We start from the raw sequence: 144,179 nt of genomic DNA, 5'->3' as shown, positions 1-144,179 counted from the left end.
TTGGTTTGGAAATCATCCCAATTTGAAAAGAAAAGAGTTAAGAATTTTTTAGGTTTACCAATCCAGCTCACCATTAGAGGAAAATAGCAGGAATTTGATGAAAGTCTAGTCAAGCTGGACCCTTCACTAGAATTGGATCTCATGGATGTTTTCAGATCTCCCTTTAAAAGAGGGATCGAAACAGAGACGGGCAGTGTGTAAAAAGTATGGATATAGGTTTGGTAGTGGATGGGTTTCACTTGACTTGAAGGTTTATGTACATACCACACTAAAGCAACATCCAACATGTTTATCCCGTGACTCAGTTTCCCAACCTACCCATCCATCCCATTCCTTATTTCAGTCCTTGCCCTACTTCCCTACACAGTTGTTGTTACTGTTGTCACCGCTTCTAAGCTCCTATTTCTCCTTGAAACACTGCAAGCCTGGTCTCTCTTGGTTACAGGTCTTTGAGTCTGGCTTTTGCATCTCTCTTTCAGCAACAGACAAAATAACCTGTGCAAAATGAGCGTCTGGATTCTCCCCTCTTCTCCCTTCTCAGCAATTCTCGAGATGACTTTTCTGGCCTTTTTATAATTGAAGGGAGACACACAAAAACACCATTTTGCACATGCAATCAAAGATTGCTTTCCTTTAAAACTGTACCCCTTTCATTATGCAACTAATGATGGCAGAAATTCAAACCTGGCTTTCAGCCCCCAAGAAAATAGAGAGAGCTCCGCACAGAGTTCACTGCAGAATTCCACACACTTTCATGAGATGTGGTCTGAAAGAATGTTACCTGAGCATATGGCTTCAAGAGGGATTGGCAAGTTTCCTGTGTGACGACAAGCTCTTGATACCACAGGCAGACAGCCGGGCCACACTGTGCCATATTGTTTATACCTACACGGCAGGCTGGGCAACAGCCAGTCAGGTCAAGGAGCCAAGCTGCCCACATCAAATTTCAAATGGAGCGAATGCTAACAGAGAAAGCCTGTTGCCCACAGCCAAGAATGCAAGGGCCTAAGAAGTGGAATGTGATGGTACCATCCCATTGTATTGATGGGGGACCTGAGCAGAGGCCAGGAGGCAGTCCCGCCCCCCTGGGAAGAAGGCACTGTCCACGTTCCTCCCTTCCCTGCTGGAGCTCTGAACTTGACAGCTCCACTGGAGAGAAGGGAGCTCAAAGAGTAAGAGCTGGGAGTCTGGAAATCCTATACCTGAGGAATAAATTCAGGCCACTGATCCAATGGTGATGCTCAGACAGATTCTTAGACCCATTTCTACACATTCTTTCTAACCTAGATGTTCCACCCTTCTAGGTATAAATACACTCCTTTATGGTCAAGAACCATCCAAGCTCTTTGTTCTGACTAAAAAGACAAAGGATAAATGGGATGGAGCTGGATTATCCATAACTATTAAAATGACTTAGATTTGTACTACTATTATTACAAAAGTCATACACAATCTTAATAGGGTTATATGCACAGTTATTTGGGTGTCACCATCTGAAAGCTGCTTTCTCTTTTTAAAAATATGAACCTAGTTGATTTCTCTTTTAAAAAATATGAACTTAAGCCTGTTACAGCATTTTATTGACCAAAATTGTGGAAATGTTGGCTTGCAACCCCTGCAGACAAGCCTGAGGGTGGCCTACCTCTAAAAGTGTTCAGACAATGCCTCACACAGATTTTGTTGTTCAATGTGTCCATCTAACACAGATAAGGTACTCAAATAGTTACCATGTGATTTTATAGGAAGGAATTTTTCTTCATAATTCTGAGGAGAAACATTTTTCCTTCCAAATAGGTATTTAGTGACAATATTGAGAACGTACAGTTTGAGATGTCCATTATCAACCTTGTCCCAGCACCACTACTAGTGTCTCGCCTCCTAACTGGTCATGCTGACTCGGATTTCTCCCCTCCCATCCATCCTCCAGACTACGGACAGGATGTTATTTCTGAAATGTAAATTTAATCTTATAGTTATTATAGTTAATCTTGCTTAAAGTAGTTTCATCCTCATCAAGAACAAAATCAAATCTATTAGTCTATACACAGGTTCTCAAGGATCCTTCCCTCACATTACTTTTTTTTTTCATTAAAGTGTGGTTGATGTACAATGTTGTGTTAGTTTCAGGTGTGGAGCAAAGCAATTCATATATAAATGACAGATTATTTTCCATTACAGGTTATTATAATCTATTGAATTATGTTCCCTCTGCTATATAATAGGTCTTTTTTATTTTATATATAGTAGTGTTTATCTGTTAATCCCAAACTCCTAATTTATCCCTTCCTCAACCCACAACTATCCCCTTTGGTAGCCATAAGTTTGTCTTCTATGTCTGCACTCACACTATTTTTGAGCCACACCAAACTACTGAGTTCAACATCTCTCAGTTTTGCACATGTTATTTGTCTGACCTGGGATACCTTCTTTCCGTTCATGTATGGTCAATACCTACCCTTCCTTTAAGGCTGCTGAAGCACCAGCTGTCCCCCGAAACAGTCTATGAACCCAGAAAGTTTTAACCACTGAAAGCACAGCCTTTGGTTCCTCTTCTCATGTATTAGATTGGCAGAGCACAGTTGTCAGGAAGGGAACGGGGAGGCCAAGCTGCCTGCAGTGGAATGCTGGTTACCACTTAATCTGTCGGCTGTGTGACACGTGGAGAAGGAAATGGCATCCCACTGCAGTGTTCTTGCCTGGAGAATCCCAGGGACGGGGGAGCCTGGTGGGCTGCCGTCTATGGGGTCGCACAGGGTCGGACACGACTGAAGTGACTTAGCAGCAGCAGCAGCAGCTGTGTGACACTGGGCAAGTTAGCAGAAGGCACAGTGTCTCAGTTTCCTCATTTATAAACTAAAGACAATATAATACCTACTTCAGAAGACAGTTGGGAGGGTTAATGAGTTAATATATGCAAAGTGTCTGGTAACTGATATGTTCAATAAATATTATTATTATTACTAAATAAAATTTATATTAAGGCATAACCTACTTAAAGTGTGCAAATCTTAAATATACAACTCCATTAGTTTTCTCATAGTGAAACACACCTGCACATCCACCCAGATCAAAAGTGAGAAACAGACCCTCATCAGCACTCCAAAAACCTCCTTCCTGGCCCCTCCCATACCCATCACTCCTACCTCCTGCAAAGTAACCACAATTCTGACTTCTGTCAACATTGATTGGTTTTCCTTGATTTTAATTCTATATAAATAGTATGATACAATGTGTAATTTTGTGTCTGGTTTCATTCATTGAACATGGTGATTGTGTGATCCATCCATCTTGATAGCATCAGTCTAGTATGCCATGTAGCAATAATTCATTCATTTTGATTACTATAATGTGTAATATTCTGTTATCTAAATGCAGTCTCAATTTAATTATTCATTCTACTGGGTTTTTTATTATGGTTAGGAAAAAACATGCAACATGAAATATACCTTCTAAAAATTTTAAGTAAGCAGTACATTACTGAAACTCTAACTCAACCTTGTACAGCAAATCTTTAGGACTTTTTCATTATATGTAACTGAAATTTCATACACATTGAACAACAACTCCGCACTTCCTCCAAACCCCAGTCCCTGGAAACCACCATTTACTTTCTGTTCCTAGACATATGATTACTTTAGGTACCTCATATACGTGGAATCATGTAGTATTTGTCCTTTTGTGACAGACTTATTTCACTTCGCTTATCTTGTATCTTCAAGTTTTATCCATGCTGTCACATGTAACAGGATTTCCTCCTTCTTTAAGGCTGAATATGTAATATTTCACTGTGTGCATTTATGTTTTCTTTATCCATTCATTCTTAATTCACATCTAGTTTGCTTCCCTGTCTTGGCTATTGTGAAAAATTCTACAAGAAACATGGGAGTGTAAATGTCTTTTCAAGATTCTGATTTCAGTTCTTTGGATAAATACTAAGAAGGTGAATTGCTGGACTATATAATAGTTCCATTTTTAATTTTGAAGAAATTACTTACTGTTTTCAATAGTGGCTGCACCACTTCACATTCTCACAAATACTGCACAAGGGTTCCAATTTCTCCACATTATCATCAACACTTGTAAATTTTTGTTTGTTTTTGACGATGACCATCCTAACAGGTGTGAGCTGATATCTTATTGTGGTTTTGACTTACATTTCCTGCTGGACTAGTGACACTGAGCACCTTTTTCATTGACCTGTTGGACAGTTGTATGTCTTCTGTGGAAGCATGTCTATTAGGATCCTTTCCTCATTTTTTAATTGGCTTATTTGCTTTTTATTACTGAGTTGTAGGGGTCTCTTATATGTTATGGATATTAGCCACTTAGCAGATATGTAGTTTGCAAATATTTTCTCCTGTTCAGTAGGTTGCTTTTTCATTTTGTTTGTTGTTTTCTTTGTTTTGCAGAAGCTTCTTAGTCTGATGTAATCTCACTCATCTACTTTTGCTTTTATGGCCTGTGCCTTGGTGTCATATCCAAGAAATCATTGACAAGACCAATGTCACGAAGATTTTTCTCTATGTTTCCTTCTAGTTGTTTTATATTTCAGGTCTTACATTTAAAATTTTAGTCCATTTTGAGCTGATTTTTATGAATGGTGTGGGGATAGGAATCCAATTTCATTCTTTTGCCTGTGTATATTCAGTTTTCCCAGAACCAGTTGAAGAGGCTCTCCTTTCCCCATTGTGTAGTTTTCATTCTACTACTGATGGACAAGTGACTAAGTTCGAGTTCTTGTTTTTGTTTTGTTATTGTTGTTGACTCTTAGCAAAAAATGCTTCTATTAACATTTTTGTTCAAGTCTTTCGGTAAACAAGTACACATTTCTCTCATTTAAGAGTAGTATTTCAGAGACTTTGAATAATGTATGATCCTTTAGTAACTAACTGCCAGTTTTCGAAACTGTTGGTATCATATCTTCACCAATACTTGATATTTTCTCCCCAAGGGCATGGAGATATTTTCCTATGTTATTTTTTAGAAGTTACTGCTTTTATTTTTGCATTTATCTATGATCCATCTAGAACTGATTTTTGAGTATGCTGCAAGGTGGAGGTCAGTAGACAGCTGATTAACCCGGTACCATTTTTTTAATTAAAAAAATCCTTCTCCCTATTATACTTCTATCATTATTATATCATAGTCACTATCATTATAATCATCATGACTATCATCAGCATTTATTTATAAGCCTGTCTTCTCCACTAAACAATTAGCATCTTTGGACAAAATTGTGCTTTGTTCACCATTTTCCTCTATACCTAATACAGCTATACCTATATTTCCTCTATACCTAATACCTAATACAGCTGCCAGTTAAGAGTTTGTTCAATCAACATTTATTTAATAATTATGCATGTCAATTTATAACACGGGTAGAGATATTGTAAGAAAGCACATGATTATTTTCAGAGTTCTGGCATCCTGCCTTAGTGTATTATATGGAAAGTCACTGACAGAATGTGGGAGGGCAGTGAATCACTATTGTGGATCTGCAGAGACCAGAGTATTGCTAGAAGACTGGCTATGGGCAAATATTTCACTTTTCACTATATTCTGGTGAGTTTGATGGGGACTCAAGAATACTCTCAAATGGACATTAAAGATGGAATAAAGGATTCTGGGAGCCAGTATCAGTTAACTCTAACCAAGTCATGCCAGACTAAACTTTTGTAACAGGTTTATCTTAGTAAAGTAGGAAAATGTAGTCTATGTAGTTTAGAAATATATTTGGTGTGCTCTCATGATTCCCTAGCAAATAAGGGGTATGACTCCTCTCTGTGACTCACAGAAACGATGACTTTTTAACTTTTTAACTATGCTTGACACCTCATACACTGTAACAGATCACAGTTAATGAATGATTTATAATAGAGTTAGATGAGTTCTTATACAGTAGTGTCTTGCAGCATGAACCTATACTCAGAATCTGCTATTGATGACCTAGTAGTCTATTTGTGTGTTTTGATGATGCACAGGTCTTTTCTTCTGGGGCTGAAATAGAATGGAGGAGTTTTAAAGCCTAAGAAGAAATGAGGTAAATACAGCTAAGGAAGACAGGGATTGCTTGAATCTATCTGTTTCTGGCTTCAGGTACTAGATTTTAGTGATAAGAGGGATTAAGGGCAGAAGGTTTAGGAAACCAATAAAGAAACAAAACAAAACAAACAAACAACAACAACAAAAAAGAAACATTGGAGGCTATGAGCACAAGTGTTACTGCTGGTCCTGGTGAACATTCCTCCCCAACTTTGCCAGGTATCACTGAGAGGCTTTGGCAGCCAGCCCATGGGCCCAAAGGAGCCACCTTAGACGTGACACTTAAAGAAGAACATTAGCCACTTTGTTCCAGGATACTAGTGACACAACTGGACATCCCAGAACTAACTAGGGGTAACTTTGACAGAGAACTGGAGATGTCCTTGAGTATCAAAATCAGAGGCTAAGTTCTATAATTTTGAAATTAATGTTAATGTGACTTCAACAGGCTGGTAAGAACTGGGGGAATTCTAGAACACCTAAGTACTAAATAACCATACACAAAATTGCAACTTAGGCTTCCTTGGTGGTCCAGTGGTTAAGAATCTGCCTGCCAATCCAGAGGACATGCGTTCTATCCCTGGTGCAGGAAGATCCCACATGCTTCAAGGCAACTAAGCCCATGTACCACAACCACTGAGCCCAAACCTAGAGCCCTGGAGCGGCAACTACTAGAACCTTCCACAACAAGAGAAGCCCCAGCAATGAAAAACCTGCATAGCACAACTAGAGAGTAGCCCCTGATCACCACAACTAGAGAAAGCTCTCACAGCAAGAAGACCCAGTGCAGCCAAAACTGAAAATAAAATTTTTTTTAAAAATTGCAACTTATTGAAATTCTAATTAATCTCATAATTTTTGTATACAATATTTTATTTCAACTTTTTTTATAACCCTACTATTTCCCAGGTGCCTCAGCGGTAAAGAATTTGCCTGCCAATGCAGGAGATGCTGGAGACAGGGTTCAATCCCTGGGTCAGGATGATCTCCTGGAGGAGGAAATGGCAACCCACTCCAGTATTCTTCTCAGGAAAATCCCACGGACAGAAGAGCCTGGTGGGCCACAGTCCATGGGGTCACAAAGAGTTGGACACAACTGAGTGACTGAGAATGCATGCATGCACTAACTTTCATTAGCAATAAATTCAGTTCTTTTTATCTAATTTTTTCAGATAAACCTTGGAAACATTTATAAAGTTTTTTATTTTTAATCCCATTTGAATTTTAATTATTTAGTTTACATACATATTTCTTTGAAAGAAAATAGCATTGTGATATTCTGTCTTCTCATAATTAGAGTACAGTATTTTTCTCCAAACATTCCAAAGGCTTGTTGTCTACATGTTTATAAAAAAAACAGTTTACTTGAAATAATAACTATAGTTCTTGATAAGGTTATTTCTAACTTAATTTGTGTATTTTGTTAATATTGTGAATGAGCTCTTATTGTATTTTCTAAATTAGAATTGCTGGAATAACACACAACTATTGTTAAGTGTTTTTCATGTATGCCATTTTGCTAAACTTTTTTATTATGGTATTTTTTTAGTTTAATCACATATATTTTCTAGATATATCTTCACATTTGCAAATAATAATATTGCCCTCAGTTTCCAAAAGGACGTACAACTTACTTCTATTTCAACCTTATTACATTAATTAGAACTTATAGAACATTGTTAAATGATAATATGATTATGAGCAGAATAACCTATTTTTATACCCTCCCATGTGGCAAAATGGAAATAATTTAAACACTTCCTGATTCAGTTAAATTGAAGACCAGAGGAGAAATAATCCTATGGGAAGGATGGAAGGTGAGAGGAAGACAAGCATATTCACAAATCTACATGGAGGAAACTGAAAATGAAGATACAAGAGGAAAAAAATGAGGTCTGATGACATTAGCCTGAATTAGTATTACCAGATCCTCCCCTGAAGGAAGACTTTGAGCTCACCTCCTCCCATAGATACAGCAAAATTAGAGGTAAATATAGAACAACTCTCTCAGAGAATGACCTAAAGCTAACAACAGGGCAGATTTTTCTAAAGAATATAAAAGAAAAAACTACATTGATATATAGGTAGGTGGGGCAGAGATGCAATGAGCCAGGACCAACAACTCTAGCAGGCAACCCAAGATAGGAAGAGGATATTACAAACTCAGAGGCGCTCCCTAAAGAGCAAACAGTTTGAGGTCCACATTGGGTATCCAAACCCTTGGGACTCACACCTGGAAGACAAACCCTGTCAATGGATTTTAAACCAATAGGGCTTACAACTGAGAGAGTCAAAGGACTGTAGGATACTGAGACTCCACTCTTAAAGTGTGCACCCACAAACTTACTCCCTCTGAGTCTCAATGCACAGGAAGCTGATTGAAAACCACCAGGCACTCTTTCTGGCCTGCCAAGACCACCCCAGCAAGCCCTCCAGCTCAAACTAGTTTCTGGCTCCAGCACCGCACTCCCAACTTTGACGAAGCAGTGGCCCTTGGTGTGCCCCAGGAAAATGCCAACCCACACCAGGCGCTAGCTCCAACACACCCCATCCTGTGCCACATTTGCCTTATAGGGTTCCTAGAAGGTAAGAGAGAGAATAGCAGAACACTTATTTGATAAAATAATGGCTGAAAACTTCACCAACCTAGGGAAGAAAATAGATATCCTGGTCTGGGAATCAAAGAGACTTCCAAAACAAGATGAACACAAAGAGAACCACATCTAGACATACCATAATTAAAATGGCAAAAGATAAACAGAGAATTTCTAAGGCAGTAAGAGAAAAGCAAAGAGTTACTTATAAGGAAATCTTCATAAGGTTATCAGCTGATTTTGCATCAGAAACTTAGCAGGTTAGAAGGGAGTGGCATTATATATTTGAAGTGCTGAAAGGGAAAACTCTATAAACAAGGACACTCTACCCAGAAAGGTTATCATTCAGAACTGAAGAAGAGATAAAGAGTTTTCTAGACAGGCAAAAACTAAGAGTTCATCACCACTAAACTGGTCTTTCAAGAAATGTTAAAGGGCCAGCTTTAAGCGAAAAAGTAAAGGCTACAACAAGAAATTTAAAAAAAAAAAACTCACTTGTAAAGACATATACAGTTGACCTTGAAAATAATGAGCTTGAATTGCATTTATCCACTTATATGTGGATTTTTTTCAACAGCAAATACTGCAGTACTACACAATCCATAATCCATGGTTGGTTTAATCTGTGGCTACAGAAGAGGAAATATGGAAGAATCACGTATTCAGATTTTTTACTGTCTGAAGGGTCAGAACTCTAGGCACCTTCATTGTCAAGAATCAACTGTATATAATAAAGACAGTGGATTAACCACTTAAAAAGTATCACTATTACAAGACAGAAGTCATAAAAATCAACTGTTATTACAATAAGTAATTAAGGGATACACAAAGGTATGAAATATGATGTTAAAACACCACAAGTGTTAAGGAGTGAAAATTTTGAGGTTTTAGAATGTGTTCAAACTTAAGTGACTAACAGTTTAAAACAAACAGTTATATACATAGGTCAATATATATGAACCTAATGCTAACCACAAACCAAAAACCTACAATAGGTACACACCCAACAAAGAGAAAGGAATCCAAACATACCACTAGACAATATCATCAAACCACAAGGGAAGAGAATAAAAAAGTAAAGAACAAAAAAGAGCTACAGAAACAGACAGAAAATAAGTAACAAGATGGCAATAAAGCATGCCTAATAATAATCACTTTAAATGTAAATGAACTAAATGCCTCAATCAAAAGACACAAGGTGGCTGAATGGATGAAAAACCAAGACCCATCAATATGCTGCCTACAAAAGCATATTGTAGGCAGAGTTAAGGATACATATGGACTGAAAGTGAGGGGATGGAAAAAATATTAAATGCAAATGGAAATCAAAAGAACACTGAGATAGCAATACTTATTTCAGGTGAAACAGACTTTAAATCAAAGACTATAACAGAAGACAAAGAAAAGCATTACATAATAAAAAAAGAAATCAACTCTAGAAAAGGATATAACAATTGTGTGTGTACCTGTATGTATGTATGTATGTATGTATTCAACACAGGAGCACTGAAATACATAAAGCAATTATTAACAGATATAAAGGAAAAAATTTACAGTAAGATAATAATCATAGGGGACTTTTAACACCCCACTTACATCAAAGGATAGACCATCCAGACAGATATAGGCAGTAAAGAAACACTAGCCTTAAATGACACAATAGACCAAAGAGGCATTTTTATATATTTTTATATACATACATACATACATATGTATATATATAGAGAGAGAGTTGTCGTTTACTCTCTAAGTCATGTCCAGCTCTTTGCAGCCCCGTGGACTGTAGCTTGCCAGGCACCTCTGTCCATGGGATTTCCCAGGCAAGAACAAGAATCCTGGAGTGGGTTGCCATTTTCTCCAGGGGATGTTCCCAACCCAGGGATCAAACCTGTGTTTCCTGCATTAGCAGGTGAATTTTTTACTGCTGAGCCACCATGTGGCTCATTCCATACAAAAGCAGCAAAATACACATTCAAGGGCACATGGAACATTTTCCGGGATAGATCACTGCTAGGTCACAAAATAAATCTCAGAAAATTCAAGAAATTATATCAAGCATCTTTTTGACCACAATTTTATGAAGAGAAATAAACTACAAGAAAAAACTGCAAAAAACCAAACACATATGCTTTTTGCTTAGTGGAAGCTAAACTATATGCTACTAAAAAATCAATGGGTCAATAAAAGAGTCAAAGAGGAATCCAAAAAAACAACTTGAGACAAATGAAAATAGAAACACAACTTTATAAAATCTATAGGATTGCAGCAAAAGCAGTTCTAAGAGAGAAATTCATAATATTACAGGCCTACCTCAAGAAACAGGAAAAGTCTCAAGTAAACAAACTAAATTTACACCTAAAGAAATTAGGAAAAGAACAAACAAAGCCCAAAGTTAGAAGAATAAATGAGAGTGGAAACAAAAGAAAGAGACTGAAAAAAAAAGAAAGAAAGAAAAAGAAAAGATCAATGAAACTAAGAGCTGGTTCTTTGAAAAGATAAACAAAATTAATAAACTTTTACCCAACTCATTAAGAAAGAAAAGGAAAGAGTCAAATAAATAAAATTAGAAATAAAAGATAAGTTACAACCTATATGACAGAAATATAAACAATCATAAGAGAATACTACAACAATTATATGACAACAAACTGGACAATCTAGAAGAAATGAATACTTTTCCATAAATATTCAATGTTCTAAGACTAAATCAAAGAAAAATAGAAAATATAAATAGACTAATTATTAGTAAGGAAATTGAATCATGGATATGAAAAACCCCAATAAACCAAAGTCCAGGATCAGATGGAATCACAAGTGAAATCTATCAAACATTTAAAGAAGATATAATAACTATTCAGGTCAAACTACTCCAAAAAGTTGAAGATAAAGGAATATATCCAATTCATTCTATAAGGTCAACATCACCCTGATACCAAAACCAGATATAGACACCACAAAGAAAGAAAATTATAGGCCAACATCCATGATAAACATAGACACAAGCATTATCAATAATATATTAGCAAACCTAATTCAACAATACATTAAAAAGACTATCCATCATGATCAAGTGGGATTTATTCCAAGGATGCAAAAATGATCCAGTATCTGCCAATCAATGTGATACACCAAATTAATAAAGCAAAGGATAAAAATCACATGATCATCCTAATAGATACAGAAAAAGTATTTGAAAAATTCAACATCCATTCATGATAAAAAGTCTCAACAAACTGGATATAGCAGGAACATACCTAAACATAATAAAGTCATTTATGACAGACCCACAGCTAACATCATACTGAATGATGAAAAACTTAAAGCTCTTCCTCTAAGGTCAGGAACAAGACAGGGTTGTCCACTCTTGTCACTTTTACTCATCATAGTGTTAGTAGTCCTAGCTGCAGCAATCAGATACATAAACAAATAAAAGCATCCAAATTGGAAAGGGAGAGGTGAAACTGTCATTATTACAGATGACATGATATTTTATGTAGAAAATATTCACCAAAAAAAGATTACACCAAAAAAAAATATTAGATCTTATAAATGAATCATTAAATTTGCAGGATAAAATTTGTTTTATTTCTATGTATTAATAATGCACTATCAGAAGGAAATTTTTTAAAATCCCATTTATAGTCACACCAAAAAGAATTAAGTACCTGAAAATAAAATTAACCAAGAAAGTGAAAGAACTATACTTTGAAAATTAAAAGACATTGATGGAAGAATTGAAGACAACACAAATAAATGGAAATATATACCACGCTCATGAACTGGAGGAATTAATATTATTAAAATTTACATACTACCCAAAGAAATCTACATATTCAATATAATCTCTATCAAAACACTGATAGCATTTTTCACAGAATTAGAACAAATGATTCTTAAAGTTATAGTAATCAAAAGAGTAAAGTACAGCCATAAAACCCAAAATATTGATCAATGGAAAAATAGAGAACTTATAAATAAATGTATACAAATATAGTCACTTAATCAAGGGAAAAGAAGGCAAGAATAAAAAGGGAAATAAAACTTCTGTAACAAGCAGTATTGGGAAAACTGGACAGCTACATGTAAAAAGAATGAAACTAGGCTATTTTCTTACACCATGTACAAAAATAAATTCAAAATAGTTTAAAGACTAAATGTAAGACCTAAAACCATAAAACTCCTAGAAGAAAACATTGGCAGTAAACTCTTTGACATCAATCTTAGCAATATTTTCTGGATCTGTCTCCTCAGGCAAGGGCAAAAAAAGCAAAAATAAACAAACAGGAATATATCAAACTAAAAAGATTTTGCACAATAAAGGAAATCACCAACAAAAAGGCAAATAACTGAATGAGCAAAGATACTTGCAAATTATATGTCTGATAAGGGATTAATATCAAAAATATGCAAAGAACTCATACAACTCAATATCAAAAAAAATCTGATTAAAAACTAGGCAGAGGACATGAATAGGCGTTTTTCCAAAGAAGAAATGCAGGCCAACAGGTACATGAAAAGATGCTCAACATCACTATGATTTAGAGAAATGCAAATCAAAACCACAAGATAGCACCTCATTGAGATATCACCAGTCAGAATGGCTATTATCAAAAAGACAATAAATAACAGGTGTTGGTGAGGATACAGAGAAAAAGTAACTGTTATGTACAGTTGAGGGAAACATTAATTGACATAACAACTATGAAAAACAGTATGGAGGGTCTTCAAATAATTAAAAACAGAACTATCATGTGACCCAGCAATTGCACTACTGGGTATATATCCAAAGAAAGTGAAAACACCAATTCAGAAAGTTACAGGCACCCCTGTATTCATGGAAGCATTATTTACAATATATATAACCTATAATGGAGAAGGAAATGGCAACCCACTCCAGCATTCTTGCTTGGAGAATCGCATGAACAGAGGAGCCTGGTGGGCTACTGAATCGGACATGACTAAGTGACTAAGCACATAACCTATAAAAATAGCAAATCATTGTTGTAAATCTGAAACTAATATAATATTTTAAGTCAACTATACTTCAATTAAAAACATGAAAGTAAGAAAATTCAGAAGATACCTTTCTGATATTAAAAAAAGAAGAAATAAGATTGCTAGATATAGTGTTATGAGGTGGATATAAATGCAAGGTGGCAATTGCTAAGAAAGAAGTGAGTGGACCATATAAAGGAAATTTTATCATTCTCATAATTTTACTTAGGCTCAAGCTTGAAAACACACACAACACATTATATGGTGCTAACTTTCAATGTTAGATAGAGCAACGAGTTCATGTATTTATTCTGTATTCCTATTTTGAATTCAGAACAAAATTTCATTGTCACTGCCTTAACCATGATCTATTTAATTCATTATGGGAATGGGAGGAACAGTTTTTCTAAAGAATTTGTGATGAGAATAAAGATGAGGTTTAGAGTCAAACCAACAAATAATTGAGTGAGATGCAATGAGGTTTTTCCACAAGGACAGTTTCAGTTTTTTAAATAGAAACAACGTATTGGCAGAATTTACTGGAAGAGAAGTGTTCATTAGAATTAACCACACAATCACATTGAGATATACTTTCATAATAGATGTCACATGGAACCTGTATCCGAGATTATTTTATAGACAGATTCAGGAGCATGCCCCCAACAATTGACAAGCCTTCAGCTGATGATGGAAACCTCTTCTTTACAGAAAAAAGCATCTTTCCCAGTCAGATGCTTTTCTTTCAGAGAATTAAATTTTAGGGAATAAGGGGTAAACTGTCAAAAGCAATAATGGGAAAAGAATGTCTTTTGGAAGCAAAATGTCAGCTTGAGTCATGGCCTACTTCTTATCACACTAAACAGTTTGGGCAAGTAACTTGAAATTCTGCGAACCTCAGTTTGCCTACCAGTAAAATGGAAATAAAACTATCTATATAAGAGGCTACAGTAAAGATTAAACAATATAAATTTCATGGCCTGAAACTGGCACCCTTAAAGGAAATTAAAAGTGTTAGTTCTTTATTGTTATTTATGTAGCATTTTGAAATATGTTATTGCTTTAATATTTGTACTTTTTAAAATCTTTTTTTATAAGTTTCTCTTTTTGAGCCAGAAGTTTCCATTACCTTAGAGAAATTTAGTATCTTTACAGCTTGGATGAAAGCATAAACAAAATATTTTTATTCATTTGTCAACTGCCAAAATAGGCACTAGAAACCCATCTTTGAAACAACAATCCTAAAATCCAGGCTTTTGATTATAACTTTTGGGCCTTTGTGATTTAAGGGAAAAAAAAGTGTTTTATGTCCCAAAGTCTTATCATTAAATATCAGGGAACAAACCTGACCTTCATAGCATAATGTCCTGTAAGCCACAGACCAGAAAGATGTGGCACAAGTGCCTACACTCTAGCAAAAGGAGATTTTAACAGCTGAACCACATGCATGTTGTATTCCAAGCACTTTAGACACATTAATTCACTCATCCTCATGACAACCTCCCGTACAGATAAGGAAATTGATACCCAGAGAGGTTAAGTAACTTATCCAAGCTGACGCAGCTTGCAAGGGATGGCTCTGGTATTTGATCCTGTGCAATCTGGCTATACTCTTTACTATGGCGCCATGGTGCTATAAAAGCAGATCCTGGGCTTGGGGGACGCTGCTTGGAGATTACTGGTAAGACAAATTTGAAATTCAAACACTTGGAGGAGGCAGATTAAAAAAAATCTCCAGTTATGTTTCAAAATTCAGAAACAAAGCAGGCTGTGTAAAGATAACCTCACAGAGGGTCTCCGTGCCCCATCTCCACCCCTACCCCTGCCACACACATCGATCCGGGAGCAGTAGGTACACGGGCATGGAGCATTTGTTCAGAAACAGGACTTGCAGTAGTGTGCCCTCTGCTTCACAAGTCCTACACGTCCCTGCATGCCAGTGGGGTACCCCGAATGTCACTGGGGCATTAAGTGCTCTTAGAACTCAGAAATGGGGTGAGGTGTGCTGAAATGCACATGCTTAGGAAACACAGGCCTGGAAGACAGCTGCGATCCGGACAACGCATAGGGGCCGGAGTCCAAGCCCGCCTCACACAGCAATGTCTACCGCTCAAAGGACATGAGAAAGCGGAATAGGGTTCATAGCGCATGAAGTTTACCTATAAGCTTTGGGGAGCCCTGTGAGGAAAAAAGAAAATAACATGATAAATGTAATGCTAAGAATGAAAGTAAATGTTTCTTTAAATATTTGAGAAAAGAAAAAAACAAATATATAAAAGCTAACAGATATATCATAAAATCTAGATAATAAAAATGGTTTTATAAATTTATTAAATTATAAATTAATTATAATTTAATTATAATTAGCAAATTATAAATTCTCTATAAAACATTTTTCATACATTTGTGGCTGCACACTTTTTGATCACTTTTTCATATGATAACTATTTTGTAATAGTTTCTACAGAGAGAAAGAAAAGGTAGATAATTGAGGCTTTCTCAAGGATCACTGACTTTTTTATAACTGGTAGTTGGAAGGTATAAATCATGTGGCCTCACATGTGGATGCACCTGCTCTCAGTGCCAGTACCTCACAAACACAGGAATTCTAAGTTCTACTTTGCATAATTTCTGTCAGAAAAAAATAGATGTAACATTTATAATTGCATATGCTGCATTATTGAATGTATTCCTGGCCTAAAAAGAAAAGTCTCTATGTCAAGCTGTCAATGAGTACTAAATTTTCTGCTTACGATATTACCCCTCTGGTAACTGGAAGAATCTTCCACAGGCTTTTTCCCAAGTTTTTTCTCCCCCACTCACCCACATACTTCTAATGCCAGGCATCGTAGGCGCTATATCCCCATATGACCCCAGCCTTCCATGGTTTTGAATTGGCACAAATATTTCTATTAGAGAAGCCATTTCTAGCCAAGATTGACCAGTCCATAACTTAACTATTCATGGAAGTGACTGTAAACCACATGAATCTATCACACTAAATACAAACTGAATGTACCCCATCTCAACTTCCCCATAAAACAGATCCCCCAAATTCTTACAGCTATCCCAAAGCTATTTTATAAAAGGTGAAGTTTTGGTGGAGTGAAAATCAAGTGGCAAACAACAGTGGTCTTAATCAGTTGCTATTAAAGTATTTAACTTCTGTAAAAGTTACAAAATCTATGACCATATGAACCCATCATTGCTGCCCCTTCCAAGGGTTCAGAAAAAGCCCTGAAGTTTAAGCTTCATTAAAAGTACAGTACATTCAACTCCAGGTATGAGATACTTTAGGCAAGACCAAGAAGGACAGGATGACACAGCAAGGACCAATGGCCTCTCCCGGAGACCTAGGGCTTACCCTGGGGGCAGGGTAGGGGGCAGAAACATTGACTTATTCTGGAAAATAAGATTTTTAAATTGAAAGTGACTAAGAAAACTTGAGTGAGCAATTTATAGTTCTTCCCCATTCCTGACCAGAGTTGGGGAGCTCATGGACCAGTTGAGTTCAGTTATAGAAAATAAATTATATCTCTCCATGTTTAAAGGGTGACTTGAAATATAAACCGCCCTACATATGAAAAGAAAATGACTGAAACACAAAAGTCAAGGAATTTAACCCTCTGTTCTCAAAAGACTGTGAGTTAATGTGAAATGCTAAAAAAAGGTACAGATAACAGTTTGGATAGCTTTAAATAGCTTTCTGTGGTAACCTCTAAATCCCCATGGTTCTGGATATTTTGACAGAGAATTGGACCCAGAATGGGTTTATCTTGCTTTGGTTTGAATGTTACACTGGTCATTCAGCCAGGTTTGGAAACACCAGGGGGTGATTGGCAATAAAGTTCACTGCTTTTTTAACCCTTCTCTCACCAAAAAGAGTAATGGATACAGCTGGAATAAACCACTCCATCAAAAGATAATGTAAAAAATAAATTTAGTTAGTCCTTGTTATAAACTGAATTGTATCCCCCAAGTTCACAAGTTGAAGACCCACTGCCAGAACCTTATAATGTGATTGCATTTGAAGACAGGGCCTTTACAGAGGTTGAAATGAAGGCATATGGGTGGGCCCTAATGTAATATGACTGGTGTCCTTAGACGAGAAGGACACAGACAACATAGACAGAGGGAAGAACACGTAAGGACACAGCGAGAAGGCCTCTATCTGTAAACCAAGGAAAAAGGCCTCAGGAGAAACCAACACTGCCAATACTTTGATTTGGGACTTCCAGACTCCAGAAATGTGAGGGAATAAAGTTCTATGAATTCAGTCACCTTGTCTGTGTTACAATGTTATGGCAGCCTTTGCAAACTAATACAACTCAAATTGGAGTCTTAGTAGGATGGAAGGTTCCTTTTATGCTCCTAAATGAACATGACATTCATGAAAAAGTTTTTTTAATAGCTTCACACCTATATCTACCACCTCTATGAATTTTTTCCTATATATGCCAATTCCTTCTGGGTACTGAAGAGGCTTTTTTAAGGGGAAATATATTAAAATTAATGTTTCACCCCTTAAGACCTCTGTTGGGTGTCTTAAGCATACATTGTGGATCCTGGGGACTCACAGCAATTTCTGTGTAAAATTTATTCTTTCCCTGTGATTTCTCTTCCTTTATCTGGCAATTGAATATTTCTCTGGGAATTTTTTTACCTTCGAACTAAATTGCTAAGCCTATATTTGATATGGGGTTTTCCTCTATTATTTTGTAAAAAATATCTCTCTGTGTGTGTGTCTGTTTGCTATATAAACTATCAACACTTCATTTTAGTGCCAAAAAAGAGTTGTCAGTTTTTGAGGATATGCACATGTTTTATGTTTCCCTGATGGCTCAAATAGTAAAGAATCTGCCTGCGATGCAGGAGACCCAAGTTTGATCCCTGATTCAGGAAGATCCCCTGGAGAAGGGAATGGCAACCCACTCCAGTATTCTCGCCTGGAGAATCCCATAGACAGAGGAGTCTGGAGGGCTACAGTCCATGGGTTCACAGAGAGTCAGACATGACTGAGCAACTAACACACACACATACACACACACATGTGTTTTACACACCAAAAACTGGGAAAAGAGTTTACTCATTTTTTGATATTTTGCAAGCTTTTGTGTAACATGAAGTCTCCTTTTCCAGTAGCAAGTCATCATCTAAACACAGAGAGAGATTCGGAAAGGCTACACTGCTGACGGTGAAGGTAGAGGAAAGGGCCAGTAGCCAAAGAACACAGCTGGGAAAGGCACGGAAGTGGATTTCCCTAGAGCCTCCAGGAGGAACGCAGTCCTGCTGACCATGTCAGACTTCTGACCTCCTGAACTTTCAGATGACAAATCTGTGTTGTTTGAAGCCACTAAACTTGTGGTGATCTGTTATAGCAGTTATGGGAAGCTAATACTCAATGTATACTGCAGTGTACCCTATAAGTCCAAGCCTTTCCTGGTCCTGAAAACCTCACGGGAAGGCCAGGAAAGGTATCAAAACTCTAAGTTCCACTCTCCACTGGAGCATGAAATAAATCGTGCCCTCAGTTTGACCCAACAAACAACTCACTCGGGAGCTAGGTGGTGATTTCATAGCCCTTGAATCCATATCACTTCCTGTCCACTCCTTCTTCCCTAATCTGTGTGGACCTGTTTTGGACACTGAGCTCCTATCTGGACCCTCACTGGTCCTATGTTGACTAAGGCCTCAGGTATTCAGAACCAGGGCTACTCATAATTGGTGTAAATCCAGCCGCACTGGGGATGAGGGACCCACACTGGCAAAGACCAGGGTCTCAGCAAAGCACAACAGAGAAGCAAAACCCTTTTACAAGAGAATCAACATCCTAAGCCACAAGTCTGAGAGCAACTTCTTAACTAGCAGAAGGACATAAATAATAGCTAACATTTCCTCGGTTTGTGCCAGGGACTTTACACGTATTATCTTATTTAATCCTGATGGCAGTGCCTACGAGGAGGTATTTTATTACCTTCATTTTACAAATGAGAAAACCTAGGATTCGCAAACATCATTACTTTGACTAATGTTACGCAGCTGGGGCTTGAGCCCAGGCAATCTGACTCAGAACACCTACAAAGACTTCTGGCCAGCAACGCAGTGAGGTCTTGGGCAATGTGTTTTCAAGCTACAAGTAAAGCCTGTCAGCAGCACCACTTCCTAAGGGAAGGAAGCTTTAAGAAGCTAAGTGGGGAGGGGGTGAGAATTTTAGGGTCCCAGGTAAAGGGAGTGGAATTCAGGACAGGGCTCCAATCTCAGAGATGCAAAGAACAAAAAGGCAGGAGAAACACCAGAAAGGCCACCCCCATCCCCAAGAGGACCTGGAGCAGAGTGAAGCCATGGCCTACCTGGGACTCAGATAACTAAGCTTCTCCAATGAGACTTGGGCAGGTAAGGAGATTAGGGGAGCAGCAAACTTTTTCAGACTTCACTGACAAGACAGAACAAGGTCCCATTCATCGTCAGTGCTGGTTTTCCTTGACTTGGGGCACAAAAGGAGCTGAAACTTTGGGTGTTTAGCCTTTCTGGCTGACTACGGGAAAGGGCTGGACTAGCGCAAGGTGGATAGTGAAGTAGGTCATATAGTGGTGAGGAGGTGGGCAGTGAGGCCCTCTGTCGGGGCTCACATCCACCCTGCTGTTCGCTAGCTGTAGACCTCCCGCAAGTTACTAGACCACATACAAATGAATGCACGCATACTCTGCATCTTGATTTCTAAACAAGTATCAACCAAGAAATTCTTAGTGAGCATCTAGTTGTAGACTCAGTACAGGGTTACTGGACAGATCAAGCAATGAATAAGAAACATCCCTTGCCATCATGGGATGGCAGAGAATCCTACTTATCAGTAGTAGTTAGCCCTCTATAAGAAAAAGGGGGTTGAGAAGAGAGATATATAGGTTCAAAAGCCTATCCACTTGGGCTAATTAAATGAAACTTGATTTAATGATGAGTAGCAAGGAAAGAACATCTTGGAAGGATGCAAATTTCATGTTGGCAGTGTTGCTAGTCTGACCTCACTTTGCCTTCGGTTTATGTTAAATTAAAGTTAACTTCAAACAGCATTGATATATTTAAAACTATTGGAGTTTTCCTTAGAGCTGAATCGATAAAGAGGCCTAATGGCTTTAAAAGAAATTGATCAAAATTTCATTTCAAGCCTGACATTTAAAGTAGAACATTACAAGCAGCTTACTTGCCCTCAAGGAAAACTTAGATATAGAAGTGCTATAATTTAAACTGTTCTTCAAACAGTGAGAAAGCTCGAGTTTACTGAAATAATGATAAGGATGATGATAACAATATCTGTCATCCATTAAGCATCACCCACCTACCAGACATGGTGGTAGGTCCTCCACATGTATTGTCTCTGTACGTGTATGCTAAGTCACTTCAGTCACGTCTGACTCTTTGTGACCTTATGGACTGTAGCCCTCCAAGTTCCCCTGTCCGTGGAATTCTACAGTCAAGAACACTGAAGTGGGTTACCATGCCCTTCTCCAGGGAATCTTCCCAACCCAGGGACTGAACCCGCATCTCTTACACCTTCTGCATTGGCAGGCAGGTTCTTTACCACTAGCACCACCTGGGAAGCCTGGTATTATCTCTAGTCCCTGCAACAACTTGGGAAACTAAGGACTATTACTTTTGTATATGAGAAAAATAAGATTGAGTAATGTGCTTAAAATCACACAGATAATATATGTAGGATGCACATAAATGTACCACATGTACATGCAAGATAAAAGTTGTTTTAATTTACTCACATATTTTGTATTGTGCATTATAGAAAGGCCACCTATTTCTGTTTTCTCTTACTCTTGCAACTTATATATGTACTTAAATCTCTATGTAGTATTTTCTTAAAATTCTGAGAAATAATGGTAGACATATGTTGTTTTTACTTAGTATTCACACCCCTTCAAATAATAGTACCTCTATCCACTTTCAATCCATGTGATTTCATGGGCCTGACCCCATCACCTGGCTCCAGAGCTAGGCATGTGAGTCATCTCTAGACAATCAAAGCACCAAATTACCCTAACTACAGGGTGTTTGCTTTTAAGGTGAATATGACAAAACAGGGTAAATGAAAATTATCTGCCAAATGTTTGTTGGAATTCTTGAAAAATAAAACCTTTCCTTTGACTGGTGTTGCTAGAACAATAAGTCAAAAACCCAGATACAAAGAAGCAACCTGCCTGAATTTAAAATTAGCACAGAGAAGTAGAGTGGCATGTGAGGAAGAAAGGCAAATTCCCGGATCAATCTGTGCCTGAAACTGCCTGAATTTATTCATTTAATAATGTAATGAATAACTCCCACCCCCCCATATTGATTTCTTACTTCAATCAAAGTCACCTAATGCAGAGCATGATTTCAGTTTGTGACTTTCCATCAAGTGTTAGTTATGTATTTTGGAAATACTAATACACCAAGAATTAATGAGCAGGTTCTGTGGTATGCAAAATAATGATAGCCACCCCCTGCCCAAGGATATTCACACCCTAATCCCCAGGATATTATCTTACAAGGAAAATTTTCTTTACAGATGTGATTGAGGATAAGGACCTTAAGATTAGATGGCCCAATCTAATCATGCAAGTTCTTAAAAGCAGATCTGGGAAGCAGAAGATAAGGTCAAGAAATGAGGTGGAAGAAGAATAAGGAAAGAACCTTAAAAAAAGAGGGACTCCTACCATTATTAGCTTGGAAGTTGGAGGAAGCAGGCCATGAGCAAAGAGTGTGGTGTCCTCTAGAAGCTGGAAATGACCCCCTGGAGGCAGCAAGAAAACACAAACCTCAGTCCTATAATTATAAGGAACTGAATTTTCCCAACAACCTAAATAAGTAGGAAACGTAATCTCCCCATGGCCTGCAGGCATCTTAATTTTAGTTTGATGGACACACACCAGGCTTCTGACCTACAAACTATAAGATAATAAATCTGTATTAAGTCACCACATTTGTGGTCATTTGTTACAGCAGGAGTAGAAAACTAATACAGATTCTGTTCACTGTATTTGCCTTGGAGAGTGGGAAATCAGACCATAACACCAAAAATTCTATTGGCAGAACCTCCTGGGCTTGAGGGGAAGAAACTTGGGGCTTAATCTTAGCACAGCCACACAAGACGAGGAGTAGGAGGAGAGGCTGCAGAAAGAGAACATGAGAGAAGGCAGAAATCTTAGACTGATAAAATGTGTGCCTCAGTTTGTGTTACTCAGCAACCACTGAGGAGAAGTATATTTGCTGTGCTAACCTAGGGCTTTGGTAATCATATCCAAAATTCCTAACAGGGTATTAGTAAATAAAAAGCAGCCAGGTGGAGCCTTGGAAGACTAGAAAGCATCTACCAGTGATAAAGGAACTTGTCTCCATCATTGTTGGGACTGATGTCAGAAGTCTCGACAAGGGAAAGTAGAATTAGGACGAGAAAGCAACAAGAGTGTTGAATGGGAGTAGCAACAGCAGCAACACTGACAGGGTGGGCATTACCTAGGCCGTGGCAGCAGCAAAGTTGTAGCAGCCACTGAGAAAGAATATGAAGTCCCCAGAACCCTGCAGGTGAGAGAGGAAAGGAAAGCAAGGGTGGGGGTTCCCATGAGAATTCTGGGGATGGGGCAGGGAAATCAAGGAAACACAACTGCAATTATTGTACAAAACCTCAGTGACCCCAGGGCCCCACAGATTGGCATCACATGGGTTACCATGGTCACAAGTTTATATTTCAAAATCTTCTCAGAATATTCTAAATGAGCTTATGACTGCATTTTCAAGAATGGTGCTGTCTTTGGGATGGTGCCTTGGAGGCTCTCTCAAGGCCATCATTCAAGGTTCACTAGTCTGTTTGTAGTGATTTTACACCACTGTGGCAAAGCACAGAGGCTCCAGACTTATGACTCTCTTGAGCTGATGTGACACAATGAAGAGAAGGCCTAGGTACTTAAAGCAGGATGATTTTTCCACTTTCCAGTTTACCTGCCTCCTGATGTCTTCTGAAGGGAATTAATCAGAGAGCTCCTTAGTCATAAATCTCTGGAGATAGTACTCAAGAGGGAAAAAAAAAAGAAAGAAAGCTTAGAAAGTGAAGATCTTAGGTAACATATTCTTTTCTCCAGTCAAGGAAAGTAGCATTTATAACTAAAGCATCAAAGCCAGCTTTTTCTCTTTCACACATCACTATTTTATTTTCTCTCTTTTTTGTGGCACTAGGATTATACTCTTAAAATACAATGTTATGTCATATGAAAAAATTTACCTATATTAAAAAAAAACTAAATCTTCTAATTATTTAATTTTTCAAAAATGCCCAAGCATTATTTAAATACACATTTAGCTATTTGGATATTTGATAGTACATTGGTCAAGAAATAAAGGAAATAATAGTAATAGCAAGAATTCATTAAGCTCTATGCTTACTTTGTACTGAGGAATCAAGGAATAAATACTGTATTTTTTAAAGTTGCAACTAGAAGTTTTATCTATGTATTCTTTCACTTCCTCACTCATACATAGCTACAAAGCCTGATTCATTAATGACAATTTTTTTTTATCCTAGCTGATCTGTAAAATGGGGGCCACAGACTTATGAACATACACAACCTGGAAGAAAAGATTCTAGTTCATATTTCTTATAGTCATCTGAGCTTGGGAAATTTTAAAGAAGACAACCAGAAAGAATTTTTCCTGCAACACTATATTTAGTCTTATTTGTTTATCTTTCTTGTTGCTTAATTGAAATGTAAACATAAAATAATCTGATTTCTGGTTTACCAATCTACAACTGCTGAGCAGTAAATAATGGCATGTCCTGTCTAACCTCCAGAAATCTCAGAGTTGGGAAGGGCAATTAATTGCCATAATAGAAGTTAACCAGTGGTGAAGAGCAATGCACTGCCTTTCTTTGATCATTAAGATTAATTGTTCTTTATAATTCTCAGAAATGGCAATCTGTAAGGTTAAGAATATAGAATGGCACAATGTAGATTTTCCTGCCCTTTGTTTTTCTTAACAAATAAGGGCAAGAGTTTAATATTAAGCAATTATCACTCATTAACTCACTCTTTTAACACAAACAAAAAACAGTTTCGTGAAATTGTTTTTGTAAAAATTTTTTTGTCCCTGGGTTTATAAGAAGTCCTTCTATGTATCAGGAGACTGGATTTTAAAATTATTTTTAAGAATTGCTTTCTTCTCCTTACTGGTCAGTCTTTCTACCTGCCAAAAAGAGAAAACTAACATAACAAAACCCAGGAATTTAGATAAGACTCCTCTAATTTCAGCTTTGCTTGAGTAATGGTGGACAAAGTGTCTAAGATGGAATCTAAGAGGTGGAAAGACCCTTGACCTCACCCGCTCCATGTTCTCTTTCCCATACCCACAACTCTGGTCTCTGGGCAAGAAATATGCCTGGTTTATTCTTCACTGAACCCCATTACAGAAGAGGAAGTTGAGGTCCAGAAAGTGGTGACTGTTCTCACTCCACCAGTCATCAAGGGAGCAGGGCTCCTAATTTCCTGTCCAACTTTTATTTCCTGCATCCAGGATCCCTGGAGGATGAGAAAGTTCAGAACAGTAATCAAAATAATGATGTTGATATGATATTAGAGCTAAAGGAATGTAGTCATCTAGTCCAATTCCCATATTTTCTAGATGAAAAATACAAGACCCAGATAGATTATAATTTGTCTGAGGTCATATGCTTTGTCAGAGGAAAAGCAGAACCCAATGATGTTGCTGCATGGCCCCCGTTACCATCAGAAATCAACAAGTTCCTTGTAGTGGGACCTGGAAGAGAGAGGCCAATTCCTGGAATTTGATAGCTCTTTCATGTCTTTGTTTCTCATAGATAAGTCCTATATAGGTGACTTTCTCCAAATCGGGCACATAAAACTACTTCAGAGGCCAAAATGATGAAGGTCCTCAAGACTTTCTTAAATTTCTCGGGTTAATGATGTCATACAACTGGCCTTTGAAAGGAAACACATTAACTTGCCTCCTCTCGTCTTGTTGTACATCAAGAACAGAGCCATCTTCTGCCCTAATTTGGGGCTGAACATCATAATGACATTCTAAACACTCCCAATAGTAAATGGAAGTTCCCAGGTGCCATTGGAGCATAGATCCAATATGTCACGTTTTAGCTTAAAGAGAAAACATGTCTTAGGGGAGGGGTAGTGTTTAATGGATGGAAGGAAGACTATTGCTTTTAACTGTACTTTTTACTTAACCTATCTCAATGCTCTGAATATTTGTTTCCCCTCATGATGCATATGGCGAAATGCTAACCCACAACGCCATGGTATTAATAAATGGTGCCTTTAGAAACTATTTGGTTGAAACACACACATTACGATATGTAAAATAGAAAGCCAGTGCAAATGTGCTGTATGGCTCGGAATTCAACCCAGTGCCCTGACAATCCAGAGGGGTGGGCTGGCGTCGTGGGGGAGGGTCAAGAGGGAGGGGACATAAGGACACCTATGGCTGATTCATGTTGATGGTAGAAACCAACACAACATTGTAAAGCTATTATCCTCCAATGAAAAGTAAAAAACAATGCAAAAAAAGAGAAAATATTTGGGTCATGGGGGTAGATCCTCGTGAATGGGGTATACAAGGGACCCGAGAGAGCTCTCTTGCCCCCTTTCCATCATGTGAAGATATGACAAAGATGACTGTGAGCCAGGAAGTAGGATCTCACTAGACATCAAATAGGCTGTAATCCTTAATCTTGGACTTCCCAGCCTCAGAACAATGAGAAAGAAATGCTTGTTGTCTATGGGAGTCTTAGATATGGTACAAACCTTCTTCCACTTATGATGGAGTTGAAAATATCACAATTCAAAAACGAATTTAATACACTTAGTGTACAGAACACCATAGCTTACCTAAACTGGGCTCAGAACACTTACATGAATGAGCCTACTTTGGAGCGAAGTAATCTAATACAAAGCCTATTTTATAATAAGCTGTTGAACATCTCATGCAATTTATTGCATTCTATACTGAAAAATGAAGAACAGAATGGTTGTAAGTGTATTGGTTGTTCACCCTCATAATCTCGTGACTGGCTGAGAGTTGTGGTTCGCTGCCACTGACAAGCATTATGCGAGTATCATGCTGCATAATGCTAGCCTGGGCAAGGTCAACATTCAACATTCAGAGAATAGTTTCTAATGAATTCATATTACTTTCACACCATCATCAAGTCAAAAAATTCTAATTTGAACTATTTAAAGTCAGGGACAGGCTGTATTTTTGTTACAACAGCCCAAATTAAGATACTTATAGCCTACATTTTCAATAGGAAGAACAGTGAAATCTACCTTACTAGACCCTCAGACTTGGCAAGTCATTGGGGTCTTGGTGAGGAAAGCATTGAGTGGGTTTATGAGGGATGGCTTTCTAAGACAAGATTTGAAGACAATTCTTGTAACAATCAAGTCCTTTTGATTCCCTCTCACATTTATCTGATATTCCTTATCAGATAAGGATGTGTTTGCCACCATGGCTCCGAAAATCTCAACTCATTCCTAATTTATTTACAAGTCCTGCTCTCCCTGGAGTAAAGACTAGTAACAAAAGCTGCCATTAAATGAGTTCCTCTTATGTGTAGGTATTGTGCTTTAAATACATTATGCTCATTCTCATGATAAACTGCTAGACCTTAAGAAGCTCCTTTTATAGATGCTATGTTTGAGAAGTCCAGAATTTGCCCCACAGGTAAGTTAAGGATAGAGATTACTTCCACTTGTGACTCAACTGATTCAGGTGTTCTTTACAGATTTGTCTTCTCCTCTAACATAATTCTAGTTTAGAGTCCTCATGCTCTAGCTAAACTGAAGGGTTGGAAATGACGCCCCGCCTTGGAGAAACTGCCCCTGCTCCAGCTAGCTTGCCTTCGGTTTTTAGGGTCTCAATAGCAAAGCAGAACTGGGGAAGCTCAAAACAAGACTGTTGTTTTCAGTTGCAATTTTTATTTAACCTATAGTCTACATTTTCAACAGGAAGAACAGTGAAATCCACATTACTAGACTTTAACTCAGCGGGGCACTCGGGGACCCTGGTGAGGTAAGATTTGAGTGGGTTTAAGGAGATGTTTGAGCAAAGGAAAATTTGGAGATTGAAGCTTGACACTTCTTAATCAGAATAATATTCAAATCCAAGAAGTGGAGCAAAAATAAGTACTAACTATGGTATAGAGTGGGAGAAGGAAACAATAAGATTAAAAAACGTTTTAGAAATACTAAGTATGATAGAGGGAATGTAGGAGGTGATGAGGGTGATAGTGTGGTTGGCAGGGGTGGAGTTTTGGCATAATTTTCTGTGTATACCTAATAAGATTTAAACGTGAGCTGTCAGAGGAGTAGTTTCTAGGTTAGAACAAGGTATATACAAAGACATGAAGGATCAGAGGTTTATTACTGTCTTGAAACTTTTGTAAAATATTACATAATTATGTTGACTCCACCAGCAATAAAAATTGACCTACTCTTCACATAGAAGTTAAATCTCGTCCAGGGTTATTCAATAATCTTGTAATATCTAGATATGGCCCAAGAGGACTTAGGCTTTATGTTTGCAGTAAGACTAATGATTGAGTTGGTTTATATACTAAATTTGTGCAAAACTAATTTTCCTGAATCCAGCAGCTTTCTCCTATCCTAGTGATAAATGAGTCACTCATCTGTACCCTAGTGGTGGCCTAGTCACTAAGTCGTGTCCAACTCTTGCGATCCCATGGACTGGAGCCCACCAGGATCCTCTGTCCATGGGATTCTCCAGGCGAGAATCCAGGGCTGCCAGCCCCTTCTCCCCGTACCCTAGTAAGAGTGGCGTTTTTACTCTCAAAGGCAGTAGTGGACCACACACAAGTAAAGCTAGAGAGTATCTGACTGTAACCCATAAGTAAAAAACGTATTAGCTCTGTTTCCTAGGACTCAGCTATTAAGCAACATATGAAAGAGGAAATCTTATTACTATTCACCCTAATTTATACAGGTCTTATTGCTACTGTAGTTATATTGCCAACAATTGTCTGAGCAATAGATAGAGGTAGGTAGTTAGGCAAAAAGATAGATAGAGACAAAGAAATGCATATGTCTGTGTCTCTATGTAATGTGTGTATACTTAATTATTTTTATCAGATTTGGTTAACTGAAATATTTCTAGGCTTCAGAATTTTTAAATGCACATTACTAAACTCAAATATGCCTTTCGGGCCTTTGAGTTTCTTGTCATTAGAATGTGTTATAAATTACAGAATTAGCCTACGGTGCCACAACCAGAGAAAAAAATACAAAAAAAAAAAAAAAGAAAACAAATACCCTTGCCCCATAGCCTTCCTTTCCCAGAGACCATCCCTACCCTAGGGTAAACATCATCTTTTCACCTCTTTATGAGGCAGCAAGCTCAGGTTTGGGGTGAACCCATTTATCTCAATGTATCTGAGATGCTATTTTATACTATTCTGTAGCCACTGGGAGACAGAAAGGTGTGCCACATGTACCCAGGTTTATGTTTACATGTGTGTGTGTGTGTTTTGTCATTCAGTCGTGTCTGACTCTTTGTGACCCCATGGACTGTAGCCCGCCAGGCTCCTCTGTCCATGGGATTCTCTAAGCAAGAATACTGCAGTGGATTGCCACGCCCTCCTCCAGGGGATATTCCTAACCCAGGGATCAAACTCAGGTCTCCTGCGTTGCAGGTGGATACTTTACCATCTGAGCCACCAAGAAAGCCCAAGAATACTAGACTGGGTAGCCTATCCCTTCTCCAGAGGATCTTCCTGACCCAGGAATTGAATCCAGGTTTCCTGCATTGCAGGCAGATTCTTTACCAGCTGAGCTACTAGGGAAGCCCATGTATATGCATAAAGTTCTGAAATTTAACATAAAAGAATTCCCTTTACACTTCAGGAAGGCCTATGAAAGCTCAGATTTCTCTGTCATGAGATCAGTGGAGTATCTGAGGAAATAGGTTAATCAGTTTCAAGTATTCCTTCAACAACATTCTAGAGGTTGAGGTGTCCGATCCTTCCCATGGCTAGAATTTGAGGAGACTCCTAAAAAGAAACATTCTTAAATGTTTGATCTCATCCATCTCACATCTCAAACTCTATTAGTCAGTAATGTCACTCAACCAGTCCAGATTAAGACATGTCTTTCTCACCATTACTAAGTAAAGTTGTTTTGTACCCACTTCTACATTACTGGTTTATATATATTTAATATTTTAGATAAAAGATGGAACATAAAGTGCCACTTCATGCTATGTAGATCTTCCTTTTCTTATTATTGATTATTTTGTGGCTAGACAATATACTCTAAAATCATTAAAGTTCAGTTCAGTTCAGTCGCTCAGTTGTGTCCGACTCTTTGCGACCCCATGAATCGCAGCACTCCAGGCCTCCCTGTCCATCACCAACTCCCAGAGCTTACTCAAACTCATGCCCATCAAGTCAGTGATGCCATCCAGCCATCTCATCCTCTGTCGTCCCCTTCTCCTCCTGCCCCCAATCCCTCCCAGCATCAGGGTCTTTTCCAATGAGTCAACTCTTCGCATGAGGTGGCCAAAGTACTAGAGTTTCAGCTTCAGCATCAGTCCTTCCAATGAACACCCAGGACTGATCTCCTTTAGGATGGACTGGTTGAATTTCCTTGCAGTCCAAGGGAGTCTCCAGAGTCTTCTCCAATACCACAGTTCAAAAGCATCAATTTTTCGGTGCTCAGCTTTCTTCACAGTCCAACTCTCACATCCATACATGACCACTGGAAAAACCATAGCCTTGACTAGACAGACCTTTGTTGGCAAAGTAATGTCTCTGCTTTTTAATATGCTATCTAGGTTGGTCATAACTTTCCTTCCAAGGAGTAAGCGTCTTTTAATTTCATGGCTGCAGTCAAATCATTATAAGTGCTGTAGAAAATCAGTGGGTATTTTATTCTTATCTCTTTGCATACTTCTGTGTTTCACATGATGCCATTTCTGGGCTTTTTGCCCACTCTGAAGACTCTCCTTTAATTAGCTCTGAAGCATCTACTTGAGCAGAAGATGCAGTTAAGATACAGGTAAATATATTTTTAAAAAGCCCTTATGTTCTACATAATATACCTACAACAAAGTCTAGAGATGATCATAAACAGTAAGATATTTGCTCAGATATTTGGAGAAGAACACACTCACATAAGCAATAGTTACTGAGCTCAATCAAGGATGCAGGAAAAATGTGATGCAATTCCTGCCCTCCAGAGGTCACATCTATTATTCTTACTTCACAAAGAGTTTAACAAGGTGGACCTCAGTGTAAGCGGAGATTAAGAATGAGCTGTGGGAAAATCAGGGAGAAAAGTCCATATGTAAGAAAGCAATGTGGACAGAAATCTTTTCCATCCCAAGAGAGAACTTGGCAGGGGCATCAACTAAGTCAACAGTTGGCAAACACTGCAAAGGCCAAGATGGCAAATATATCAGACTTCATGGTCCACACAGTCTTTCACAGCTACTTAACTCTGCCATGTTCCTGTTAAACTTTCAATTTACAAAAATAGGTGGCGGCCAGACTTGGCTTTAGGGCCATAGTTTTCTGACCCCTGATATAAATAATCACAGTTTCAAATTGGTATCATTAATAGAGAAGGAAATAGAAGGCAAAGTAGGTTACATGAGGAAAAAAAAATATGAGATTGGCATTAATAAACATTTGATTGAATATGACAAATATTTCCTGAGCACTTACTATATTCTAGATATGGTATTAGGTATTAGAGTAGGAAATGGCTACCCACTCCAGTATTCTTGCCTGGAGAATCCCAGGGACAGAGGATACTGGAGGGCTACAGTCTACAGAGTTGCAAAGAGTTGGACACGACTGAGCATAGATTAAGGTATTAGCTACAAGGGGTAAAAGAAATGGACAAAAATAATCATACAATGTGATAAGATCATATCATGGAGCCACAACTTTCTGTGTCCTGAAGTAAGCAAGCCATGCACATGGGCTCAACAAAGGCCCTCCATTCAAATTACTTCAGTCTCCAAAACATGCTCATGGCTCCGTAAACTGGGCTAAAATGGGCAAGTTGAAGAAGCTGCCAGTGAGTGTTGGCAAAGTGAAGACAGGACATTTGATGACTTTTGAATCAAGTGGATGGAAATGAAATTTAAAACTTCAGACAGACAAAGGCTAAATTGTTACTGGCAGCTGAAGTCATGCTTATTCCTTTAAGAGGAATAGTGGAAGTTGAAATGGAAGATGATAAAATATGGATATCATAAAGATACTGACTTGTGATAGGTAAGCATATCAACTACCTTAAACTGGATGTGCTCTATGTACCAGAAACCACCATTATAAAAAGAAAACAAACAAACAAAAGAATAAAACATGCATCACTGATGTTACCACACACTATGAGTATTCACTCAGAAGATTTGCCTATAGGTCAAGTTTGTGGTTATGATGGGGGAAGGGAATGAACCAATCCCACTCCTGGAGAAATTGAAAGAAAAAAGGGAAATACCATTATGATTATCTAGTACAATGATTTTTAGTATTTGACAAGTTTATAGACCCTTAGAAAATGTAATGAAAAATAGATATAAGATTTCCCACACACAAAAACATGTATTTATACATATAAACAAAATCTTGCATGTAGATACAGAGGATCAAAGATTCACTGAATCCTATCTGTGGAGCCTCTGCAAGCCTGTGTACCAGAAGTTGAGAAACACTGCCTACAGTAAGCCAGACACTTTTCATGTTTATCTCAGGTGATCCACAGACAAAGAGAACAACAATTGACAAAGATCCTTTTAATATTATCACCATTTTACAGAGATAAAGGAATAAGGATCACAGCGGCTGAGGAATTTGCCCAAGATCAAGCTAGAAAATGGCAGAACCGAGTCTGTGAACACCCTGCTTACTAGTGAAATGGAACTCACATGTGCCTTGTTGTAGCATTCTACTTGCAAACTAGGAGAAAGTAAATGAAATCGTTCTTTTATAAAAACAACTTCTACGACACCCCAACAGAAGCACTCCCCAAAGAGAAATAAGTTCTTTGTTCTTAAATATTGAAAAAGTGTTATAGGGTGAAAACTTGCTCCCCACCTGACCCCCCCCACCCCTGAAGATATTCACACCCTAGTCCCCAGAACCTGTGAATATGGTACCTTACATGGCAAAAGGAACTTTGCAGATATGATTACACAAATGATCTGGTGATGGTGAGATTACGATGGATAATGCTTGTAGGCCCAATAAAATATAATAAAAAGTGTTCTAATAAAGGACATGGGCAGGTCAGACAAAGGAGAAGCCTGTGATGATCGAAGCAGAGGGTGGAGTGATTTGGCCACAAGCCAAGGAATGCCAGCAACCCCTAAAAGCTGGAAGAGACAAGAAGACAGATTCTCCCCTAGAGCTTCCAGAGAGAACCAAGCCTGCCAACATCTTGCTTTTAGCCCAGTGCAGTCTTTTTGCAGACCTCTGACCTGCAGAACTTGAAGAGGATGAATTTCTGTGGTTTCAAGCCACTAAATTTGTGGAACTTTCTTACCATGGAAACTGGAAACCAATACCAAAAGTAAAACCAAGTTATTTATAATCAAATTTCATTTTTTTTTCCTGAGCTCCATGAGAGCAGGGAGTTTTATATCCTAGCACCTAAAACAGTGCCAAAAACAGTATATGCCCAATAAAAAACACAATGAACCAGTGAATGTTCATTGTGGTACCATGACATTTTATAAATGTAGGAGAATTAAAAGTGAACCTAGAGGCACATTCCTACAGGGAGAAAAAAAAAATGCTTTAAAATGCTATATATATTAATAGATATAGAGTATAAAGACAACTATATCTTTGTCATGTGTTTACACCCCACAGATGCAAATACAAGAGAATTATTAAATAAATGTTAAGGTGAATTGATTGATTATTCAGTCAGATTCTCTAATACACTAGTCCTTTCCTCATATAATCTTTTGTTATTTATGAATGAGGTGGTCCAAACTCAATTCTGCTTAGTAAATGACTATATTTTTCTTTTTCCTCACTTCTGATCACTCCTGCTATTCTTCTTGGAACTGGGCAGGGAAAGAGTTAAGGAATAATGAATCATTTAGAGGTTGCTGTGGGGAAGAGGCTGAAGCTGATGACTCCTACAAACTGTGAAGTTCATGTCCATACCTCACAGCATCACTAAGACAAAAGATGACTATCCCCCTTCTCTTTAAAACAAAAGGCTTCAAACTGATCTTCTATGGCCACTTTGCTTATATAAGGTTTTCCCTCCCAAGGGAAGCTGATGGGATGATGTTTAGGGTAAAGGATTAAGAAAAGAAAAAGAACTCAAGTACCAAATTCAACAGATGCCTCTTTTCAAGTCCCACCTACTAAAAGCTTTATTAGTCAGGGTCAATGATTGCTGCGGAAGAGGAAATGGCACCCCACTCCAGAGCTCTTGCCTGGAAAACCCCAGGGACGGAGGAGCCTGGTAGGCTGTGGTCCATGGGGTCGCTAAGAGTCGGACACGGCTGAGCGACTTCACTTTCCCTTTTCACTTTCATGCTCTGGAGAAGGAAATGGCAACCCACTCCAGTGTTCTTGCCTGGAGAATCCCAGGGACAGGGGAGCCTGGTGGGTTGCCGTCTATGGGGTCACACAGAGTCGGACACGACTGAAGCGACTTAGCAGCAGCAGCAGCAGTGATTGCTGATGATGCCTGGAATTACAGCCATCAGAGGCAGCACCATTAGATAGATACAATAAGTGTGAAAGATGTCCAAGGACAAGAGAGAAGAGGACGGGAGAGAAGGAGTCTAAATCTTGTGGCTTAGCATAGTTGACTGTATTTTGTTAAAGCAAATATTCCTAGTCAGTGAACAGGAATGTGCTTAGTTAGAGACCAGGACTGCCCAAGGTCTGAGTCCTCCATGAGGTGGGAAATCAAAGAGATGAGGGAATTACACAGAACATTTACTTGAATAAGACTGGGAGTAATATACAGCACTTATACCACATTCCAGGGGTCAGATCCCATCACTTTATGGCAAAGAGATGGGGAAACAATGGAAACAGTGAGAGACTAATTTTTGGGCTCCAAGATCACTGAAGATGGTGACTGCAGTCATGAAATTAAAAGACGCTTGCTCCTTGGAAGAAGAGCTATGACCAACCTAGACAGCATATTAAAAAGCAGAGACATTACTTTGCCAACAAAGGTCCGTCTAGTCAAAGCTATGGTTTTTCCGGTAGTCATGTATGGATGTGAAGGTTGGACCATAAAGAAAGCTGAGGGCCAAAGAATTGATGCTTTTGAACTGTGGTATTGGAGAAGACTCTCGAGAGTCCCTTGGACTGCAAGGAGATCCAACCAGTCCATCCTAAAGGAAATCAGTCCTGAATATTCATTTAAAGGACTGATGCTAAAAAAAATAAAAATAAAGGACTGATGCTGAAGCTGAAACTCCAATACTTTGGCCACCTGATGAGAAGAACTCACTCATTGGAAAAAACCCTGATGTTGGGAAAGATTGAAGGCAGGAGGAGGAGGGGACGACAGAGGATGAGATGGTTGGTTGGCATCACTGACTTGATGGACATGAGTTCAAGCAAACTCCGAGAGTTGGTGATGGACGGGGAAGCCTGACATGCTGCAGTCCATGGGGCTGCAAACAGTCAGACATGACTGAGTAACTGAACTGAACTGAGGGGTCAGAACTCTTTCATATGGCTACACACTCCCACCTGCAAAGAATTCCAGACAATACAGTATGGCTTCGAAACTAGGAAGCAGAGAAAACAACTTCGGTAAAGATAAGTATTCCACATGCCCTGGCCTCTGGCCACCTCCATCAACTCATTTCCTATTGTTCTTCCCCTCATTTACTATGTTCCAGCCATTTTGGCCTCTTTGTTTATTTTTAAACCTATTAAACCAAAGTCCTATCTCAGAATCTTTGTACAGGCTGCTCCTAACAACCTAAATGCCGTTCCCGCTAGATATTCACATGACTTGCCCTCTAATTTCATTCTACTTAAAACCACTTCTTCAGGGAGGAGTTCCCTGACCCCACCTCCATCTAAAATCAGTACCCTGTCACCCTCTTGTCCCTCACTCTGATTTTTCGTTTCCCTTTATGTAATTCATCACTATTTGATATTATGCATGCATGTGTGCTCAGTGTGTGACCCCATGGACTGTAGCTCTCCAGGCTCCTCTGTCCATGGAATTTTCCATGAAAGAATGCTGGAGTGGGTTGCCATTTCCTATTCCAAGAGATCTTCCCAATCCGGGGATCAAACCCATGTCTCTTGCATCTCCCACACTGCCAAGCACACTCTTTACCACCGCACCATCTGGGAAGACCATCTGGCATTATAACATCTATCTGTTCATTCCATTTTTATGTTTTTCTCACTAAAATGTAGACTCCTAAACGTCAGAAACTTTAGTCTGTTTTCTTAATTGCTGTACTTGCAGCATCTAGAACATTGCCCCAAATATGATAAAACACTCAGGAAGCATTTTATTGAGTGGAAGATGTTTCTTAATAAAGACTTCAAATATATAAGTACTGCAATGACTCTATTTCCTAATGACCCATTTTGAGCACAGCCCAGGTCACCCTCTTTCACAAATATCTCTTATTCATTCCACTTCATCGCACTAACTCCTATCCATCTTGAATTTAAGTCGTCTCAAGGATCCTCTCTTTTCCCAAAACTCCGGCTGCTCTGTGCTCCGTGGTACTTCACACAGAACTCCTTCCTGCATGGAAGTCAACTGCTGATGTGTCTGTCTCCCCCACAGTCCAATTAATTCCTCCTGGGCAGGGCTGTGTATTCTTTAACTTTGTGTCCTTATTGCTTAGTATAATATCTGACATATGGTAGAATCTTAACAAATATCTGTTCATCAGAACTGTTCAATAAGTTTGAAGACTTCTTCCTGCAGCAAAACTTATCAAGAGAAAAAAAATCAACCACTCAGATTTCCCTGAGCAGATTTAATAAGAATATGGCAAAACATGATTCCTCCCAGCTCCTTCCAAATTGTAAGAATACAAACAAAATTGTTCCTTGAATCATATATAATTAATGCAATGGTTATTAGAGCTGGATTATTTGTTTTAAATATGTCATTATGATGCAGTTAAGTGGTAATAGTTTAGTGTTATAGATGTAATTTGTACATTGAGATCCATGAATAATTGATGCACACATCCTATTTATGCCATTTTATAAAATTTGGAACATAATCTTATTTTAAATGACTGTAGAGATTTTAGTATTTGTTAGTTTTTAACTCTGGATCATTTTGCTGTTGAATTCATGATCAGAGAAGCCAGGCCTAATGGTAACATTATTGCTAAATGAAAAAAAAAATCCATTTCACATTGATATGCTTTATGGTATAACTTACAGCAATGTCTTATAAAGAAATGTGGAGATTCCTTATAGGAAATGGATAATTGGAGAGACAAGTTAATCCTGGAACTAACAAGCAGAGGGCTTCCTTCCCAGGTTGCTAAGTGGGAAAGAACCCACTTGCCAATGCAGGAGATGCAGAAGACATGGGTTTGGTCCCTGCTCTGGCCCCTCCCCTGGAGGAGGAAATTTCAAACCACTTCAGTATTCTTGCCGGGAAAATGCTATGGAAAGAGGAGGCTGGTAGGCCCCAGTCCATGGGGTTGCAGAGTCAGACATGACTGAGCACACACACACAAGTAGATATAATAACCCATTAGGTGATTAGTAAAATCAAGTATTTTTTCTTAACTAGAGAAGTCTATTGCATTCATTTTCCATGTGTATAAAAGGTTTCCAGAAAATATGATAACATTTGGACAAATGTAACTCTTGTCAGAGACACCTTCAATCTGTAAAAGATAAAACATATTATCTGTGTATCTAGACTTTGTGTATCCCCTATGTACATGTATATATCCTGTGATAGAGACATATATTTATGTGTCTATATTTATGCATAAGGCATTTTCTTTCTCTCTATATATATAGGTGTACATGTGTGTGTGTGTATTTAGTATGGTTAATAACCATGCCTCCCAGGGTAGGGAATCATGACGTTTAGAAACCCTGTTCCACTGTGTCACTTACATTTCAGGAACTGACTAGGCGTTTGGTTCTGTCTTCACCAGGCCAAAAGAACAGGCTTAAGACACAGCAGCCAAACCAGATGTGAGTTTACAAAATGCATTTGTTCAATTTCTATTTGGATCTTCACCTAAAAACCAATAATGTCTCAGCCACCACCTCATGGTGAAGTCCACCAGAGAAAACTGAGCCAACTGGATATAATCATATTAACACAGATATCAATGCGTATGAGTCTGTTAAGATCACTAAAACCAAATATAGCTTAAATTTCTCTGGGATCTTGAGTAGGCATCAATCCCATTGACTCATCAATAATGAGTGCTGCAGTGACTTCAGACTTCAGAAAGTAAAGTGAGATACCTGGTACAATTCTACGTTTGGGTGAAGGAAGAGAAAAGATAGGTTATAAAGAAACAATTTTTCTTTGAGGGGCCAGGTTTTCCTACCATTCTATCAAATAAATCAGATTTTCTATTTTGTTCAAATTTGGAAAACACCATGTATATAGAATGCAAGTTGAGTTGTGCAATTCCATGATAATTAGATAAACTTAATCCATCTGGGGCAAATGAGGTACATTCATCAGTCTACAAACAATATGCTTAGATATGAGTTTATTCGTTCATTAGTTCAGTTCTTATTGATTACTGATGTGGTAGTGATGCTGAAGGCCAAATCACTGTTCCTTCTTGCCATGGCTTCACATCTGTTACAAAAGACAAGATCAGTAACTATATATTATTTTCATTTATATTTGGTTTAGTTTTCTTCTGTGATGTGATACTCCACATTTCCAACAGGGGTCTTTATAGTTTTGCATTGAAAAATAATATTCCATCTAATTTAATGTAGCTTAGACCTGTCAAGAAGAAAGAGCAAGAGGTCAACCTGCTGACTAATAATTTTAGGCAGGGTCTCTTGGGGATTCAGCATCTGTATGTGGCTAATACAGGCCAGACATTTAGCTTTGCAGTTTGCTAAAATCAATTCCATCAGTTCATCTCAAGTGTGATCAAACTCTGGGGGAATTATTTGGACTGGAAAAACCACAAGAGATGGGTGGGCATGCAAACCAGAGTATCAACTTATTTGTGTGGTTGATGTACTTGGCAGAGTAAGCATCATTGATCAGGGTAATGCACTAGGGAAACTGAATTAGAGATGAAAAACAGTTGCTCACATGCTCAGCCTCAGAATTATGGAAATTAAGGATTCTCAAAAAGTATTCCATCCAGCTAAATTAATTGTTAACATAATATTTTTAAACAGCTTTACTGAGATATAGGCTTCCCTAAGAGTTCAGTTGGTAAAGAATCCACCTTTAACATAGGAGATTCCTGGGTTGGGAAGATCCCTTGGAGAAGGGATAGGCTACCTACTCTAGTATTCGGGCCTGGAGAGTCCAGAATGTATAGTCCATGTGGTTGCAAAGAGTCGGACAAGACTGAGTGACTTTCACTTTCACTTACTGAGATATAATTCACATGTCATACAATTCATCCTTTTAAAGTGTACAACTGAATATTTTTACTGTGTTCACCTCTAATTTTAGAACATTTCCAGCACCTCAGAAAGAAATCCTATACCCGTTACCAGTCATTACCCATTCCCTCTTCCCCCCAGTCCTACACCTCGAGGCTACAACTAATCTACTTTCTGTTTCTATTGATTTGTGTATCCTGGACATTTTATATCAGTGGCATCCTGCAATATGTGTTTCTTTGTGACTGGCTTCTTCACTTAGCATGTTTTCTTGGTTTTCCTATGGTGTATCATATATCAATACTTTGTTACTTTTTATTTCTGAATAAAATCATATTTTATGAATATACTAAATTTTATTTATCTGTTCTTGGCTGATGTATATTTGGGTTAATACTAATTTTGGGCCACCATGAATAATGCTGCTATGAACACTCACATACAAGCTCTTGGGTAAACATATGTTTTAATTTCTCTTGGGTATATACTTAGGATGGAATTGCTGGTTCATAGGATAACTCTGGGCTTTCCTGGTAGCTCAGATGGTAAAGAATCTGCCTGCAATAAAGGAAACCCCGGTTTGATTCTTGGGTAGGGAAGTTCCTCTGGAGAAGGGCATGGCAACCCAATCCAGTATTCTTACCTAGAGAATCCCCATGGACAGAGGAGCCTGGCAGGCTATAGTCCATGTGGTCACAAAGAGCCAGACACGACTGAGCGACTAAGCACAGCACAGCACAGGTTAACTTTATGTTTAAATTTTGGGGGGCCTACCAAACTCTTTTTCAAAGGAATTGCACCATACTTAATTCCCATCAGCATTAATAAGCATTCCAATTTCTCCACATCCTCACCAGCACTTGTTAGTTTCTATTGTTTGTTAGTAGATATCCTAATGGGTGTGAGGTAGTATCTCATTGTGGTTTTCATTTGTATTTCTCTAATAATTAATGATAGTGAACATTCTTTCATGTCTATTGACCATTTGTAGACCTCCTCAACATTCAGAAAACTAAGATCATGGCACCTGGTCCCATCACTTCATGGCAAATAGATGGGGAAACAGTGGAAACAGTGACAGACTTTATTTATCTGGGCTCCAAAATCACTGCAGATGGTGATTGCAGCTGTGAAATTAAAAGACGCTTACTCCTTGGAAGGAAAGTTATGACAAACCTGGACAGCATATTGAAAAGCAGAGACATTACTTTGCCAACAAAGGTCCGTCTAGTCAAGGCTATGGTTTTTCCAGTGTCATGTATGGATGTGAGAGAAAGCTGAGCACTGAAGAATTGATGTTTCTTAGCTATGGTGTTGGAGAAGACTCTTGAGAGTCCCTTGGACTGCAAGGAGATCCAACCAGTCCATCCTAAAGGAAATCAGTCCTGAATATTCATTGGAAGGACTGATGCTGAACCTGATACTCCAATGCTTTGGCCACCTGATGTGAAGAGCTGACTCATTTGAAAAGGCCCTGATGCTGGGAAAGATTGAGGGCAGGAGGAGAAGGGGACGACAGAGGATGAGATGGTTGGATGGCATCACCAACTCAATGAACATGGGTTTGGGTGGACTCCAGGAGTTGGTGATGGACAGGGAGGCCTGGCATGCTGCAGTTCATGGGGTCACAAAGAGTCGGACACGACTGAGCAACTAAACTGAACTTTGGAGCTATTCAGATCTTTCATCCACTTTTTAATTGGAGCGTGTATTAACATTTCATTTGTTTTATTGACAAGCAATGTTATATTGTACAGATATACCACATTTTATGTGTTCATTTACCAGTTGACAGATATTGTGGAATAATGTTTGTATTTCTATGGAGAATGTTGGTGATGTCAACAGGATGGAGAACCAGGGGAAGTGTATACTATGGAAATTAATTTGGTTTATGGGCCTAACTCTGAAAGAAGTAATAGTGCCTGCAAGAACCCAGAAAATTTTGTAATATACAGCTAACATATTTAAAGTAGGGGGAAGATGAAGCAGTCTTAGAAGTCTCTGCTCTCCTACGAAGGTGAAGCCATCTTAGGCAAGGCAGCCAGCCCCTAGTAGCAGTTATACTTGAAGCCATGTATTAGTTGCACTCTTTCCGGCTGCGTGCATGCTTAGTTGCTTCAGTTGTGTATGACTCTTTGTGAACTCATGGCCTATAGACTGCCAGGCTCATCTGTTCATGGGGTTTTCCCAACAAGAATACTGGAGTGGGTTGCCAAGCCCTCCTCCAGAGGATCTTCCAGGAGGTCCATCTAATTTAAAGCTGAACTTTACCCAATTACTAGAGAATCAGCACCAAGGTACAATTAGCCCATCACCCTTGGAGAAAAAGGACTGGCAAGCAAAAAGAAGGGTCAGGGTCTTTAGCAAGCAAGGTGAAATGCCAGCAGATGGAGCATTACTGAGAAATCAGGCAGAAGTGGGACCACATGAACCAGCAAAAAATGGTAGAGAACAGAGATGAAGGTGGATCATCATTGTAGGGACAGTAGCCCAGAGCCCACCTCAGTCATTTTACATTCAATGCAGAAATTTAGTGATATTATTTCTGTATTATACCAGCTAGAGGGTGAAAGTCCACTACCTGTCTTCGTCAGACTTGGCTTTGGATCTGAAGTCTTGAGCATACATGGTAAAATGTCTATATTAATAGCAACATGGAACAAGAGAAAAGCAGTAACTTCCAAACCTCTGTAATCAAAAGATACGATCAACACTAGTTCATCTATCTGTCTGTCAGTCTGTCAATCATCCATCAATTCTTCTCATTAGAAGAAAGTGGTAGCTCCTCTTTTGAATGCTTTCTTTCAGCACTGGAACAGATTTCTGACCCTTTGGTCCAATACCAAAGCAAGTGGTTGATAGTGTTTAGATGCCATATTTTATGGGGAGGGGGGCGGGAAATGGACCTTTAAACATCAAAATCATCCCCATTCTGTTAAGAAGATGCTACTATGAGAGCCTTACTGAGGGAATAGCAGGTTTTCGGCTCTTATCAAATGCTAATCCCTGGTCAGATGCTAAATGGTAGAATGTCATGCCCAAATCCCATATAAATTGTTATTGCTGTATTTCTTTTACCATCCCTCTCCAATACTATATATTTATATTTACATAAGTTAAATGGGCATATAAACTTTCAACTCACTCTACAGTTTTCTTTATATAAGCTGTATTTCAGTCCTTTTCCTGATGTTACACCTTGAATATGTTGAGTGAACTAACTATAGAGACCCCTTGCTGTTTTGGTCAATGGTATTTCTGATAGAGACTTGGCATACACCCTAATCTCACTGTTAATTATTTTATTCAATAGTTAACCAAAATTATTTTTTATCTGTATTGTGCTTGATATAAGTCAAGAAAAAAAATCCTGTCCTCAAAGAAATTACAGTCTAGGAGTGGTAGTGAAGAGATGGACAAATAAATAGACAGTGAAATGCCAAGTGATGAACAGGTAGATGCTTTAGAAACACAAACAAGTACTTAACCCAATTCCAGAGTCTCAGATAGCTTTTGTAAAGGAAATGGATTTCCCTGAGACTTGAAAAATGCATAGGCATTAGCCACAAAGAGGGGGGGATCCCTGGCGGAAGAAAGCGTGCCAAAGGGAACAACCTGTAAAAAAGCACTTCATACATTTAAGGGACAGTATCAAATAGCCAATCAGATTCTCTTTCTTGGGAAGTTTGAATGCAGGTTGTGCAGAGAAAAATAATTCAAAGAATTGTGGTGTAAGCAGAGAAATGAAAGAAACACAGTTACAAGGTCATTTGCAGGCTTCAGAAAAAGAAGCAATAGCAGATGGCTGCTTCTAAAAGAGCAGTGTGACCAAGTCACCAGAGACCTTCTTATTGGACCATAAGCGTCATTGCCAAACACAGGTGTGCTGCTCTATTCTGAGGGACATACGAAGTCTCTCTGCGCATCTGTTCTAAGAGCCTACAAGAACGCTTTCCTTGCTGGAGGCAAACCCACCTCGGAAATGACTGAGCAATGAAAATTTCAATAGCAGAACTTGAATGAACGTGGTGGTTTAAATGATATCACTGATATCATCTCTTTCTCTTCATCTGCCAGCCCTGCTTTCCTTTCCTTTGTCTTTATGTTTCCCTCATGCAAACTTCCTCCAAGTGGCCCCCACTAGTAGCCTCAGTTTTACATTTTACTAGCCAGGGGACCCCATTCTCCCAAGAGTTCCAGCAATAGCTTGGGTCTTGCACCTATCTGTGAACTGACCACTGTGGCCAGGGACAGGTAAACCTTCTATTGGTCTATCCTAGGTCTTATGTTCACCTTAGATCAAGGTCAGACCCACCTACTCACATGGACTGAAGTGTGGTTCCTCAGTGGAAAATTGAGACACAGTCATCAGAAAGGGGTAAACAGAAGCTTAGAAGACAGAAACAGCAGCTCTCTTCCATAAACTGTCCTTGTGTGTCCTTCCCTCCTTGTATCTTTCAAACAAGTCTGCAGTAGCTGATGTCAACTCAGCACATTTTTGTGGGGTTATTTGTGGTTTTTTATTTTTTATTAATTGTTTGCTCCTCATAGCCTAAAAATTCCTGGAAGAAAAACAATCATTTGAATAATGGTCCTGTATAAAATAGATTTTTACATGTATGACATGCAGTTTGTAAATAGAAGTGATGATTATTACTCTTAAGCACATATGGCTAAATTAGCAAAGTGTAAACCAAACACTGCCACACTGCATACCTATGAAGACAGCGTAGGCACAACCAGTTTTCAGAGCCTAAGGTAATCTAGTCTATTAGAGGAGAAAAACAAATAAAAATACAAAATTATAGTACAATTTTTAACTACAACAAAGACTGGTACCAGGTGTGTCTACAGAGGAAGAAGTAATTAAATATGGGAATGGGTGGTCTGGGCAAGGATTCCAGGAGGAGGGATCGCTAAGCTAGATTTTGCCAGATAGATTCGGTAAGTGGCTCTGAGAAAAGGGCACTCAGGAGGTGGGCTGAGGGGGGCACAGATCAAAACAAAGCCATTGCTGGGGAACAGTATGCTCGTGTGTTACAAACTACTGGGGCGGGAATGGAAAATACGAGTTCAGGGAGCAGCAAAAGATGACACCATATGACTAGCAGTTACTTGAGTGTCTCTTATCCAATCAGTTGAACAAGCCTATTGTAAGAATATTTCTGATGGTGAGAATCTAAATATTTGACAACAGGGCACTGATCAAATATACAGTAGAATACTAAATAAGACTAAAAACGATGCTGCAGAAAGCCATTTAGTATTAGAGGAGGGGAGAGGGAAGGAGAAAGGGAGAAGGAAGGAAGGATTGAAGGAAGAACTGAAGGAAGGAAGGAGGGAGAGAGGGAGTGAAGGAGAAAAGGAAAGAAAAGAAAAGAAGAATGAGAAAGGGGAGAGGAAGGAAGCGGTAGAGAGAGAAGGAGAAAGGGAGGAAAATAGGTAGGAGCCTGACTTAACATGACTTGCCAGAAATCAAAAGGCAGTCAAGCAACATCAAAATGGACCTTACAGTGAGTCTTTAGTTAATTTCTATATGATTTCTCTGTGAAAGAAACTGCTAAGGGCTGATCCTAGAGCCTACCTTCTTTCTCTCTTAATAAAAGAACCTCAGTTTCACTTGGAGCACCGGGACATCTAGCCTAGAAAAACCAAAGCAAGCTTGTTCTCCCTGGCTACGTGCTCACTTTCACAAACTCCTTGGGTGATCTGGTGACTGGATTCTGGTCAATGACTTGGAAATAGGAGAGTGGGTTCTGGAAAATATTTTTTCCTCCATAAAAAGATGTTCCCTTTTCCAATGGAATCCTTTTCTTTCTATTATAAAGGAGAGAAAAAGCTTTTTTCCCTCTATCCTCCTAGGGTCTCTAACTGAGGCCCTGCATATTAGACAGTGAAAATACATATTAATAAGAGAAAAAGAAATAGAGTTTATTAATATGTATGTACATCAGGCATAGATGCAGAAGAAACTCAGTGATGAGTAACTCAAAGGAGCAGTTAGAACTTGGGCTTATAGAGCATTTTCACAAAAACAATAAACTTGTATAGAAATGACAAGACAAAGGAAAATTTGGGGGGTTTAGGCTTTTAGGGGCAGCAAACTGTGGGAAGGCAAATATTAGGGGGAAACCTAATGAAAGGGAAGAATTACTTTAGTAAGATTTGTTTGCAGACTTATCATGGTGCAAGGTTTCTGTCCTCTTCATGGCCTTACACTATCCCAAGAGAGGGGATTTAGGGTAATCCTCACTTCTCTAAATTTCTGCTTTTAGTCTGCATCTGTTGGTTCTCATTTTCCTCTGGTTCAAAATAATTCTTATGCCAAAGTGGCATATTTTGCGGTGGCATATTTGAATCTCCTACACTGTCTTGAACGTGGTTTGTAAGGATATGGTTTTTAAGGCAACGGCAGCCATTTTGTAACCATGCAGTGATAAAATCTATTTAGAGTCCAGTACTGGGCAGAATGGGCTTCCCTAGAGGGTCAGTGGTAAAGAATCCGCCTGCCAACACAGGAGACATGGGGGTTTGATCCTTGGGTCGGGAAGATCCCCTGGAGAAGGAAATGGCAACCCACTCCAATATTCTTGCCGGGGAAATCCCATGGACAGAGGAGCCTGGTGAGCTACAATCCATGGGGTTGCAAAAGAATTGGACACAATTTAGCAACTAAAGAATAACAACTGGGCAGAATGCATGGATATAAAAAAAAAAGTTATAGTCCCTGAGCCAAAAAGTGTAATACAAAGTGTCAAGACACACACATATGAATTAACCAAAGAACAATTACAAAACATCTTACAGTATGATTCAGGGCCAACTAACGCAGCACTGATGGGAGTCCTCAAGAATCGACCGTTGCTAACTTCCTCCTGTCGATACTTCTAGCCAATCCAGCTAAGATGATGAAGTTTTTAGGCAAGATGTGACATTTAGAGAAGATTCTCATCTCAAATTCTTATGCTTTTAAAATATAGTACTGCCCCTGTTTAAATGTCCCTAAGACCTTTCACTCAGAAAGGAAACAGACTATCAAAAAAGCATTGGGCTGGTCCCTGGGCTTTAGTCTTGGTAAAGGCTCTGAACAGCTGTGGAACATCACAAAGTTTATTTAAATATCTGGCATTTTGATTCCTGATTTATAAATTAGAGTAATGATTCATTCAATTTATCCAGCCCTTAAAAAATGAGTGTAGTTTTAGGTGACAGAGATTTAGCAGTGAAAGAGGCGAAGTCCCTGCCCTCAAAAACAGTAGAGAGACAATAAACAAATATATACTCTATCAGAATGCAGTAGGAAGTCTGCTGGAAACACATAAAGCGGGCTAGAGGGGACAGGAAGAATGACAGGTAAGGGGGGAGGGAGCTGCTATTGCAATACAGAGTGGATGAGAACACATCTTTGATAGGAAGGCTGTATTTCTTTCTCCTTGTGGTGTGAAGTGTATATGTGTTTGTGTGTTTGTGAACACATTGGCCTGCTTCTCCAGGGTCAGAGGAGAAGAAGTCAAATAACTGAAAATATGTAAAAAGTGCTTGGTAAATTACTCGGCATTATGTGGACATAAGGTATTGTTATTGTCATTATAATTTCAGGTTAAGTCTAAACTCCATAACTTGACATTTAAGATGCTTTACAAAACAATTTTCAAATCTACGTTTCTAGCTTTATCTCCACTCCCCTGTATAAACCTAACTTCCAAATAAAATGTTCACTTTAATTCACTTGGCAATTAATCATGTACCGACTCACATTGCTTCTCCTATTGTTTCTTCTGTTCAAATCCTTTATTATTTTCATTTCCCACAAACCCTGTGTTCCTAGTGATATTTTAAACTTGTGTATGTCAGTCTTTCTATAAATTCCTTGAGGTATTCAATAATATGATTTGGCTTTGCTTCATGTACTGTCATACTATTTATCATCACTCTGATAGTTATTATGCTTTGGAATTTGGTGTTATACTGAATTTTGTATGGGTTTTGAGAAGCAGAATTTTTTTAAAAAGTATTCTGTATTGCTAAACTGAGCGTATCACTGTAGTTAGGACTTGCCTTAAGGATTACCTCAGTTCCATTCAGACAATTAAGCACCTCCTAATCCTGTGTGTCCACTTCATGACAACAATCCTAGCCATCCTCTTGGCTTTTTCATGGCTTTGGGATTTCTCTTGCCAGTATACATGTGATATTGTCTCTTGAATGACTTTCAAGTAAATTTTTGCATTGAAAGAACTTCCCAGCAGTCTGAGAAATCAAGTAGAAGAGATAGATGAGTAAAATATAGTAGAAACTATAGGATAAGTACTAAGTGAAGCTTTGGTAGACATAATGATCCTACCAAAATAGCTAATCCCTGGAACCTCTGACTATGTTACCTTGCATCACAAAAGGGCCTTTGCAGATATGAATAAATTAAGGATTTTGAGATGGGATATTACTCTGGGTTACCTGGATTAACCCAAAATAATCACAAGAGACTTTATAGAAGAGGGATGCAGGATAATCAGAGTCAGGGTAGAGGATAAAAGAGGTCTGAGTGATGTGGTCACAAGCCAAGAAAGGCAGATGCCTCTAGAAACTGAGCAAAGAACAGTAAGGAACAGATTCTCCCCTTAGAGCTTTCAGAAGGAATGCAGAGCCCTGATGAACCTTTGATTTTAGCCCCATAAAACCAATTTTCAGGCTTTGTACCTCAAAAACTATAAAATAATAAATTTGTGTTGTATTAAGCCACCAAATTTGTGGTACTCTGTTATAGCAACAGAAGAAAACTACTGCAGGAGATCTGGGTTTGATCCCTGGATTGGGAAGACCCCTTGGAGAAGGGAACAGGAACCAACTCCAGTATTCTTGCCTGGAGAATCCATGGACAGAGGACGCTGGCAGACTATACAGTTCACGGGGTCACAAAGAGTCAGACATGACTAAGCGACTAACAGGAAACTAATACAGTAGTTTAATAATTTTTTTAAAAAGCCCTGAGCTAGGGATCTATCACAATTTAGCCCCATCACATGTTTTTAGTTGTGTAATATCGAGAAAGTTGCTCTACCTCAGTTTCCTTTCCTGTAAAGTAAAATTATACCTGCCTTACAGAGTCATTATGAAGACAGACGAAATTATTCATATGAGCATTTTGTAAAGTGTTTTGTGTTATGTAAACGTGAAGTGTAAAACTTTAACTTAAGGCTTTCTTAACAAGGGTTGGGTGTGGAATGAAGACATCCATCCTTACATGTTACACCATGATCATTCTCAATAACCAGCATGTTATTTTAGAAGTTGTAGAAGTGGCCTGCTGGGATACTTGCCACAAACTTCCCTCCATTAACCAAACTGGACATGGCTAGTGGGCTTCCCTGGTGTCTCAGATGGTAAAGAATCTGCCTGTGAAGCAGGGGACCTGGGTTTGATCCCTGGGTTGGGAAGATCCCCTGGAGAAAGGAATGGCTACCCACTCCAGTATTCTTGCCTGGAGAACTCCATGGAGGAGCCCAACAGGCTACAGTCCATGGGGTCACAAAGAGCCAGATATAACTGAGCAACTAACAGACACACAATGGACTGCAACATTCTTTGTGCAAGAGCTAAGACACAGCCTTAGAATCCTTCTTAACCTACCTTCAGGAAGTTGCAATCAATCATCTAGAGCTGGCATAAAAGAAGAAATTTATTAAAATCCCTGACTTGGTGGTTTAGAAAGTTTGGTCCCTTGGCCAGCAGCACAAACACCCCCTGTGAACTTGTTAGTAACCACAGATCCACAGGTCCACCCCAGGCCTACTGAGTCAGAACCTACATTTTAACAAGATCCCCAGGTGATTCCCCATGAGTGAGAGGATCTCTTTTGCAGTGTTAAATTCTTGTTTCGCAGTTACTACTATGTGACCTGAAGCAGTGTCTAAATCACTGAAGCTTTAGTTTTCTCATCAGTTCAGTGGAGAATTTCACTCACTTCATTGGGTCATTAAGAGAATTACAGAAGCTGCATATAAGGCATTTTGCACAGTGCCTGCTAACAAATAGTTGGTGAACGTTACCTCTTCTCAGTTTCATTTGCACCATCTGCAGCTGCTAACCATACTACACATCCATTCAGTGTTGCTGGAGCCACTCTGAGTGGACGCTTTCCAAAACCATCCACGTCCAGGAGACGGGAGTTGGGGCGGTAGGGGGCAGGGGGCAGGAACTGTCAGCAATGCCATCTCCAAATACGCGGGGTATCATACTTTTTGCAACACCGAAAAAACCTTGGATGGTCTCCTTGGTTTCAGATCTCTGCACTCGGCTCTTCTGGAAACTGTGTGCTGGAGTCAAGACACAGCCATGGAGTCTGGTGACCTGTGGGTGGGAGCGAGGGCCAGAATTCCTGCGGAGCTGCTCTGGGCCCCAGCCCTCTATCTTAATCTCCTTCTGAACTTTCCACCTGCAGCCGGTCTCCTCGCAGCATACCGCAACCCGCCAGCGGGTGCCCGGTTGCCCCCTGGCCCGCAGCAGCCGCCGCCACAACCCCTTCCCGCGGGACGGAAGGCTGGGCGGGGGCGCGGCGGGGGCGGAGCTCGGCGTCCTGCTGCTGCTGCCGCCGCCGCCGCCGCCGGTGCAGCCGGTGCAGCCGGTGCTTCGGCCGCCGCTGCCTGCGCTCCTGCCGCCTCTTCCTCGGATGTTCCGGCAGGGCAGCGCTCCCCGGCGAGGACAGATGGGCGCAGCCCGGGCCTGACGGACGAGCAGTCGGGCACGTGAACTCCCACCTCCAATTTGGCTCAGTGCCGGGCGGCGGCGGCTGCAGTCCCGGAGTGGGGGGTGGCCCCCGCGGTCTCCGCCCGGCTCCTGCTCGCCGCCTCTGCTCTTTGCATAGTAATTTCAGTTCCTGCCGGCACCCGGCTCCCTCCCGGAACAGGTCTGAAAAGGACCGCCACTCCCGAGCCCGCTGAGGCATCGGTGGGGCGCCGGGAGCCGCTGCGTGTGATATGCGACGGGAAGCCCTCGCCAAAGCGCAGGCAGCGGCCCCGCCACGCCGGAGAGAGCCGGGCAACAGCAGGTAGGTGACCGGCGGCCGCGGGAGGAGACGCCCCCCGCGCCACCTCTGCCCATCTTGCAACCCTGGGAGACCACAGCTTTGCGGTGTGCTCGGTACTGATGGGGGATGGATTCGGTCCCACATTTTGCTAGGTGATCCTTTTTGCCTGTTGCTCTCGTTTCCATCCCGTCCTGAGCTCCAGGAGGGGCAGCCTTTCTCGCAGGTGATGAATTTCTCGGCAAGGTCATTGCTACCTTAAGCTTTGGCTTTGAAGGTAAACCGGCGAAGACGCCTGTTGTTCTTGTTCTTGGGAGAGGGGGGTTTGCAATCAGGTCTGCATACTGTGAATATCCAAATAGGGGTGTGTGCGTGCATGTGTGTGTGTGTGTGGCAATACTACACAGGCATTTTTCTCATTTTCCTACACTTACTCCGTTTAAGGTCAGCATACTATCGTTATATATAATATACATGCGTTTGTATGCGTGTGTATACACACATTACATATATAGTTTTTCTTGAGATAGGCAGAGAGAGAAGGGCAGACAGAGGTTGATAAAGGGAAATCATTGTAGAGACCTGTTCAGTATCTAGAGGTGAACTTTGGAACCACATTAAATCCGGGTAGACTAGAGGCTATAAACAGCTCTTTGGAGATGGATTTTAGAAAAGAAATCACTGAAAAACACTGTCAACCAATACACTCAAAAGATCCCTACGCCATCCAGGCAGATCGAAAAGATACAGGCAAAATTTCAGACGCAACAATGGACAGTGAAAGAGTGGGGGGAAAAAAGACGGGGGAAGAATTTAGACACTGGAAAGTGATTTTGGCTGGTAGGAAGGCAGCAAAGTCTGGTCAGGTTTAAAGTGCTTTTTAGAGGGGCCTTGGGAGAAATCTTGGCTTGGGGTGTAGGTAGTTCAAGGTTAAGATGATGTAAATGTCCTGAGAGCAGCATAGGTAGTGGGGAAAAGGTTTGGAGGGGGAGGGGAGAAAGGAAGCTCTGAAAGTCATCAAGAAGCAACCACCTTTATTAAGGTATCCTCTTCTTCCTGTTAAGGCAATACCTTGGATATGCTCTATCTATTAATAAATATTTTTCACACCACATTTGTTAAAGATCCATTGGATCATGTTTTCATTTTGTTTTTGCAAAGAATCTGGGTCATGGTGGGACTGGAGGAAACTGAAGTGTTTACAACACCAGCAAGATTTAGAGAGAGAGTTGATTAAGGCTTTAGCTTCATGAAATATTTACACATCTCTTGCGTGGGCTTTTGTTTGCTCTTGTTGGTACTGCTGCATATTTTACTTTGATAATGCTTTGAGTGTACTTCTTCTGAATGTGCTTATTTTCCAGTTATAAACTCTTCTTTCTTTTCCATTGTGTTCACCACTGGCCTGCCCTAAGTAGCAGCTGTGGGAATAAAGATACATGAGTCACAGCATAAAGAAGAAAATCTTCTCTGTTGCTATCTGGGAATGGCAGGAGTTTGTATTAGGGAATATTCTTTTCAAATAGGATTGCAAAGAACATTTTTCAAGAGCTTTCCTGCTTTTAGTTTGTTGGCAGGGCGGGGGGTAGGTTGTTGATTCATAAGCAGAAAAAAATTAGTAATTGCTATGGCAAGCCTAGATATTATATCACTGGAATTTATTCTGGAAATAGTGCAAAGGAACTTATAAAGATCCATGCAGAATGTATGTGTGAGACTTCACCTAATCACTAACTAGACTAATGAAACTGATGAGGACAAAATCGCAAGTGCATAGCTTCATGTGGGAAATGGAGATCTGAGGCATGGTCAGAACCCCCAGGGTGGGTTCCAACCAGCAGTTTTAAAATCTGAGTGATTTTTTAAAATTGCCTCAGTACACTTGCCCAATATACTAAATTATTTGTCCCTTCCAAATACCATTGTTTGTGCCCTAAATAAAGTTGAAAGAATATATTAGACACAGCTATCCTTCACTTTATGAATTTCCAGTCACAAAATCTGTACCCTTCAGGGAAACACTAAAATCATGGTCATAGAATCATAAAGTCATGAATGATTGGCCTTGGAGGGTTAAGACATACAATTCCAGTCCCAGATCACACTCAAGCTTTTTCGTGGCCGTTCTTTATGCGGTCACTTGTTGATTCATTTATGCCTTCTCCATATTTTTATCCTGAATTCAACATGGCCCTAGATTGTAGAATAGAAGAGTCTCAGCCTGTAAAACTCAGGAGGGAGGGAGGAAGAGCTAGTTCAGTGCTTGATGGGGAGAGCACAGGGTGCTATGAAAGTCACATTGTGGGAGAGGAGAGGAGTAAGGACAGTTCCCAGGGATTTGAAGGATGAGGAACTAGCCTGGTAAAGAGGACAAAGAAGGGCAATCCTTGTATACGGACCAAAATATACAGAGGCTGAAGAAGAACAAGTAGTTCTAGGTGGCTGAAAAACTGAGGAGATGAAGATGGAAAGATGGGGATAGAGAAGGAAGTGGATACATCTTCAAACTGAAGTCCAGAAGAGCTGTTAAGTCATTTGATCCAGACGAGTTAGGTAAATACATTCATACTGAGGCTCTGTGTTGTTCACATTACCCAAGTTTATCTCCTTTAAATGTCTAGAAACCATATTTACCTGAATTTATAACAGCCTGATTAAAAGAGAGAGATGTCATTGAGAAAGTCAGAATTCTCTGTGCCTAAATTTCTTCATCCACGAAATGTCTACCACCTACTGTGCATATTGTGAAAATAAAAGAGAATGAGGAAATGGAGATTTGAGTTTTACAGAAACTCAGGGAATCTTATCTTTTGACCAGCAGTGCTCAGGGCAAAAGAATGGAAAATACTATATATTCCAAGCATTTAATTGTCCCAGATGACTCCAAAAGGCAAAAAAAAAAAAAGAAATGTAATGCTAGAAAAGTCAGAGGCCAATGGCGACAGATAATTGTAATTTTTTTTTTTTAAGTAAAGGAAATATATATAGCAGTCCCAGAGTAATCAACTGGTCACAACCCACAGTGAGGTCAGTTTACTGGGTCTGATAGCATTTTTATTTTCAAAGTACAAAATAGAATAAAACAATAGAAGGGTGAATAAATATTGCTCTTGTAACAGCATATGTGGACTATGGTAAAATGGATATCATATCATGCATCGTTTTAAAAAGTCTGAAAGCTGCTGCTTTAAGTGATACAAAGAAGAGATGCTTCCAGTTTGCAAGTCACCTAGAGATCTACTACACAAGCATTTACACCATATTCTGAATAGCAATCAGAATATAGGGCTTCCCTTGTAGCTCAGTCAGTAAAGAATCTGCCTGCAATGCAGGAGCCCTGGGTTTGATCCCTGGGTTGGGTAGATCCTCTAGAGAAGGAAATGGCAACCTACTCCGGTATTGTTGCCTGGAGAATCCCATGGACAGAGGAGCCTGGTGGACTACAGTCCATGGGATTGCAAGAGTCAGACCCAGCTTAGTGACTAAACCACTGAAGAGCAAACTTGTCTTGAGAAAGGCAAGTCATCATAATTTACCAGTAAACTCATGGCAGTGAAGTCAGAAGACAGGGAGATCCTTGGGAACTGAATTAATTTAGAAAAGTTCAAAGTGGAGGTAAAACTTAAGGTAGTCTATGAAAGATGGATGGATCCAGGTGGGCAGTGAGGAAGAGATGGTGATATAGGAGGAGGAAGTAAAGAAGGAGGTGGGGATATGTGAGATTTATTTAAAAATCATTTAAAAAAGAAAAAAAAAAGAGTTATCAAGATGGGGGCCGAAAATAACAGCAGAATGTCTGTTTAGACTAAAATACGACTCGAAAATTGTTATTTTCTATCTAAGGTTTCTTTTCTCAGTCCTACTACTTTAAGAAAGCTAGGCAGAAAGGCCATAACGTCAGTCACTTATCTGTTATTTTCTGCCATATTTTTTATTTCTTCTGCAATAATTTACTGGCTAAGCCTTGCTTCAAATGAATTTAATAATTGAACTGCTGAAATTATATGGCACACCATAATACAGCGTGATTATTTCATTTCTCAGAACACAAGTACAGTCTTTGGCACAGAGGGCCGTGGGTCATCAAGTGACTGTCTCACATGAAGCAAACCCTGCTTCTGCTGTCCGCACTCTCTCCTGAGTGCCTTATAGGTGTAGCCGCCCATGCTCGGTACTGGCAGCTCTGTGAGGATGGATCAGACCACCTGAGACTCAGAATCCCAAAAGGAAGGGCAGAAACTGCCAGACTTTCTTTTCCAGTTGCTCTGTGACTTGTCCATCATTTTCATTAAATCTCTAAATATATCTGTATGCATTTTGAGAAATTAACATCTACTGTAGCGAAACAGTTATTTTACAAAGATAAAATCAGAGAAGAAAGTGCGTTATGTGTGTTTCTGAAAACTTTTGGTGGGCTTCTCTCAGCTCTTGCTGTCCTTCCTAAGCAATAAAACGATCTTAGGAGTTTGATATCCTCTTGAATAAACCTGTACATTTAACCAAAAGAACCACTGCCAGTTAAAAATAGAGCCTCATGTGCTTCAATTAGTTGACTTGGAAGGCAATCAAATATGGAAATTCACTTTTTATAAATATGTCTCAGACTTCTCTTCATCTTTCTCCACTTCAGAATGTTTACATTAGTGATAATCTAAGGTTTTTTGCATGAGTCAAGTCTGAGATAATAAAAACGTGTAGAGGCTGCATGTGAGTTGAAAAGGCATTTGTTAAATTTCATGGAGGAAGACATAAATACATACATATATATACATACTGTTACAATTCAAAGTACTGTCTTGAATGCCAGTGAGAAAAATTTTCACAGCTTTTGATCTGGGCATGTTACAGTTGGCAATACAATAGCAGCTTTCTAATTGTACATGCCTGTAATTAGACTGACAGCTTTATTTTGAAGCTAGCAGCATAACTGAGGGCCTAAATTATAATTTCCAGTCAGTAATAACTGACCCTTAGCTGGAGGGTTAGATGCTGTGACCTATGGAATCTGAATCTGTAGGTAGGGCTTAGAGATCTGTATTCTATAATAGTTAACAAAGGATTTCAATAACCAGTTGTGGACACTCCTGTTTGTGTCCAGCCTTTACTTATAAGGAAGAGGAAAGATTACAGATGAGTCCCAGAGAAGTTAATAAATTGTCCTAAACCAATGGGGCAAAACAACCTAGACCTCCGCTTTCTAGTTCACTGATCCTCTGCAGAGGGGAGGAGGAGCAGGACCTGAAGTAAGGGTCTGAAGGGCTCCTGAGTGGTAGGGGGAGGGAAATCCAATTACTCCTGCCTCTTTCTTCCTGGACTGTGAGTCACTACAGTGATCTCTGTCTCAAGGGTCTAATGAGGCAGAAAAATTTTGAGGATCTACTGTGTGATCTGAGACCAGTCACTTTCTTGGCCTCACAAATCAGATTCAATTTTAAAATGTTAATTCTTGGGTCCTAAACCTCGTAGATCCCCAAGCCATCCCTAGGGAGATTGCTTTAGTCAGTAGTCACAGCCTGTGACACTAGCAGAACTGAGCAAATCCTGAAAAAACTCAAGACTAGAGAGTGAAAATCTATAAAGTCACAAGCACCTTGAGGGACCTCAGGACTGTTGCTAATTCAGTAATGGAAAGCTGGACAGAGACCTCCAGAGCTCCTTAAAAAATCACATTTGCATCTACTAATTTTCTGGAGGGAAAGGAGTTAGAGAGAACACCTTTTTTTTTTTTCTTAAGCCTTAATTGCAAATGGTTCAACAAAGTAAGAGATCTAGTTTAGGGGGTATTAATCAAGATGGCTTATGTGAATAGATTCTTGATTTTTTTTTTTTTTTCAGAATATTGACTTCTAAACAGACTCAAATTAAGCTAACCATATTGTGTCTATGGGAGATTCTTTCTTTATAACATAAAACTTGGAGTAAATAAAATGCTTGAAGGAGTTAACTGTGTTCAGTATATTTTCTGAGTAATAACAGCATCTTTTTGTTTGAATTCTTGTTGAAATTTTTTCTGAAATCTAATACTCTATGCTTGTGTGTCTGCCTTAACAAAGACCATGTGGCAAATATTATCAGGATTCAGAATTTTGCATCACCTCTGGGTTTTTATTCTGAATTATATCTGTGTAGGACAGGGCTCCTGAATATAACATAGGATTTGTGAACTGTTTTTTATTCATTCTGATGTAAGTGTGTTTTCTCATGATGTACTTTAAAAATTTTTGTTGTTCAAAAATGCAAAAGATATTTGATTCATTGTGGGTTTTACTTTGTTGGACTTTGGTCTTTGCTTTTGCTGTTACATCATTTTGGAATGCTTATTTCTTCATCTGAAATTAGTTTCTCAATCCCCTCAAAACATGGTTTAAAGCTCAATTCAACAAACTCACCATGCTTCTTTAGACCTGTTTCTAACTACTATTTTATACATGAATTTGTAATTTATCCTTACTTGTGTTATTCTCTAAGCATGCCTTCCTTTGAATCCTGTAAATGATTTCTCCTTGAAATAGGCAAGCAAAAAATGAAGTGACTAGAATTTTAATGCTAAAGAGAACTTTAATCAGAGCTAAGGTTAATAAATCGATGTACATTTCCCCATGCATCCTTGAATGAGTAAAAATTGCTTATGACAGATGGGTGTGGAAGACTGGCCTTGTTTTTGTGTTGAACAAGTTCTGAAAGCAGTCAGAGAACAGAAAGAAATCTGTCAGGGTCAGGGTCAGGGGCTAAGCTCTGGCTGAGTGAAAATGCCTCTGCCTTTTCCTTTCACTTGGGGGATGATTTCTTGTCTGCATATGTAGATTCTCAGAGCAGGAGATTCTTTGTCAGGAGCATCTGAGGGGGCTGGTGTGCTCCACTTAAAGCTCTCAGACAGGCTTGAGGATGTGTGTGTGTGCTGTGTATGTGTGTGCTAAGTTGCTTCAGTCAGATTCTTTAGTGTTGAGCCTCCACGGAAGCCTGAGAATGTAGGTACTCGATCAGAAACTGAAAACTGGCCAGCAGGAAGATCATGTTCTATCTGATCTGCAGGTATTTCTTTTTAATTAAGCCAATATCTAAAAATAAGAAGATCTATTATAAAAATGAAACACCAACCCACACTCTCTAAGCCAGAATTGAGCAACAGTATGTGCCTTTATTACACTTCAGACTTTATTACACTTCAGACCCCACTGCTCCCTATTGTCTCCCTGACACAAACTGCGTATAATCCTTTGTACTCAACAGCTTCCCTTAATTGTGTGAGCTATAGATACTGGGTTCTCAAAGCCTGAACTAGATGTTTTCTGAGTACCACTGAGCTCTCCAGTGCTCTGAGTGAGTTCATGAAATTGGTGGGACTCTACAGAGTAGAGAGATTATTGTGCAGTGTATAGTTAATTCCTATACACTCTTATGAGAATCTAAACAGTTCTCATCATCAAAATATGTAGATTCTGTAAAACGGTAATGAATGCAAACTGAGTTGACCTGGTCTGTTAAGAACAGACTAACGGAAATTTTTGTTTGCTTGCATGCTTTTTATGGTACCACACTGCACAATACAAAACAAAGAAACAAAAAGTTTGATCAGTTATCAGTTTTACATTGGATTGCTTTATGTATTGAAGTACAGTTGAATTATAATATTGTGTTAGTTTAAGGTATACAGTAAAGTGATTCAGTTATGTGTGTGTGTGTGTATTCCTTTTCAGATTCTTTCTCCTTCTAAGCTATTACAAAATATTCAGAATAATTCCCTGTACTATATAGTAGGTCCTTGTTGGTTAGCTTTATATATTTTTAATGCACCATATCTTTGTTTTATATACAACTCTTTCCGTAGACACTACACATGTGTAGCCTCCTGAAAGCCCAAAGCATATCTCAAGCTTTCAGTGGATGGTGTATTCTGTTTGGTAGACTGGGCAGTTGAGAATAAACTGTCAGGGGTGGATTGACTTGTATCCCAGTTTGTGACTGCGTCTGTGCAACTGAGGAAGGGTCATCTAATGATGGTGGTTGGTGATGATTCCAACCCATGGCTACAGTGGCCCGAATCCCTGTGCAGTCTGACCACTACACTGTGCGGAACTGTTCTGTTAATATGGCTGAAAATGAAGTGACCCCTGTCAGTGTTGATTTATTCATGTTGCAAGTAAAAGCAGTTGCCCTTTGGAGACAACAGGCAGAAGACAAACGCAAGCAGATCCCTGAAGTAGAGAAAGCTCTTCCCAGCTCTCTGACATCTCTCCTACTTTCTCAACTTCAGCTGCCACTCTCCCTCCTCGTGCACACTTCATGCCTGCCACCCCCACATCGTGCCTCCCACTTTACTTCTAAAAACATCCTCGCACCTAATTATTAATCCCAAAGTGTCGGTGCTTCAGCAGCTTCTCTCCAAGAAGACAGTGCTGAGAATAGTATCAATGGAAGCCAGCAGAGGACACGGTACCACATCAACTGTATGCTTCCTTGGGACAGAGTGTATTTCCTTCTAGAATACTGTCTAAGTCTTTAAGTAATAGGCATCATATCCCCTGAAGTGTACTGATAATATATAAAACCAGAGGTGTCCAGTGACTTAAATTGACTTACACTAAAACTTTTATGGTCTCTTATGAAACTATCCTCCTTTTCCCCTGGTGGTGATTTTGATGTTTAAAATTGCAGCGATGGGCTTTTAAAGATCATCCCTCTGGGGTTTGTGGCTTTTGAGTGCTGGGTCCAGGTCTCAGGAGGGATGATAAGAGTTAGTAATCTGAATTGGACTGGGTTGAGGGTACATCAGTACTTCCGTCTGGTAAATCAAATAAAAACATGCCTCAAACTGGAAATAGGAATTCATTTAGGAGATGAAGTACAGAATGTGAGAAGGGATTGGCAGAAGGCCCTGATTTAAGGAAGACAGATGTTTGGATCATTTAGTAAGTTGGATGTTGAATAAAGTAGGACCCTGTGCTATATGCTAGGGATTCAGAGTTGGATAAAACACAGTCTGAATTCTCAAATAATTCCCAGACTACTGGATTAGATAAATTTATTGATAAATGTGGCTCAGCAAAGTGACAGTGGACTCTTTTCCTGGTCAGGATCTCCAGGAATTCCCCCAGTAGCCTAACAACCAGGCTCCTTTCTCAGTCCCAATCACACACACCCCCGTGCCTCCCTCTTCCTTACTTAGGCCCTAGTGATTCAGATCACTTTCCGTCCATCTTCACAGCTTCACTACTTGTTCATCACACCTGGGTTCCTTTTTTCCCCAGCCAGGTCAACATGAAAACTGGAAGTCTTTCCCCCCACTGTACTTCCCTTCATGAATTTGAAAATAAAAATGCAGACACATGTATTTTCAACTTTATCTTACTAAAAACAACTAAGAAACAGAGGATCACAAGAGTGACCAAGATGGGGTAGATAGAAGATCAAGAAATCTTCTGAGTTTCTACTGGTGGCTAGTCTGAATACTGTAGGGACTTTCCTCCCCATGAGTACGTAAGAAACTCTGTGTAACTCCATCCCCTCTCTTTTTTTTCTGTTCAGGAAAATATCTACAAATGCAAGTGAGGTGAATGAGAGTAACATTATTATAGAAGTGACTTTATTATTGAGATCAGCATAGTTGACATTAGAGAGAACTGCTTTAATTATTCTTTTAATAAATCATTTACTGTCATTGATACTTTATCTTTGCTCATAAACTGTTTGTGATACACTAGTGAATTATTAGATGGTTTAAAGGTCATGGTTTTAGAGTATTGCTTAGATTCTCAGGGATTACGTCCCCCCTGGGGGGATGACTTTGAGTTAGATCATTACTGGGTTGTGTACCCACTTCAGGGTACTGAAAATACCTGGCTGTTTTCATAGTTGCTTGGCAAAATGCCTCATACCCTCATGCTGTCTTTTGTTTCTAAGGTGGTGCTCATCACTTTCCCCTGGTTTTCCTCTTCAGAGATAGGACCCTGGAAGTTCAGATAATAATCCATGTCTCTGCAAAGCCCTGGTGAATGAGCCCATCTCTGTGCATTTGCCCCTACTTACAGAACTTCCTAGCCTTGTTGCCTAGAAGGCAGTAGTGCAGGGAGAAGAGGGACGGTACCTGGATTACAGAACTAATGATGAGTGGAGAGAACAAAAGGCCAGCCAGACACAAGAGAGAAGAGGAATCTAAGTGGGATAAATAGGAGCAAGAGACCAAAGGACCCACTCAGGCCACTTTGTCATCTTGGTTCCGGCGCATGAGAGGATGGAATACATTTCTTTTTCTCTATTTGCTTTCCACTGTAAGGAAACTAAACATGAGCAGGTGGTCCTGTGCGTAGCCTCTCAGTTGTGTCCTACTCTTCGCGTCCCCATGGACTGTAGCCTGCCAGACTCATCTGTCTAAGGGGATTCTCCAGGAAAGAATACTGGAGTGGGTTACCATGCCCTCCTCCAGGGTATCGTCCCAACCCAGGGATTGAACCCAGGACTCCCACATGGCAGGTGGATTCTTTACCGTCTGAACCACCAGGGAAGATTATAGGTTGGTATAATTAATGACCTCCAACTCTTTCAAAACTTCATTCTTCAGGCTTGTCTGCCAATGGCATCTGCTAAACTCATTTTTCATTTGAACAAATCTATGAGGTCGGACTTCCCTGGTGGCTCGGTGGTAAAGAATCCACCTGCCCTTGCAGGAGATGTGAGTTTAATCCTCGGGTCAGGAATCCTCTGGAGAAGGAAATGGCAACCATTCCAGTATTCTTGCCTGGGAAATCCCACAGACAAAGAGCCTGGCAGGTTATAGTTCATGGGTTCACAAAGAGTTGGACATGACTGGGCAGCTACACAACAACAACATGAGGTTTGTATAATACTATTATCTCCCCCATTTTGGGGAGGAGGAAACAGATTAAACAACATGCCCAAAGTCCCTCAGATACTAAATGATGGAGCTTAGAATCCAGAGTTGTCTAACTTCAAAGGCTACACCCTTTAGCACTACGCTATATTCCTTGCAGTATATTAATATGAATGTTATTAATACTGTGGGTCAAAATGTGAGGAATGAACAGGATTTTATAGACTGCTTTTTCCCAGCTCAGATTTCATTTTGTGTTATTTAAAAAGAAAACGTGAAAGCTTCTAGATCAGTGATAAGTCATTCTTTTAGCAAACAGCGTGAGCTCAAGGACAAACATTTTAAGTTAAAACTTCATAAATAATAGTATAGGCAGAAAAATTGCAGAACAAAATGTCTTATCAGAATATCCAGGTGACACATATGTCGTACAGACAACATGTCTTTGTTTCTTGAAAGAAAAGCCAAATATATTCTACACAGTCACATTTACACATGTGCACATACACACATATAACAGGAAAGAAAACCAGGCAAGTCTGTGTTTAGCTTTACCTCTGGACTTTGGACCTAGAAACTATTTATAGAACTAGTGTTTCCATGACTGATGTTTTAATCACAGACAGTCATTTACCTATGAAAGTGAGCAATTCCTTATTATAGCTTGCCGCTAAGTGTTCTAATTGCAGACTGAAGGATGAACAAAAGGTAATCTATGCACAGGAGGCCCATTTGAGACAAGTTTCTTCTTAAAACTCTATTTCTAATAAACTAATAGTGCTTGACAGGAGGATGAGTATACATAGATTTGTCTGTTTTGAACATGAAAATTCACTCATTGGTTTAAAGTCATGATTTCTGCTTTAATTTTTTAAGTATTAATAATAAGCAATTAATTTTTTTCTAGTTAAAAATAAAAACAAAACAGAAGTCCCCTACAGGCACTAGGCTTATTGCTGGACTCTTACATCAATCTGGAATGTCTTTACCACTTGGTGTTGTTTCAAAACCCAAACTCTTTGTTCCAGAGTGTGGCACAGTAGAATGCATTGCTTTTCAAAGTGCAAGAGATTTCTACCAGTGATGTGTGAAATGATCTTAGGTAGTATACATATTTACTTTGTATTGAATAGCTACGAATTTATCTTAGTAGAAAAATACTTAGAATAAATTTTAAAGTATATATTTTTAAATATGCTATATGAAAAATATATAACTGACACAACAAACCTGTGACTTTACAGGTACCACTTCCTAAGGCTTAGCTAGTATTTTTAACTAGTGCACCAGTTACATTCAATTGAATGAAAAATATTAAGTAAAAAAATAATTTAGATAAGAGGGCTTCCCTGGTAGCTCAGTTGGTAAAGAATATGCCTGCAATGCAGGAGACCCTGGTTTGATTCCTGGGTTGGGAAGATCCACTGGAGAAGGGATAGGCTACCTATTCCAGTTTTCTTGGGCTTCCCTTGTGGCTCAGCTGGTAAAGAATCTGTCTGCAATGCGGGAGCCCTGGGTTTGATCCCTGAGTTGGGAAGATTCCCTGGAGAAGAGAAAGGCTACCCACTCCAGTATTCTGGCCTGAAGAATTCCATGGGGTCACAAAGAAAACTATTAAGTAAAATATTTTTTAAATGAAAATATTAAGTGAAAAATCATTTAGATAAGAAGTACATAAGGGAGAATTCATGAGAGAGGTACACAAATGTCACAATCTGTGCAGGTGTTATATGAAACCATGTCATTGCCCAAGGCATCTCAGATTCGCTCTAGAAATGAGAAGGTTGGTTCGGAAATCCCTAAGATCAACTCTAGCTCTAAAGCCCAATTATTTTTAACAGGCTTGCATTTTTTTCTTTATCCTTGGGCCCACTTACTGAATTTTCAGTCTTTCAGCCTTTTCTGGATCTTAAAGATATCCTTATCTGCCCCCCTCCTCTGTCAGCACCAAGTGCTCATGTATGCATTAATTTATGCCAGGTACTCCTGAAACAAATATTCTATGGAGAACTTACATACTAGGTAATGTGGGCAAACAGAAAGCTATGCAATTCTATATCCTTGACTTCATTCTTAAATGAGTATACCTGTCTGTGGTTCCCACTAAAGTTAAAACCCCCAGAAATGCTGGACTTCTGTCATAATCTTTTCTTTGTACTTCCTGAATGACTAAGAGATCCTCAGTGGAAAGTCCCTTCATTGATAAAAGCACATTATCAAGGCTCATATTACAAATTTAAAACATGTGATGTGTAAATCCTGAGTAAGATTATATATGAGAATAGACAAAAAGGACTTTCTATATTTCATAACTAGAATGGTCTAATGCTTGGGCCATTTTGAACATGAAGGGAAAAATACAGTACTTTTTCTATTGAGAGTAATACAGTTGGTTGTCTAGACATTTTTACAGATCTGAGTGGAATGAGGAGTTTTAACAGGTGTTTAACATCAGGTGTTTTTTAATTCAGTGATATAGAGGGAGGAATTGAGTTTCAGCAGTGTTTACTGTTTTTCTGTATAATTTACCTCCAAATACATGATGCTTAGTCACTTATCGTGTCTGACTCTACGACCGCATGGACTGTAACTCTCCATGCTGCTCTGTCCATGGAATTTTCCAGGTAAGAATACTGGAGTGGGTTGCCACTTCCTACTCTAGGGGCTCTTTTCAACCCAGGGATTGAACCTGTGTCTCCTGCATTGATGGGTGGATTCTTCACCACTGAGCCACCTGGGAAGCCCAAACACAGAGTTATGGTGTAACTATTATTATCACTATTTTTCTTTGGGAATTTGTCCTTGAAAAACATTTGAGAAAGTGTAAAGCACCTGAGTGTGGTGAGTATAAATTGTCACAAACATCTGTGTGATGTCAGTAGAGTTCTTTTATGCTTGCCAGCAATTCATAAGATTTTCCTATACTGGTAAAAAGGATATAGCTGTGGTTTCCTGCTGGGGTTTCTATATAATAGTGAGAAAAGCATCAGAGGATCAGTTCGTTGTGGTCGTTCATGCACTGCTGCTCTTTTCTCTTTTGCAAAAAACAGGAAGTTGAAGTTTACTCTTTACTCAGTTCAAGTATGTTTAATAAGGACTTATCCATGTCCTCCTCTATAGGAGGATATAAAGATGAAAAATGCCTTTAAAGACCATAAACTCTTAATATTAAGAAAAAGTAAAGAGGTTGATGCACATACATTGTGATTAAAAACTGTGAAATTGTTTTCAAAATTTTAATGTTTATGTTTTATCTTAGCATATGTAAGATTCCAAGTGTCACATTGAAACATATTTTGAAGACACAGCTAGTTAAAAACAGGTGGTTTTTAATGCTAGTAATTACACCAAAGTTCAAATTATAATAGTTTCTTAGTTCTTCTGTATTCCCTAGTGATAGCCCAAAATCTTGATTTCCTAGCCCAATAATTTAGAGGGGAATTGGGCAGAAGAAAATAGTCCAAGTCCTTTTCTCAAAGACAAAGTAAAATGATATACTTAGATTTAATAAATCAGTATGATTGCACTTAACACTATTATACATTTTAAAAGAAAGAAAGCCATGCACAAAAAGAATATTTGCAACCAAATATGTATTCTGACTGGAGAAGGAAATAGCAACCCACTCCATATTCTTGCCTGGAAAATTCCATGGACGGAGAAGCCTGGTAGGCTACAGTCCATGGGGTCGCAAAGAGTCGGACACGACTGAGCGACTTCACTTCACTTCACTTCATGTATTCTGAATGGAGCTTCCCAGGTGGCTCAGTGGTAAAGAATTCGCCTTCCAATGCAGAAGAGGCAGGAAATGTGGGTTCGATCCCTGGGGTTGGGAAGATCACCTGGAGGAGGCAATGGCAACCCACTCCAGTATTCTTGCCTGGAGAATCCCATGGACAGAGAAAGCCTAATGGGCTACAGTCCATAGGGTTGCAAAGAGTCAGACATGACTGAGCAACTGAGTGTGCATGTGCAAGTATTCTGAATAAAAATGATTTAATGGAAACTGTATCAGTTAGGAAAGCAGTACTATATGGTACTGAGCAATGAAGAATTGATGCTTTTGAACTGTGGTGTTGGAGAAGACTCTTGACAGTCCCTTGGACTGCAAGGAGATCCAACCAGTCCATCCTAAAGGAAATCAGTCCTGAATATTCATTGGAAGGACTGATGCTGAAGCTGAAACTCCAATACTTTGGCCACATGATGCGAAAAACTGACTCATTCGAAAAAGACCCTGATGCTGGGAAAGATTGAAGGCAGGAGGAGAAGGGGAGGACAGAGGATGAGATGGTTGGATGGCATCACCAACTCAATGGACATGAGTTTGAGTAAACTCCAGGAGTTGACGATGGACAGGGAGGCCTGGCATGCTGCAGTCCATGCGGTTGCCAAGAGTCGTGAAGAGTAGCAAAGAGACATGAGTGAGCAACTGAACTGACTGACCACAATGGTGATATGGAATAACAGATTTATTATAAATTTTAGACCTTGCACAATTGTGGGAGCTTATAGAAAAGTTTATGAGAAGTAGTTGCTTTTGCATCTGGTATTGGGTCTGAAGTCATCATAGGTTAACAGAGCTGGTGTGTTTTGTGTGTTAGTCAGTCATGTCTGACTCTGTGACTCTGTGGATTGTAGCCCGCCAGGCTCCTCTGTCCACAGAATTCTCCAGGCAAGAATACTGGAGTGGGTAGCCATTTCCTTCTCCAGGGGATGTTCCTGATCCAGGGATGGAATCCAGGTCTCCTGAATTGCAGGCAGATGCTTTGCCATCTGAGCTACTAGGGAAGCCCTAACAGAGCTGGTAGTAGGAAGAAAAGCTGGATGTTAAGTGAGGACGGGCAAAGGCAGACTGGAAGCTATGTCAGACAACTGTCCCATCCAGCCCCAGTGATCTGGGAGAACTGTGGAAGGAGCTGGCACTCTGCATTGCAGAGCTGTTTGTGCACCTGACCCAGAAGGTGAAGATGGGGATCTGTGTGCTCAGTCATGTCCAACTCTTTGCGACCCCGTGGACCGTAGTCTGCTAGGCTCCTCTCCCCATGGGATTTTCCAGGCAAGAATACTTGAGCGGGTTGCCATTTCCTTCTTCATGGGATGTGGATTTGGTGGGAGGCAGAGAACCACAACCTGGCTGCTACTTGACTTCACCAAGGTGAACTGGAAGATCTGTGCCCAGCACCTGCCCTTCTGAGAGCAGTAACCCTACTGCTTCACTTCTGCCTTCCAAAGCTCACCTAGATTTTCCTTGTAGCCAAGTGTGATGAAGAAACATTTAGAGAAGAGAATTCTGGAAATGGGTTTCCATCTAAGCTAAATTGGCAGCTGGTACAAAACCATCACGGAAACTAGTCAATAAATAGAAAGAGAAATGTCTAAGGTCAGAGGGCCCCTTGTTTTTGAGTTCTGTGAGAATCCTTTAAACTAAAAGACTCAGGTTCCAGTCTGCTCATGGATTATGTTTAAGACGTTTTCTTCTATTTATACAAATTTTCTTCCACATGCAACTATGAGTTGTTGGTTTACTTACACTCAAAGACTAAAGCTTCAAAAGTAGTATCTATAAAAAAAAAAGTTCCTGGATTCATGTCATTTAAGCCACTGAGCTCATCACTTCAAAATATATATCATCTTGCAATGCAGAAGTTAATGAGATTAACTCAGCACATGGCTGAATGATGTAATGATGAACATATTTTCTGCCACAATAGATTCCAAACTCCATTTTTAGATTTCCGTAGGTGCTATAGAAGGTTCATATAATATAATGTTACAGAAAAGAAAAGGCTCATTTAGAGATAAGCTGCCTTCTCCACCTCTTTGCAACCCCATGGACTGTAGCCCACCTGGCTCTTCTGTCCGTGGAATTTTCCAGGCAAGAATAATGGAGTGGATAGCCATTCCCTTCTCCAGGGGATCTTCCCAACCCAGGGATCAAACCTGGGTCTCCTGATTGCAAGCAGATTACCATCTGAACCACCAGGGAAGCCCAATGTAGCATGTGTTGTTTGCCTATTGTTGCAGATCTCTGCACTTGGGTTAGGGTGCCAGTGTACTGTATATACAGAGGTAGCTAAGATTTACTCCTTGTGCATGCTCAGTCGCTTCAGTCATGTCTGACTCTTTGAGACCCTGTGGACTGTAGCATGCCAGGTTCCTCTGTCCATGAGAGTCTCCAGGCAAGAATACTGGAGTGAGTTGCCATGCCCTCCTCCAGAGGATCTTCACAATCCAGGGGTCAGACCTACGTCTCCTGCATCTTCTGCACTGCAAGCAGATTCTTTACTGCTGAGCCACTGGGGAAGCCCAAGATTTACTTCTTACCAAGAATAAATCTGTAATCTAGTGAGAGAGATAATACAGAGATTCAAGTGAGGGAGAGGAGCAAGTGTTTAATGTGGGCTTAATATGGAAGTGGAAATATTCTGGTTCTAAAAAGATGAAGTTGTAAAATCCTGTCCCACACTATGCATCTAGAATGACGAGGACAAAACAAAGACTTGACAATACCAAGTGCTGGCAAAGATGTGGTATAACTGGAACTCTCACATGTCACCAGTGGGAATATACAACGGTACAGTGACTATGGAACATATTTTGGCAGTTGCTTATAGAGTTAAACATTCAGTTACCCCATGATCTGGCACCTCCACTCCTATTAACTGAAGTGAAATTAAAACCTACAGTAACCCAAAGATCTATTTCTAGTGGCTTTATTCATAATTGCCAAAACAAGACATACTGAAAACATAGCTCAATTAGAGAATGTCTAACCAAACACTGGCACACTTGTGCAGTGGAATACTATCCAGCAGTGGAAAGGAAGAAATTACCGATACAACCAACAGCACAGATGAATTTCAAATATATTATGCCAGATAAAGAAGCCAGTCTGAAATAGCTCTGTACTTTTACTGTTATGTGACAATCTGGAAAAAGCAAAGTCAGAAGTGGAAAACAAATGAGTGGTTAAGAGTGGGGGAGAATTTGACTACAAATGAATGGTCAGTAGTCAAGGACTTTCTTTGGGGAATGATAGGATAGTTTTGTATCTTGACTGTGGTGGTGGTTATACAGCATTTATCAAAACTCATAGAATTGTACCCCCAAAAAGTAAATATTACTGTACATATATTTTTTTTAATTCTTAAAAAGTAAATTCAGCTTTGAATCATGGTCTAGAGTTTAGCATCCTCTTTGTTCTGAGATTAGAAAATCAGGCCATATGGAGAAGATGCTAATCCTATTCTCTGTTTATTGACATAGAAAAATGTGCAGACTGAATAGATTTGTGCTCTGATGTCCAGAAATCTTGGGTTAGTTTAGATCTCAAAACTCTCTTTAAATGGATGAAGAGAGGGATCATGGGGCCTGAATATCAGCTAAGAATTCTGTTGCCAAAAATTCTGTTATGTTAACCATATGGTGGATGTAGGTGAGGGTATTGTGCGCTTGCTGTGTCTTCTACTGGCTGTGTGTGAATGGGCTACGGCCCTTCTCTCACCAGTCTCACATTCACAGACCCTGAAGGTGATTGTTCACCCTAATCTTATTTATTAAGGTCTTATAATATGGGAAGTGCTATACTACATGCTGTGAGCACTAATACCAAGCTACTTAGAGCCTGTATCAAACATGGAGCTTACAACCTAGGGTGAGAGATAAGACATGATAAATCCTGTAATAAAGGTCTTCTCACTGGACTGTAGCTGTTGAGAAATGGAAGTCACCACTTCCTGCCAGGAGTATCAGAAAGGTTTACTTTGAGGAGAGGATGGTGTTTGTCCTGAACTTTGAGATTCTTAGTTCCTAAGGTCTTTGAGAAATGGGTCTTTTCTATCTTATTTACTAGTTTCTTCCATATTTCATCCAGTCCCTGATACATTTTGTTTTATTGATACATCAATGTTTTATAATTAATAAATGAAATAAAAGACAGAGGTGGAGAACACACACTAAGGGGACATGGGGTGAGCACAGAAATTCAGGCAAATGCTTGAGAAATGCATGTTTGAGAAACTGAGAGTTGGTCCGTCTGGCTGGAGTATAGGGGGCTTGTGGAAACCGATGTGGTGAAATCAAAATGGTGTTAAAATCAAACTGGAGGTATTCTTCAGTGCATGTTAAATAATATGAACATGTTTCAGTATAGGAAGCCTCTGAAGGATTCTGAGCTGAAAGTGAAGTGATCAGTCTTTTAAGATAATGTCATTAAACAGTGATTATAAGACAGTGACTATTACTGATTATATAAGATGTATTGAAGCAAAACAAAAAAACCATACCTGAGGCACCTATACCAGCTCAAGCATGACTTGGAGAGCTCAAGGATTGGAAGATCGAAACTGGAAAACAAGAGTCAGAAGCCCTGGGATCAAGTCCTAACTCTGCTTCTAAGCTATGGTATAAATCACAGAAGTTCCTGAAGCCTCAGTCTTTTTAATCTGTAAGGTTAATGTGGAAATTATAAGAAAGAATATCTATGGGAGCTTTGTATATCCGAAAGAGCTATATAAATGTGAGAAGTATTGTTATTTGAGTCTTGGTTATAGGAAGGAAAGTTGCATATATTTCTGGCAGAGCTGTGACAGGAGTTGGGGACTGCGTAATTATAGGGGATGAGGGATCTGAAGCTGTCAAAACCATTCCAGGATTTTAAGCCAGACCTGACTGGGTGACCACTGGTGCTGTTAATGGGAAGAGAGATGTCAAGAGGGAAAGTTCATTTTGGCAGAATGATGTCGAATATGGGATAGCCAAATTCACCATCCAGTCGCTGCACCATGTTGAGTCTGGGATACTGGCATGACATGCAGGTCCACAGTTATAAAATGTAGGAGGATGGGAACGTGGGGGAAAGTGGTGCCTGTTACAGCTATTAGATCAGCACCATTAGATACCCTGTGTGTGAAAGAGACTTCCAAGGACAGGGAAGAAGAGGACTAAAGAGGAAAATTCCTGATAAAATCCATGTTTAAGGGTCAGAAAAGGAAACAGTTTGATCTACGGCTACAAAGGGGCTGTCCAAAAGTGGAAAGGAAAGTCAGCTAGAAAGAGTGTCAGAGAGAAGGGCTCAGTGGTGAACACCATGCCCGAGTTCTCGGCAGATAAGGAATAAAATTCAGCTTCCTTATTTTAAAATTGATAAAATAATACTTTCCTTGCTGGCTTGTTGTGGAAAATAAATAAGACTTAGAACAATATCTTATATACAATAGTCTTAAAATAGGAGCTATTATTACAGCATTTCTATTGCTGTTAGAAATGAAGTCTCATTTTCAATATCTTTTAGGAATTAAAAAATATTAATTATACAGGCCTTGTGAGTTTTGTGTGTGTCATGTTCCTTTCTAAAACATAAATCTTAGGCTAAATTTGCAGCATAATTAACATCGACCAACCTTTAAAGCATAAAACCTAGCTCCACAATCATTTAAGAAGAGCTCCATACTGTCCTGACAAAAGCATACTATTTTTCAGTGACTCATGAAGGTGTCCTGCTTGAAAAAAATTTCTCCCATCCCTGCCAAACTTAAAGCAAAGCAAAGATACACAGGTTAAGAACTTGCCTGTCTGTTTCCTGCTGCTGCCCTAATGTGAAATGTATCATTTATATGGAATTAATGCTACATTTCAATCCTGAAGGTGGAAATATAAACTTAGTTAACTCAGAAAATCACTAATGAAGGGGAGAAAAATTAAAAGAATATCAGTTTGATATATACACTTTTACACTGTCTTATGTATGAGTGACCAGACAGCATAGAACAATCATAAAATCTTTTTGTACCACGCTGATTATTTTTTAGATTTTTATCTAAGGGACTGAGCATCTCTGCTTTGATCCAGGTAAAAACGAGTTTACTTTTAAAACAGGGAAAAAAATCTTTCAGGATCACATCTTGTGTCTCATCTCAAAACAGCCACCTTGAAAATGTACGCTATTAAAGAAACAGTGAGAAAGCACAAAAGGCTTGGGGACATCAGCAGTTACTCTAGGGAACACCATCCAAGGCAAGGCGCAGGATACTGTATCTTTTAAGATCCTCAGGGCTCTGAAATTCACTGGCACATGGAACATAAGTCCCTTGGTTTTCAAAGCCAGATGTTCTGGGGCTTGTTTTCCTGGTGTAGGACCACAAGCTCAGCCCTTTGTAGGCTTGGACCCTTTGCTCCTTGGGGAGGACCTCTGTGATTGTGACATTCCTTCCATTCATGGCTCACCAGTCCAGGGAGATGAGTCCTGAGTACACTGTGTGTCTGCTCCTCCTACTCATATTGCTGTGATTTCTCCTTTGTGTCTTTAGTTGTGGAAAGTCTTTTCTGCACGTCTTCAGGTTGTTCTCATGGATAGTTGCTCTGTGAGTAGCTGTAAGTTTGGTGTGTCTGTGTGAGGAGGTGAGCTCAGAGTCTTCCTACTCTGCCATCTTAGCCACTTTCCCTCTACAATTTTTGATTAATCATTTAAACACATGGAGTAATGTGCCATTGAATTTCAGAGCCATGAGGATCTTGAAAGATCACAGCATAATAGCCCCTTATCAGCTTCTCTCTGAGTCCTGGCACAGGCAGCAGTTTGAAAGAAGCCAGGGTCAAACCTACTTGATGATCTTGGAGAGCCTCCTGGAAAAACAGGAGGCAACTGGGACTCCCCCTGGGAGCCTTCTTTGGGAACTTATTCTACCAAGATAACATCAGCATTGGCAATCACTATTTTGGAATTCTCTCGATAACCTATTAGTGTTGGGACACAGCCTTGCCCACCAGTAGGCCGTGCCAGCCCCCAAAAGACTGTGTAGCACTTTATTTATAACGAAAAGAATCTGTATATAAGTGGACCTGAGCAGCTCAAAACCACATTGTTCAAGAGTCAACTGAATACACGATGGAATATTAGTCAGCCATAAAAATGAAAGCTTATTATTTTTGACCATGTTGATGGATCTAGAGGTTATTGTGAAAAAAGTGAAAAAAGTTGATAAAAAAGCAAATACTGTATATCACTTATATGTGAGAATCTAAAAAATGAAACAAAATGAAATGAAACTAGACAAATAAACAGAAAAAAAAATGGGTGATTGCTAGAGGGAAGGGATGCAGGGGGCAAAATAGGTTAAGGAGATTAAGAGGTTCAAATCTCCAGTTTTAAATAAGCCACTGGGATGTAATATACAGCATAACAAAGATGGTCAGTAACATTGTAATGACTTTGTATAGTGACAGATGTTTACTAACTTGTGATCATTGTATGGTATATGCAAATGTTGAATTACTATGTAGTATAATTCCGAAACTAACATAATATTGTAGGTCAACTATATGTCAATTAAAAAAACTATGGGACCTCCCAAAGAAATTGATAACACCTTTTTGTCATCATTTGATATAAGTTGCTGCCCCAACACTGAAACCAGGCACATTTTCTTCTATATAGCAATCAGTAAAAATCAATCCTACCATGGAACCAGCTCATCAATATTTCTCTTCTTTTCTCTTTTTCATTTTTTAAATTATGAAAGTATGATAACACATTTACAAGAGACTTGGAAAGTACAGAACGAAGTTACATATAGTCCCACTATATATTACAATTATTTTTAAGTAGATAAATGAAGATCATCAATCTTTCTTAACTTTAGGATTTATTATGATTTGTTGAATTTTTAGAAACATCTTTAAATATACACATTTCTTTCTGTACTTTCATCTTTCATTCTACATTTTAGTTAGTGATTTATTTTTTACTTATTTCAAAGTATAGGGCTTTGAAATAATTTCTAGAATAAAATTCAATTTCTTAACTTGGCACTTAAGTCTATTCATAATAGACTTGGGCCGAGAGCCATATTTCCCAATGAATATCCCAACCCATACCCCATTTTCACACAACTCCCAGCTTTCCTCCATTATATACTCTTGAGTTCCAGGCATAATGGACCACAGTAAGTCTATAATTTCCCATCATTGAATCCTTCCTTAGGCTGTTTCCTCACTCCCAAAGCTCAACTTTAAAACCTCAAGTAACATCTTTACCATGTGCTATGAAATAGCACACCGTCCAGTTTAGTCGGTTCAAATGTGTAAGCCACAGTAGACTAATTTCTAATAACATATAACCCCAAAATGTCAAGGCTTAAGGAAATAACATTATATGTATTTAAGATCTTTACCAGCACTTGCAAAAAGCCTTTGAATTTGACTCTAGTGTCAACTGAACATTTGCCCTCTGTACTCTCCTAGCACTTTCTTTTACAAGCCTAGTACGATAGTTGTTCTCAGAGGTATATCCTCCTTAAAATGTTCAGTTCTGGAGCCTACCAGCCAGCTTTTCTGGCATAGCCCACCCCCCAAACTTAACATAATGCCTTAAACATAGGACTCCTCAATAAATGTTTACTTAGTTCAGTTTTCCATTGAGTTCAGTGTTGAAATTCTCCGGGAATTTGAGACTAGCATAGTAGGGTAAAAAATAATAATAATTTGCTTTATAAGTATTTTTGTGGTACTTCTAAATCCTTATAAAATTGTTTTTTAAGTGGCTTTATTGTATCTAAGACATCATATTTAAAGTATCTTTAATGTAGTGAAATAAAGCATATATTTCCCAGTCAATACTTGGTGACTTTTCTTCCTTGAGGTTTTTGTTTTCTACTCATTCTGAAAGTCAAAAAACTCCTGGAACCAATGATAAGAGATAAAATAAAAATAGGAATGTATTCATAATGTATAAGAGGAGATGTACATAGAAAATGCAAATACATTGAAGCTGGAGTCACATTTTTAAAATGAAAAAAGGACAAAGGATCTATAGTATTTTTTTAAAGTAAGCTTTCCAATTATGCGGTAGATTCTTAGATGAAAAGAACCTTTATCTGATGTGATAAAGACAGAATACAGGAAAGCACCAATGAAAGGTGAGTTTGGCTGGAAGAGAAATATCAAAGCTGGTCTGAAGTCAGTCCCAGCCAGAGTATGAGGAATCAAAAAGCTGAGGACAAGATTTCTGGGTCATCATGATAGAATGGTTATAATGAGCACCACCTACCGTGATACTGTTATCTATATAACTTTAACAAGATGATCAACAAAAACCACAATTTTGTTGAAGCAGTTCAGCTTTTGAAATGAACATTTTTGTGTTTTGCAAACCAGTATCCCTCACTTTTATTGATAATTCCTTTTACCATTTTTGTTAAAACATTTAGAGAACATGACAACTACTTAAATATTGTGTCCTCTTAATTTTTATGTGTAATTACCTGAGGAAAATATATTCCTTCTATTAAAAAAAAAGGTGAGTGTGATTGAGCAACCTCTATGAAAAGGAAAATGTCTATAAGTTAAAGAAAAAGATATATCGATATTTTGCAAAAGAAAAAGGGAAAGAGCTGAAAAGATAAGCAACTGATGAAGTCAAGCTAGCAAATGATGTATCTAAGTAGAAAACTAGTGTATGACTTCCTTGTCCACTGAGGATAGATTAAGCAGCTGGAGTAGCAGAGTTAGAGATTTAGGCAGAGTGGATGTTCTAATGAGCTCCTTGCTCATAGTGATTCCCTCCCAAACACCCAGTTTCTCTACCAGTTCTTGGATGCTGAATTACTTTATGTGCCTTTTCCCCAATCCATGTCAATTCCATTTTGTATAAAAGGTGAATCTTGATGATTTCTTTTGGGAATAATTATGCAGAAAGGAGATAGTAAGATTTGAGAAAAGCAAAAAGAAGTGCATTGGAGGACAGAGTCAAGAATTGAGATCTTTTCAGTGCAGTCTAAGGTTCCAAAATATTTTCAGAATTAAAATGTCAAGTTATGGACCATGATCTTTGGTTGTTCTGTGATTATGGAGTGGATGGAGTAAGGGAAGGGAGGTGGGGAAGGGGCAGTGGACTTGGAAGGTTACCTGGCAGTGAGTTTACTAGTAAGAAACAAGTAGTTGTACTGTGACTAACACTACATACTTTGCTGCTGCTGCTAGCCAACCCTGTGTGCAAAGCCTTCTTCCAAGAGCTCACAACAACCCCATGAGGTAGATGCTACTTCCATCCCTGTGTTATAAGCTCTAGGCACCAAAGAGTTAAATCATTTACTCAGGGCCACACAGTTCATAAGTGGCAAGCTAGGTGTGAATCCAAATCATCAGATTCTAGAAAATTCTTAACAATCTTGCTAATGGAGCCTCTCCCACAGAGAAATGTGTCTCAAAGATAAGGGCCACAGTAACTCTAAACTGCTAGTCGTTCTCTAACGCATTGTGTTCATTCTCCTGACCCTGCTCACGCTGTTTTCTTTGCCTTGAGTGACCTCCTTCCTTCCACCCTTTCCTTCACGTGGCTAACCCTTCTCCCTTCAGGTCTCAGTTCAGGGGTCATCCTGCTCAGCAAAGCTTTCCAGAACCCTCCTGAAGGCGGTGGGGTCCCTTCCCTCACAGACTTATATGGCGTCTTACGAGCACCTTCATCACAGCACTTACCTGTTATTGTACTGCCTCATCTTGACCTCCTGGATAGCCCAGCTAACTCATCCTTCACATCCAGTCAGTCATGGTGCAGACTTCATGGCTTCAGTATTTCTAGACCCCTCCCTTCCTCTCTGTTCCTGTGACCATACCCTGGTTCTCTCAGTACCTCCTGCAGTCACCGTCTGAGAGGTCCTTTTACCTCCAGTCTCCACACACCTGCCCCCGGAAGCCCTCAGTGACCGCCTGTTAGCAAGGGGGAAAGCCCAGCGCAGTCTCACTTTGTTGCTCCCTTTAGTCTCATCTCTTGACAGATGGATGCTTTGCACTATCAGCCCTGATCTGGAGCTCCAGCAATGCTCAAATATACACTGTTCCAACGCCACCCCACCCTTGACCACTCCTGCCAACAAGCTGTCTCTCTCTTCTAACATCTGTCCATGAGTTGTTCTCAATGTGCACATGAAATGCCCTCTCCCCTTCGCTGACAACTCCTGCTCAACTTTCTTTTTTTAAAATTGAGATATAGTTGATTTACAGTATTATGTTAGTCTCAGATATACAGCATAGTGATTCAGTATTTTTACAGATTATCTCCATTAGACTTATTATAAGTTATTATAAGACAGTGGCTATAATTCCCTAAAATATAATCTGTTTTATACTTAGTTTGTATCTGTTAATCTCATGCCCATAATTTGTACTCCCTCCCCTCTCCCCATTGGTAACCACTAGTTTGCTTTCTGAATCTATGAGTCTTTTCTGTTTTGCTACTTACATTTATTTTATTTTTTAGATTCTACATCTAAGTAATATCATATAGTATTTGTATATTTCTCTAACTTATTTCACTAATCATAATATTCTCTAGGTCCATTATATTGCTCCAAATGACATTATTTCATTCTTTTTTATGAATGAGTAATATTCCATTATCTATTTTTACCACATCTTCTTTATTCATCTGTTGATGGATGTTTGAGTTGCTTCCATATCTTACCTATTGTAAATAGTGTGCTCTGAACATTGAGGTGGATGTATCTTTTCTAATTAGTGTTTTTTTTTCTTTTTCTGGATATACCCAAAGTGAAACTGCAGGATCATATGGTAGTTCTATTTTTAGTTTTTTGAGGAAACTGCATACCAGTTTCCATAGTGGCTGCACCAATTTATATTCCCACCCACAGTGTACACAAGTTCCCTTTTCTCTACACCCTCACCAGTATTTATTATTTGTAGTCTTTTTAATACTAGCCAGTCTGACTGGTGTGGTCATGTTGACATATGTTCCCTCTATATTCACTTTGATGAGAGTCTTTATCGTGAATTTTGTCAGATGCCTTTTCTGTGTCTATCAAGATGCTTGTGTGATTTTTATCCTTCCCTTTATTAATATGGTGTGTCACATTGATTGATTTGCACATACTGAACCATCCTTGTGTCTCTGGCACAAGTCCACCTTAATCACGATGTATGATCTCTTTTGTATATTGTTGGATTCGGTTTGTTAATATGCTGTTGAGGATTCCTGCTTGACTTTCAAGGCAGCTTTGCTGTCACTTACACTCAGATTCCCTAGGTGGGCCCTCACTCAGTTTCACCAACAGTGTGATCTCCTACTGCCCTGTATTTCATTCTTTCATGAAGCTCATTATATTATATTCCAATCATCCATTTTTGTTTCCTCCTTCCCCCCTAGGGAGGAACATCCTGAAGGTGAGAACTGGTATATTTATCATGATACTGTCAGTGCCTGGGATGTAGCAAAAGCCAGATAATGTTTGATGAATGAATTAATGAGTTAATGTACATGTTTAAATGTCACATATATAAATACATATAAATAACATTATTTCCACCTTCCGTGCCTGATGCCTTACCATTTCTCCTTCCCCCTTACTCCTAATTAAACTTGGAGCTGTTCTCGAAGTCCACTTTGTGTGTACCATGATCTGTGTGGCTATTTCCACTGATTGCACAGATTGGAATGAGTCCTTTTCCTCTTGTGTCCCTGCTGAAATCTCTGGCACTTAAATTGCCTCTGTCCCCAGCAGATGTGAACCCCTATAGGCCGGAATGAAGTTTTGCTCATTTCTGTGTCTCTCTAGTACCTACCACAGGCCCAGCACTAGTGTATGTTAAAAAATTTTGAAATAGCTAAAAAAAGTAATATGTCTCATGTTTGGTACTTCAGGCCCTTTATTTAACTGTATAAGAGTTGAGTGGATACAAAAATAATTACTCCAAAGGCCCTGCTTTCATCTCATCTTATAGCCTTCAGTTAAGCAAGAGATTTTACAAAGCTACATGCTAAGGCCCTTGGCAAGCTTTGTTAATCTTAATAACATGTGGTCTTCTTAGGCTTAAGCAGATGTAGGTGATGTTCTTATCACTTTTAGAAAAAAATGGCCTCCATTACCATCTGATAGTAATATAATTGCATGTATGACAAATTGTCATATTAATGAATTCTTAAAAGCAAACAAATCCAGCTCGTTATAACTTTATTAGGTGAATTTCCACAGATTTGTGAGATTTCTGACATAAATTCATAATCCCCATGATAATCAAGTGGAAATAGCCCACTAAGCCACTTCAGGCCACAAAGAGGTCATTTTTAATGAAAAGCACCAACACATCTGCAAAGTAAGTTCTCAGGCTAGCGCTTTCTCGGGCTAGCGCCTACACATTTTGGATTGATCCTTTCTTAATGAATTCTTCTAAACCATGGGTTTATCCCAATAAAGGATGTGCATTGCTGAAGCAAGAGAGAGAACACAACTGCTCGTGGTCAGGCTGACAGGGCATGATGAAACTTTCCTGGATTCCATTTATTTTATTGTTTAAAAAGGATACAGAATATTTATTTTTGTTAAAAACTGCTAGTCAAAGCAGTGAATAAAAATGCAAACAATTACAAAAAAAATGCAAACAGTTCATGAGTTGAGATGGCATGGACATGATTCTTGTCACAACTAGTGAATAAAACTAACGTCAATAATAGAAACAGCTCTTGCTTTATATTAAAGTGATTTTGTTGGCAATACATTGCACATTATTGGTCTAATGTGAGATCTTATTTTCCCATTAACTTACGTCCACTCTACTTGATGATTTATAACTTTCTATTTGAAGGAAATAAAAGCACACTCCTTTTGAGGCATGTTAAACTTTTACCAGTGTTAACTGCACGCTTTTTTTTTTTCCTTGCCAGTGCCAGGGAGGATAGCAGGGCTGCCAGGTAGTCACTCTCTTTACCCTCTTAGACCTAACTGCTTAACAAATAAAAACAAAGGAACAAAAAGCAATGTTTGACAGCAAAGCAATACCTTATAAAGGGGCTATGCACCTGCACCAGTGCAATGAGAACAGAGGGGAGGTATCTAAATCAGGGGTTGGGAAAGGCTTAGAGTGGGAGAGGCCTAAAAAGGTTCCCAGAGGAGGAGATGCTGACCTGAACTGAGGTTCACAAGGGAATAAAGAGTTAGGAAGAGTGTATTAGTTTCCTAGATCTGTCATAGCAAAATGCCACAAACTGGGTGGCTTGAAACAACAGGGATTTGTTCTGTCACTGTTCTGCAGGCTAGAATCTGAGACCAAGGTGTCAGCGGAGTTGGTTCCTTCTGGTGGCTCTAGGAATCTGTTCCATATCCCTCTCCTAGCTTCTGGTGGTTGCCCACAGTGCTCAGATTGTAAACATCACTCCAGGCTCTGCTCCTATCTCTTCACAGGAGCGTCTCCCCAGTATTTGTGTCTATGTCCATTTTCCCCTCTTCTTAATGAACTAGTCATACTGGATTTAGGACTTAACCTAACCCCATATGACCTCGTCCTAACTTGATTATATCTACAAAGACGCTAGTTGTGGGTTAAGCTCACATTCACAGGTTGTGGGTGGACCTGAATTTTAGCGACAGTATTGACAGTACAGAGGGCATTCAAGAAACAGGAAGCAGCATGGATGCTTGTCTACGGTTGGATTAAAAGGTTCTGGAGATCCTAGCAAGTTATGAGGCTTAGAGGCCACAGGAGCTTCATCACAAAGAGTTTTGTGTGCCAAGCTTAGGAATTTGAATTTCCTCATGGAATGTGTGGGTGTCACAGAAGGATTTTAATTCTGGAAGTTACATGATTATATTTGCATTTTAGAAAAATCTTTCTGGCAGCAGTGCAGAGAATAGAAGAAGGTACAGACTGGAGATAGAGAGATTATATAGGAAGTCCTTGAAATAATTCTGGCAAGAAGTGATAAGTGCCTACATCACATCAGTAAATAGGGAGACTAGAGACAAAGTGGTTGATAGAGGAGATATTTAAAAAGAAAGAGCTCTAAGACATGGTGGCTAGTTGGGTGTGAGGGAGAACAGAGAGACAAGAGTGGCTTTGAAGTTTCTGGCTGTATGTGAGGAAACGGAGGTGACATTCACTCAGCTAGTTGAGAAGAAGGAACATGATTAGAGATCAAGGCGTGTTAGCATTTGGACCTACTAGAGGTACCAATAATACTTCTAAGTGGAGCTGCTGTTTTGGAGATTGACTGACAATTCTGGCTTGAGATTTGAGATTCATGAACATATAAGTAATAGTGCCCCTCAAGTTGAAAGTAAAAAGTGAGACGAGCAGAAGTTCTGGGAAATGCCAACATTTAGGAAATTAACTGAGGGGAAAAAAAAGCCAAAGAATGCATTGTGAAGGAGACTTCTATAGAAAAGAGAGGAAAACCCAAGGAGAACATATCGCAGATAAGAGAGCTTCCAGAAGGACACCGTGTTCAGACTGTCAATGCTGCTGAGAAGTCTACAGAGATAAGGAGAGAAAAGTGTTTGTTTTGGCAAAATACAATCATTGTTGGTTTTAGCAAGAGCAGTGTCAGTGGAATGACAGAGGAAGAAAAAAGTCCATGGTGATCTGGAAGTGACTGTACAGGAAAGGAGGTATGTAGGGATCATGGACTGTCATTTCAAGATGGTGGATTGTGAGGAATCAGAGCTCTAGAGGAATCAGTAGCTCCATGGGGTTAGGGAAGAGTTTTCCCCTGATGGAGATTTAAACATGCTGTGATTCAATTCAAGTGGGAGAATTTGAGGTCTACAGAGTGGCCTTGGGGTAGAGGTGGAAGGTGGGAAACGAGTAGGGACATCTCTCCCAAATAAAGAAGTTTATGAGGACGTGTTCTTAAGGCAGTTGTGGATCTCTCACAGAGCTGCTATGTGGTCATCGTGTTATATGAATAAAAAGTTTTCATTCTCCATGAAATGGGCATGTTTTGCTGGCTACCTTTCCCAAACCTTAGAACAATCACGTGAGGGGACCTATTCTCCCCCAGGCAAGGTCAATTATGCCTCTCTCCTTGGGCTTTGCATCTGGAGCATTTAATTGATGCAGACAGGGGTTTGGGGGATGGCAGTGGGGGTGATTAGAAATAACTTATCCCAGTGACAGTTCTTTAGCATACCCTGGTTTCTTCCCTCTTCTGCCCTGCTTCTGTAGCCTTCTCTTCCATTCTACGACTGTGTCCTTTGGTAGGCTATAGTGCCAAACTCTGGGAACCCATGGCTTGGGTTCAAATCCAGACGCCACACTCTAACTGTGTGATTTGGAGCAAGTTACCATTTAACTTCTCTGTGCCTTGGTTTCCACATCTGTGAGACCAGTGATGATGCCTATATACAGGGTTCTCTAGGAATTTATGATTTTAATGCTTAGAATGGTATCTACTCAAAGGAGGTGCTCTAGTTGTTTGTTATTACTTCTCTGATAAATTCCCCTTCTCTGTAAGCTAGTCAGGATCATCTGTTTCTATGTGCCACCAAGGAATCTTTATGGATACCCCCTTCATTCCAAATGAGTAACATTATACTGATGTACTAAACTTGAATGTCTCATGTAATTAATACTTTCATAGGGATTGACCACTACAATGGTTTAGAGAGAGATGAACGTTCTCATTTAAGTATCAGATAAAGAAGGTTAGCAAGAGACATTAATGGTATATTTGTACAGAATTTTACAGAACAAATATGGGTGAATTTTTAAAAATTATTTTGAAATGTGACAACTCCACATTGTCTATTGATAGAAATGAGATGGATATGATAGCTCCTTTCTAAGTTCATAATACAGTAGAAAATGCAGTGACCAGAGCATCAGATTTGGAGGCTTATGTCACTTACGTTCCCTATAAGAAGGTAGTATTTCTCCCTGAATCTCAATTTCCTCAGGCAGAAAATGCTTACGGCTATCTGACATTGAATTCTAGGGTAGTTTGTTAAACAGCAATATTGCAGCAAAGATAAGGAGGCTGAAAAGCGATGGGATTAAGATCTCCTTTAAAGGAAAATAGGGGATAGTGAAAAAAGCCAAGGAGTAAATCTAACAAACTCTGGCAGTTAGAACTAAGGAGAAAAAGCTACCCAAGGCGGTCTGGACCAAAATATAGAAGAAAACCAAATAAACTATGAGTCATAGAGGCTAAAAGAGACACACATTTCAAAGAAGAAACATTCATGTGTTGAACCTGGCTAAGAGGTCAACTAAGATGAAGCCAGAAAGTGTTTTGGATTCACATATATCAGGGTCACCAGTGATGACAGTATGAGGCTGGGTAGAATGCAGGGATGAAGGCTGGACTTATGAGTCAAATCATGAGCAACTAGTGACAAGAAAATATTGTATATCCAGGAATCTCAGAACCCAAGGACAGAGGATGGAAAAAAGGAGTTTGGAATGACTAAGGCCCAGCAGATGGCCCGGCAGACAAACATGACAATTTTTCCTTGTCTGATTACTGCAGACAAGTTATCGGAAGGTCACCATTGTGGACTGACTCTCCAAGGTCCCATGATAAAAAGGGAAAAGCCAAGTTGAAGATCTGACAGGTAGAGCAGTGATGGGCAGGCAGCCACATAGAAAAATATCTGCACAAGAAAGCACAGTGGTTCAGAAGCAGAAGAGTTCAGCCTGTGTTCCCTGGGGTTCCTCGCCTCTCTCCTGGAATGCACAGTGTGTAGACTGCAGACTGTCCCTTAGGGACAGATGTTCTGCTTTTGCAGGTCTCTCATGCCTTTCCCTGGGATCATCTTGCCTCCCACCTAGACACAGACCTCACAAGGGCAGAATCTGCCACTTCTGAGAGGTTAGCCCACAAAAAGAGGAAACAGTGGCCACTTTCTTCACCATTTGGGCTGGAATCTAAAATTCCTAAAACATTTTGAGAATTCAGCTGTGATCTCAAAAGCCACTGTGATGAAGAATGGACACTTCTGAGGTCAAAACACTCCCCAACTTTAAAGGTTCTGGGAGAAAAATTCTTTGTTTGGGCTGAAGGCCCTTCCCAAAATGTGAGAGCAGCTTATGAATCAGAATGAACTGTTGGAAAGAAAAAAAGATATTAAAAAAGTGTTATGTTTCCCAGTTCCCAGTGTTATGTTCAGGTCTGCCCAAACAAGCATGTGTGTGTGTGTGCACTTAGTCACTCAATCATGTCCGACTCTCTGCGACCCCGTGGACAAGAGCCTACCAGGCTTCTCAGTCCATGGAAGGGGATGTCATGTCCTTCTCCAGGGGATCTTCCCCACCCAGGGATCCAACTCAGGTCTCCAGCATTGCAGGTGGATTCTTTACCATCTGAGCCACCAGGGAAGCACTAGAATACTGGAGTGAGTAGCCTATCCCTTCCCCAGGGGATCTTCCCGACCCAGGAATTGAACCAGGGCCTCCTGCATTGCTGGGGAAGGAAATGGCAACCCACTCCAGTACGCCTGCCTGGAAAATCCCATGGACAGAGGAGCCTGGTAGGCTACAATCCATGGGGTCTCGAAGAGTCAGACACCACTGAGCGACTTCACTTTCACTTTCATGTATTGGAGAAGGAAATGGCAGCCCACTCCAGTATTCTTGCATGGAGAATCCCAGGGACAGAGGAGCCTGGTGGGCTGCCGTCTATGTGATCGCACAGAGTCGGACGCGACTGAAGTGACTTAGCAGCAGCAGCAGCTCCTGCATTACAGGTGGATTCTTTACCAGCTAAGCTACCAGGGAAGCCCCCAAATAAGCATATTTGACACATACATTTTTTTCTTTTTTAAAAAATGATTCAGTTATACATATATACATATATGTATTCTTTTTTAGATTTCTTTCCATTATAGATTATTACATGATATGGAATATATTTCCCTGTGCGATACAGTATCCTTCTTCTTCATCTACTTTACATATAACAGTGTGTATCTGTCAATCCCAAACTCCTAATTTATCCCTCCCTGCCCCCCTTTTCTCTTTGATTACTGTAAGTTTGTTTTCTTTGTCTGTGAATCTATTTCTATTCTGTAAATAAGTTTATTTGTATCATCTTTTTAAATTTCACATATAAGTGATATCATATGATATTTGTCTTTCTCTGTCTGATTTATTGCACTTAGTATGATAACCTCTAGGTCCCTCCATATTGTTGCAAGTGGCATATATTGCACTTTGGCACATATTGCAAATTAGCCAGAAGGTTTGTTTGGGTTTTTCTTGGGGCGGGGGGTGGGGGAACAACAGTGTGATACATATATATATATATATCACATCACTATATATGTATATACACCACATCTTTGTCCATTTATCTGTTGATAACACAGGCTGCTTCTATGTCTCGACTATTGTAAACAGTGCTGCTGTGAACACTTGAGTACATGTATCTTTTTGAATTAGTTTTTTTTTTTTTTTTGGATACATGCCCAGGAGTGGGATTCCTGGATTATACGGCAACTCTATTTTTAGCTTCTCAAGGAAGCTCCAGACTGTCCTGCATAGTAGCAGCACCAATTTACATTCCCACCAACAGTGTAGGATGGTTCCCTTTTCTCCACACCCTCTCCAGCATTTATTATATGTAGATATTTTGATGATGGCCATTCTGAGTGGCGTGAAGTGATATCTCATGAAGTTTTGATTTGTGTTGCTCTAATAATCAGCAATGTTGAGAACCTTTTCATGTGACTGTTTGACATTGTGTGTCTTCTTTGGAGAAATGTCTGTTGAAATCTGTCCATTGTTTTATTGGGTTGTTTGTTTTTTTGATATGGAGCTATATGAGTTGCTTGTATGTTTTGGAAATGAATCCCTTGTCAATCACATCAATTGCAAATATTTTTTCCCATTCTGTAGGTTGTCCTGTTTTGTTTATGGTTTCCTTTCCATGCAAAAGCTTTTATGTTTGATTAGGTCGTATTTGTTTATTTTTGCTTTTATTTCTATTACTCTGACTTCAGTTCAGTCGCTCAGTCATGTCCAACTCTTTGCGACTCCATGAACCATAGCACACCAGGCCTCCCTGTCCATCACCAACTCCCGGAGTTTACTCAAACCCATGTCCATCTAGTCGGTGATGCCATCCAACCATCTCATCCTCTGTCGTCCCCTTCTCCTCCAGCCCTCAATCTTTCCCAGCATCAGGGTCTTTTCAAATGAGTCAGCTCTTTGCATCAGGTAGCCAAAGTATTGGAGTTTCAGCTTCAACATCAGTCCTTCCAATGAACACCCAGGACCAATCTCCTTTAGGATGGACTGGTTGGATCTCCTTGTAGTCCAAGGGACTCTCAAGAGTCTTCTCCAACACCACAGTTCAAAGGCATCAATTCTTCGGCACTCAGCTTTCTTTATAGTCAACTCTCACATCCATACATGACTACTGGAAAAACCATAGCCTTGACTAGATGGACCTTTGTTGACAAAGTAATGTCTCTGCTTTTTAATATGCTGTCTAGGTTGGACATAACTTTCCTTCCAAGGAGTAAGCACCTTTTAATTTCATGGCTGCAGTCACCATCTGCAGTGATTTTGGAGCCCAAAAAAAATAAAGTCTGACACTGTTTCCACTCTTTCCCCATCTATTTCCCATGAAGTGATGGGACCGGATGCCATGATCTTAGCTTTCTGAATGTTGAGCTTTAAGCCAACTTTTTCACTCTCCTCTTTCACTTTCATCAAGAGGCTCTTTAGTTCTTCTTCACTTTCTGCCATAAGTGTGGTGTCATCTGCATATCTGAGGTTATTGATATTTCTCCCAGCAATCTTGATTCCAGCTTGTGCTTCCTCCAGCCCAGCATTTCTCATGATGTACTCTGCATATAAGTTAAATAAGCAGGGTGACAATATACAGCCTTGACATACTTCTTTTCCTATTTGGAACCAGTCAGTCTGTTGTTTCATGTCCAGTTCTAACTGTTGCTTCCTGGCCTGCATATAGGTTTCTCAAGAGGCAGGTCAGGTGGTCTGGTATTCTCATGTCCTTCAGAATTTTCCACAGTTTATTGTGATCCAGACAGCCAAAGGCTTTGGCATAGTCAACAAAGCAGAAATAGATGTTTTTTCTGAAACTCTCTTGCTTTTTTGATGACCCAGCAGATGTTGGCAATTTGATCTCTGGTTCCTCTGCCTTTTCTAAAACCAGCTTGAACATCTGGAAGTTCATGTTTCACATATTGTTGAAGCCTGGCTTGGAGAATTTTGAGCATTACTTTACTAGTGTGTGAGCTGAGTGCAATTGTGCAGTAGTGTGAGCATTCTTTTCATTGCCTTTCTTGGGGATTGAAATGAAAACGGACCTTTTCCAGTCCTGTGGCCACTGCTGAGTTTTCCAGATTTGCTGACATATTGAGTGCAGCACTTTCACAGCATCATCTTTCAGGGTTTGAAATAGCTCAACTGGAATTCCATCACCTCCACTAGCTTTGTTTGTAGTGATAGATGAATCCAAAAACAATTATTGCTGCAGTTTATGTCAAAAAATGTTCTGCCTATGTTTTCTGTAGGAGTCTCATAGTATCTGGTCTTATATTATCATATCCAGCCTTACTTTTGGCATGTATTCTTATATGCTATCATTTTATGAGTATATCTTCCCTCTACCCAGTATGGGAATATTAAGTATATGTTCAAACCGAAGCTGCGGGAGCACAGCTCCTGCTGCTGGATTCTTGGCAGGCAGAGCATCGCCCAGCCAACATAAGCACCGTACAGTGAAGGTGGGAGAAATGACCCACCAGCTTTGACTTCCTATCGTAGGGGCAGCGGAGAAGAGGCTAGGAAGCAATGACAGTTCGCCTGACAACAACAACAATAATAATAATAATAACCGTGACTGGTCTTCCCCATTCTTTACAAATTACGAAGAATTCACCTTATTTTCTAGTACATGTATGTTTCTTCTCTTTCACTTTAAGAGGCTTTGGGGTGAGTGAGGGCAAGATATACTTCTCATGTATAGCAGATTACTTGTTATTTCTATAGAGAAACATAAGAGCGATGTCTAGTTTATCAAAAGAAACTAACTACCATTTATATTAGCCTCCCCCAAATGAAATACTTGAGTATAAATTTAACAACATATGTAGAAACTCTATGAGGAAAGCTATAAGACTCTGGTCAATGAAATCAAATGAAGAGATATTTCCATGTTCAAGGATAGGAAGATTCAAAACTGGCAAAATGCCAGTTCTTCCCAACTTGATTTATAAATTTAATGCAACACCAATTGAAATCTCAGCAAGTTATTTTGTGATTTTGACTAACTGATTCTAAAGTTTATGTGGAGAGGCAAAATACCTAGAATAGCCAACACAATATTAAAGAAGAACAAAATTGAAGGACTGATGCTACCAAACTTCATGGCTTACTATAAAGGTACAATAATCAAGGCAGTCTGATCTTGGTGAAAGAACAGACAAATCAATCAATGGAGTAATGAAATGTCATCAGTTCAGATTTTGGCCCATGTAAATATAGTCAACTGATCATCAATAAAAGAGCAAACGTAAGCAAAATTTAGCCCAGATACAGACTTTGCACCCTTCAAAAAAACTAATTAAAAATGGTGGATCATAGACCTAAATGCAAAATGTGAAACTATTAACCTCCTAGAAAATCACAGAGAAAACTCAGATGACCTTGGGTATGGTGATGACCTTTTAGATACGACACTAAAGGCACAATCCATGAAAGAAAGAATTGATAAACTGAACTTCATTTAAACTTATGCTCTAGGAAAGAAGATGCCAAGAGAATGAGAAGACCAACTATAGATTGGGAGGAAATATTTTAAAAAGACATATCTGAAAAATGACTGTTAACTCAAAATATACAAAGAACTCTTAACATTCAATGAGGAAACAAACAATCTGATTTTTAAATGGGCCAAAAATCTTTAACAGACACTTCACCAGAGAAAATGTACAGAGAGCAGATAAGTGTGTGAGAAGCTGCTGCACATCATACTTCATTAGAGAAATGCAAATTAAAACAATAACCAAATACCATTACACATCATTTAGAATGACTAAAATCCAAAAAAGCAAAATAACACCAAATGCTGGTGAGGATGTGGAATAAGAACTCTCATTCATTGCTGGGGGAATGCAAAAAGGTACAACCATTTTGGAAGATAGTTTGGCAATTTCTTACAAAATTAAACACACTCCTTACATACAATCCAGCAGTTGACTCTTTGGTATTTACTCAAATAAGCTGAAAACTCATAGCTACACAAAAACCTCTACATGGATGCTTATAGCAGCTTTGTTCATAATTACCCAAACTTGGAAGCAATCAACACATCTTTCAGTAGGTGAATGTAATGGTTTATCTGGACAATGGAATATTATTCAGTGCTAAGAAGAAATGAAAATACATGGAAGAACCTTAAAATACATATTGCTAAATGAAAGAAGCCAATCTGAAAAATCTACATACTATAAAATTCCAACTATTATATGACATTCTGGAAAAGGCAAAAACTATGGAGATACTAAAAAGATGAGTGTTTTCCAGGGGCTAGAAGGACAGGGAGGGTGCTTGCTTCTGCAGCACATATACTGAAAAAGAAGGGCAGGGAAGGGAAGAGTGAATAGATGGAACACAGAGTGAAACAGAACACTGAAACTACTCTGTGTGGTTCCCCTTATGAGAGAAACATGTCGATACACATTTGTACAAACCCACAGAATATACAACACCAAGAATGAGCCCTAATGTAAACTATAGACATTGGATGATGTGTCCATGTAGGTTCATTGATTATAACAAATATGCCACTCCACTCTGGTGGGGAATGTTGATGGTGGGGGACATTATGCATGCATGGGGACAGAGGTATATATAAAAAAAAATCTCTATATATTCTTATCAATTTGCTGTAAACCTTAAACTGCTCTTAAAAAAATCTGAATTTTAAAAAATTTAATAGTATTTCTGAAGATTAAAAAATTTTCTTCTTTAAATATTATATATTCTAAAATTTAGTTACAGTTATTAGTGATGGTTGAATTAATCTTAGCTCTTAACTCAGTTTATGAGCATTGGTCTTTAAAGGACTCTGTATTGTTAGTTAATCAAGTAATTAATTTCTCTTTTTCCTTCTACCCCACTTCTGTCCTTTTCCTCATTGTTCACCATAGCCCATCATTCCATTTTTACATGTTTTTATAAAAAGGATATTATATCAATAGATCTATTTCTATTGCATAAAATTTTTTAAAAGAAACTACCTACTGAGGGTATCATTTTCAGCTAGTCTTTCTTCATGTATAAATAATAAGGAAAAGGAAAATCCAAATTCTAAGCAATAACAGAAGTGTAAGTGCAACAGTAATTAATGAAATGAATCTCTAATTAAGACAGGTTACATTAAAATGTGAATTAGAATATCATTAGCAAACCTATAATAATTTAATTAAAATAAATATTCTGAAAGGAACCTAAATATCAGTGTATATTTTAATTTATATGTGGAATCTAAAAGATTAAACAAATATAAGAAAACAGAAACAGATGAATAGAACAAACTGGTGGTTGCTCCCTGAGGCTAAAGGGGCCAGAGGATGGGCAAAATAGGTGAAGGGAATTAAGAGGTACAAACTACCAGTTCTAAAATAAAAAAAGTCATGGGGATTTAATGTGCAGCACAGGGGATATAGTCAGTAATATCACAGTAACTTTGTATGGTGTATAAGCTATAAAAATAATTGAATCACTATGTCATATACCTGAATCTAATAAAATGTTGTAAGTCAATTACACCTCAATAAAATGTTTTAAATCAATTTTTAAAAGATCAGTGCATAGATGATAGAATAAATATGAGTAAAAATTGTATAAAGTATAATTATACATGATTATACCTAGTATATAGTAGGTGATCAATAAATATGAGAGAATGGTTACTAAATTCATTGTTAATATCAAAAATATTCTGTATTATTTGCTATATGGTAGAGGGACAAAATAGCTCTGAGCTCTGAGACAGGTAATTCTGTTTTTAAGCAAGAATTTCCTGGAATTCAAGCCCCTTGAGACAGGTAAGTCTCAGAGAAACTTCCTTTAAAATTAAGTCTGCCTGGCCTAGGTTAATTGTAGACATTACGAAACTGAGAGCTCCACATGAAACTGACCCACTGTTAAGATCAGTTAAGTAGCTGGGGTTTTTATTTTCTCTTTTTTTTATGAAATGTGTTGGCAAATATTAACTACTCTGATTAGGACCCAGATTGCATTACGGTGACAGCATTACAGTTTGTTATTCCTGTTGACATGGACTAGGAGATAAACAAAGGTCTATTTCATTAAGGAAGAAATAAACAGTCAAGGAAGGGGTTGCACAATTACTTTTCCTAGAGCTCTTTGCAGGGCTGGCAGGAAATGAGTGAGGAGGGAAGGAGGGCTGCTTTCTGCTCCTCCTCCAAGGATGGACACAGTTATCATGTCAGCAGGGCACAGGACTGCCAGAGCAGATCTAGTCCAACTGTTGGGGAATCCAAATCTGCTCTCAAGAAGGAAGAAGAAAGCTATCCTATTGTCTTTTATCTTTGATTTGATTCCTTTTTTCCTACTGATACCAAAATTACTCAAATACAACCAGGATCAAAGAATGTGCTGACTCAGTCTGGCATTGAGTGGCTGCTGGCTCTAGGCAGGATGCTGCTATTTTATTATGATTAGACTGTCTTGAATAATAAAATGTAGACATCCTTGGTAAAGCTTTAAAATTAGAGATCCAGCATTTGTTCTGTTTTTCAGTCACAGGGCCAAACCTGTCTTCTATTTAAGTTCTCGTCTCAGACAAAGGCACTGCTTTACTCTAAAGTTGCTTTCATCCCCCCCACACCCATGTGTGATTGTACACACACACACACACACACACACACACACACATACACACACAGAGGTTGCCTGGCCCCATCCTGGAAGATGTAGAAGTCACCATGACACAGTGCTTGCCATAGCAACTGAAGCTCCTCTGGCTACATCTATCACTCCTATTGCCTGTCCATGAACTTCAGACAGTTTTAAACTCCCAATTTGTTGTGGTTGTTAGATTAATGCTACAGTTGGGATTGTCTGGAACTTGGGGACAAATTTACTAAGTTTGCAGATGGCATAAACTGAGATAGTCATGCAATGAATTTACCAAATCTTTTTTAAGAAAAATGGAAGATCTACCCAAATGATGTGATTCCTTCCCTCTTTCCTATTTGCAACATTTCTGAAGCTTTACATGTTAGATTCTGTGTGGGCACCAGAGGCCCAAGCTGACCACATGGTTACCTCTTATTTGAAGCTCTCAGTTAAGCTGTCTGTTTTTCAATCTTTGGGTCACTATAAATATAAATTTGATGGATTTTAGTCAACACTTTTTAAAATTTTATTTTATTGACACATAGTTGATTTATAACATTATGGTTTTGGTATATGATTTAGTTTTATATATATAATATAAAATATTATTTATATATAGGCTTAAAATTCAACACTCAAAAAACTAAGATCATGGCATCCAGTCCTATCACTTCATGGAAAATAGATAGGGAAAATGTGGAAACAGTATCAAATTTCATTTTCTTGAGCTCCAAAATCAATGCAGATGGTGACTACAGCCACAAAATTAAAAGATGCTTGCCCCTTGGAAGAATAGCTATGTCAAACCTAGACAGTGTTTTAAAAAGCAGAGACATCACTTTGCCAACAAAGGTCCATATAATAAAAGCTATGTTTTTTTCAGTAGTCATGTATGGATGTGAGAGTTGTACCATAAAGAAGGCTGAGCACCAAAGAATTGACACTTTCAAACTGTGGTGTTGGAGAAGACTCTTGAGAGTCCTTTGGACAGCAAGGAGATCAAACCAGTCAACTCTAAAGGAAATCAACCCTGAATACTCATTGGAAAGACTGATGTGAAGCTGAAGCGCCAATACTTTGGCCACCTGATGCAAAGAGTTGACTCACTGGAAAAGACCCTGATGCTGGAAAAAGTTGAGGGCAAGAGGAGAAGGGGGCAACAGAGGATAAGATGGTTGGATGGCATCACCGACTCAATGGACACAAGTTTGAGGAAACTCTGGGAGATAGTGATGGACAGAGAAGCCTCGTGTGCGGCAATTCATGGAGTCGCAGAGTTGGATAGGACTTAGTAACTGAACAACACGACAACAATATAAGAATATATATGTATATACATATGTGTATATATATGTGTGTATGTACATACATATACTTTTTCATATTCTTTTCCATTATGGTTTATTATAGGATATTGAATATAGTTCCTGTGCTATACAGTATGCTCTTCTTGTTTACACAATCTGTATATGAGTCTGCGTCTAGTCAGCATTTTTAAATGGGATGGAATATCATTTATCTGAAATATCAGAAGTATTGTTTTAATACTGTTTTATTTTAGTGGGCTAAACAATTGGATAAAAATGTGTGCACTTGATTGTGGGGTAATTTTTTAAAGAAATATTGTGTCAAAAAAAAGCTCGAAATCCACTAGTATAGCTAATATATTGACAGAAAAATTTGTGATATCCTAACTATTCCATTGAAGCAAAAATCCCATTAATGGCAGTTGTTTTCACACAATTAGAAACACGCCATCAGGAAATCAGTGGAAATGAAAGTTTGAATTGAATGGCCAAAGAGTGACTGAAAATATGAAAAGAAAATATTATTTTTATAAATCATAAAATAGTAAGTGCTAAGATAATTTTGACTGCCATAGTGATATGACCAACCGTAAAACTCTGAAAGGAAATTCCTTATGGGATTGGCAGAGCCCCGTTTGGTGTGGTACAGCGTGACTTGTCTCGGTACTCAACATCAGCAGTTCCATTTTGTGACTCTATTGCCTCCCCCTCTCTACCCACTCCCTCTAGTCTTATATTAAAAACCTAATTTTTACAGCCTTCTCACCAACACGTAGGCCCAGTTTCCAGTTTTTGCCATTATTCTCTCTAACTAGTTAGAATTCAAGTCCTGGTAATTCTTCCTTGAAAAGATGTATCACATCCATGTCCTTCCTCTTTCCACTCCCCTTCTCACTGTTAGTCCAGACTATTGTTTTAACCACCTGTCCACTGCCTCACTTCCCAGGTGGCCCAGCGGTAAATAATCCATCTGCCAATGCAGGAGACTCAAGAGTCAGGGGTTTAATAATCTCTGGATAGGGAAGATCCCCTGGAGTAGGAAATGGCAAACCACTCCAGTATTCTTGCCTGGAGAATCCCATGGACAGAGGAGCCTGACGGGCTACAGTCCATGGGGTCACAAATAGTCAGACATAACTTAGCCACTAAATAACAACAAAAAGGGTTATTGTGGGTTTTAAATGAGATAAAGCTTATGAAATCTTTAGGACATGAGAACGCCTGGAACATAGCACATGCTCAATAAATACGTTTCCATATCATAATACATTGCTAACCTATATGATGGAGTGTACATGCTTCCAAACAATACTCATCTTTCCTTAGTGTGACATGCTAAATTTGTATTGTCAAATCCTCCTGATTCACAGACTTGCCACTGTAGCTGTCCTTAAGCATGGCAGCCTCTGAGATGTTTGCCTTCTCCCTCAATTGCCACTTTTCCCATGCACTCTAATCCTTCTCTGCTGAGCCACATTCCAACTTCTGCATCATTCTACACCTTGTTTTCTGCCATCATTTGGCCTTTAGCAATATGTGTGATGAGGTATTATTTCTTCTATGTGTATCTCTAAGCATAAGATTTATAGGAGAGGTGCCAAAGGTAAAAATGCCAAATATGATGCAATATACATAAGAAAAAATATGTTTGAAAGAGTAACAAACAGATGAACCATTTGTATTTCCAAACACAGTGAGGTCTACATTTGTCTGGCAACTTTGATAAGCTAATTTGATTCTAGTTAACTGAACTTTGTTTTCTCAGCATCAGAGCAGATTGCAGGGAGACCAACTTAGTCACCGGATTTGATATAGGCCCCAGAGGTTATCAATATGAAGCCACCTTCTTCACCCCTGAGAAACTGTACTAAGACCAGCAGATAAAGTGAAGCCTTTTATCTCTCTTTTTTCCCCACTCCTTTTGTCCATCAATTTACCACATCCCTTTCCTCACTTCCTTTATACTTTTTCATGTCACTATGTATTCTGCTTTGATAATTTTAAAATAGTAATTAATCAATAGGTCTCGTAATGTTTTCCCCCCACAGAAGTAACAATACTCAAGCTAAGAATAAATACTCAAGCTTTACATGCTATTCAGTTCAGTTCAGTTCAGTTGCTCAGTCGTGTCCGACTCTTTGCAACCCCATGAATCGCAGCATGCCAGGCCCCCCTGTCCATCACCAACTCCCGGAGTTTACTCAAACTCATGTCCATCGAGTCGGTGATGCCATCTAGCCATCTCATCCTCTGTCGTCCCCTTCTCCTCCTGCCCCCAATCCCTCCCAGCATCAGGGTCTTTTCCAATGAGTCAACTCTTCACATGAGATGGCCAAAGTATTGGGAGTTTCAGCTTCAGCATCAGTCCTTCCAATGAACACCCAGGACTGATCTTTAGGAAGGACTGGTTGGATCTCCTTGCAGTCCAAGGGACTCTCAAGAGTCTTCTCTAACACTATAGTTCAAAAGCATCAGTTTTTCAGCACTCAGCTTTCTTCACAGTCCAGCTCTCATATCCATATATGACCACTGGAAAAACCATAGCCTTGACTAGACGAACCTTTGTTCACAAAGTAATGTCTCTGCTTTTTAATATGCTATCTAGGTTGGTCATAACTTTCCTTCCAAGGAGTAAACGTCTTTTAATTTCATGGCTGCAATCACCATCTACGGTGATTTTGGAGCCCAAAAAAATAAAGTCTGACATTGCTTCCACTGTTTCCCCATCTATTTCCCTTGAAGTGATGGGACCAGATGCCATGATCTTAGTTTTATGAATGTTGAGCTTTAAGCCAACTTTTTCACTCTCCTCTTTCACTTTCATCAAGAGGCTTTTTAGGTCTTCTTCACTTTCTGCCATAAGGGTGGTGTCATCTGCATGTTTGAGGTTATTGATATTTCTCTTAGTTAAATTAACCTGACAGTTATACAATAGAATTTTAAATGAAAGGGACATGTATTGCCTTAGTTCCTTAAATATTTGATTTAAAGCTTAGTGCAATGAGAACTCTACTGCTACAGAAAAATATGCTGTCACTCCACAAATATTTTTGAGCATCAATTATGTATTAAACCACAGAACAAGAGGTTGGATTCTCTGATAACGCCTAATCATTTTCTTGGGGCTCCCCAGGTAGCTCAGCTGGTAAAGAATCCACCTGCAATGCAGGAGACCCCAGTTCGATTCCTGGGTCGGGAAGATCCCCTGGAAATGGGACAGGCTACCCACTCCAGTATTCTTGGGCTTCCCTGGTGGCTCAGATGGTAAAGAATCCACCTGTAATGCAGGAGACCTGGGTTAGATTCCTGGGTTGGGAAGATCCCCTGGGGGAGGGCATGGCAACCTACTCTAGTATTCTTGCCTGGAGAATCCCATGGACAGAAGAGCCTGGTGGGCTACAGTCCATAGCGTCACAAAGAGTCGAACATGGCTGAGTGACTCAGCACAACACAGCCTAGCTATCGTTGTCTTGAAAATTACATGGGAATCTCTGTCACTCAATCTATAGTTTTTTCTAATACTTGAGGAGGCTTGCAGAACTGTATTTTTGTCCTGTATGGGAGAATATGGTTCTAAATAATGGGGATCTTAACCTTAATCCAACCAAAATGTCATTTAGGCATAATAATCTATTGTATCCTGCCTGCTCTGGTTAAGAATTTCTGTAATAAATTTCACAGTTGAGGGATTAAGCCTTAGAAATAATTCATTATGAAATGAGTGAATACAAACTACATTAGCTTTTCGTAGGAGGGAGGAGAAAAACCAGGCAGATGGGGTTGTAGAGGGATGGGGTAGATGTTTTAACACAGACCTAGTCCCAGAAAGGTGCCCTAAAAGAGAAGTTTAGTAATATACCTTTGAGATGAATTGCTATCTTTTAAAATAACTGTTTTACATATTGGGCTTCCCTGGTAGCTCAGACATTAAGAATCTGCCTGTAATGCAGGAGACTCAGGTTCGATCCCTGGGTCAGGAAGATCCCCTGGAGAAGGAAATGGCTACCCATTCTTGCTTGGAGAATTCTATGGACAGAGGAGCCCGGCAGGCTATAGTCCATGGGGTCACAAAGAATCAGACACGACTGAGTGACTAACACTCACATACTAAGCATGCTAGCCTATTGAAGAAAAGTCATTATTGCACAGTTGAATAATTCACCAGACTTTTAGAGGAAATTTAGCAGGATCACTGCTACAGGAAGGATAAGAAGCAGGAATTGCCTACAGTGGTCATCTTTGAAAAATATATTTATGCCAGAGTATTAAATATTGTCTTAAAAACCAAAAGAAGTTTTTCCTTCAAGGAAACAATAGCTAACTTAGAAATATTTAAAAATTCCTTCTAAGTGGGAATAAATTCTGCCATCCCACCTTGCCTGAACCTTGATAGCAGGTATATCAAGCATAGCTCAAAACTATATGCTTCCCCCTTTTCTCCTTCCAACTGATATTCTTAAATGTTGCCTGACAGTCATTCAAGAGCATGTATAAAATTTTACTCTTTTTCTTGCTTTCATAGCCAATTTCTCAAGAGAGGTATAAATATTTAATAACTGGCTCTCTAGGAGAAAAACAGCCCTCTGTTTATAGTTTGGCAGTTTCTGTGTTGCCAGTTTTACAGTATTCTGTAAATACTCCCACCATGGGTTGCATATTAAGTGCACTGTTTTTATTGGGTTATATGTTTATTTGGAGTTAAGAGGCACAGACAGACAGCAGTGGAAGAGCAGCTAAGAGGAGTAACCCCATTCATGCCATTTGCCAACTTTCACACAGACACCCATTAAAAGTCTTCCAGTCCAGCTTTGGTCCATGTTAAGTTTTTTTGTTTGTTTGTTTGTTTTCAGGTTAGAGCTTCTTTATTTTTTTAAAACTTTTATTTACACTAGAATGTAGTTGATTAACAATGCTGTCATAGTTTCAGATGTACAGCAAAGTGACTCAGTTATACATGTACCTATTCTTTTTCAAATTCTTTTCTCATTTAGGTTGTTACATAATATTGAGCGGAGTTCCCTGTATTATACAGTAGGTTCCTGTTGGTTATCCATTTTAAATATAGCTGTATGTACATGTGGTTCCCTATTCTTTAATCATCTTGTCAACCTTCCCAACATCCTCTCAGTCGCTCTGATTTGAAATCTTGGAATCATCTTTGATTCCTCCCTAGCCTTGCTTCCCTCCCACATGACACCTCTGCCATAGTTTTCGTATCTCTTTTCTCTTTATATTCTTTATATTAACAACATTGATGGACTCCCCCTACCTTTTTAGGTGGCAGTAGCCTTGTAACTGATCTCCCTCACTGGATTCTTTTCTACCAGTCAGTGTAATTTGAAATCCACTTCATTTGTAAACTTTCTAATTGTCTCACTGGCCTGTTGGAAAAGCTCTAGTAGCTTCCTACTGCCCACTGAAGAAACCCAAATTTGTTAACAAAGCCAATAAAGGCTTTCCAGTCTCACCTGATCTATGGTATCAGCTTTTAGCTCCCCATAGCCATTTTTATGTAATTACATACCAGTATTGGTTGTTTTATACATAGCCTTGCATCTGATAAGTCAGACACACATAGGCGTGTACTAACTGGTAAACATTTTTAGTGATACTCCTGCATATGACTACACTATATTTGAATTTTCAGGACAACCTACTCTTCCTTGAACAACTAGTATATTTTCCCCATGTCTGTGTTTTCTTTTTGTGGATTCTTCTGAATTCCTCCCCACTACAGTTGAAATCTTCTCTTATCATTCAAGGGCAGACACAAATTCATGTAGAACTTAAAGATATTAACAAACAAAAAGAGGACATAATATGTCTTAAAACAAGCAGTAAGAGAGAGAAATGACTGTGCCTTTTCAATGGCTTAAACCAGAAGCCAGAGACTGACTGGAGCCCAGAAAGGAAAGAATGCCAAGGGCTGATGAGGAGCAGTGATAAGTAACTCCTAGAAAAGGCATGTTAATGCTGTTGAACCAGAAACATCAGGGTGATTATAAACCTTCTAAGGCAGCAACTACCTCAATGAGGCAGGTTTAACCCCAGATTTCTTCTCAGGTATCCAGTGGAGTCTCATTGTATACTTAGGACTAGAGGGCAGAACTGATTTAGTTAGACAAAGTAAAGAGCTGGTGTAATATCTGAAAATCCAAAGTGAATCGAGAGAAAATAAGATCTGAAAGTGCCATGTTAGAGAAAAACATCCTTCTTACTGATACTCTTAGCAATGAGGAACCCAGAGTTTTAACCTGGGTTATAAAATAGGAAACCTCAGGGTTCTGGAGTTTGATTTGGCAGTAATAATATTTCTTCATTCTTATTCTTCTTTACATTTTTTACTAAGTTTTACACAGTGGAAATAAGACTACAGGGTTTTAAAAGTACAAAAGAATAAAATTTTTAAAATCACCCATAAAACTACCATATATCAACACACTAATATTTTCTATATTTCCTTCTAATATTTTTTCTGCATATGTGTTTTCTCTACATATTATACTAGATATAAATTTCTTAGAGCCTATAGCATCACAACTTACTGATATAATTGATCAAAACTAGAGAAAATAAGAAATTATGAAATGATATGTACATTCCTATGATTTTCCTTCCAACATAAAACATTTGAATTTTCATCATTCACTAGCCTTTTGATACAGGGCAGATGAAACCACTAGTTGGAGTTTTGTATCCTTTTTCTTATATAAACTCATAATGGACTCTTTGATATTTTTCTACTTCAGTTTTATTAGAGTAAAGCAAAGAATTTCTAATTAAGGATAAGAATATTAAATATTGTTATTTTCCTCTTTTATAGCCGTCTTACCCATTCCTAATTTGATCACTCCTTTTTTTTTTTAGTGACCTACCTTTGTCAAGTCTTACCAAAGCATTCACCTTGGTTTCCAAGAAGCAAAAACACTTTTGTCATCAAGTTTTATCCTTTTTTATGCAATGCGGTAGTCAAATGATGTGGTGGTGAGAACACAAGCAATTGACATGAGCAAGTTTAGGAAGAGCCACTGACCCTTGGTTTTAATACAATGTAATTGATAAAAATAGAATTGGGCAGGACCACCAGAGAAGGGGCTACCCTACCTTCTGTGAAGGTTCCATGAGTCATGATTCTTACCAGTAAAGCCTACATTGAGAATGGAAAGCTCTTTAGCTGGATAGAGGTTATTTAGAGAGCTTCTGCTGTATAACCCTCCAATGAATGTCATTGTTCACCAACACTTGCACGTTGTTTTGTTTACTTCTTTAGGCTCACTTCCCAGAAGTAGAATTATACATAAGCTTAGTAGGACTTCAGAAGTAACAGAGAGTGGAAATCAGAGGTTGGCGATTTAATAATAGGCTGGTCTGGAGGACCTCATTGGGAAGACGATACCTGAGCAAAGACATGTAGAAGCCCTGTGCTGTCCCTTCACCTGACTTCACTCCCCTGCCCTCCTAATCAGCTCCAGCTGCCACGCTGAGCTCTCCACCCTTACCCACAAGTTCTCACCTTTGTACTAGTTGTGCTCTCTGCCTGGAGAACAAAGGATGAGGTAAAAAGTGCCATTGGTACAACAATGAACAGTTAACTACAGGAGAGGAGAGATGGGACAACTGGTTTGGGTTGATGTAATCAGAAAAGGTCCTAAGGAGAAATTATCATTCCAAAAAGCTTTGCATATTTATCCCTCTTGCTGTCTTTAATATGCATACATCATGAATTCATTTTTGCCTCTGATTTTGTGCTTGAGGCAGTAGAGTGTGGGTTCAGACTCACCAGGATTTGAATTCCAACTATGCCACTTACTTGCAGCTTTGGTGAGCTGGATTTCTCTGAGCCAGTTTTCTCATCTGTAAAATAAAGATAATAACCCTCTTTGAAGCTTGTTGAAAGAATAGTAAGCAACATACAAGGACTGACAGATGATGAGAGAGGATGTCACTATTAAAAGACAACTGGATCAGATAGTGAAGGACATTTTTTAAACTGTGCTAAGGAGCATGTATCTTATTTTATAGGCAGTGGAGAACCATTAAAATTGTTTTGCACAGAGAAGTGACATAGTGTATGTTTGTTTTAGGAAGATAACACAAGCAGCAAATGGAGGGTAGGTTTTCAGAATTGGCTAAATGAGACCAAGTAGTATGGTACTGCACTGTTGTGAGACATGATAAATTCAGTTAAGCCTGGTAGAGACAGAAGAGGTGGATTTGATAACTGGCAATTAAAATATGTTTTCTACACTTTATATCTTAATATTTTGTCAGTTCTCAAAATATAAACAAAATAATTTTTTTTAATCATTCTCATTGATGTTTTGACCCAGTTTCTCAGAGTCTGGCTTTAGGCCATTCTTGGATTTATTGTTTGAAGTATATATGACTTGAGGACCAACTGCTCAAGCTACCAGAAATAGGAAAGGAGAGAGGGAAAAAAAGGAAATCAACTGATAAACAGGAGTCAGAGAGTCTGGGAAAAGAAACTTAAGTAAACTTTATTTTGTGGCCCAACAGACATTGCTTTAAAAAGCATTTCTCAGCTGTTGACTTTGAAAAATAATTATATCGCCTAGCTTGGAGCTTGTAGATAACCAAGATGGATAAGGAAATTATGGTTTCTTTTTAACTGGTTGCATTCCAGACTGATCTCCTTACAGAACAAAGAGTAGATGGAAAGAGTGTGAAAGGATAGATCAGCACAAATCCATCAACACTGTTAGAAAAGATTCAGGGTGCCGATTTTCTCAGTTTTGCCTAGGAGGGGAGCACGAGCTTTTAAATTTTTAATTATTTTTTTAACATGTGTACATTCATATAACTTAAAATTTAAAAAGTACCAAAGAATATGAATGAAGTCTTCTACCCATCCTATTCCCCCAGACACCCAGTTCCCCTCCCCTGAAAACAATTTCTTACTTATCCTTGCAGAGATATTTTATGTATACACAAGCAAAAAATACTCATTTTTCCCTTTCTAATATAGTTAATAGCATTGGAAACATACTGCTCTGTATCTTAGGGATTTTTTTTTTAACTATCATCATGTTTTTGTCTTACTTGTTGTTTTACCTAACAATATGTTTTGGACTATTCCATATCAATATATAAAAGTTTCCTTATTATTAAATCTGACTGCTTATATAGCAAAGAATCTGCCTGAAATTCAGGAGACCCCAGTTCGATTCCTGGGTTGGAACATCCTCTGGAGAAGGGATAGGCTACCCACTCCAATATTCTTGGGCTTCCCTTGTGGCTCAGCTAGTAAAGAATCCTCCTGCAATGCAGGAGACCTTGGTTCGATCCCTGGGTTGGGAACAATCCCTGGGTTGGGAACATTCCCTCGAGAAGGGAAAGGCTACCCACTCCAGGATTCTGGCCTGGAGAATTCCATGGACTATATAGGCCATGGGGTCACAAAGAGTCGGACACAACTAAGAAACTTTCACCTAGTTGAACTTATATGGACGTGCCATAAATTTTGTAACTAACCTGCTCCCTATTAATGGATATTTAGATTGCTTCTAATCTTTTGCTATTTCATGCAGTGAATAACCTTGTACATATATCAATTAGTACATGTATTTTACTCACAAGTACCTAAGGTGAAATTGTTGAGTCAAAGTGTATTTGACCTTGTATCTTTGATACATAGTGCCAAAAAAAGTTGTATTAATTTGCATTCTCAAAAAAAAATTTGCATTCTGACAGGTAGAATATGAAGAACACTATGTTTGACTTGAGAGCAGAAAACTCTATCATTAATTCATATGTACCTGGAGTAAATTCAAAGGCTGTCACATCCACTCATGGTATTCATTCTGAAGATGCTGCTTTCTATCCAAGTGGATACATTTGTCTCCTAGATCAGTTGGTTCTCAACTGGGGACAGTTTTGCCTCCCAGGAAACATTTGGCAATGTCTGGAGACATTTTTTATTACCACCAAAAGGAGGTGGAGGTGCTGCTAGGGTACAGGCACAGGACCCTCGTTCCTCGGTCCCTCCCCACAAAGGGTTATCTGGTCCAAAACATCAGTAGTGCAAAGTAAGAACATCTACCATAGATCAATGTCTACATCCTCCGGATTGTATTCAATAGATCTTACAAAACTGCAGCTCCTCAACTCTGTAACCAAATGAAATAATGAGACCTCTGTGCCTTCATAGTGCATTTGCTTTTGTTTCTTTTCCAACATTTATGTTGTATTGAAATTAATGATTTACAGGAACTGTGAGCTCCTCAGAAAAGATGAATGTACCTTATTTATATCTAAATATCCAGCATCAAGAAGTTACTCAATTTATTGAATGAGTGAATGGATGTAAAAGTACTTTCTAGTTGTCTCGTTGTGACTTAAAGTGTGGCTTATTTTATATATTTATTTTTTTACTCTAACTTGCTCACGTTCTCTTACTTTCAGTTTTCTTCAGACTTACACGAGTAATTTTTTCTAGTGGACAGAGAAATTTTACCAGGAAGTGTCAGCTGAATAAGAAGTATGGGCCCCTCCCCTGGCTTAAACTTCTATAAACTCTGGTTTATTACTACATCATTAATCACTTAATTATAGACTAGCCTGATCATTTATAGCTTTGGACTGAATTTGTCTTGTCTCCTCAAATGGATTTAAATCTTCTGAAGGGCAAAATCAAAAATTTTAAGGACCTCAGTGAGGCCTAACTTAGGACTTTACAGACTATAAAGTAGGAGAGTGACAGGTTGGTTCATCTTTTTCGCTAATCACAACTCAGACCTCACCCAAAGAAGATTCTGACTTCAACAAGGAAACCACTCCTTCTCAAGAGCAGAACACCCATGGGAATTCTCTCCAAGTCCCCGTGGTTAGGGCTCTGTGCTTCCACTGAAGGGGGCACGGGTTCGGTCCCTGGTCAGGGAACTAAGACCTTGCATGCAGTGCAGCCAAAAATAAATAAAGACTAACCATTTAAAGAAAGAAAGAAAAAAAAGCAGAGTATCCCAAATTCTCCCAGACATGCAGGTCAACAGCAGAAAGTCTGTGCCGAAAGGGATCCATGGGCTTCCTCACTTGGCTTTCTCCCTCCTTCCCACCTTGTTCTCTAGGAGAGGATGAAACAGGAGGAAAGGGAGCAGGGCATGACCTTTGAAAGAATGACATGGCCATAGGGGAATGACAAAGACAGGTTAGAACCAACCAGGTCCAAGATGGCGCAAGATTCCACCTGCAGTAAACCTTGAGCTTCATCACAGGCTAATTGTAATATATTAGCATGTAAATGACATGCCCACCAGCACCATGACAGTTCTGAGGCGGAAGAGAAAAGGCCAAGAAGTGGGCGGTAGCCCAGTTCCTAGAAATCCCTGCCCCTTCCCCAAAATAATTAGTACAGTCCTCCCACTTCTTACCCTATGAAATTACTCAGCCCATAAAAACTAACCACGCCACATTTTGAATTTCTCTCTTTCTCTGTCTCTCTCTCTGTCCCTCTCTTTCTCTTGCACTCTCGCGCACTTAGCATTCTCTCTCCTTCTGAAGTGGTCCACACTCCGGCTGTGTGTGGGCGGATAAACAAATCCACGTCGTACCTATAAGTTCCTCTCGGAATTCTTTCCCAGGTAAGCAAGAACCTCAAATCCACTGGCATTAAGAAGAGCCCTGACTGACGGTTGGGGAAGCGCTCTCTTTTCACATCTGTGTCCAGTCACCACAAATCCTGCCGTCAGACACTTTTCATTGTCCGATTAAAGGCCCCAGTGTGACTTGAACTAATTGGCCAAAATCACTAGTAAGCTTTCCTACCGCTGGCTGCTAGCTGCGCTCTCCCCTCAGCAGCCCCCCTCCAGGGCTGCCTCACGTGGGGAGGCACGTGGCCGGAAGGGAAGTGGGTGGAGCCAGAGGCCAGGTTTTAATGAGACGCACCTGTGTGGGTGGGGGAAGGGTGGCCGCAGGCCTGCAAGGTCAAAAGAAGCAAAGACAAAAATCCTTGTTTGTAGCGCTCCGTGGCGCTAATGGATCTTGGAGAAAATCAGGCTGCGGGACAGCTTTGTTCCTGTCTAACACAGCAGTTTAAAATGCAAATGCAAAAAAAAAAAATGCAAATACTGACTGCTGGGTTTATTTCAACAGCTTGTTGTTTATCTAGCTTTTAGCCCTGAGATCCTGTTGCCTTCTCTTTCCAGTTAAGACAAGCTTGCAACTGAAGACCTTCAAAGCTGAGTTGCGAGTGAAAATATTCAGATTCAAATATCTATAAAGCAAGCCTAGTAAATGATAAGCGACAGCTTCATTAGGAAAAGGTTAAAAAAAAAAGGCAAAACAAATGTTTAATCATTCTTCCCTAGAATAGTTCAAGTTTAAATATTTTTAAGACGTTTTTGAAACAGCAACTTTGATATTTAGATACCTTGTATACTTAGGTATCTTGGATATCTATAGAAATGATCTTAGGTAACTTTAGATATTTATCTCCACAGGTGGGACAGTGGAGCTACTGAGGGGTTGATTTTTGAAGGTTACTAAAGCTTGAGTCTTTACTTTGCTGAGGAAAAAAACCAAAAAGGTCACATTTCCTACATGATCTGAATAGAATGGAGCTCACTATTGTGTTTATTTTCAAGTTAGCTAAAACTTTCCTCTTCAAATGATGGCTTTTGGTCAGGGGTTTGGGAGAACATATTGTAAACTTATTTAAGTTTTGGGACATTTAAGTTGGCTTTCTAGAAATAGATTGCATGGTTTCTACCTTCTTAGGTAAATGACTCCAAAATAATATTTTTAAATAATAATAGTTCCTAATTGTGTATCTGTTATTCTCTAAGAACCAGCTGAGTGTTTAACTTCTTTAAGCTCTATAACAATCCTGAGGCAGGTAAATTCCATTTTGTGACATTTTTCCAAGGTCTCAGACAAAAGGATATTAACGTGCAGTCTTAGAAAGTTTTCCAGACATGAATTTCCTAAAATTATCTACATACATGTATGTGTGTGTGCACATATGTGTTTCTAGAAAGAGTACATAGTTTTCATCAGCTTCTCAGAAAACTGTGACCCTTAATGCATTCAAATTGGATAAATCATTATGAAGAGCAGGAATTTCTGTGTTGCCTAGTCTATCTCTATTAGCCTGAGCTAGTAAGTGGTTTCAAAGCTATGTTTTCTGAGTTTTCTCTTGTTTCTTCATTGTCTGACTATGCTTCTTTCTTGCCCAGGTCATTGAGCTTGCTTCTAGAAGAAATGCCCATCTCTCTACTGTGTAAAATTGGTTAACAACTTGGACTCTGGAGCCAGTGGTCTGGATTTAAATCTGTTCTCTCTCATTGCTTGCTTGCATGACCTTGCCTCAGCTTCCAGTTCTGCAACATGGAACTCAGAGTAGGACCATCCACCTGGAGTTGTTCTGAGGGTCAAATAAATTCACATAAAGAACAATGTTTGGAATATAGAGAACAGTAAGGGAGTGCTTGCTGTACTGTGTGCTTCTAATCAGTTGTGAATTTAGAAGTCGTCTTTTCAAATCATATTTGACAAAAAGGGAGGATATATTTGGGGTCTTCATGCTTTTTAAAGCCCATTTTTACTTCTTTGTTTTTGTCCAGCCCTGCTTACCATGGAATTCAATGAGATCACAAGCCATGCATTTGTTTTTCTGAAACACTGTAGAACAAAAGAAAAGCTGAATAGGGAAGGGATGCAGCCTGTTTCTCATGTGCCTTTATTAAAATGACCATTATAACCAAAAGTCTGGAACACTGTTGTTGGCACAAAGCAAAGACTGCTTGTCTCTTGAGCCTTGTGATTGACTTTAGATGCAGTTCGAAGGGAAGAACCAGTTTTTCAGCTGATATCTTTGAAGAGTGCATTTGAGGCAGCTATTAGTGTGAGGGTATGATTTTTTAAAGAAAGAAGAAGCAACTGCTTTTCCTAGCCTGTGGGTGTTTTCCTGGGACTGAATCACCTCCCCTTAAAGCTGCGTACTGGCAGGATCTGCTGGGTTCAGAATGCAAATGATCTAGGCAAGGGTTCCAAGTAAAGGGAGCAAATAAAATCAGATTTAATAGGAAGCCAGATGACATTTTTTCTTTATCCTTTTTTTTGAGGGTTAACAGTCTCTTATCTCTCACCCCACTGTTCTCCAAGGGTCTTTGTGATCATCCATCTGATGGCTGCAGTCAGATGAGTGTAAACAGGGACACCAGGGTCCCTGTGACACTTTCCTAATGTCACTAAAGAGATCTGATGACATCCCGGAGCCCTTGTTCTAGCAGCGCTGACGTTAAGTGGGCAAAGGTCATTGCTGCCACAGGATTGTCACCGTGATCTGCAGCATATTGGCATCTTGCTGGCCCAGGACTGCCAAGCCTCTCCCCATTCTTTGCATCTGATGCTCTTCCCGCCAGAGCAGCTTTGGAGGAAGTCACAAAAGGCAGCGATTCCCTGCTGCCCGTCTTATTAAGCGTGGGTGTCTGTTATGAAAATAGGCAGCGCGGCTGAGTAGTGGAACCCACTATTTTCAGAATGAGCAGTGGCAGTGTCAGCTTTCAACAAGTCGAGCTTTTCATAAAGTGACCAGTTATGAATGCCATTGTAGTCGGTGTTAGTACCATCCAAGCTGCTGCTAAGTTGCAAACCACTTACAGAAAGAAACTTCCCTCTCCTCTGAAGATACTTTTCTTTCCCCTCTGTTTTTACATTTTCTTTCCAGAGTTAGAGATAATAAGGAAGCAGCATAGAAGGAGGCCAGGCATTACCATTCATAAGAATTCAATTCAACAGGAATTAGATTGGTCTCAAGTCAATCTCTGGACCTCAGTTACCTTCCCTGTAAAAAGTCAGTAGTGTTTACCCTGCAGCCTTGCTGCATTGCTGGAACAAGGCTTTAAATCTTTGTTCATAATTTTAAAGGCAAAAGCACCAAAGGGACCTGCTGTCAAAAGTCCAGTTCTCCAACAGACTTAAAAACAAACTGACTTAATGATACCATCAGCTTCTGTGGAATTCATGCCCAATTCAGAAAGAAGTCATAATGCCCCAGAGAGTCTTGTAAGAAAATTCTTATTTGCTGCTGCTAATGAGATGAGATGATAAGGACTCCTTCCTTTACTAACCTCAAGTTGGGCTCCTGTGAGCCCATTTCTTAATTAGATCTCAGTCTTGGGCTTCCCTGTCTGATCTTGCAGAGTCCAGTTTTAACAATCCTGCTAGGTCAATTTAGAGAGAATACTCTCCCACATGATATCTGGTCATTCTCAATTTGTTGTTGTTCAGTCACTAAGTCGAGTCTGACTCTTTGCAGACCCTATGAACTGCAGTATGCCAGGCTTCCCTGTCCGTCACTGTCTCCTGGAAGTTTGCTCAGACTTATGTCCATTGAGTCGGTGATGCCATCCAACCATCTCATCCTCTGTCGCCCCCTTCTCCTCCTGCCCTCAGCCTTTCCCAGCATCAGAGTCTTTTCCAGTGAGTCATCTCTGTGCATCAGGTGGGCAAAGTATTGGAGCTTCAGCTCCAGCATCAGTCTTTCCAATGAATATTCAGAGTTGATTTCCTTTAGGATTGACTGGTTTGATTTCCTTGCTATCCAAGGGACTTTCAGGAGTCTTTGCCAGCACTACAGTTCAAAAGTATCAATTCTTCGGCACTCAGCTTTCTTTCAGTTCAGTTCAGTTCAGTCGCTCAGTCGTGTCTGACTCTTTGCGATCCCATGGACTGCAGCACGCCAGGCCTCCCTGTCCATCACCAACTCCTGGAGCTTACTCAAACTCATGTCCATTGAGTCAGTGATGCCATCCAACCACCTCATCCTCTGTTGTCGCCTTCTCCTCCTGCCTTCAATCTTTCCCAGCATCAGGGTCTTTTCAAATGAGTCAGCTCTTTGCATCAGGTGGCCAAAGTATTGGAGTTTCAGCTTCAACATCAGTCAGCCCTTCCAATGAACACTCAGGACTGATAAGCTTTCTTTATGGTCCATCTTTCACATCCATATATGACTACTGGAAAAACCACAGCTTTGACTATATGGACCTTTGTCAGCAAAGTGATGTCTCTGCTTTTTTATATGCTGTCTGGGTCTATCATAGCTTTTCTTCCAAGGAGCAAGCGTCTTTTAATTTCATGGCTGCAGTTACCATCCGCGTTGATTTTGGAGCCCAAGAAAATAAAGTCTGTCACTGTTTCCCTTGTTTCCATTGTTTCCCTATCAAATAGATAGGGAAGTAATGGGACCAGATGCCATGATCTTAGTTTTTTGAATTCTGAATTTTAAGATTGTTGCCTTCAGCAACAGTCCGCCTACCCTTGATGTCTCTTCTTAAATCATTCTTAAATCATTTTCCATCCACTGACCCACCCCCACCCCACCCCCATTCACACACAAACCTACTCCTTGGTTATAATTCCCTACACATTTTTGTGTATTTGGAGTTGAACACAGTCTTTCTTTCCTCCTGCCATGGGCTTTACCCCTATTGCAATAACATACATGAGGTCTTCTTTATCATTTTAACAAGTGTCAGAATAAATTTTTCTTTCACATAGATCAAAGTTTGCACACGTACTTAGTTGTGTCCGTTGTGTCCAACTCTATATGACCTGATGAATTGTAGCCCACCAGGCTCCTCTTTCCATGGGATTCTCCAGGCAAGAATATTGGAGTGGGTTGCCATGTCCTCCTCCAGGGCATCTTCCTGAACCCATGTGTCTTAACGTCTCTTACATTGGCAGACGGGTTCCTAACCACTAGTGCCACCTGGGAAGCCCCAGATAAAAGATTAAATATGAGGTTTTTTAAAGAAGCTAACACTTCTTTGGTGCTTAACATGAGCCAAGACATTACTTGTTTTAAGAGCTAAGTCTATTCCTCACAACAGCTCAGTCAGGCTGTATTATTATTATTATTATTAGCCTCAATTTATGAATTACACTGGGGCCCTGAGATGTTAAATTACTTGCCCAAGCACACAAAGCTAGAGCTATGTGTTGGAACTGATATGTGGTGGAACCCAGGGGGCCTGGCCCCAGGGTTCATGTTCTTAAACACAATGCCAGACTGTCCTTGGAAGACTGAAAATTAGGTTGGGAAGTCTACTGTGTCAGTGCTCTTAAAACAAAGCTCTCAAACTTACCTGTCCATAGGAGCCAGGGTAAATTATGCAAAGCAGTGAAGCAGGCTAGATGAGGAAGGGTTGTGTGGAGTCTGGAATGCCCCTGCCCTCTACAAAGACTGACCTTCACATCGCCACCTTGTGTTGGTATCTGGAAATGCATATCTTCTGAGGTTGGGGAGGCGGAGTAATAGAAGAGAGAAATAAGGATTTTTCTGAATGATCTCTTCAATAGACAAAGAAAGGGAAGAGAAAAAGGGAAAGGAGAGAGAGGGGAAGAGAAAGGAAATGGAAGGGAAAGTTGCACAAGAAACACACACAGCAGACCTGCAGAAGGAATTTATTCAGTCTGTGGGCCACTCATTTAATAACCTCATTTCTAGACATTATTAAATCTTATCACAATGGAATCCTACTGATTTTAAAGACTTACTCCTCACTGTAAACCACCAAGTAATTACATTTTTTAAATAACCTATTTGTGTAACCTATTAGAGACTGTAGATTTCTGCTATTTAGTTGGAGAGGAAAGGAGCAAAAGGAGGAGAATTGTTTCTTGAGGTTAAGCAGTCTGTCCAGGGCTCATGGAGATGCAGTGACAATTACAATAGCAAATATGTTTCAAGTAGTGTTGATTTCCTATCTACTCATGAATCAAGAGATTTCAAATTACATGTGTTAACCAAGCAATCTGGGCCTTTCTTCTTGAATTGATGGATGATTTAACTTCTACTGACAAAGCAAGCAAAAAGAAAATGTTCTTTTAAATGTAAACTAGTATAGTCAGCTCTCTGTGGGAAATGGGGATCAACTTGGTGACTTCTGAGATTTCAGTGAAGTCCGTCATCTTTTCTAAGTCTTCCAACCTTCAGTTGCTGGACTCTGAGGTGTTCATATTTTACAGTCCTCTCTGGCAAGCCAGGCTTCTTAGCTCCAGCCATATAACAAGAAGATGTTCTGTCCCCTAACCAGGTGTTCTGACCTTCCAAGTTTTAATAGGAGGTGGCCAATGGACTTGTTTTTAATTATTTAAACCTGGATTACAGATATGTAACCCAGTCTCATAAATAAGATACAACTATTTTATTTCCAAAAATAGCACTCTTTTAAATAGTGTTTTCACTACTATTTCATGTCATGGCATAAATTTGCTTATTATTTTGAAGTTTGGCAGGACTTAATAATGGCCATTTTGGAGGGAAATGGGATCGATTAACACCTTTTTGTGCACAAGGTTCTGCACTGTGTCCTGAGGAGTGAACAGGAAAGAATCAATAAGATTATCCCCTTCCCTCCTGGGACTTGAAGGACTTCTGGAGAAATGAGACATTTATACACAAAAACAGTATATGCGAAGCACAATACAAAGAACACAGATGACAATAGCTGTAGAATTTTGAAAAGAGAGAGTGATTTTATGACTTAAAAGGCCTTAGGAGCCCTCAGAAAGGATGGGGTTTAAGTGGGGTTTTGAAGAACAAGTATGCTTTTTGAAGATGAGGAGGTCAGAGAGTAGTACTAAGGACAGACGCCAAAGAGGCAGAGGGAAAATAAGCTTGGGGCACAACAAGTGTCTGCAACAGAACACTCTAGAAAGGAAGAAATGGAACATAAACCTGGGGAAGAGGTTTGAAGGAGCAGAAAGCCGTCAAGACCAAGGATGGGAAAATATTTAACCCATCAATATGAACAGTGAAGTTAGAAGGAAGAGCTGTTTGGGAAAGAAGATACATTGGATTTATTGTGAAATGTCATATGATTGAGCAATCAAATACCATTGAACCAAAATACAAAAGTATTTATTTTCAAAATCTGGGTGCAACCAGATTGACCTTTGCCTTACTTTGACCCTAAAGCTGGAGTTATGATTGTGCTGTTTGATTTATTATCCATCACATGCAAAAAAGTAGGATCTTTGAACTTTGGAGCTGGAAGAACCCTTAGAAATCATATAATTCATTTTGCCAGTGAGTTAATTTGGGGTGCAGAAAGATTAAGTGATTCCCATGAGGTCATAGAACCTGTGAGTGATAGAAGTAATATTAAAACAGTCACCTGCTAATTTCTGAACCATTGCTTTGTCTTCATCACATAGTCTGGTTATTCTTTCTAAAAAAATGTTTATGCATAAACACACATGAATAAATTTTCACATATACTTTTAAAGATTCAGTTATACTTGTTAAAATCCAAAATTTTCCCACTTTTGGATACCTGCATCTCTTTTCCCCTATTTCTAAGTCACAAAACTCCATTTGCCACCGAATATGTCTCATTATGTATATTTTTGGAATTTATATAATTATACACAAACACACACATAACACATATGTATGTAGAGTTTTAGGTCATTGTTTTACAGAAATGAAAACATATATTCTTTATGTACCTTGCTTTTCTCATTCAACCATACCTTGGTGAAATTTCTCCCAAGTGAAAAGTTATAGCCTCATTAGCTATTTATTTTAATGGTTGTATAATGCTCTACTGTACAGCTATATCATGATTTATTCTGCCTCTCCACCTATTTAAGGAGACCAGTTTGAGTTTTTTGTGTCTACAAATAGTTCTTCAATAAACACGTGTGCATGTGTTAGTCACTCAGTGGTGTCCAACTCTGTGATCTCATGGACTATAGCCCACCAGTCTCTATCCACAGAATTTTCCAGGCAAGAATACTAGAGTGGGTTGCCATTTCCTTCTCCAGGGGATCTTCCCAACCCAGGGATTGAACCCAAGTCTCTTCCATTGCAGGTGGATTCTTTACCATCTGAGCTACCAGGGAAAGCTTTTTTAATAAACATACTTGTATATTTATCTACACATGCTGGTATTTTATTTCCATTGATAGGATCACTGAGTGAAGGACATGTGCATTTTTAGTTTTAAAAGCTAAACTACTTCCCTAAGAAAGCTGCAATAATACACATTTGCACATACAATTAATAGAAATACTTCCTTTCACAAGGTCTTCCCAGGCCATGGTGTTACAACATTTTTTAAAAGTTTTTGCAAGTGCAGTTGGTAGAGAGTAAAATCTCATTGTTTATTTATTTGCATTTCTTTGATTACAAATGAATTTGATCATCTTTTCATCAGGCTCTTGGTTATTGGATTTCCTACCTTATAAATTGTGCTTCCATATCCGTTTTTCCAATGGATTATTTTGTCTCCGTATAAGTTTTTAAGAACTTCTACTATATTTCAGATATTTTTGCCTGTCCTCTGGGTTGAAAACACTCTTTTAAACCTATTGTATCTGTTTGTGTCATCTTTTGCCATGCAAAAGTTTTGTCATTTTTTTTAGTCATCTGGCTGATGTTTTCTCTCATAATTCTGGGTGTATTTTCTGCCTTGCCAAAGAAACCTACCTACCTTGCTCCTAGATATATTTATGAGCCTATATTTTCTTAACAGAATTTTTAATTTAAATATTTATATTTTAACCTTTAATCTCTCTAAGTCTATCTAAGATTTATTTTTGGAATTGGTATAAGAGAGAGTTTTCTTTTCTTTCAGATGACTAAAGAGTTTGCCAGCCCCTTATATTATCCATTCTTTTGTCACCGAACTGAAATGCTCTTTTGTCATATATTAAATCCTCATTTTATATCTGGATCTATTTCAAGATAATCTAGTCTACATATCTGTTTAGACTTATTTCTTATTTTAATACTTACTCATTTGATTACAGTTGCTTTATAGGATTTTCTGATATCTGGTAAATCAGATTACACAAATGACTTGAAGTAGTTATCAAGTGCATATGTAAGTATTAATGTGTTAAAAGCCTATTTTCTAGACAGCAATGGGATGAAGCAGAAACTAACATCAAGATAATACTTGTATAATTAAAATAATTTTTCCATCATCTTTCTTCCAAAGATCTGTATTTATATCAACAGTTATGGAAAGAAAAGCTTTCATGTGCTTATGAGATCCTATACAAGTGACAAATTGGTATAGCTTCAACCCTCAGATACTGTACTGTATTAATGGTACTGTTTCCTTGATTCACAGATTGGTCCTTCAGAGGAATCACCCCTGATTGCATCTTCACTTTGAACTTCGGCTGCTCCCCTATAGGAGTGCTGTCCAGGTGAGAGCTCCAAGGTTTTTCCCGGAGAGAGATTCCATGGGGACTGTACCTGACCCTCTGAGATCGGCCAAAACATCCCTGATTGCAGCTTCCGGAGAAGAGGAGGACCGGGGAGAGGTGCAGGCTGCCTCGCCCCAGCCTCGACCAGAAGTCCTCTGTGAGAACACCAATGGCCTTTCCAGCACTCCTGCAGAGCCAGACCGCAGCCCCAGGACAGCTGCCAAGGCCCTGATGCAGGCCGGTGAGCATGTGCCCACGCAGCCAGCCATGTCCTCTCCTGACACTGTCAGTGAGGTGGGGAAGGCATCTCCCACACTCAACTCTCCAGGCAGTACTCAGCTGTCAGCGGGCAGAGAGCCCACAGCACCAGCCCCGTGTTCTGCAGCAGGCAAGGATCTGATGTGTGCAACGTTTACAGTGCCAGCCAATCAGCACATCCACCCGGTTGTCCCAGGCAACCAGCCCAACGCCAGCCCCCCATCAGGGCCTGAAGATACCCCGGTGAAGTCACAGAGAACTGCAGATGGAGGGCAACCTGAGCAGTCAAGCTGTCCGGTGGGGGTCATCTGTGGCAAAGATCAAGTGTCCTGTGATTTTCCTTCTCAAGAGACAATGCAGGGAATGGTGCAAACTGAAGATGCAGCAACCAGGGCGTTCAGTCCTACTTCCGCTACTGGAGGTGGACGCGGAGCAGAAAGGCAGCAAGCTGTCTGCACTTCCCAGACAAGGTCCTGTGGCTCTCCAACAGGAGAAGATGGATGTTCGGGGAACAAACCGCCCTCTGCCGCCACCTCAGACACCCAGGCCATGACTTCGGTGATTCCTGAACCATCCCACCTTCCTAGCAACGGATCGATGTTTCCTCCAGATCCAGAGAAGGTGCCACTGGCAGCCCAGCCTCAAGTGTCAAGGTTTAAAGAAGCAAGTACGATGACCAGCCAAGCTGAAAATGAGATCAAGGAAACCCCACCCAGGGCTCGGCAAGATGCCGAGGTGCAGGCAGTGGCGAGTGTCGAGAGCAGATCGGCATCCACCAGCCCCAGCATCCTCACTGCATTCTTAAAGGAAAGCCCTGCTCCAGAGCGGTTTGAACAAGAGCAGCTGCGTGTCATCTGCCACGGCAGCGCGAGCCGCACGCTGGAGCTGTCCGAGAACGCCCTCGCCCCCCGGGAGGCGGGTCAGTGCCGTGACCTCATGCCAGCCGTGCACATCCAGACAGCTGCGGCTGTTTCTGCAGCTTTCCAAGGAGAAAGTAAATCGGGGAGCCTACCGGTGGAGGTCCTTAAAACTTCAGCCGTCAGCGTGGCTTCCAGTGATGCTCAGGAGATGTGTAAAGAAGACGGGAAATCAGCGGGAATGACCGTAGCGGGGCCAGAGCTTACCTTCAGACAGCTTTCGGGTACTAGTTCTACCTCCCTGAAAGCTAGCCCCAGTGACCAGACTTCTCTTAGTGCAGGACATCAAGTTGAAACAGGTCACGGATTAGGGAAGTGTGAAACGAAGCCATCTGAGTTTGCAGTGGCAACCACCGGTGGCCACAAACCAGACCCTGACTGCCACCTCTCCAACTCCAGTGGCCCTGCCAGCAGAGCCGACCAGTCCAGGAGCTTGGAGCTCACGAATCAAGGGGATGCAAGAGAGAAGAAGCTTGCATCTCCTCAGATAATGAAAGAACAAGAATCTCCTGGCATCGATATCCTGGAGGTGAGGGCAAGAGCAGAGGCCAAAAGCCTACTGCTCAATCCTAAATCTCAAGAAAGTGGAGGCGTGGCATCAGGTGCCAGCCCTACACCCTCCCCAGTTAGAAGGAGCCAGGAGGGCACCGGGGAAGAAAACAGACAGACCAAGACGGCCGCCAGCCTAAGCCTGCCGTCAGATGCCATCGGGGACTCTAGTCCTGGCTCTGGCAAAAGGACCCCTTCTCGCTCCGTCAAAGCCAGCCCCCGCCGGGCCAGCCGGGTCAGCGAGTTCCTCAAGGAGCAAAAGTTAAACGTGACGGCTGCTGCCGCCCAGGTGGGACTCACGCCAGGGGAGAAGAAGAAGCAGCTGAGTGCCGACTCCAAGCTCCAGCTGAAACAGTCCAAGCGCGTCCGGGACGTGGTGTGGGACGAGCAGGGCATGACCTGGGAGGTGTACGGCGCTTCCCTGGACCCGGAGTCCCTGGGCATTGCCATACAGAACCATTTACAAAGACAAATCAGGGAACACGAGAAATTAATCAAAGCTCAGAGCCGGAGGTCCATCTCCTCAGATACTTCTTCTAATAAAAAGCTCAAAGGCAGGCAGCATAGCGTTTTCCAGTCCATGCTGCAGAACTTGCGACGCCCCAACTGCTGCATTCGTCCTGCTCCTTCTTCTGTGTTAGATTGAAAAGGAACGTGTCCGGAAGCCCTTGGATACTGCTACAGGCTTCAGAGGTGTCCATCTGTCTATGTCAGAGCTTACTTAATTTTTTTCTGAGGGACCAGGAAGAGAAAGCATTAACTCACGGAAATTGCTACTAAGAATTGCGGGGTCCTTTGCTGGGGCTCCATAAATAAAAAATAACGTTTCAATTTGAAAGGAAGTGAAGAAGTAAGCTTCACTGAAGGTTTACAACCTTAATTAAGAGGAAATAACACTCACTGTTTTTTTTTAATATGATGTTTTTAGAATAACATGCTCATTACACATGTGTCATTTTATATTACTGCCTCAATTTATCACACTATGGTATTTCCATTAAAACCCCTCTTTATATTAAAAGTAGCAAAGACACTGTTAGCAAAAACAGTTATACTTTGTAGTCCATTGCAATAAGAATGCTGATACCATACAAAATTTAAGTAGGTGATGAGAAATATCATGGAAAAAAAGGGAAACAAATTTGACTCATTCCTCGGCTAGAGGATATAAATAAAAGTACTTACATGCATAAAATGCCAAATATGAAATAATATTTGTAAACATCTGCATATAACCCTTTTTATAAACCTTGTTATACCTGTTAATAAATGTAAGTTATATTAGGAAAAAAGTTAGCAAACCATTTGAATACTGCCCACATAAAACATGAATTTATGTATATACATTTTCCTGCACTAAGGGCAAGGGTCACCTCTGTGATTGTGCTTAGATTAAATTCATATTTCCTTGCCCAAGAGGAAATACATGTGACTGAATTCTTGAAGAGAATTATCATATTATTGATAATACTGAATTTTATGTTGTTCAGCTGTCTCTAATAACATTCTGCTGAGAATGTTAAGGTTCTGGTAAGGAATTATAAATAGCCAATTACCAAACACTCCTTTTTTGTGTGTTGAAAAAAGGAAAGTCTCCTGAGTAACAAAAACAACAGGTTTAATTGTGGCTCCTGTAAACAGGATGCAGTTTGTATTTTTGTTTTGATTTGGTTCAGTAGCTTCTAATAGAAAATGTAGTCAAATAGAAATGAGCTCCCTTGCTGCTTTTATATGCAGACTAATATCATCTAATTGCTTAAAACTAATCTGTGGTAAAAAGGTAACCTCTTCAAGCCTATTAATTTTAAGAGAAATACCATCATATCTCATCCTTCCAACCCTTTAAAAGAAGCTGCCTTTACTAAAACATCATGTGAACTTTGGGTGGGCTTAGTCCTTGAGAATATAGGCCCCTGTTTGAACTGAGCCCTCTCCTATCTCCGTTATGGAAGCGTGTCCTTGGGGCCCATGAGTGTTTTGCAGGGCACTGGCTGGGGTGACCAGCAGTAGCTTGAGTGGGGCTAGTGGGGAAGAGAGGAGTGAGCCCTGGAGATTGTTGGTTTCCACGTTGCATTTAGAGAATGAATCACTGTTAGTGATGAAGGGGCGTTGGCTGTTTTCTCTAAACTCACTGCCTTGATGAGCCAGGAAAGAATTGTCCAGCTGTGTACTATCTCTCCAGAGGTTCATAAATGCCATTTGTGTAGTAAATACAAAGTTTCTATTTTTTTTTTTTTAATTTGGATTCTCTTTTGCAGATTCTGAACATATTGCGGGAGGATATCATACCTAAACTTTAACACCACAAGCTACATCAGACATAAATTAGTCAATAGTCATCGATTTCTTTCAAAGTAATTGGACTGTCTATGAAGCCTACATAAGTAGGCCACAGAGCCATTCTCAGAGTCAGAGCCAGAGAATGGCAATTACAGTTGTTAGAATTGAAACTTCCAATGAATTTTTTAATAAAGCACATGTTTGTTTCTTAACAGTTGGCCTCTACTAGGAAGGCTATCTAACTAGAAATTACCATCAAATTAGCAGCCAAAATTATTATTAATGAATTGAGTCTAAAACTCTCTCTTTGGGCCTTAAATACCCATTGGCTGTAGTGTTCATGTCACTTCTGTAGGAGATGCCTTTGCCAGAGTTTAACCTCCCTCCTGTCTCGCTCACTGGCTGTCTCCCTCCACATGCTGTGTACACATGGAGAACACACTCTGTACACAGTGGCAGCTGTCAACAATACCCACTCCAGATGGGTGGGCCCAGGTCACCCTCTGCTCAGAACTGGCTAGAACAGGCTGTCCCTGCATTAAAATGGGAGAAAAGGAAGAATTTAGCATCTGGTAATAATATTAGTTTTCATGAGATTGGAGTAACCATGTGATTTATGAATAGTGAAAGGAAGCAGAGGCCAAAGAGAGTTGTAGACATTGTTGTCGTCACACATTAGAAGCAAATTAATAAAATTCAATAAATTGAAACTTGATGTGTGCTAGAGTCACTTTGGTTTTTTTGGGGACTGAAACTAACCTTTACTTCTTAATGTTTAATTTTTCACTTTCAATCTCTACCACACTCTAAAGATTGTCACAAAATGTTACAAAAGTTTTCTTCTCACTTACTGAATCTTATAGAAGGAAAAGTCCTGAAAAAATGGTCACAGAAATAGCTCATCAAATAGATAAATAAGACAGGAGCCTATTCAAAACAGTGGTGTTTCTGCATTATGATCCCCCAAAGACTCTCAGGATAAAACCTTGTTTTGAAAATGCTCCTTCACTTGGATCTATGACACATAGACATTCAGGACATCACTTGTGATTCCTTAGGTTCATTCAACAAATGAAGTTGCAGAACAATTTTCATGGCAGACTATTTGAACTTGCTCTGCTATTCGTTACCTGCATGACACACACAGTGTTGAAAGCTGTTTTTGTCCTTATTTCTTTTAGTTATCTTTTGGTCCTTTCAAATGTATTTTAGTTGTTGAAATAAATATATAAATTAAGTAAATCAGTATAAGATATTTTTTAAACCAGCAGCAAAAAAGAGGTGACTTAGGCCATCCAAATGTTTAACATGTGAAGATGTGTACCCAGTGAAAATTTTTAATTTAAATTCCGATTTTTCTATTTTATGACTACAAGAAAAATGTGACCACTTCAACTATCATGCATCTATTTATCTTCAGCATTTTTCTAATTATGTCTTTCTGGATTATTACCCTTGATGCCACAGACCAACTACTTTACATACACTGAAATCCTAATTAAGCTTTGTGTTTTGGATCAGTGGCACACATTAAACATTTTGTTAGGTCACAGTGGACCAGAAACTTTTTTGTTTGCATCCAAAATGAAATATTTATAAAAAATATTACTGTGTTTTCCTACCTTGACAAGTCAGCTATATTGAATATAATTTGATTTTTGATGATCTTTAATCTTTAGAATGGTCTAATATTTATTATTTTGGATATCAGTGTTCTCCATCTTATAGGTTAAATATCATAACTGGAATAAATTGGACTGAATATGCATGTGTACCATATACCCTAGAGGTTGAATTTTGGAACCAAATTCTTAATAAGAGCTTGTCATCTTAAGAAAGCAGAAGAGGAAAATTGCTTTGGGTTGCATCTAAGAGTATTAAGGTTTTTATTGTTCTAGCTTATTCTGATAGTCTTCCTCTCATCTCTGGGAGTTCCTATCATTTGGGAAATATCTGTATATACCACATGAAGACTAGAATATGATGTGACTTTAAGGTTTGTTTACAGAGGACCTGTATGAGTAGGCTGTTAATGTAAATTGTTTGGCCTCTGTTGTATCCTCTTTGTTACTGTTTTGCTTCCAAAATGTGAGAAACTGTCTTTTCTTTCTCCTACATATTGTGCAAGTGTTTAACAATTTGTCCCATTTCTAGTACCACATACTTTACCACAGCCCTTGTCTACTTTTTAAGAATCAATATAAAGGAAAACAATACATTAGGATAAGGTTTGCATATATATATGTGTGTGTTCTTACTGAATATCACAAATATCACTTGTAGCCTTGTGTAGGCCTCTACGTGTCTGATTTACTAATCATCTACAATGCTGCCATGGAGATGACGCTGTTTACTCTCTCCAGCTTTGTCCTAAGCGGTATTTGAGAAACGGAGCCTGTGAACTTCCCTCTGTGATAATAATGCAGTGAACTCAGCAGTATCTTGGATAAATAAACTGACCATCTTGTCTCTAACGCTGTTCTGTCTACACAGTGAACCAGAAGTCTTGCCCTCCTCTGCCTCAGTGCTTGCTATTTTATATTCCCATCTGAGCATTTTGTTTTCTGTTAGCAACATTCTTGGTTCCATGTGTGGCCCTTTGGGTTGAATCTCCAAAGATGGGTCAGCTGCTGCCACCCGGCAAATAACAGGTGACATGCCAAATCTCCTGTCCAACTTTGTAACTTTATCCTTCTTAATGAAATTCTGCAGCCAGCTGAGTAGTTATAAATGTCATTGTGCAGACACATGGGTTGAAGGATATCTACAAAATTTTAGACATTTTTTTGCAAAAGGGGAAACAATTAGTCTTGTAAAGACTGAAACAGATTTCCATGAACTTTACCCTACTGTTGGAAAAAATGAATTCTCCTTGGCTACAGAAATAAACTTGATTTGAAATGACCAAGGACATAAATGAAGATGGATTGAAGTGGAAAAATTCTGTCTCACAAATCAGTGACATCTACCAGAGTTCATTACTGCTACTTTTAACTGTGAACATTCACCAGCTAAACTACTCACTTGCCACAACCAAATAACCTCTCTCAAAGTAAATCCAGTACATTGGTATATATGTGTAGATAGAAACAAATAAAACAAAACAAAAACCCTGAAAAATTACTGTTGGCTGTTAGGTGAATCACGGTGATAATCAAAAGGACACTTAAATAACGGCAAGCCTTGGTGAAATGACTGTGAAGGCCAGAATGGTGCAACAAAGTTGTTATTCCCAAGTCTGGTGTGTTTTTCTAAGACCCAGATATCTCAGCTACTCATCCTGAGAATAAAGACCGTTGATAATGAAATTAAAGTCAAGCAATAATGTGCCAAAAAGAGGCAGTTATACCACCAAGTGCATCTATTATGGGCACACCATTATATAATTACGGTTTGCTCCATGAAGACTGACCATAACCCACGGGATAAAATAAGCAAAGGCATTATTTCTGCTTTCTTGCTGGAAAAACTTATGTAGGAGCTCCATAAAGAGGTACAGCACTAGTGAACATTAGATCTTATGGTTAACAGCTCTGTTTTAATATAGTCAAGACCAAAGGAATCACCAAGAGTCTTGCTAGCTTAAAATTCAAGACAGCTTCAACCAGAAACGTGATTGAGATGGAAGGTTCAATGTATAGTAATTACTCTCCCTGGACACTAGCCTTTAAGAAAGCAATTCAGTTAACTCTGCCTGGAGGATTGCCAGATTTAGCTATGAAAAAATTGGTTCTAAAATAAGGAATAGCTAAAATGTGAATACTCATATCAAAAGTGGCCTGAAATAATGCCTTACAGAATTGATGTTGTATCTACATACAACATTTAGCGTTTCTAAATACTAATTCTTCACCAAGTATTCTTTTGGGTTCATGCTCGAAATCAACTGGCTGGAATAAAGATCACATATTTTACACTTTAGAAAAAGGTACTGATGATCAACCAGCATGGTGATAATTGTGATGACAAATACCTAATGATTTAAGTGTGTTAAAGAGAATTGAGTGAGGAAGAAACACTAACTTCTTTCTCGATCTTTTAAGATATGGGAGGCCATCTGCTTATTTTGGAGTGAAAAGGATAGCTTGCTTTTTTACCTTGCTGCTAGCATTACTCTTTGTCCCTTTAAAAATTATATTATTTTTAAGCAAAACTTTTGAGAAGTTAAGCATTTTTTATGGTTCATATTGTTTTTGTGTAATGTATAGAGCAAACCATGAAATGAGCAGAAGGGGCTTACCCATTTAGACTTCTTAGCATTTATTTAACCACATCTTTGAGTCAGTTACTTTGTAAAATGTTTTCCATCATTTCTGATGTTGGTAACTTGGGAGATTACAGTATTATTCTCACACTCCCCATTCCCTAGAGGGTTGGAGAGACTAAGTCTTGTTTTTAAGGGCATCTGGAAATACCTTTCCCAGGTATTTGAGGAAGGTCATCAGGGCCTGAAAACCCAAGAAGGAAATATACTAACAATTACTAAACTTCTAAATGTATTTATCTCTGCTGTACTAACATGTAAACACTATATTGTGCATTACCTTGTAGCTGGTTGTGGTACATCAGTACATTTTGTAAGTATGTACAGTCTGTGAGCAGTTGGTTTTCTATTTTTATGTGTAGGAAAAAAAAAAAAAAAACACTCTGCATCCCATTTTAAGGCCAAGTTCTGTCATCAGGTAGGCACGTGGCCGAAAGTGAATAAAACCAACAAAAGTGTGCGTGTGTGTTAAGTGACAGAATTTGTCCTTTTGCTTTTGAAAGTCAGAAAGGGCTGTTGTTTTCTTCTTTTAATCATCTCCCAGAGTAGATAACATAATTGTCACAAAGGCTGAATGCAGTCATCAGTACATTGGCCTGTTACCAAATATGCCAGGGCTAATTCCCCATGCCATGAGTCACAGGTAAGGTCAGTTCTTTGACCACTGGGTTGATTTACATTCCTCACACATCTTCTCTGTGTTGTGTGATTAGGATGTACATACTATGGGTGTGATTGTGTACATACCTTGTATGAATTATCTAAATTCTCAAAGCAGTGGAAAGCAGGAAGAAGAAAGAGTTGTTCAAAAGCCTCAAAAGGGCTAATCAATGTGTATTTTCATTTTCTACACATAAAAATGTATACATAACTGTAAATAGCTTACCCACATATATATGCACACATAAATGCATTTTATTCATACTGGTACATTTAAATCAATCACAAATTAAAACAACTAATTGAAAACTGCATCTTTTCATGACTGGTTTCACATGGATTGATATCAGATTAGATGCTCCCCGGTTAAAGCTGTTACTCCCTCATAGCACATTTGGCGCTTAGGAAAGTCCAGCCCCACTGAGTCACGAGAATCTAGGTGATATTTTATTGAGACACAGACAGGTACTTGAGCAGCTTCAAAGATTTAGTGCTGTTCTTTAAGTACCTAATTTTATATCTGGAAATGACAAACACTGGGGAAAGCCAATTATGCTTCATAGACTCGATTTGTGAGTTTAGTGGCATGTTTATTTGCACAGGCTCATAAAAGCTCTACATTGTAGAGCTGTATCCCTAGGTTTCAAAAGAGTATATAATCACTCGAGGTGAAACATGATTGCAGGCATTCTTCTCTTGAGATTGGCAAAACAATGTTTAGCAACACCAAAGAAAAGTCAAAGTACAGATTTTATTTTTAAAAGTTACAAATGATACTGGTAGAATAACAGGATGTTAGCAATTGGGATTTCCTTAAAATGGACTCAAATAAATGACTGTTATTGACAATAGGTGACACTGTGTGGACTAGATAACGAGATTAGAGCCGTTAGCCAGCAAATGTCAATACTGGACAACAGTAGTCAATTTATCACAATTCCAGTCAGTGAATCGATGTTTTAGTTTCTCTCATTTCTTCGAAAAGGAAGTACTCTATTAGACATCGAAAAGTCTGATCTGGTCCTTAAAACCTAATATGATTTGATCCTGATATCTTGACACTAATAATTATGTTGACTGGATATTAGGTTGAAGTTATGAAAAGAAATACCAGAATTGCCATCAACAGAAAACTGTGTGGCAAAGTACAAATATAACCATTTCTGAATAGAAAGTCAATAATCGCATTTAATAGGTACTCATATTTTAAAGATTGAATTGCCATCTTTATATCTTAGATTAAAAAAGGTTAAACACCATAAAAACACTATAATTACAACTATACCTAGCTGTGTTTTTAACTACTAAAAATGGATGTTATAAAAGCATACATGAAATTTTGATGTCAATATTTACTGTTGCTTAAAAGATAAATTTAAATTTATGTAATTATTTTGGAAGTCATGTATTAATTTAAGTGCCAGCCAGGAAAATTATAGATGTCAATATAAGAATTATTTATGTGTGTACTCAGTGGAGAAAGACCAAAAGTGTAGTATGATGTTAAATCACTGAAGAAACAGTAATAAAGTGAAATTCCATTTATGAATCTAAAGTTATGTCTTTTCATGATGCCTATAGACAAAGGTCATTAAATTGCTTATTTAAGAAAGTCCCCATCCTCTGTAAACTGACCTATCAATAAAATGTCATTACCTAGGAAAAAAGACGGAATGTTATGATTTACATGAGGATAGATCAAGATTTTGAAATTACCTACACATCCACCCTCATTTTGGATTTGAGTTTTGAATGGATGAATGAATGAAATTCAACTGATGACTTAGTTTTATCCTAAAAAAAAATGTCAAATATGATTTTGTTGCTTTTTTTCACTTTCCGTAATAAACGTAATATAGACTAAGAGATACAGTCTTTGTTTTTTGTTATTATTGCTTCTGCCATTGCTGGCAAAGTTGTTCCTTAGCCCTAGGATGTTTAGAATCAACTGATTTTCAGTGTGACACACTTCTGCAGTGAAGCTGAAAGTATTTACACTGAAAGTATCAATTCCTTTAATTAAAATAGAATTCCCATGCCTGCAGCTCATCAGAGACAGTGGTTTTTCCTGCTCTGCCTGGCACAGTGGTATGTGTATACGTCCCCATGTGGCTGTCCATGTATGAACTTTTGCTCAGTGAGAGGTGATGAGAGGTTGATGTTCATGGAAATATAGGAGGAGGTAGGGGGCAGGGTACATCTACTCTTACGGAAGCATAGAAACCTATATTCCAGCTTACATTGTCTCATGCCTCTGCCCATGGCCACCCAGGTGTGTTGTTGTGGGGTTTCAGCTTTTCTGCCCGCTCCTTGGTAAATAAATCAGCATCCTGCAGTTTACGTTCCCAGAAGGAGACAGAAAACCCAGCCACGGCCTTAAATCCAGTTTAACCATTAATAAAACTAACACTATAGTTAGATCCCTTTTTGTCTCCTTGAATCTGCGTTCAATTCATTGAAGAACTGGTGAGTTGGATAGATATAACATTTATGAACTCCAAGGCTCAGATGGGAAAGAACCTGCCTGCAATGTGGGAGACCCAGGTTTGATCCCTGGGTTAGGAAGATTCCCTGGAGAAGGGAATGGCAACCACTCCAGTATTCTTGCCTGGAGAATCCCATGGACAGAGGAGCCTGGCAGGCCACAGTCTATGGAGTCACAAAGTGTCAGACATGACTAGCACTTTCACTTTATTTCAATCTTAAGAAATGATTTAGTGAACTTTCCATGAACCTTAAACAGTGATTGTTTCGAAACTTCCAAGGGCCTTGCTCTCCATCCAATGACTATATGTATAAATACAAACTATTCCAGTCTAAAATGATGTCCTGGGGCTGCCATTATCTAACTCTTGAACACTGAGACATTCATTTTGGCAAATGAAACTTCATACATTTCCAAAGATATAAACGCTATTTGTGGAGAAGTTAGATGATGCAAGGGTCCTCAGGAGGGCTGAGATGTTTTATCTTATGCCTGTAGCTGTTTATGTGCCACCAGCAGGCATTGCTATCATTAGGTGCCATTTACAGCCAACTGTTCTCACACACCCACATCTTTAATGTTAAGTAGTAAACACAAAACAGCCTTAGCATAATCTGGCTTCACTGGACTGACTGTGAATTCAAAATACTTATTTCTTGTAAAGAGTACACCTTTTGTAAACCATACAGGAACTCTTTAAGTCTAACATATATTCTTAATGAACTCATGAATACCAATATTGTTTAATTTCTCTTAACACCAGACTATCAGTAAGCTAAGTTACAGAGTTCTAAGTTCTTTAGACTTTTTGAATCATCTTAATGTCCTATAGCCAGTTTTTCTAAATACCATACAGGACTAACATACTAGAAATTCATATTACCAGGATGGAAGCTGCAAGTGCTCAAAGAAATTTCTGGTGGGAGTACTGGCTTCCCAGGGATGATATTTTCCTATGCCTTTTTTTTTATTATTCCCACTGACACCTCTCAATCAAACTACACAAGAACCTTGGCCTGTCATTCAAAAAAAGAAAAAAAAAAACCTAAGCAGAATGTCACTGTCAAAGATATTCTAAGTGTTTAGAAGCAAGATAAGACATTAAAAGGCTGAAAATATTTGCTTATTATCTGTGTTCTTTTTGCCTAAAGTCAATACAAAGAGTAATGATCAAGGGCTAAATATTCTGCTGGGCACTTCTACATATATCTCCACCTTGGGAAGTATTGTATAAAATTGCACATTTTTTCAGGGTTGGATACTTGAAATGGATGTTCAAAAAATGGACGTTCAAAAAGATATCATATTAATTACCCAAGCTTAGAACCAAAGAATCCTGGGTTCAAATTTCAGCTGTAAAACTAAATTTCTTGGCCCAGTCACTTAATCATTTTGAGCTTCAGTGAGTTCGCCTGTGAAATGAAGATAACAATACTTACTTTGCAAAATTATGAGGATTAAATGACACAGGGAGAACAAATGTTAGTTTCTCCGGCTACTCCTATGAGTTTAGTATTCTTTTCTTGAACTTTACCATTAAATTATAAAAAGGCTGGCATTTTGCCACTTTCTTCTGTTTAGTAAACTTTTTAATAAATCTAGAAAAGCACTAAGACTGGTTTAAATAAGACTATGACATACCTAAATTGTCACTTTAAGCATATTTCCCTTTTTGCTCAAAACAGAAGGGTAACACTATTCCAATGTTTAGTTATCAGATCCTTAAGAATTAGTAAAAGATTTTGATTAGTTTAACTTTGTCACATCAAATATGATTTTTAAAACATAAATTTAAATGCTAATTAAAATATTACCAATTCAAAAAAGGAGCAAAGGGGAGAAACAATTAGTAACTTTACACGAATATTTGAAACTTAGATATGATAAAAAAGATTCCAAATGCAAATTAAGAGAGGTGATATAACTGACAAAATATTGGAATCTAGAAAAATAGGAAGAACACCTACAAACCAGTTACAAAAAGATGAATACAACAGAGAGAATCATCAAACTGCACAAGCAAGCATCATGAACGTATGAAAATATGCTCGACTCCACTAGCAAATCTCTACCCCTCACAACTGAATGCTGTTGGAGGAAATCTTCTAGATTTACAAGGGCTGAGTTAAGAGCTTTACATGCAAGAGTAGGAAGAGAGTACTTCACCTGTATTAAAAAAAAAAAAAATCTGCAAGTTGGAGAAACCTGGAGATGTGTGCATGGGAGGGAGGGAGAGAGAATCAGTGTGAGTGCATGCATGCACCCAGAAATGGCACATGTTTGCATGTATGGGAGGCGGGGGCACGGGGAGAACTCTTAAAAGAATCTGCAGAATGCCCACCAGCGTAGGTTCAAATAAGCCCTTGCCAGAGAGTGCAACACTCAGCAAAGTATGAACTTTCCTGATCCCCTCTGTTCCTACCTCTCCCTGGTCTTCATCCAGATTATCTGGCAGAAATAGAATCTTTAAGGGGGTGTAGAAACAAAAAGCCAAATCACAACACCCTTCTTCCTGTGGGTCTGTGAGGCCGATGAGGAGGGAACTTCCAGTTATAAACAGAATAATGATTATTCCATGAGACTGGCATTTAAAATTTGCATTGAGACTGCATTTGCAATTTGAATGAACTATGCCTGCTGAATCGGAAGGGTCCCCAAAGCTGAAACAGATGATGTCACTAATGATGACCTTGCCACCTGATGGAAAGCTTTGTGTGGACAGAAAATACTGGAAGTTCATGTGACTGAGCCCTGCTACCTGCTTGGCCTCTGAAAACAACTGCATTTGCAACTGCCACTAGTCCAGAGGCTCCACATCTACCCCAGATTTTAGAAATTGGCGACATCAGACTTTGCATAGGTCGTGGAGGCAGGGTCCAGGTGATTCCTCTTCCATTTATCCAGACCCACTGAGGTAGGCAGAATTCTGAGAGGGCCCTGGAGATTCCCTGCCTCTGGTAAGCACATACCTTCCCTCAGTTATTCAGTCAAGCACAGCTGTGGGGGTGATTTTGTAATTAAAGTCCCAAGTCAGCTGACCTTAAAATAGAAAGATTATCTGCCTGGGCCAGACCTAATCATGTGGGCCCTTTAAAAGGTAGCATTTTTCCCAGCTGGTACCAGAAGTCAAGAAGACACATTCTGTCTGGCCTGGGGGAAAGCAAGCATCCCATTTGGCTGGCAGAGAGGAGGCCAAGTGGCAAGGAATTGGGACACCTTCCAGGGGCTGGGAGTCTCCTTGCCAGCTGACTAGGAGAAGTAAAAACAGCAACTCAGCCCTACAGCCACAAGGAAATGAATTCTGCCAACAGCCAATGAGCTTGGCAGAGGACTCCTAAACTCAGGTGAGAGTTGCAGCCCGGACCAACACCTTGATTTCAGGCAGGACCTGGAAGAGAGTCCAGACATGTTGGACCTGTACTTCTGACGGTGGCGCAGTGGTAAAGAATCCACCTGCCAATGTAAGAGAGGCAAGATATGCTGGTTCGATCCCTGGGTCAGGAAGATGCCCTGGAGGAGGAAATGGCACCCCACTCCAGAATTCTTGCCTGAAAAATTCCACAGGTGGAAGAGCCTGGTGGGCTACAGTCCTGTAGGGTTGCAAAGAATCAGACAGGAATGAGTGACCAAGCACTGCACAACAGAAATTGTTAAGATAACAAGTGTACCCTGTTTTAAGTTGCTGAGTCTCTGGTAACTTGTTACATAGCAATGGAAAGCTGATACAACCCTCAATTAAGGATTTGAAATTGCCAAAGACCAGTTGTGAAGTCAAGAACTTGTTTCTATCTTTGCCACCCAAATCAAGACACAGGAGGCCTTCCGTTCTGGAGTATCCTTTTCCCTGAAGCATCTGATGGAGCTTTAGTGGGTAAGTGCCTGGGTCACTTTAACATTGAGCGATCCTGGATGTCTTTAGTTGTGCTGGTTACCCACCCTGTGCTCCTCACCGGACTCTTCCTGCTCTGTGCACTCAGAGGCTGACCTGGACAGTCGGGTCCCACAGCCCCCGGGCCACGCTGCTACCCACCGCGGTCGGCCTGTCCATGTGCTGGCTGCAATGGGTGGCAGGGAGGAGAGAGGAAGGCTGGGCCATTTATCTCCCGGATTGGCCCCATGCGCTGCGTCATGCTCGATCAAGCCAGAACCCCTGCTGACAGACCACTCCATTAGGTGACTCCTGGTTCCTTCTCCTGCCCTTGGCGTCTCAGGCCTAGGACTCATGTGCTGGGGACACCCACCCGGTCACTAGACCCCTGGTCTTCCACCACTATTTTGTGATTGCCCTAAAACCTGTCTATATCTGCGTAAATCTCTTCATAGAATTCTCCTCAGTTATGCTATTTTAAAATGCCAACTGTTTCTTAACAGAATTTGACTGTTAGGGTAGTCACAGTGTCCATTTTTAAATGCTAAAACGTGGGACTTAAGATATATTTCTGTATCTTTTGGCTCGCTATGTCCAGCTGTGCCCCTTGACCTTCAAGTATTATTAGCTTCTTATTCCCACCTCCCTGTTAGACTACTGCATAAAATTGGAAAACCATTTGTTGGTGTAAATAATGTAGATCATATGCATACAAGATTTTCTTTATGATGTGTGTGCTTTGTCGCTCAGCTGCGCCCGACTCTTTGTGACCCCAGCCTGTAGCCCCCCCAGGTTCCTCTGTCCATGGGGATTCTCCAGGCAAGAATACTGGAGTGGGTTGCCATGCCCTCCACCAGGGGATCTTCCCAACCCCAGTCTTCCATATTGCAGGTGGATTCTCTACGGTCTGAGCCACCAGGGAATGTCATTTTCAGTAAAGGAGAAACCTCCTGCTGTGAAATAGTTGCCAGGAAGTTACAAGATGCCTCAGATACCAGTGCTTGGCTGGGCTCTTAAGATAAATGCTTAATGAAATAATGCCTCATCTTTCCCATTTGCAAAACGAGACAATTAGTATTATTTGTCCCCTGCTCACAATTAAATTTCATATATAAATGATTATACTTTAGTAATTTTTAAAATATTATTGCTATTAATAATAATAGTTAAGGTGTATTGATGGTTAACTACTTACTAGTCTTAATTCTAAGTTTCTTAGATACATTTCCTATTCAGTCAGTTCAGTCACTCAGTCATGTCCAACTCTTTGCGACCCCATGGGCTGCAGCACACCAGGCCTCCCTGTCCATCGCCAGCTCCCAGAGTTTAATCAAACTCACGTCCATTGAGTCAGTGATGCCATCCAACCATCTCATCCTCTGTTGTCCCCTTCTCCTCCTGCCTTCAATCTTTCCCAGCATCAGGGTCTTTTCAAATGAGTCAGCTCTTTGCATCAGGTGGCCAAAGTAATTGAAGTTTCAGCTTCACCATCAGTCCTTCCAATGAATATTCAGGACTGATTTCCTTTAGGATGAACTGGTTGGATCTCCCTGCAGTCCAAGGGACTGTCAAGAATCTTCTCCAACACCACAGTTCAAAAGCATCAATTCTTCAGCACTCAGCTTTCTTTATAGTCCAACTGTCACATCCATACATGACTACTGGAAAAACCATAGCTTTGGTTAGACTGACCTTTGTTGGCAAAATAATGTCTCTGCTTTTTAATATGCTGTCTAGGTTGGTCATAACTTTCCTTCCAAGGAGTAAGCATCTTTTAATTTTATGGCTGCAGTCACCATCTGCAGTGATTTTGGAGCCGCCCATAATAAAATTTCTGACTGTTTCCACTGTTTCCCCATCTATTTGCCATGAAGTGATAGATAGGACTGGGTGCCATGATCTTAGTCTTCTGAATGTTGAGTTTTGAACCAACTTTTTCACTCTCCTGTTTCCCTTTCATGAAGAGGCTCTTTAGTTCTTCTTTGCTTTCTGCCATAAGGGTGGTGTCATTTGCGTACCTGAGGTTATTGATATTTCTCCCAGCAATCCTGATTCCAGCTTGTGCTTCCTCCAGCCCAGCATTTCTCATGATGTACTCTGCATATAAGTTAAATAAGCAGGGTGACAATATACAGCCTTGACTTTCCCTATTTGGAATCAGTCTGTTGTTCCATGTCCAGTTCTAACTGTTGCTTCCTGACCTGCATACAGATTTCTCAAGAGGCAGGTCAGGTAGTCTGGTATTTCCATCTCTTCAAGAATTTTCCAGAGTTTGTTGTGATCCACACAGTCAAAGGCTTTGGCATAGTCAATAAAGGAGAAGGCAATGGCACCCCACTCCAGTGCTCTTGCCTGGAAAATCCCATGGACGGAGGAGCCTGGTAGGCTGCAGTCCATGGGGTCGCTAAGAGTCAGACACGACTGAGCGACTTCACTTTCACTTTTCACTTTCATGCATTGGAGAAGGAAATGGCAACCCACTCCAGTGTTCTTGCCTGGAGAATCCCAGGAATGGGGGAGCCTGGTGGGCTGCCGTCTCTGGGGCCGCACAGAATTGGACACGACTGAAGTGACTTAGCAGCAGCTGTAGCAGATACTTCCTATTACTCTTCACGATAACTCTGTGATAGAATTATTATTATAGTCTTGCCCATTGTACATATGAATGCTTAAATGCAATTTGTAGATGAAATGAAATGCAGAGATTCAGTGCATATAGCTAGTTGGTGGTGACCCCAAGATTCAAACCTACTCAAGCCTGGTATTACTGCCTTATATCTCACGAGTTCACTAAGGCTGCCTTACTGTACACAAAATGCTGATGACAAAAAAAATAGGGGGTGTTATCAGGATGTTAGATACTACTTCAACAAAATCTAGGGGTTTTCTCACGACCTATCTATTGGCCCTTACAAAGTTGTATTAACTCAGGCTTCTAAAGTGTTATGTGATGCCTCTCTCAGAGGAACAAAGCTTCTCTAACCAGGGGAGAAGTATTAAGAAAAGGGAACAATTACTTCTAGGAGAAAATGAAGTTCTCTCAAATATATTTCCTCTAAATAGTGTGGAAATTGGAGGGAATTAAAAAAACATGTTTAGGTAACAAAATATCCATTCATACTCTATGCGAATCTCATATTCACAATCACAAGTAACTTTACGCTAAGACTGCAAAAAAACAGGAGAATGCTTACTGAAACTGCATAAAATTACATGCCCTTTTCTGGGAAAGTAAAAAAAAAAAGATCCAGGTGTATGAAGGCATTATTTTATGTGCAATCTGAAGTACAGTTAACACAAATTGATTGAAAGTTATTTCTTGTCTCATAGCAAATGAGATTGCTTTCTACCTTCACAAGTGTTTTAATAATTAATTACTAAGTTAAATTTTTATGAACTTTAGAAATGTAATTCAAAATATATGAACAAGCCTTGAGCATATTTTAAAATAATTAATACAGTTATTGGAAGGTATAAATTTTTAATTATAGCCGCCCTTGTGAAAGAACCAAGGCCCAGTACAACCTCATTTTTCCCTTGAAGGTGAAATGCTCATTTAAAGATACTAATTCTAATAACATTGGCCAAATGTACGGACTGAGACATTTAAAGTAATTATGAATTTGTAAGTGATGTAATAATTTCATTTTGAGAAGGTTTTTGACTTAATCTTCAAAGTTCTTTGAACTTCCCTGGTGGCTCAGGTGGTAAAGCGTCTGCCTACAAAACGGGATACCCGGGTTTGATCCCTGGGTCGGGAAGATCCTCTGGAGAAGGAAATGGCAACCCACTCCAGTACCCTTGCTTGGAAAATCCCATGGATGGAGGAACCTGGTAGGCTACAGTCCGTGGGGTCACAAAGAGTCGGACATGACTGAGCAACTTCGCTTTCTTTTTTTGCCAAGGCCTTGCATTACTTGGGAGAAATATTCTCAATTTTTAAAAGGTGAAAATAGATCATTTCTCCTTCTGAGAACTTTCCAGGTCATTATAACCTGTTTTGCCTTTAACTGGGGGAATTTTTCTACACTAAGTCAAATATCAACCTGAATCTTATTCCAAGAACCCATTAGAGACTTAAAATGACATCAAAAGAGCCATTCTTTCATTCAGTAAACATAAATTAGACACCTGCACCAAGCATGTATGTGACATTGACAAAAGGTGTGTTGAAAACGTGACTGACCCACACTCTAACCTTTAATAGCTTCCCAGACGTATAAACCGCAAAGCACAGCAATATCAAAAAGGCCACAGTGGAACTACTATCCGTTACTATAAGAGCCCAGAAGATGAAGCTCTGACTCTCTCTCTAGAGTTCAAGCTAGAAGTTACAGGAGGGAAACAGGAGAACACAGTGCATAGACTGTCACAGTATACATTCGCACTCCTGTGTAGTTATAGTAACTTGTATTGAAAGTGAAAGTGAAGTCGCTCAGTCGTGTCTGACTCTTTGCGATCCCATGTCCATGGGATTCTCCAGGCAAGAATACTGGAGTGGGTTGCCATTTCCTTCTCCAGAGGATCTTTCCAACCCAGGGATCAAACCCAGGTCTCCCACACTTTAGGCAGATTCTTTACTGTCTGAGCCACGGTGGGCTTCCCTTGTGGTTCAGCTGGTAAAGAATCCACTTACAATGTGGGAGACCTGGGTTTGATCCCTGGGTTGGGAAGATCCCCTGGAGAAGGAAATGGCAACCCACTCCAGTATTCTGGCCTGGAGAATTCCATGGACTGTATAGTCCATGGGGTTGCAAAGAGTCAGACACAACTGCACTTGTATTATAATGTCACAAATTATTTTTCAGTGGACATATTATATCATAATATTGGTAAGTTTGAATGTACGTTCTCACACATTCACATGTTTATTGGTGAGCTGTGATGATTTTAAGTGGGTAGTACCATGAAAGATAATTGAGTGAATGAACACTTAAAAATAGTATATTTACTGTATAAAGCATGTATTAGTAAGATATGAGGTGATATATGGTGACATATGATATATAGAAATGAGCCCTCTTTATCCAAAACCCCTAAATCTTATTTGGAACCAGCAGTTGAGGGCAGTACATCATGACCTAATATAATGTTTTAGAGTACACTTTTTTATAGGAAAAAAAATGTGAGGCCATTGTTTCCTTTCACTTTGACACTATTGAGTTCATGATCTCTGAAACATGAGCATGACAAAGAATATGTCAGGGTAGGATTAAAAATTTCTACTGGTGTTCAATGTTTATTAACACAAAACTGAGTGGAGATGACACATGGGTCAAAACAGGTGTGAAACTGGAATGTCAGTTGCTCATTGTATTCACCTTGGGCCTCTGATAAAGTCCACCCTGAGGTGCTCAGACTGCCCCCTGGACTTACAGTGTGAGGTGGGGGTGCCTCACACAGCCATCAGGGTTCAGTATGTAAGGGTTTGAGGTGGAAGCCGTGTAATGGTCGCGCACCTGTGGTAAGACTGCACTGGTGCCTCTTAGAAGTCGGTTCAGACCACTGGCCTCCTCACTGTCCACCTCTTGCCTATTGTGATGAACCTCAAAGTGAAATGCCAAGAAGCAACAGAAGTCAATCAAAAACTATTCCATTGATCAAAAACTCTCTGTCATGTCCTTCCATGTTAAAGGAAATGGTTATTTTCTAGTCTGGAACTTAAGGGTTAGAGGTTGCCTAGTTCTACCTCATGATGCTTATCTCACGTGTGAAGCATGTCTTCATCACAGAGAAAGGCAGGTTAGTGTGGCCTTGGTTTTCTTTCTGTCTCTACTTCCACTCTTGGGATGTTGGGGAGTCTTCAAAATGAAAATTCTCTCAGTTTAATGTAAAAGGGTCTGAGAGAAGCAAACCTCCTCTTTTCACTACTGACTATTCAGTCTGCAGATTTCAGTTTCTGCTCCCATAGTATGAATAGGATTCAAATCTGAGTCCTCTGAGCCCACATCATTGCCTATAGTAGAAGATGGCATCTCAAAAATGTTAAGAGTTTGTAGCTATCAGCCCACTCCTTCAATGCCCCTCCATCTGGGCACACAATCCTGTATCCCTTTACGATGAGAGAGAGAGGCAGAAACTCCATCCTTTTTATGATTTAGCATTGGATATCTCATACCATTGCTACTGAGATATCCATTAGTCAAGGCCCAGATTCTAGGGAGAGAGGGAGCAAGAGAACATAAATCCCACTGAGAGGAGTGTCAATCACCTTGTAAGAAAAGCATGTGAGACTGAATAAACATACTGATACAGCCATCTTCAGAGCGTATAATCTTCAATATGTCACACCCTCTCTCCAAGTAAGAAGGGCCCAGTCCTTAGAGATATAATGGCTATTCTCTTCTTCTTCTCAGGGTAAGGAAAATAATTTTATTTATTCTCTTACAAGAACGGACAAAATGTTTCCTCATAAAAGAAATGAAAATTGCATTGAATATATTCATATCCAATTGGAAGTATATAAACTTGCTTCTGCCAAATGAATCCATCAGTGGGAATCATTAAACCAAGGTTCATGTAGGAATTGGCAGATTTAGGAAGGAGATTGTGGACTCAAATTTCTGATTAGGTTGCTGTAGTCTGTAAGAAGTAAATATTTTATCTTCATCGTTTCTGGCACTGAGCTAACACTGTTGGAATTTCCTAAGTGATGAGAGCTTCAAAGGTGTCTTTTGTTCTGTTCCTTAGGTGGGTTTTGGACCAAAACCTAAGGATGGGGGCTAGTTGCCAGGGAAACTAATCATGTGATTAGAGGTTCACTCAGAAAAGGATTCTTGCCTGGAGAGTCCCATGGACAGAGAAGACTGCCAGGCTACAGTCCATGGGGTAGCCAAGAGTCAGACACGACTGAAGTGATGACTTAGCATGCACACACAGAGAAGGAAAGGCTTCCCATGAGAGTCCCTTGGACAGCAAGGAAATCAAACCAGTCAGTCCTAAAGGAAATCAACACTGAATATTCATTGGAAGGACTGGTGCTGAAGCTGAAGCTCCAATACTTTGACCACCTAATGTGAAGAGCCAACTCGTTGGAAAAGACCCTGATGCTGGGAAAGATTGAGGGCAGGAGGAGAAGTGGGTGACAGAGGATAAAGATGGTTGGATAGCAAAACCAACTCAATGGATATAAGTTTGAGCAAAGAGGTAGTGAAGGACAGGGAAGCCTAGCATGCTGCAGTCCATGGGGTTGCAAAGAGTCAGACACGACTTAGCAAATGAACAACAGAGAAGGAAGAGGGGCTAGAAGCTGGCTCAATCACCAACGGCCAGTGATTGAATCCTGTCTGTGTAATGAAGCCTCCAGAAAAACCAGAAAGGATGGGAATCAGAGAGCTTCCAGGTTGGTAACGTATGAAGTTTCAAGGAGATTGGTGAACTTGGAATGCACATAGGAGCTTTGTGCCCTTCCCCATTACCTTGCCTTATGTATCTCTTCCATTTGGCTATTCCTGAGTTGTATCTTTTTATGATAAGCCAGTAATCTAGTAAGTAAAATGTTTCTCTGAGTTCTGTGAGCTGCTCTAGCAAATTAATCAAACTCAAGGAAGGGATCATTGGAACCTCTGACCTATAGCTGGTTGGTCAGAAAGATAGGTGGCAGCCTGGACTTGGACTGTCTCCAGGTAGAGAGTGTCAGAATTGAGTTGAATTGTAGGTCACCAGAATTGTTTGATAATTTGAGGAAACATCCCCCACCCCCGATACACACACACACACACACACACACACACATATACACTAGAATTGGATGATGAATCTTTGAGAACAACTTAGAACCAAAGACTACTTCACTTGTTATAATATCACTAACTAGTAACTTTATATCCATCATGAAAATATGTCCAAAAAGTACACAATAAAGAATTCTATAGGTAACACAACATTGTAAATCAACTATACTTCGATTTACAAAAAGAATGCAGTAGGTAAAACTTTATTAGAAAAAGTACTCAGCAGTTTATTGGGAGGTTAAGTCTCTTGAAACAACTTCCTGTAGGGACAGAAAAATAGTATGGATAATTTGGCTAAAACATCCTTTGAATCCCAAATCACACTTTGAAACCCAAAGAAAAGAGAAACAATTAATTTAAAACATTTATACCACATAATGATCTAAGACTTGGTTATTAGTAAGAATGGAATAACATTTAATTTTCTTATTATTAAATACAGAGTACAGAGTAAATTAACAAAAGAGTTGTAGACTATGGACTTGAGTAAATTATTCTAAGGGAGGAAAAAGAATTTTTCCACTATCTATCTGAGTTCTTACCTGAGACCTCTTTAGTAAAACATAGATTAACAAGAAAAATTCAAGCAGATTATTAGTATGTATACTTCGTGACTACATGGGAGAAACCCAGGGGAAAAAAGTGCGTCTCTCTGAGGTAGGTTAGAATTCAGGCTTACATATCATCATAGGGAAAAGGGAAAGGGAAAATAGACCTTTTAGGGCAGGGTAAATGATTTTTAGGAAAAGTGAATGGTCCCTTAGAAGAATAGGTTGAAGGTATGATAGTTAGTGACAAAGTTTGTCTGCGTGTCTCCTGTAATGAAACTCCTCAGAAGAGGATTTATGACAATTTAGTTTCTTTTGGAGGATCTGTCTTTAGGTTTATAAGGGTAGTTCAGACAGAGCGTGTCTGTACAGTTGCCATTTCTCAAGTGTCTACAGTTCAAAATAATCAGTATACTAAAGGGCACATTCTAAGGTGGTGTATTCTGCTACCCTTTATTATCAAGAATTTCTAGTAAAATAATTGATACCAGTAGCTGCCTTCTAGGTGTTTGAAGTCCCTTAAGTAGGTTTTTCTTTTTCTTATATATTTCTGAAATCTCTTAAATGCTTTAGGTTTTCTACATTTAATCATCTATATTTCCTCTCTCTTGCAAGAAATTTTCAGTTAAGCAACGATAATTTCAGTCAAACCTTTGTCTAACACACTGCATTTTGAGCAGACAGGGTCTAAAGAGAGAACTGGTCAAACTTGAGAGCCCAGAAGCCAAAAGAAAACCTTTGTGGATGGATCCTCAGTTCTGCGCCCTGAAAGAGAAAATGTAGCTAGGTTTCCAAGGTCCTCTCTGGAATTTGAGACCTTGATAAAAAGCCTTTTCCCTCTCTATGGATTGGGGGAGACTCCTGCAGAAGACAGAGAGTGGCCCTACCCATGCTTGAGACCCCAGGGTTAGCTCAGACCAAGTTGTGAAAGCTTGGGGTGTCTGAGAAGAACCAAGCCGTGACTGCCCTCTGCTGGACAGCCTAGATGACCAACCTCTCTGAGACTCGGTAGGACTAGATGCCAGATCCCCTTCACTCTCCCTCCTGCCTAAGCTCATCAATACTCTCACTAGGCTACTTGCTACAGCCTCTATGCCACCATGCTGGAACTTTCTTCTCCTGAGATGTGTACTGTGGCTTCTTAAGTAGTGCTAAGTATGCACTGAATTTTTACTTTCCCCAGTTTTTAAGCAAGGTGACATTCCGCCGCAAGTCTGAGATACCATTCTCTCCTCAGTTCCACCCAAAACTCCAATGTGCTTTATCTCTAAGATGTAATGGACTACCAGTAAATGTGACTACTTTGCAATTCACTAATTGCTCTTTACGTTTGCTGAGTTCCCATCTATGTAACAGATGGCTATGGGCTAGTGATCTTAAAATTGACTGAGAGGAACAGAGAATAAGAACAGAAAAACATTGAGTTAGAAAGAGAGCTGAGTTCCAATACTAACTTTATCACTCCAGGCCTCATTTATCCCTGTCTGAATGGAAAAAGATGAATTATATCACTATTCCCAATTTAAGGTCCTTAGGCCCCCTAGAGAGTTTAAAATGTAATCACATAAAAAAATAAATAAAATGTAATCACAAAGATCTGGGAAATATAAATGGCCCATGCATATGTTAGCCAAAACATCACATTTCTAAAGATGTAATTATATAATTATTAGTAAAAATATATAATTTAATAATTATTACTTTCAGTCACTCAGTCATGTCCAACTCTGCTACCCCATGGACTACAGCACGCCAGGCTTCCCTGTCCATCACCAGCTCCCGGAGCTTGCTCAAACTCATGTCCATCGTATCAGTGATACCATCCAACCACCTTATCCTCAGTCGTCCCCTTCTCCTCCTGCCTTCAATCTATCCCAGCATCAGGATCTTTTCAAGTGAGTCAGTTCTTCCCATCAGGTGGCCAAAGTATTGGTTTCAGCTTCAGCATCAGTCCTTCCAATGGATATTCAGGACTGATTTCCTTAGGATTGACTGGTTGGATCTCCTTGCAGTCCAAGGGACTCTCAAGAGTCTTCTCCGGCACCACAGTTCAAAAGCATCAATTCTTCAGCATTCAGCTTTCTTTATAGTCCAACTCTCCCATCCATACATGGCTACTGGAAGAACCATAGCTTTGACTAGATGGACCTTTGTCAGCAAAATAATGTCTCTGCTTTTTAATATGCTGTCTATGTTTGTCATAGCTTTTCTTCCAAGGAGTAAGCATCTTTTAATTTCATGGCTGCAATCACCATCTACAGTGATCTTGGAGCCCCAAAAAATAAAGTCTGTCACTGTTTCCATTGTTTCCCCATCTATTTGCCATGAAGTGATGGGACCAGATTCTATGATCTTAGTTTCCTGAATGTTGAGCTTTAAGCCAACTTTTTCACTCTCCTGTTTCCCTTTCATCAAGAGGCTCTTTAGTTCTTCTTCGCTTTCTACCATAAGGGTGGTGTCATCTGCATATCTGAGGTTATTGATATTTCTCCCGGCAATCTTGATTCCAGCTTGTGCTTCATCCAGCCCAGCATTTCTCATGATGTCATCTGCATATAAGTTAAATAAGCAGGGTGACAATATACAGCCTTGACATACTCCTTTCCCAATTTGGAACCAGCCTGTTGTTCCATGTCCAGTTCTAACTGTTGCTTATTGACCTCCCTACAGATTTCTCAGGAGGCAAGTAAGGTGGTTTTGTTTTTATTATTATTATTATTACTTTGGCCCTAGACTGATTATTACTTTGGCTCTAGACTAATACATTTGGTTATTTTTGCTTTAATTTGTAAATTATCTGTCAGGGAATGTTTGACGGGAGGATTCCTACGTGCTGTCTCTCATGAGTCCTTTGTCCCTCTTCAAGCGGAACAGCACGCTGCTCCCAGGGACTGAGGTCATTATGTGAGGCAAGCATGAGTCTCCTTTAGTAAACATTCTCCTTAGGACAAAACAGCTTAATCTCCTTCCCCTTTCTTGAGATATGGATTGTCTCCTGACCTTGTGGTAACAGTTGCTGTACATTTGGTTTTCTGATCTCTATCATTCCCGAAAGAAGTTTCTTGTACTGCAGCCTATATATACTCATAGAAAAATCATTAAAGCACCTTTGCTCCATCAGAGCTTGGGTCCCCGGGTCTTTTTTGTCTCTCTCTCTCTCTCTCTTTCTCTCTCTCTCTTTCACTTTCTTATCGTCGACTCCGCGCCACAAGGTTCCGGTCCATTAAAGGACCCCAACAATTATCTACATAATGCAAAAATCTTGGGACCACATCCTTCTGTGGATTTAAATGACTCTATCATTTAATCCAAAATTTATCTGACACATCACCCTCATCTGTATAACTATCAGGAACCTCCTTAATCATTTCTCCCATAGTTACTTCTGAGAGTACCTGGAGAGTTATACAAATACCCACAAAGCAGTGAACTCCTTTTTGCCCTCCTATCAACTCGATGATAACTCCCCTCTGCAAATCCGAGATTGTAAGCACCACCACCTTGGTTGCAGACACTGTCTAGGAAGGTCCGCCAGGCCCATGAGGTTGTCTGCTTGACTTTCAGTGCTACAGGACCCTTGAGTTGCTGATAAGTTTGTATACCCTGTAGTTTTTGTTACACTTACATGAAGCCAGATTCAGCACAGAATGAAGGAGAATGCTTCTCCCCATAAAGCCCAGATAAAGCCATGGACCCTAGCCAAGTTGAAAGCTAGAGAACACATGCTTTCGACCACTGTCTTACAATCTCTGAAGCCCCATCCAACCCTTCTTCATTCTTCTGGACAGGAAAAAGAGGGGAAAGTATTCTTCTCTCCAGACTAGTTCCCCCACACATGAGTTAATTCACTAGGACATCAGAGCTCTTGGTGAAACAGATTAATTCAAGGGAGTCAGTGGAGGAAAAAATAATAAAAGAAAAGCTTAGTGGTGATAATATTTGAGAACTCTGAGCTGGGTGGTGTTTAAGTCCCCATTCAGTACTCTCTTGATGGTATAACCCTTCTGGCATCACCTTGTCTCACCAGGAATGTGGGGGTTTTCTTTATTGGCTTTCTTGGAATACTTCATCCCTGTTGTTATTGTTCAGTCACTAGGTTGTGTCCAACTCTTTGTGACCCCATGGACTGCAGCATGCCAGGCTTCCCTGTCCTTCACTATCTCTTGGAGTTTGCTCAGACTTATGTCCATTGAGTCAGTGATGCCATTTCTTCTGCTCTCACCTGCCACCAATTCCACACTTGTTCTTCATTCTCTTTTTTCCTAACATGCATTACATATCTTTTCTAACCAATACAATTTCTATTGTTTGTAGTGATTTTATTTTTCCTACTTAGATGTCACCAGAGAATAATTTGATATTAATGAGCTTCTTTATATATTATAAAAAAGACAATATCCACAAATTTGAGTGCTTAGAGATAGGTGCTTTAGAGATATCACCTTATTTTGTGATATCATGTAATATATGTGATAGATCATTCTAATACCATTTAGAGAACAAAGAATATGGACTATTTTATTGGTTGCCAATAAAATGGCAAAACAAAGATTTAAAACCAGTTCAGTCTTCAAATCCATTCTCTTAAATCTCTGCTCAGGAAAGCTAAGAAAAAAGGAAGCAAAAAAGACCTTTGCAATCAAAATAAATTTCACAGAATCCATGCACTAAAGCTTATTAACTCATCTGTAAGGGAATTTCTCAGACTCTGAATCAGAACCTAAAATAGTCACTCTAATCCCAATCCCATTTCTAAATTATCTGTTTTCTAAATCTATGTCAGATAGCAAACAGCCTGTTGACAGCTGTGAGAGGAATAAATGATGTAATTATCAGATTCAGAGAAAAGAAGAGACAGGAAAGTTATAAAAATTAGTCTCACAAACTGAAAAATTCCCAGAAGGGTAGGATTGCTTAGAGGCACATAGCGGTACATTCTAATATCAGATGAGTGCAATTGTTGATGTTCATAAATTCTGAGGGCATTTTGTCACCCTTATACTCTACTTAAAATAACTCCATTAAATTTTCCAAAAGACATGAATCAGCAGCTGCAAGTTCTCGTTTACACACTTTTTTAAAAACGTAAAGATAACTTTCTGCGTTGAGTGTTCTAGTTCCACTGTTGGAAAACAATTGATTTTATCCAACACGAAATTTGAATTTTTAAGAGTATATTAATCCATTTTTGTAAAGCTCAAGAAGAAGGAAAGTAAAACACTCTTTTGTTTAGAAATATGTGATAAAATAATTTTTTAAACCATACATTATAAAAACAAAACTTTTATACACAAAGGAATAATGGTCCTAAAATTTGAGATAGTGCTTTCCTCCCAGAGGAGACAGGGAGTTGAAATAAGCAAGTAACCCAATTCAAAAATGGACAAAGGATTTGAATAGACATTTATCCAAAGAAACTATCAATAAAAAAATAAGGACATGAAAAGATTCTCAACATCATTCTTTACTCATTAGGAAAATATGTATGAAAACCACAATGAGACACCATTTCTCACCCACTAAGGTGGGTATATAAAAAAGACAAACAGGAGCAAATGTTGCCAAAGATGGGCAGAAACTGGCACTCACACATGGCTGGTGAGAATGTAAAATGACAGTTATATTGGAAAACAGATTAGTGTTTCCTAAAAAAGTTAAAAAAAAAAAAAAACTTACCATGCAATCTTGCAATTCCAGTCTTTCATATCTACCTAAAAGAAATGGGTAAATTCTATGATACATAAAATATCTCAATAAAACTTTTTTTAAAAAGCATAACAGATTTCAACTTTTTCCTCTAACATAGACTACCCACATTATTCAAAGCCCCTGTGAAATTGTTCCTAATTGAAGCAACACATGACTGTGCTGTTCATCTCCTTCTAGTTTGCATAACTGACAGGTGGAAAGGAGAGGCTTAATTACCCGCAAATTACCCTCATTATCATTCCTTCCAATTTAAACAGCCAAAGTGCAGTTGTGAGTAATGTCACTAAAAATGTGCCAGTTTGCAGTCCTAACAACAACAGGAAAAATACTGATGACTGGTGACCTTTGAGTCATTGACCGTGGTAGCTTTGCCTCTGCCTTGGATCAGCCAGAATATGTCACGTTTTACCTTAAAGTCAAAGAAAAGGAGTTGATAGTAACTCTCTTATTTAAAAGAAAATGATCAGCTTTTCTTGATTCACCTTTAAAATTATATATGTAGATGATTATCTACAGAGCAAAATAGAAAAGTAGATGAACATGAACATGGCTGAAAGGCATCAAATCCAAAAAGAAAAAAGAAGATTCACTTGGAGGCATACCTGCTATTCCTCTGAGAAAGTATTCTTTTGGTTCTTCACATAGAACTTGACAAGGTTCAACATGTCCTCTCATTTGTATTTCCCTGGAGACTCAGATGAATGTTTCTGTGATGGTTGTTTTGAATGGAGACATACTCTTTAAATTTATGTCTAGTGTATTATTGTTCTGTGGAGTTTATGGTGGTTGTTTTTTTAATATGACTGTTCTGAAAGCCTTTTAGAAGAAGACCTAGGATGAACTTAATGGCTTTGTTTATGCTGTTTTGGAGAGCAGGTTCTTTCTGCCCTGCAAAATGAAAAAGTTATTTGGGGAAGCACAACATAGACTGGCATATTTTTTCTCAGATCTGTGGTAATGTTACCATGAGGCTAGAACTATCAGACCAAGACAGCAAAGCCATTGAGAGTGCCATTAGCACTGAAATGCACGCAGCCTAATTTTCTATTACTGGTGATGCAGAAGGAAAATACGGCAAAGCAACAGGAGAATAACATGAATTATTTCCCTTTTTATTTATCACTTTATTTTCGACCAGACAGGAAGGTAAAGAGCAATGGAGAGTTCTCCATTTGCTAACAAAGCAATTTAGATTCATTAAACCTCATTGGTCACCTTAGAAGACGTATCCTGGACTTAGACATTGTTCAAGGACTTCCCTTTTTTATGGAATATCTTCCTTTTCAATCTTCTCCTGATAAAATTCATTACTTGAGTTTGGACCAGAGAAAGGACATTAGTGGGAAAAATGGGGAAAATCTGAATAAAATCCGTCATTTAGTGAATAGTATTGTATCAGTATTAATTTACTAATTTTGCTTATTGTGCCAAGAGTAAGTAAGATGTTCGCCTCAGGAACAGCTGGGTGAAGGGTACAAAGGAATACTCCTTTGCAGCTGTTCTATAAACCCAAATATATTTCATAACAAAACCACTAGAGAATGCAACTTAAAGAGAGTTACTAAACGTAGATCAACAAAATTCTACTCTTCCTGTAAGTAGTGGATCAGATACCTTCCCCATGATGTCTGTTTTTATCCACTACCAGTAAGAAGTGAAACGAGGTCACATTCTCTGATGGCCTTTTGTTTGTTTACAG

The 144,179-nt window shown here is 39.4% G+C and overlaps 1 protein-coding gene across 1 annotated transcript; it reads left to right on the top strand.

Moving 5' to 3' along the window:
- Nucleotides 1-50,167: 50,167 nt before the first annotated feature.
- Nucleotides 50,168-124,005, top strand: GPRIN3 (GPRIN family member 3). The gene is made up of 2 exons (XM_043438693.1): nucleotides 50,168-50,296; nucleotides 113,131-124,005. The coding sequence occupies exon 2, from the start codon at nucleotides 113,246-113,248 to the stop codon at nucleotides 115,577-115,579; it is 2,334 nt and encodes a 777-aa protein (XP_043294628.1). The 5' UTR covers nucleotides 50,168-50,296; nucleotides 113,131-113,245; the 3' UTR covers nucleotides 115,580-124,005.
- The last annotated feature ends 20,174 nt before the right edge of the window (nucleotides 124,006-144,179 follow it).

The sequence above is a fragment of the Cervus canadensis genome, chromosome 19, assembly GCF_019320065.1.
Source record: "Cervus canadensis isolate Bull #8, Minnesota chromosome 19, ASM1932006v1, whole genome shotgun sequence".
Classification (NCBI taxonomy): Eukaryota; Metazoa; Chordata; class Mammalia; order Artiodactyla; family Cervidae; genus Cervus; species Cervus canadensis.
Note: the sequence above shows the minus strand (reverse complement) of the source record. Positions and strands in the feature narration are given on the sequence as shown.

Excerpts from the sequence above, each read along its gene's own strand:
- GPRIN3 (XM_043438693.1), top strand. The coding sequence starts at position 113,246 with ATGGGGACTGTACCTGACCCTCTGAGATCGGCCAAAACATCCCTGATT.